Source organism: Panicum virgatum, chromosome 2K (assembly GCF_016808335.1).
Source record: "Panicum virgatum strain AP13 chromosome 2K, P.virgatum_v5, whole genome shotgun sequence".
In the NCBI taxonomy this organism is placed as follows: domain Eukaryota; kingdom Viridiplantae; phylum Streptophyta; class Magnoliopsida; order Poales; family Poaceae; genus Panicum; species Panicum virgatum.
This window is the reverse complement of record NC_053137.1, coordinates 52,019,940-52,156,545: the sequence shown is the minus strand read 5'-3', so window position 1 is coordinate 52,156,545 and position 136,606 is coordinate 52,019,940. Positions and strand designations below refer to the sequence as shown.

The following is a 136,606-nucleotide window of genomic DNA, read 5'->3' as shown; positions in this document are numbered from 1 at the left end:
CTTTCACCTTGGACGTTATTGAGAGTCCAACACAACTAATCCATCCATCCTATAAGGGACGGATTGAACTTTCCTATGGCCACCCCATAATTTGCCCCCGCTGAGAGACCAATTCCTTGTGCACCAACAAAACCTACCCAGGAAATCCCCCCACACCAGAATGAATGGTCCAGATTAGCTTGCTATGAAATTGGACGACCCAGGGCAAAAGGCTTCAACGCGCCGCGGGCTTCAACGCGCGCGAGTCCCAGTACCCCACCCCGCCCGCGCAGTTTCGAATCCCTCGCTCGCTCGCTCCGTCTTCCTATTTCGACCAAAAAAACCCACGCTCCCTCGCTAGGGTTGAGTTCGTCGGTGGCCTGCTCGCACAGCTCCCGCACGCACGCGCGGCCGAGCGCCGCCGGTGGCCTGCTCGCACAGCTCTCGCACGCACGCGTCGGGAGGTCGCGCGCGCGGCCTGGGGAGCCCTGCCGGCGGCCCAATCGCGTGCCTCCCGCACGCGCCGGGGGAGCTGTCGGCACGGCTGGCGGAGGTCGCGGGTCGATGGCCGGAGAGGGGCGTACGGCGGCGATGAGGTGGCCGGAGAGGGGCGTACGGCGGCGATGAGGCGGCCGGAGAGGGGCGCACCGTGGCGAGGCAGGTCTCACAGCCGTGCCTTCTCCTCCCTCTCCTCTCTCCGTCTCCACTCCTCTCTCCATCCCTCTCCTCTCGCGTCTCCCCCTCTCTCTCCCCTCCGAATCCGGCGACCGGCGAGGCGAGAGCACGGCGGCCGGTGGCGTTGCTACGACGCGGCCGCCGATGCGCAGATCTGCCTCCGGGCGGGGCCGCTGGCAGCACGACGATGAGCAGGGGGCCCCACCAGTCCCAACATCGGCAAGCTCCCTAGCTCTGGCGCCCACCTCCAGCTCGCCGGAGATGGTCGGATTTGGTGGATCCGGTTCCCCTCTACCTCTCCCGCCCCCTTCTTCTTCCTTATCCATGGGAAAAGTTGTTCCTATGGTTGGATTGTCTCGCCAGCTTTTGATGGCGGCGCAGGGAGCGTCCGCGGCGCTCCTTCCTTGGCGGCCGGAGTCGCAGCCGCGGCCGGCCCCGCGGCCCCCCTGGTTGGCTCCTTGGGCGTGGACGCTCAGGCCTCCGCCGTGGCCAACCCTGCAGCCCGTCGCCGTGGCGTAGGTGGTCAGGCCTCGGAAACCTGAAATGTACATTGCCCGTGAGTGCAATGTACACCATGATTTCCATGTGGGTTTACTGGTACTGACTTGTGACTTGCGTGAGAAGCATTCGAGGTCTTGGAATCGTCAGACGTAAGCTGACTGAGAGTGGAGATCCCTTCTCCTTTCTCTATTCGATTTTTTTTTCAATCAATTATTTCTTCTTTCTCCTTTCGTTCTGTACAAGATTCAGGGATTGGAGTCTGAGCGAGAGCAGCAGGGCCATTTGATTCACTGTAATAATCCTTGCGCACAACTCTAAAATTTCATGTATTTTATTTTGGATTGGAGAGTGTAATTAATTTGGTTAACTGTATTTACCTTTGAGCATGTATGCCCAGCACCATGATTAGAAGTACCTTCAATGCATTTTTCAGCATACTACTTCATTTTGGATGATTACAGATTATTTCAGAATGCTGATTTATTGATGTTACTCTGCAGGTCAACTCTGTGTGGCCAAGGGTGAGTTGCAAATGGCGTCTGACTCATTCAAGATTGTGTTGGATGAAGATGGAAACAAGTTATGGCATCATTTCTCATATGCTAAAATGATCTGAAAATAAATTGGTTAAGCAGCAGAAACTTGCAGGTTTCAGGCTGCAGGTCTGAAACTAAACTTGCAGGTTTAAAGTGCTACTCCAAGAATGCATGATCTGACTGATCTGATCTGAAAAAAATGACTGATCTAGATATCTTGTTCTTTCTGCAATCAATGAACATGTTATGATATAGCTCTACATGCTTTCACGATGGCAACTTTGCAATGTCGATAAATGATAGGCCATGGCTTATTTGCTTATATGCCCCTATTTGCAAGGGCGTATGAGCAAACTATTAGCTATTGCTGCATTTCTTTTCTTGCCTGTGGCGTTAGCACGGGTGCACTTACTAGAGCGGGAATTTTATTTGCAGCTGATTCTAAGAGAATGCTTAAGCAAGTAGCAAACAATCACGCAGACATGTCTTAACTTCAATTCTGTGTGGTGCCTACTGTCCTTGAATAATTTAGTACCTCAAGAACATTTTGTGTACTTTAGTTTAGTTTGGAAACATTATGTCGTGGAGGAGTGGGGTCACCTGATGGAATGCTTGGACTTGCCGAGCTAATTGGGGGTCACATGTTTCGAATTGTTTGTCGCTAACCTAGAATACCCAAAGAACAAGTCATAGAGTTTTGCTTCATAATTTTCTTGGTTCTTTTTTGGGAACCATATTAACTGATGATGTTTTGCTTCTTTCAATTTCCCCATCAAAGGTTATTAGTTGATTTACTTACAGCATGTTATGCACCACCATCGCAATTTACTTACTGCATGTTATGCACCACTACCGGTAGCATTGGTGTAAAACGTGTTGAACAGTGTATATTTTCATGAAGAGAGGTACATGTTTTTAATGAAGTTTGTTCCTTTTCAGTGTATCTGAAGCTAAGCTTCCAGAGTATCCACAGAAGACTGAAGCATTGCATGAACATTTGCAGGTAACATGTAGATATCATGCAAAGTTTTATCTATAGATGATTTCCTTGCATCAGTGGGGTTTTATATTTCCTTGCATATAATTGACTGCTAAATTTTACCCGTTCAGAACTCTATATCTGTATATTTGCAGACTATTCTATACTGATCTATCCGCTGCTTTAGCTAACTTTGGTTGTTTTCGATTCTTACTGCATCTTAAATATGTTTTTTTATACCCCATAAGGCACCGAATGAATTTAGCTAGGACCACCCACAAAAAGAACTGAAGAAGCCAAGAAGGGTATGGAACTTCAAAACTTCTGACCCCAATTCCAGCAATTTTGCAATGAATTTAATTAATTCAGGAATTAAATCTCCAATATTTGTCAATATTTGGTAATGATATGCTATGTTGAGAAAGAGATATTCAGATGCATCACTAATGATAAATTCATAGCACGGGCACCTCTCTGTTTTATCGCTTCTGTGCTCGTAATTCCTAAAAAAAGAGCTGTCTTTTCCCCTAGGGCTTTGGAGATTGCCAAGATGAAGAGTAGATTTATCATTCTTTGTGTTAAGGCCTGTCTAATGGCTCAGCTAGGAGCTGCCAATGTCATGCTAATGGGGAATAATCTAACCTTGTCTTTTGACGACAAAAAAGGAATTAGACCCCACTGGGAAGAGCACCAAGAATATAGTCTACAAGGACGTGCTCAACTGGTGATTAATGTTGAGTATAATCTAGGTTTAGTTGCAGCTCTTATTTTTTGTTGGATAATGTGAGTTTGCGTTCCAGATTATATTATTGATATTACTGACTTCTCTCTATTATCATAATATCATCCCAAGATTATTATATTGTTGATGATGCTACTTTCCCATCTTAAAACTTACTTGTGCCTTTGATTTTACTAAAGTCCTTTTTACCACACATGCACTTTTCTTGCAACAAATTTCTGCACTAGCAGAGTTTCAGTTAATGGATAGTGGCATGCAACAAATTGACGTTCTGTTTGTGTTGTGCTTCTTATAAACCACACATCTCTCACCTTTCTGCTGACTTTAGTTTTCTCATATTAATTTTGGTCTGGTAATCATCATGTTTTCTTATGGTCTTCCCTGTTCAGTTTTGTTAGCGAACACATCAAAACTTTGGAGGAAATCGATGTGGAGTACAAGGAATTAGCTTTAGAATCTAGCATCGATTCAACAATTTGCATGTCAGATATTCATTCAAATGTCTAACTGAATCTATGGAACAAGAATTGAAATCTTGCCTTTTTTCATTTTATCATCTGATATCCAGTTTTCTAAGTTATAGTATATCATTTTTTCTTTAGAGGAGTTCATTTCCAAGTTAAAGAAAAAATTGCAGTAGACCCTTTTATGTTTGGAGGATACAAGTGTTCATTTCCAAGTTAAAGAAACGTTGCATGAGCATCCCCTGTGTTTGTGGAAAATGCAATATGAACTTTTACATAGATTTAATATTTGCATGTCAGGGGCTCAGCAACAAGCAGCAATCTGCCAATCTGACAGGTCATCAGGGGCTCAAGAATGTCACTTGCCATTGTATTTTTTGTACTTCTGAAATTCAACAGATTTGAAATCAGATTTATGGTTTATGAGAAAAAATCATTCGAAGCTAGGAACTTATATAGCTTTCCAATCCCGCCCGCGATGAATTTGATGAGTCTTTAACTTTTGGTTGGTCAAACATGTGTCTGATTCTTGCTCCTGTGCTTGTGTTGTAGACCGAGAGCATGGGTGGAGGCCTCCAGGAGATGCAGTGCTGGCATGCCCGTGGAGTGGAGGTCGCCGTGGGGACGCAAACGCCATATGGAATGTAGGTTAGCTGTTTGAGGAAATGCTCGAGGATCAATCGGTATAAATTGTGGTTGATATTGTCTTTCTAAGTGAAATTGCAACTTTCATTGATTCTGATCACTAATTTTGAATAGGCGATTGTGCCAACAAGCTTGCAGTTTATAATGATGGATATTTGGATGGTGGCAAAAAATCTCATGCTTTCATTGCTTGCAGAGGATGTCAAGCACTTGCATGCTACAAGTCATACCTCCTTCTCCATTTGCAATATATTATTTGGTTGTATTGTGTTATACTGCTATGGTGAATCAGTTTCTGCTGTTTCACCATTTCCATGTTTGGGACTTAAATTTTGGCATATATTTTTAGGCATTTGTCCCTGGTAGCCGTGCTGTCATCCTGTCACAGTTTGGGTGGTGGTGATATGATGGTATGCAACCAGGGTAGCCACTAGCCAGCCATTATCAATCCCAAATACCATTTGGAGCAGCCATGCAGGTCAGTTCATGAATCCTTGATTTGTTCACTAAATAAGATGTTGTCAAATTCCAGGAATCAGTAGCTTAATTTACTATTTATCGATTTTGATTTTTGTCTATCGATTTTGATTTTGCCCATTTTCTTACCAGCTAGGAGCAAGGTTGCTTCTGCAACATCAGCTATGAAGTTAGTGTTTTTGCAAGAGGTTCAACAGCAGGATAGGTAAGCTTTCTATTTCTCTGGAATAATGTCGTCCTGATCATCGTCGTCGAGTCGTTGCTGCGTATTGATTACAAATAGCTTTTTTAAGTCATGTGGTGTGTTGCTTTGGGTGCCTACCTGCAGCTTGTTTGATGAAATGTCTAGGCGAGCAATGTTACACCGAAGTAGAAGTTGCTATTGCTTTTACTTGATGGGTGCCTACCTACTGCCGATGTTAGGGTTTCAAAATTTTGGGAAAACTTCGACATTGGTGTTGGGTACCTGTGTGTTCATTCTGTTTATGCTCTTGTTCTTCCAACCTTTGTAAATAATTATAACATTGCTGGCAGATGGGTTATCATTTTCAAATGGCACTATGAATGTGTTTGTGTAATCAACATAATAACTCTGTTCTTTGTGTGAAATATATATTTATTAGTTTGGATTATGGATCATGTGTTGTTTGGTGTACGTCTAAAATTTATCCGTGGCGTTAGCACGGGCACCTTACTATTACCCCATAAGGCACCAAACAAGTTTTTCTAAAGCCACCGACCAAAATGTACCCCGCTGAGAGTATTGAGAAGCAATGCACCAAAGAATTTGTACCCAGATTTCCTACGACATTGAAATCGATGGCTGAAAATTCAACTAGACAACCACCAACCCGATTGGACGGTCCATGTTATATGGATCCGCTGGCTTCAACGCGCGACCGACCAATCCCACCTCCACCCCGCGCAGCAAGCCCCTCAACCGGGCAACGTTCGAATCCCACGAACAACAAATCTTGCGGCCCTATTCTGAAAATCTAGCGCGGCCCTCGCTCCCGCGCGTCTCCTGCAAACCTCGCCGCCAACCTCCCGTGCGAGCCCCGCCCTGCGCCTCCCGCTGAACTGCCGCGCGCCTCCCCTCCACCGGCCTGCGGGCTCGGAGCCGGCGGCCAGAGTGCCGCGCGCTTCCCCTCCACCGGCCTGCGGCCTCGGACGCCGCCTCCGGGACGCGCGCCGCCTGCGGGCTCGGCTGCCGCCGCCGGCGCGCGCGTAGGCGCAGGTTTGGGGCGCCGCCGCTGGCACACGCGCGGGTTGCGGGCTCCACACGACGCCGCCGGCCGCGTCGAGACGACCCTAAACCCCCCTCGCGACCCTAACCTAATCTGATTCCCCCCCGAACCCTAACCCCCCTGACCCCCCGTTTCCTTCGCAGGATCCAGCCGCGGCCGGCGGCTCCGCCGCGACAAGGACGAGCTCCCCTCCGACAGCACCTCCGGCTCCGACTTTATCGCCGACTCCGAGGACAAGGTGGGAGACGACGACGACAAGGGGTTCGCGCCCGATGAGGACGCCCCGCCCGCGATGGCTGCGCCGCCACCCCGCCGATGCTGATGCCGGTGGGGGGTGCCGAATCGGGCGCGGAACTGCGCTCCTCCGCTGCACGCGGTGACCCGCCGCTGCAGGCCCTCAACCAGATCTAGAATCGGGAGGGGCGGGGGCGGAGATCCAGGGCGGGGACGCGCCGTGCTGCCTCGCCTGCCCGCGCAGGAGCCGCGTTGCTCACCCGAGCGCGAGCAGCCGCGTGCCCCCACCCCTCCCGACGGCAGCCGTGTGCAGGCCCAGCCGGCCGCGGCCCTCCGCTGGCCGCGCGGCCGTGCGCAGGCACATGGTGCCCCGCCACTGCAGCCGCGCCCTTCTGCTTGCCTGCATGCACGCCCCGCCGGCCACGCGCCCTGCAGCGTGCGCTCCTCCGGGACTCCCGCAGCTGTGTACACGATATGGACGGGCTCAACAAGTACTTCGCCGTCCGGGAGACCGGGACTTCCACAGCTGGGTTTTCATCTTCTCCGCCGTGGGTGACATGCTGCTCAAGCTGGGAAGCCGGTGCCTCCGGTTAGTCACAGGTACCACGCTCCTCACATTCCTCTCGCCACACATTACCTTGCCATGCCGAGCGGTCCGCGCCGTCTGTCTCTTGTTGCCGTAGCCAGTTCTTACTCCATTACTCAGCCAAAGCAGTATGCGTGGAGCCGCATCCCAGCAGGCAAGATGGGGACTTTTCTCTCTGCGTGAGCACCTGCAGCACAATGGAACGTATCTGCTCGTGTGAGAAGGTAGGCACAATGCCCTCTACATGTTTGTTTTTTTTTTGCTCTCAGGTTAGAACGACTGTAGCAGCCCTATAGATTGCTGGGATGCTGTGGGTTAGCATGCCTATCTGTTAATGTTAACGGAATATCTGAATCTTGATTTCATTCTTTTGTTATTTTGCACTCACCAGGTTTAGGTTGTTTAGGAGAAGAGAAGAACACCAAGCAAGCGGCTAATTGTTAGGGTATGTGCAATTTCCATAGCGCTCACTTATTGCCCTTGGTTATGAAAATATCTGGTAGTTCTCTTCCTTCTACAGTTGAGTTGTTCACTTGCTCTCTTATGTAAATGTAATTTTCAAATTCTAGCTCATGTGAACCCAAAACATAACAGACCAACCAAAACACAAGTGGACGCATATTCAGTAATTGTTGAAATTCTAGCTCATGTGGACGCATATTCAGTACATATGATTTACTCAAATCTGGTATCCATTTGGGCCATGCTCATCTAACCTTGCCGATGCTTTGATCAGCACTAATGAAAGAAATATATGGTATGCAGGTAACAGCAATTAGCTCATTCACCGCATCGAGCTTGGCTGGTCATGTACTAATTATTTTTCAAAGGGACATGCTCTTGTGAACAAGGTTATCCCCAACTCCCTTGTGGTTATGATATACTCAATACTTTGATGCCACAAAGAAACGGCTGCTTGAAAAAGAGGATGACTAATTTCCATTCTTTGATACTTGAAACTTAAGGCACACAAAATAGAAGCATAATCAATTAATTCAGCTTTTCATGTGAGTGAAACAAATAAAAAAATAAGTAAATAAACTGCTAGATAGCTAAAACTTTACATCCATATCTGCTTTGTGGTCATGACTATTACAGCTGGACATCCAATTTCAATCGGACCCAAAAGTGCCCAGAATTGCACTGGATAAGCTACCCAGTAACTAGACCAGACATCGTTTTCTGCCATTTAGATTAGTTGTCTTGCAGATTAGTCTAACATGAGAGTTCATTAAGTTTATAGCCAGAAAATAAAGGCAACTCTGTACTAACGCTATGTAATGGTACTCTGCTTAATTGGATGCTCCTTTTCTGACTTGATGTGTTAAGTTTCATCAGTTTCATTAGTCCATGACTGAACTTATCTTTTGTTTGGACCCATTATGCCTTGGTACTGTTTGCAAGTAGACAAGGATCATGCTGGATTGCAAATGGAATCCGCAGAAAATGTGTAACTAGAGAGGGTGACATTTAGCATTATGATATTGCAGTGCTTGAAAGCGAAAACAGTTAACGCATTCCAATACACGCAGACTGTTTGATGACATGGCATCCTATATAGAGTATATATTACCTTAAGCTCCCCAAGTTTACATATTGGGCTTAGCTGTCAATGCCTACCAGTCATGTGACAAGTTTACCTTAAACTGATACACTGAAAATTAAAAGTGATCAAATGCATGAATAGCTATAAATTCAATGCAGGTAACGGTTTGCCAGGTGAATTTGAAGGTATTCTGTGGCACTTGCTGTATCACCGATTGGATTTTGTCACTGTTTCTTTATTTTGAATCATATGAATCGCATGCTTTGGTAGTCTTCTATTAGACCGAGCATATAGAACAATATAGCATCTTATTATACCCCCCCTGAACAGAAGTATTTAATTTTCTTCTGATTATTGAGTATTGTTGTGATTTTTTAGTTAGTGGAAGCATGCATCAAACCTCGCAAGCTATGAGCAACAGGATGCACATGAATTTTTTATCTCCATACTTGACCATATCCATGAAAATATAAAGGATGATCAGCACAAGTCACATGCCCAAGGTAGTAAGCTTCTCTTTTGAGCAAATGTAAATGAGTAAAATCCTGGACCTGAGAAACCAAAAAAAGAATTTGAGCAAGACTTTCAGCTTTTCACCAAAAAAGGCAAACATGAACAGAATAGTCTTCCTGTATTATTAGGTGAACAAATCAGCTTAATTTTCTTGGATGAAATGTAGAATAACCTTTTTACTTCGGTGTGCTGTAATGCTATTCTTGAGTAAAATAATCTCAGTTAATGTCGCATCCTAACATTGTTTGCATAATAGGCCATGGGACTGTTACATTGCCCACAAAGTGTTTTCTGGTGCGCAATGGGGAACGGGGTTTGGCTGAGAGACTTGATGCTGATTAAAAGTTATGCTGTGAACACTGAGATGAGAGGCAAGAATCCCTGAAGCAAACGTCCATTCGCAGGCTTCCATTAGTTTCCTGCTTTCACATAAAGAGATTTGAGCACTGCTGAGCAAAAGTTCAGTTTCATTTGATGATATTTATTGGTAGCCTTTTCACAACCTTGACAAAGACATACAAAGATGAAGCCATATGAATATGGATTCCGTGTGTTATTGTTGATATTCTGTTATGTTATGGTCTCACTGGGAAGTTCACTGATACAGCTACAAGCAGATTTATATTGATTGCTCTTTGTCTAGCAATTCTTAAGATGATACATCAAAATTAAATGTATGATCCCATAAAGTTGTGATTTTACTCTATGCATATGGTTGTCCTTTGTGTAAAGCAAATATTTTTCAGTTTGAACTATGGAACAAATTATGGATCATGTGTTGTTTAGTGTATGATTAAAATTTATCCGTGGCGTTAGCACGGGCATCTTACTAGTAAAGGGTTGAATTACTGGATACAAGGAAATAAGATGTAGCAGGCGGCCTGGTGTTTTGTATATATATAAGAGTTAAAAGTCCATCACCGGTTCCTAAATGTGTTCGGCTGTGTCATCCAGGTCTCTAAACTTGCAAATCGACGGTTTGGATCCTCAAACTTGTTGGTCTGTGTCCTGGTCCCTAAACTTAGAAATCACCCGTTTAGATCCTCAACTTGTTTGGTTGTGTTATCTTGGTCTCTAAATTTGATTTTGAGTTTCATCTGAGTCAAAACAGGGCGATCTAAAAACTCTATATTAAAAAAATCATAATTTTTTCATATGAACTCTAATAAAAATAAACTTTATGTCAAAATTATAGCCCTCGACACGATCTACAACTTTGTAGTTGAAAATGTTTTTATTTGAAGTAGTTTAGTGTCCCAAAATTTAGTTTTAAATTTTAAAATCTATAGACTTACAACAATATTTTGGGATCCTAAATAGTTTTGGTTTAGAAAATTTTCAACTACAAAGTTAGAAATCACGTCAAGGGCTACAATTTTGATATAAAGTTTGTTTTCATTCAAGTTTATATGAAAAAGTTATAAATTATTTTTTTAATATAGAGTTTTTAGATTGTATTGTTTTGACCTAGATACTCAAAATCAAGTTTAGGGATTGAGATGATATAACTGAACAAGTTCGAGAACCTAAAGGGTAGTTTCTAAGTTTAGGGACTGAGATGACACAACCGAACAAATTTGAAGACCTAGATGGTCGATTTACAAGTTTAGAGACCGGAATGACACAATCGAACAAGTTTTGAGACCGGTGATGGAGTTCACTATATATATAAAGCAGCAAAATGCACAACCGGTTCTCAACTTGGTTCGGGGCGTCATCTTGGTCTCCAAATTTTTAAGATGCATATTCAGATATGTAATCTTTCTAATCGTATCACGTGAGGTCCGATTCACAGTTTCTTATGCTAAATTAAAAGTTATATATTTTTTCCAATAAAAAGTATATGCAAAATGTATAAAAAATAATTCGTACCAATTTGCATGTACAAGTATATTCAAAAATATTATATTTCTAAAATAAGAAAATCATAGTGCCAAATTTGTAAAAAAATAGAAAACAAAAAGGACAAATTTGGAGTAAATATTGGGGGGAGGGGCGGGCATAAAGTTTTGAAATGAAATTTTGGAGAAAAACTAGAAAAATATAAGAGTTGAGCAGAAAAATTTAAATATAAAATTTAAACCCATATGTAAGCTATAATAAGCTGTAACACTTCCATTTTTATAACTTGAAAATAGTGATTTGGACTTAACGTGATACGATTAGCAAGTTTGAGGATCTAAATGTGTATTTGAGAAGTCTGAAGACGGGGATCACACCATGAACCAAGTTCGAGGTCCAACGGTATATTTTACTCTATAGAAGCCACACACGTCTCATGTTAGTGTAGGTAAGGAGTAAATAAGGAGACAACATGGTCCTTGTTGCTTATGAAAAGATAGTATGATAAGAGCATTATATTGTTGATTAATTAATCAATTAAACAATTGACGGCCGTAGCAAGCAAAATGTGCTTATTCATTCTGATCTTTTCTCTGAATTATTTTGTGAAAGAGAAATCACACATTGTTCCCTCTTGTTCTGTTTTTTTACCTCATCAAAAAACTATTCAAGAGAATAGATGCCATGATGCCCAAACTTCTTATGGAAGCCGCTAGCAGATGTTAGCAGGCTTGAGAAATGAATAGCGTCAGGCCAGCGAGTTGAAAGTGATGGGCCCCCTCACGACTCACGTCGTCACCAGGGTTTTTAAATCCGACCGCTAACCGGTAACCGCCGGCCTCCGGTTCCGGTATACCGGTCCGGTTTGGCCGGTTACCGGTCGGAACCGGACAAATTCAAATTTAAATTCAAACTTTCCAGTTCAACCGGTTCGTACCGGTATACCGACCGGTTAGACCGGTTTACCGGCCGGTTTGACCGGTTTGCATTCAAATCCAAATTTAAAATCGCATGTGCAACCGGTATACCGGCCGGTTAGACCGGTTTACCGGCCGGTTTGACCGGTTTACCAAGTGGGCCTTAATGGGCCGTCTCATTTTTGTCCTTTTCTTTTTTGTTTTAACTTTAAATGCCCGAAAAGTATGTTAAACGAACGAATTTTTGAGAAAATTTGACACCATTAGATTCGTCGCAACTTGAAGTATTTTTAGGAATTTTTTGGGAATTTTTTATTTTTTTGAATTCAAATTTAAATTTTGAATTTGGACCGGTTTCATACCGGACCAAACCGGAACCGGGCCGGACCGGTTTGACCGGTAACCGGTCAAACCGGACCGGTTACCGACGGTTCGGTTAACCCTGGTCGTCACACACGCAGCAGATGCAGTTGACGCGATGTTGTCTGCGTCCCACCAGCGCAGGCGGCGAGTGACGGTCTGCGCTGTGTTTAGATCCGTAAAATATTAGTAAAAAGAGTTACATCAGATACTGTGGTATATTGTAGTATTTTTCGTTTGTTTGTGGTAATTGTTGTCCTACCATGACCTAATTAGACTTAAAAGATTCGTCTCGTCGTGTACATCAAAACTATGCAATTAGTTTTTTTTATTTACCTACATTTAATGCTCCATACATGAGACAAAAGATTTGAACCCGTGTTTAGTTCTAAAATTTCTCTCTCCAAACTTCACTATTCACCTATCACATCAAATCTTTTGCCTCATGCATGGAGCATTAAATGTAGGTAAATAAAAAAACTAATTACATAATTTTGATGTATACGATGAGACAAATTTTTTGAGCCTAGTTAGGTCATGGTAGGACAACAATTATCACAAACAAACGAAAAGTGCTACAACGTGCCACAGTGTCCGATGTGACTTTTTTTACCATTATTTTACGGATCTAAACACAGCCCTGGTCGCGCATGAGTAGATCTTGTCAGGCTAAACCTCCCGGTACCTTCCATTCTGATTCCGACAAATTTTTTTAGCTCTCACTAGTCTCGTTCTCATGTGCAAACTACCTAAGCATGCCAACCGACATTCGTTGCAACGTGTTAGGAGACAGCGGAACAGAGTAGTGCCCATGCATGTATATATAGACACGTGTGTTACAAACTCATCAAAGGTTCAGTTTCAAGATGGACACGTGTGTTACAAACTCATCAAAGGTTCAGTTTCAAGATGGGAACGGGCCAGTTGACCCGACCCATAAAAGTAAGGCCAATGGGCCACATGGGCTTGCCTCAAGTCTGATAAGAGTTCATAAAAACTGGAGTCTACTGACCCAATGGGTCGGATGGGTCGACCCAAAATAACTCTATCATCTCACTTAATCTCTAGTTCTATTCTACCATCCCATCTGATCTCTAGTTCTATCGGACGCATGGGAGAGAGACAAACATGGAGGCGAGCAAGCTAGCCGCGGCGGCGGCATCTCGGCGAATCTCGCTGTCATCCGGTGGCCATGAATCTTCATGCCGCGCTCCATCTCTATTATTCTCCTGTGGGTATCATGTATGGTGATTGAACCAGAACCAGATTTTTGCATGCCCTACATAGCTAACCCCAAGTGCAAAGGAGCAGCTGGGCACTGGGCAACTACGGAGAACTTCTTCTTCCTGAACACACAGCTTGTCTGGCTATAGTAGGTATCAAGGAAGTGGGTATACTGAACAGCCTGCACCAGATCTAACATTACGATGATCTAATCCCACTTCAATTTTGTTTGATCCTAACTAGCTTGCTAGTGCACTAGTTCCGAAGAATTCACCTACTGGTTTTGTGCAGCTAAATACTCAGCATCACATGATTCGGTTCATGACATTATCGCGGTTTTAGAAATATTGTTGTTTGCAGAGTTTTCAACTAGCACTAGATTATACTATATTAGTTTTCATAATTTTGCACTCTACCTTGCTCTTATTTATACTGATTGATTTATTGTATGCACATATAACTCCATTTATACTATATATTATGTCTGAATGGGTCGACCCATCATATCCATTGGGTCAATGAGGCTATATATAGATGATAGATTGGGTCGGCCCGTGGCCTCACAAATTGGCCCTTAGGCCATAGGGGGCCAGGTCCAAGGCCAGGTCCGGGCCGGCTCATTCCCATCTTGGGTTCAGTTGATGTTAGACGAAGTGGACCGGGGACTCCTATACATCTTGTGGAAGATAGATAAGACATTCATCTTTAAAGCCCATTTGGCCCAATTAGCTGCTGCAAATATATTCAACATTTTGAGAAAATTAGCTCAACATTTTTCATAAACAAGTTCAACAATTGATTTCAAATTATTGGAACTGTTAAGACGAAATGTTGAAATTGGAAGCACGGAATGTTGAAAGTACTAAAATCGAAAGTTGAACAGGGTGCTTCTTCTCTTTATGAGCTGGAGTTTTCTTCTCCGGCGAGCTGGGCACGATAGCCGCGTGAGGCAGGCGACGGCATGGGCACATCAGTGGGCGTGCGGCAAGCAGCGGCGGGACGCGGCGCGGCTTGGGGGGGAGGCTGCAGGCGGCGAGTAGCGGCGTGGTGGGCGGCGTAGGCGCGGTGCAGGGGAGGCGGCGGGAAAGCGGCGCGCAGGCGGAGGCTGCGTGCAGGCAGGCGGCGGCGGGGTGAGGAAGATTGGGGAAAGAGAGAGAAAGCTATGGTTTGGATGGGATCCAACCGCTGCAGTTGTTTGCACGAATCTCAAACACTGGAAGATATGGAAGAAAAAAATTTTCAGAAGATGTATAGGATCCACGGAAGTGGACCACGGGTGCATTGTCTGCAGGTTGATTGGACTGGAATGTTGGCCCGGCCCAAGAACTTTTCGGTGGGCCGGGGCCACACCAGCAGCACCTGAGTATCTGTGTGTACAAGGTTGGGTATAAAACTAGTAGAATATAGGGCAAGTAATGGTGCAGACAGTTGCTGTCTGTAAGAGTCTAGAACACTGTACACAGATGATGGAATAGACAACTTATATAATGGGATGTCAGTTAGTGTGCCTATTAGCTATTTAATCAATGAGTGTGCACATAAACTCCTTTCCCCCTTATCTCTTTCCCTTTCCTCTCCTCCCTCTCCCCTTTCCTCCCAGATCTAGCGGGGAGGCCTCCCGGGGAGGTGCAGCGAGGCGGCGGCGGTGGGCAGCCGCGGCGGTAGGGGCGGAACTGGCGCGGCGCTGGGGTGGAAGGGACGCGGCAGCGGCGGTGAGGGTGGCACGGGGGCGGAGGTGGCCGGAGGAGGTGGTGGCGCGGTGCCAGAGGAGGAGGGGGCGCGGCGGCGGGGAGATGTGTTTTTTTTCTTTTTTTTAAAAAAATTGATGTTACAAAATTTTTGACACCGAGCTTTTTTTTGTTTGTTTTTGCATACAAAAATTTTTTACCTGAGATTTTCTTGGGTTTGGGATGGAAAAGGTTTTTTTGTTTGGATGAAAAAAAATTTCTTCAATTTTATTCTCAAAATTTCTCTTTCAAATTTTTTCCCTCTTTCTATCGCTCAAAATATTTTTTCTGAAAATTTTCTTTGAAAATTTTTGTCACAAAAATGACAAAAAAGTTACTAAATAGAAAAAAAATTGGATGAAAATCTACCGTACGGAGGGTGCCCGTCAATTAGAAAACAGCCACAAACACATGGTTATCCATCGTACCATGGATCTTTGCGTACTATTGTGTTGCATATATGAAAGAAGCCTTTGGATCAAAAAGATCACACTATTTTTAAAAAAATTACATAAACCAATATAGATAACTAGAATACATGAATGGCTAAAGGCTATTTTATAAAATAACTAAGGGCTTTATTGTAAAAAGAGTGGGTTGAAAATATCTCTGACTCCTCCCGTTGCCAGGCACGGCGGCGCGGCAAGGCATGGTGGGCGCGAGCAGCTCGACGCGGCGCAAGCGACATCAAGAACGGCGACGACCGGCTCGGCTCGTGCAGCGGCGTGGCGGCCGGCTTAGCGTGGAGGCCAGCACTGGCGCCGCACCCCTTGTCCTGGTGCCAAGTGCGGCAGCGCGGCGTGGCGGGCGTGGGCGGAAGGTAGTTGCCCGCCAAATTGGGAGCGCGAGCAGGAACTCGCAAGGGATCCGTTGTCTCCGTCATCATCTCACAGCTGCTGCTACAGCGGAGGCGCCAAGCCGTCGCTTTCCCTCGGGCAACGGGCCGAGGCCGTCGCCTCCCAATTTGCTCTCGAAAATCATAATAAACCGGCAATAGACGGCATAATAATTGCCGTGGTAAATGCCCTTATAACCATGGTTAGCGACGATTATATTTGTGATAGAGTTGGATACAACAATTCCGCAAAACGAACAATGGAATCCAAAGAGTAGTCTGGCGGATGGTGAAGAGAAAAAGATGAGCTGTGGTAGAGCAGTTACAACTCTCACCGTGAATCGTTGATGAACACACCTACTCTTTTACTTTCACTATGCGATGACGTGCAGGAACATGTTTGTTTTCTATCCTCGCGAAGCATATATTAATTATTAATAATAGAAAAGGAATTCTATTTTACTGGCCTCAAACGATTTATATTGTCCGCTTGACCCGATAAATTTTTTTTTGGCTCTATTATTTACTCCTCCAAATAATTGGTCCAGTCCACCCTTCCGCAAAACTTTAGTTTTTCCCTTCTCCGCATATAAGTTGAGTTTTAAGTTCAACTTTCATGGCATGACATGAAAGATATCATATCCTATGTTAGAAAAAATAGTTAATAATTTTATACTTATTTTCGTGTAATTTTGCATCTCCAGGTTTAATTTAGCAATTTGTGCTCCTAACATAAGAAGATAATAATGAAAATAAGCATATGTTATGATGTCCTCTATCATTACAAACAAATTTGCCAACTAAAATTTGACCTGCATACAAACGAAAACAATACAAATCTCATCGAGGGCATATAGACTAACTGAAATTGTTCAGTGGAGTAAATTGAGTCAAGACTTTCTTCAGAGTTGAATGGGCAGAGTTGATAATAATTATCTTCTGTCAAAATTGCCAACTCGAGAAGAGCCATAGGCGTCCTCTTCTAGTTTTTACTGAGTCATTGGTTTTGTTGTTTCGCAAATAGTTCGAAATTCCTAAGCTGAGCACTTGCTAGTTCATGCGTTAAGCACTAATCACTCAAAATGGAACAGTGTGAAAATATTTTACATGATGCTGGACTACTAGAGAATCTCAAATGCTGGGTCACAACTAAGAAGAGGGATGCCAAAATCTTGGCAGATCGATCCTAATGCCTTCCATTCCCAATACAAATCTCTTCACCATCGTCATTCTTTCATGCAACAATTCTACTGTATATAATTCTATAAATTAGAAGAAACAAGAAAAGCAATGTCGAGGTTTCGTACCACCGACAAGTGATTTAGGTACCGACGAGTGATTATAAGTGCGCGTCACGGACCCGGATGGTAATGCAAGGGGAAGACACAAGATTTATACTGATTTGAACTGAATGTCCCTACGTCCAGTTCGAACGTTCTCGTGTTCTTGCACTAGTTTGTAGTAGGGGTAACAAACGGGCGAGAAAGGAAATGAGGCTCCCAAGTCTCTATGTTGTGTGTGTGTGTGTGTGAAAAAGTTGTCTCCCAAAGGGACCCATCGCCTCCTTTTTATAATCCGAAGGAGAGTTGGCCTGTTACATGGGAAAGAAAGGTAAAAAGAGAGGTCGGACGATGTGGAAATTAAATCCTCCTGCGGGGGCCGGGCGAGGTGGAAATCCTCCCGCGGGGGTTAGGCGAGGCAGAAATCGCTTTAGTTCCCACACCACTTTGGTGCTAGTCGGTTCATGTGGAATGTTTCATCGTTTGTCTACAAGATTAGTTTTGAGGGATGGTGGTGCATGGGTTGTTTTAGTGTATTTGAATGGATTGTTAGAGTGTGTGGTAGAGATTGACTTACTGCAGTCTCGATGCGAGAAAAGATCACTCGGGAGCATGTGGCAGTCAAGCAGGATAATCCTAAATAAAGTTTTTAAGAAGATAGCAGATGTGGGGATTGGTTGTTGTATAAGGCTCAACGCAAGATTGAAGTAAGAGCATGGAAGAAGTTTGAAATTTAGTCTTTCTAGCTTTTTTATTCCTAGTCTCTTTCTTTCTTGTTCTCTTTGTTCCTCATATTAAGTTGTAGAGTCGACTCTTGTACTCTACACCTCGAACTTTAGTTGTTGTACTGCAAAAAATCATTTATACCCCTATGCCAAGCACGTGCTGCAAGAGGATAGAATTTGGAAAGGGTATTCTGCTATTTTAATTTGCTATCAGCTACAAGAAATTAGCCCCTATTAGCTGGGTTTGGAGGGCTAACATATTGAACTTTAGTTGAAGAATTGGCTAGTTTTTAGCCCATATTTAGCCTCTCTATTTGGATCACCCAGAGCTAATTTTTAAATTAGCCCCTGAATCCAAACCGACTCTAATAACTAAACTTATGCAAACTTTATAGCTTTCAACATTTTCTTCCACTCTTCACTCCATATCCAATTTCATAGTCCCATAAAAAACATCCAGTTTCATAGAATGTCACGAGGTAGAATATTTCATCGAGATAGCAGACGACACCAGAATTGAGATAAAAGCGTTTCAGACCAGCAAATACTAGTGATGGGCCTCTACACCTCGCGCAACAGATCGTTGCGATAAGGAAATTTGTTGTTCGCATCCAAACCAGCGCGCGCCATGCGTACAGCAAAAGCGGATGTATGTGTCTATTTTGGTAGAGAAGACCTCCCGGTGCCTTCCATTCCAACCAATCACCCCCTTCCCCCCATCCTGAGGGGCGAGGGAGGCTAGCTCTCACTAGTCTCAGTTCTCTCGTGCGATCCTCCTACGCTACGCGTGCCAACAGGTATTGTTGTGTACTTGTGTTTATCATGCTATGCTACAAGTACGTGTAGAATGGCGCATGAGAGGGATATATAGAGAGTGGTGCGTGTGTTTAATTAGATAGTTGCTGGTGGGTGTAATTAATAAGTGCATCAACCGTTCATGTACGCAGTAGCTAGTCCATATGGGTGGGTTGGGCTAGGTGGACTAATTACCCACAGCCACAGGTGTGTGGCTTAATTATTACTTTTATTTAGGTGATGTTTGATTTCGGGCATAGGAAAAGTGGTAACGACAATGAAAGCAGCACTACTATTAATTACAGAAGCAGAGCCGTGTGTGTGACTAGATAGTGATGAAGAAACGCATTGAACTCACGTGTCCAAGGAAACGATGATGCGCGCGAATATATACGTGTGCACAAGAGCAATGCCCGTCAATTAAACAGTTGATTGAAGCGAAAATTAATTGTTTTCTTCTGTATAAATTCTGTTCCCTACGCCTTTCCGTTCGTAATTTTCTGTAAAAAAAAAGCTTAAGAGCTATGAGAAGACAAAACAGATTTGTTTTTTTATTATTATTTTGATATACTCCATTGTGTCCATGTGTATACAAACTCGGGCCGAATGACTGAAAAAATTAGTGCTCGTGCTCGTGCTCGTGCAAGTGAGAAGCCTGAACAAGCTAGCTACTAGTCACAGAGAAGTGGGAAAGCCACATGGTGAATGGCTGACGTGATCAATAATCCTCCTCTCCATCGCCTTCCCTTCACACTGATCCCAAACTAATTAACCGCGTCCATGTTCAGACCGGGGCATGAAAGCGAGCTTGATTAGCCGCAAAGCATCCTCCATCACGCCCAGATCGATCCATCATCTCCCTGGCACCACACAGATCAGCACGGCACCGCACGCACGTACGGCCTCCATGTCCTTGCAGCGCACACGTGTGATGCTGGTGCGGCAGCAACGCTTCAACCAAGCGCGCGCGCACGTGCGATGCCCCTTTCTTCTTCTTCTTTTTTCGTTTTTTTGTTCCTTTTTTCTTTTTGAGAGAGAGAGAGAGAGAGATAGTACTTGTATTGTATGAACATTTTTAAGACATAAACTATTACGTTTTGAGATTAATAAAAATTATATCATCTACTACTTAAACAATAATTAGCAGCATGGGCATGTTGCCATTCTCAATTCGACTGTATATATACATAATACACCATCTCCTCTGTAGTAAATCAATAGAGCAATAATTAGCAGATAGAATTACAAGCGCCCTTCCAAGAACCTTTTTTATTTGTCCACGCGGATTTTTCATTCCTAAACAGTAGACGCGCTTCAAGATACGAAGAACGCTCAGCCTTGCTTGCATTGCTCTGTCTGCGCCTCTGCGGTCGCAGCGTCTCTCTTCTCCGTGGACCGACCTAGCAAGTCTCTCTAGCGACCTATCCCGGCCAGCCGGAGCAGCCTCCCTCCGGCATCCACCAAGGCCGCCGACAGCGCGTTGAACTCGGCGATGAAGCGGTCGTCCATCCCGTTCCCGAAGAGCGGCGGGAAGAAGAGCCACAACGCTGTGGCCAACACGAAGAGCACGACGAGCGGCGTGGCCACCACGCGCGGCAGCCTACTTGCGTTGGGCCACCTCCGTGCCCACCACCTCTCGGCGCACATGGACGCGCCGTGCAAGAGGAAGAAGGCCGTGAGCTGCCCCGTGGGAAGCCGGAAGGTGATGTAGTACACGACCACCTCGTGCACGAGCCCCGACACGAGGAACGTGGCGAGCACGCCGGCGGGGGCGCCGAGGCGCGCCCGGACAGGGATGTAGACGGCCGGCCGGAGCACGGCCGAGGCCATGAGGTTCCAGCGCCGGCCCCAGAAGTCCTGGAGCGAGGTCGAGAGGTACGGCTTGTCGAACTGCGGCTCCAGACCCATGCCCATCAGTGCGCGCCCCAGCGCGGCGAGGCACGGCAGCAGGGAGTCGAGGAAGCAGTAAATGTAGATGCCGTAGAGGGCAAAGGTCGCGTAAGGGTGCATCTGGTCCTTTCGGCGGCGGAAAACTTGGAGGAGCGCCACCATGATGGCGACCTTGATACTTGAAGAAAGGAGAGGCAAAGAAACCTTCTCCTCCGCCCCTGCCGCGGCACCCGGGAGGAGCTTCACCGGGAGCGTGGCGGTGAACACGAAGGGAACGGGACGGAGGCCCGGGTCCAGTGGACCACGGCCGGAGGCGAGGAGGAGCTTGAACTCGCCGAGCCAGGCGAGGAAGAAGGCGGCTGTGCCGCGAGTGATGTAGAGCGGGGCGGCCAAGGGAAGTACGAGGAGGAGGGCGAGCACCGGCGTGAGGAAAAGAAGGCGACCAAGGCCAGGGCCGACGAAGGTGGCGACGAGGCGAGCATAGAGCATGGCCAAGGCAGCCGCCAGCGGAACGGTGACGACGGAGTGGTGCAGCATGGCGTCGGGCGCCCGGAAACAGAGCACAAGCGTGCCTGAGCCGCTGAGCGCCCGCTATGCCGCGCGCTGCTAGTGGCTCTGAATGGACCTCGCACCAACCGGAGTGACGCGGAGTTGCTATATGCCGCTCAAGCAACAGGGATTAATTGCGGTATGGGGGGCCTTTCTTGCGTCTATAGTCTGCCTATCCCCAGGACCCCAATGGTCACGTTTCCATACGCATTTAATAAACAAAACCAAGACATCATTCGTACGTACTTATAACACAGAAAAGTTATACTAGTCTTAAAATCACATAGACGAATAAAATTCTGATTACATCTTTCTTAGAGCGATGTCTTGAAAACAAATGATGCAAACTCAAGGGACAAAAGATGGATTTTCACATTTGGTCTATGTGTGAGAATAGCTATTGAACTGGCTATGGCTGGTGGCTGGTGCTTATTTGCTCTGAGAGAAAAGGAAAAAAGTACTGTTAGTTGGCTGATGATTGGTGATGATTTGATGTGAGAGAAAAGTACCGTTGCGGGAACAAAGTGATATATATTTCTAGTGCACACCATGTTTCAAAAAAAATAGTTTTGTTTAACAAGCATTACTGACGGATAGATCCAAAACGAATATAATGAGAACCGAACCGTAAAATCTAAATGGACTCGCATAGAGTGAGAATACGAGAACGCAACAATAAAATCTGTGTCAAAGAAAATCCATTGTAGAAAAAATATCATTCGTGACCCGCGCTGCCCAACAACTTCACCATGTCTAGACCCCATAGCATCCTGTTCCAGCTTGTGCTGACCGCATCACGCACCTGGCATGGCGAGCAGCTAGGGTGCACTACTAGAAACCGTTTTTTCTCAGTGTGTATGCTGAATTTCCCTGATTGTTTTTCCAACCCATAGGAAAATTCATATTTCCTTGTCGGTTACGGAAACACTCACAGGGAAATCACCAAACACATTGGGAAATCCACTCTTGCCCGTCGGTTGAGCAAAAACTCTCAGAGAAAATTGTGAGCACATAGAAAAAAATAAGATTTTCATTGTCGGTCGGGTGCACACCCACAGAAAAATTATTTTTCAATTACCCTGTCGATGTTTTGTATTTCCCTGTGGGTATGTGCACCCTCAGGAAAATTTTGGTTTCTAGTAGTGGTGCTATATATATATGATCCTGTAGGGTCTTCGGTCACAAATATACACTCTGGCAAACCCTATGCTTTGCCGAGTGTAAAAACTTACACTCGGCAAAGGTTTTTACACTCGGCAAAGCCTAAGAGCTGTTAGTTAACTTGTATGCGTGCTATTATTTTGCCGAGTATTTTTTTTGTCAAGTATATTTTTTTTGTTAAGTGTATTTTGTCATGCACTCGACAAAGTGAATATTTTGCCGAGTGTATTTTAGAATACACTCGGCAAATATATTATTTGCTGAGTGTCCTATGAAAAACAATCGATAAATATGGAGTTTCCCGTAGAGGGGGGAGGGGAGGATCGTGCGCTTCTATAAATAGCAGCCAGAAAAAGCAGCGGCCACCGAGTCATCGCCCGATAGCAAGTAGAGTAGTCGTCGCCGGCTCATCCTCGCGCCGTGCCCTGGGTCGCCGATGGCCTCGCCGAGGTGTTGGCTGCTCCGTCTCGTGCTTGCCATGGTCGTCGTGGCCGCACACGCGGCGAGGGTGGCGCCCTGCCGCGCCGGCGGTGAAGGCCAGGGATGCGGTGGCCATGCTCGTGGCGAGGCTCCCCGCCGGGTCTAGCTCCCGTGGTCCGGGGCACTGAGATAAAGAAAAAATGCTTGGGATTTTTCTGCACACGGCACGATGGATCGAGCGTTCGAGCGTTTGGGGGCTGTACTGTACATAGGTGCTAAAGTTTTTTGTTTGCTTCATTTTGTAATGATTTGTTGTACAGATTAGAACACAGCATAATAATCTTGCTTATGAAGGAGCATGACATAAGAAATGCATGCTCTCAAGACGTGCTTGTAATGAATGAGGAGATATCTACCAGACAAAAACGATATCTTGCCAACTTTTGCTTCACCTGAAAGCATTTCTTAACAACTATCAATAAGGCTGTAATGGTGAAGCCGTGAAGGAGGCCGGTGATCAGCGGAGCTTCAGGTGTCTCCTTGCAGTTGCAGAGGTCATCCCCAGTGGCACTACACCCTTGATGCATAAGCTTATTGTAAATGAACTGTGGCGTCAAAGCAAAATTCTTTTCTCGGTTCAAATATTGCTTCAAGTTCTTCATAACTTTGCTGAACTTTCAGATTCTTCGATGCAGTCAGGCCCTCCTGTAATATAGCAGTGAGAATCAGGTAAACATGTTAGGCTAAAATTGCCATGACCGGACATCTGATCAAATACATGCATAAACGCTGTAGCTTGGTGTTTAATAAAAGCTCTGTCTGTAATAAATTTTCCCAAACGATCAATCCAATTTAAGATTGCTCGCTCTAAGAAGTTGTAACAAAATTGCTGTCAGTAAAACAAATAACAAAGAATTGCCGCAAGAAGATGGGAAATGACTGCAAAAATAGGGATAGTAAGATGCTAATTGAGTTGCTTTTTATCCCCCAAAAAGTTTTGAACAGAAACCACCTTGAGTAACACCACATAAAACTGAACCTCCTATAAAATATCCTCAAGGCAGCATAACCAACTATTTCATTCAGACAGTTACGGAATAATAGATACCTTTTGAACATACTCAGCAACGGTGCAATTTATAATCCTCTTGATGGTTTCTTTCTTCACTTTTGAGGGCCCAATTAAGTGTAGAGCGACTTCTTTCGGTATCTTCAGCACCGCAAGAGTAATTAGTAAGTTAGAACAACCTCGACCTATGTGCAAACGGGTTCAGGCAGATATAAACTGAAAGGATTAACTTTTGAATGGGAACTTACATCTGGAGTTTTCCCTGAATGATTCAGTTAGCACCATGTGGAAGACAATGTCAACAAAGGTAGGCAATGTTAGGTTCCTATGGCTATGGCCAATTCAAATAACACAAAGTATAATATACAAACAACAAGACGTTAAAATGATTTATGTAGCTCAACCATATGACATATTGAACCCATATCTTTTAGGTACATCTGAGGTGAATTCAGAATTTGCAAGATACAAATCGCACGAGCATAGTTGCAGGCAAAATTGTATAAAATTGCCAAATGATCGACAGAATTAGAGATTAGGGTTTGTAAAAGTTATAAGAGTATACCTCCTTTCATTCGTCGAAACCCAGGAAGGGGTTGTGCAGCGGCAACCTTCTTTGTGAAAACTTCCTCAAAGATAGAATCTGTCATTGTACCGGATACATTTACTTGTATCTGCATTTTGTAAGAAAGATAATGGAAAGATAAAATCAAGAATAGATTGGTCAAAATAGTTAGGATTTTTTTACACCTTGTATACATTACTGACAGTAATATGCTAGCTAACCTTTATCAGACCATCCTCTTTAGGACACACTGAAACACAGAAGTCTTTGAATGATATTGACGACTGCAGCAGATTTTCTGTACCTGATAATTCAAATGAATGACTGATAAGTCAATACTCTAGGATTTTCAGAACATACACAGTTTCAAGGAATTGATAAGAGGAATAGCTGTACATTGTACTGGAGATGCTGCCTTAAGTGAACCACAGTCTTTCTGGTTGATTCTGAAAGAGATATTATATAAACAATTCAAAATATTCATTAGCATTATGGACAAAATATCACCTCCATGATACAACGAATCATGAGACTAGGCACACTATCATTGATATGATCGTTGCTAAATGCTAAATAATCCCTAACTACAGTTTTAAGGCAAAAAAGAATAACTGTATATGTCAAAAGAAAAGGTAACAAGGCACCAGAAACAACCTACCGTTGTGAAGGTTGTTTGTTTAACACTGTTGAAGAAGCTACAGATCGTAGTCTATGAGAAAATTGACACTGAAGTTGCATCGCTCTTGCACATATATGTTTGGTTATCTGCAGGACAACCCGAAAATTCAGATTGTAATTGTCAACAGATAAGCTAAAGTAGGAAAGACAATACTAAGAGATGAAATATAGGCGAGGCAATAGTAATTTTTTTTGAACGAGTAATACTGAATTATCCCTTCCTTCATTAATCTTCTCAAGCAAATTCCCATACATAAATTAATTTGCAACAATGTTTGCCAAGTCTGAACATGTTTTAGGCTTTTAATAAGCCTTTCATTGGTGGCAAATAAAACGATGGCAGTACAGCTTTCCGAGTTTCATCATACTAAATTTTTAGGGAATGACTCGAGAAAATCAGGACTCAGCTAAACTCCTTGAGTTCTTGTACACATGCTTCCCCAAGCAAAATAATCACTGAAGACTGAACCCTAATTGCCCGAGCAGAAACAGGAAACGTAGTGCCTAACCGAAAAATAAAGCTTGCCTGCAGACCGGACCATGGTATGCACAAAAGTATCTTAGCGTAATCTGAACCATTCCAGCAGAATTGCCCAGGAAGTGTTTTACTGCAACCGAGATTATCCTTGCAATTCCAAACACCCAGAGGAAGCTCCGGCCTCAAGAGGCTTCATCCAATTGAGGGCGTCGCTCACCTTGGGGTTGGGGCTGACGAGGGCCATGGCCGCCGGCGTAGCAAGGGAGCTCCCGAGGGGAGTGGATAACTCCATTGCTCCTCCTTTGGAAGTCGCAGGTTCGCGGCGGCAGCAGGAAGCGGCGACCCCCAACTACGGAGCTTCCCCTTCACAGCTCTGAGGCAGTCCGTACGATTGGGGATCGGACGGTTGATATACTGCTAAGAGAGGACATGTCTCGCTCCTTGTTCCATCCTAGCCGTTGGTTCGGACGGAGGAAATGGCTCCGTGACCGGCTTCAGCTCTTCCACGGCGGCGATGGCGCCGGCGGGGGCGGGGGCGTTCGAGGAGATGCTTCGGGTGGTGGAGGCGTGCGCGGTGCGCATCAGGTGGCGCCTCCGCCCCGGCTCCAAGCGCCGCCTCCTCAACGGTTAGTGCTCACTCACGTGCTCTCAGTTTTCATCTCTGTTTCTAGGATTTGCTGTTGACAAGAATCCCATTTCTTAATCCGTCAGTTCCATGCTGCCCTGCTGGTCTTCTGCTAAAGTTGTATTTCTGGTTGATGAAATTTAACCTAGCCCAACTGCAGAAGCCAATTCATCCACTATACGGCTATACCATTACATGATCCACCTTGGTTTAAGGCTTTATTATAGCTAACCTTCTGTTTGTACCACTGTAGTTGTAGGACACTTGATCAGTAGTTGCAAGAGGTTAAAGGTTTGATGAAAATATTCTGGTTGTAAATTACATAGTATTAGGTGAGGAGAGTTAACGGTGTCATATTCCAGATATCCTCTTTCTCTGCACTGGGTTGCGGCCTGTGGTACTGGTGGACTATGGTGGCACAATGCCTCAGCTACAAGAGAATCTTTGCAGCCTTCTGCATCATGCCCGGCAGGTAATTTCACGATTAGTATGTATTAGTATTTTAAATGCTCTGTACTAGTTTTACAGAATAAGGTATTGCATATAAAAACAGTTTCTCTGTTAATTCTCATTATCTCACTGATGATAAATGATTGCTGGTGATAGCAATGCCATATGTACTATTATTTGCTTGCAAGACATATTAGGACATTCCATGTCCACTTTCTGCATGTCGAAGTTCCATGCATATGCGAATTTACCTTGAGCCACTGGGCAAGCCCTTCTTCCATGTAAGGCTGCATCCTTGTGCCAACAGATGTACGTTTTATGGATCTCAATAGTGACTATAAGTTGTTATATTTCTCTGCCATTTAATAGTTATATTTAGGACAAATGTCTTCAACGATGATCTTTAATTATTTTTCTTAAATACCCTCAATCTATTAATATTACTTTATGATGTACTTTTTACTTGTGATATGGTTCGGCTTCCAACTGCTTTCAGGAACAATCTACTATCTGTACTGAAGGTTATTTGGATTACATCTATATATTCATCTGCATCAGTTCATCCTCTGTTTAAAAAAGCGATGCTAGGCAAGAATCACCTTGCCTATCACCTAGGAATTGTTTTAGTAGTTTTTGTGCCTAGAGTGGTTTAGGACTTGATCTAAATATGAAATAATTAAAAATGGTGGAAGATGAATTGTGGTCATAGAACTCATGGGTGCATTAAAAAGCCAAGTTCTTAGTGTAATATGGCATATTCATTTTGTTTAAAAAGGCACTACTCCAACTGAGCAGAAAACATACAACCGCCTCGGTGCTTTTGAAACATTTTAATATTATTATGCTTGACTTGCAGGAAACAAGCATGTTGAATCCACTTCGAGTAATGGTTATTAACGATATGCTTTACTTGATCCATGTTAAAGGACTTGCTGAACATGCATCGCCAGTAGAAAGGTCACAGCACCAGCTAGCTTTCGTGGACCTAGAGAAAAGCTGTTGCAAAGTATTTACCTTCTCAGATCATACTTTTCTATTTTTGTCTACTGTATGCTTCTTATTACTGAAAAGTTATTTTTATGCAGCTGCTTACAAACATAGAAGCCAATGACACTGTGCTGGAGCTTGTATCTATCCAGGATCGATTTTCAGCCAAATACCCTGTTGAAGCAGCTGTAGATGTGCCTGTCATTCGACCTGGAATAGCAAAGCAAATGTCAGGACTTCCAGAGAGAATTATTGATGCAGAGTGCACTGACAATCACGTTGATGACAGGACCTTACTGGTGGTTGATCTGAGTTCCTTCCTTGAGACCGCCCAAATTGCTTTGCCCTCTCTGAATGGGTAATTTCTGGTCTGTGTGTCATCAAAACTGTAGCCATGGAATTCCTAGTCCAACAATACCATTATTTGAACACTTGGAAGTAAAAAAATTTGCCCAGCATCTGAATAAAACGTGGCACCTTTATTCATCTTGCTGGTTCTGTTATCTAAAGAAGTGTCTGTGCCATTCTTATGTATGCTATGTTACATAAATTTGGCATTTGATTTTCCCTCTCTGAATGGCATGTTTTGTGTTTCAATGTCTGCAGGTGGCTTTTAAATTATCCAGTAACATATTTATTCCGCAATGGAAGTGCTGAGGCAGCTATACAGAATCTCTCCAAGCACTCTCTGCATATCTACCGAGTATATGTGTGTGGAAATTGTCAGTCAGGTGCCAAAGAATCAGAAGAGGAGCTGATGAGGTAAAATGCACTTTAAACTTTTGCTTCTGTGACGTGCTTGCGTTTACACCTTTCAACTTTTGTAACCTGAAATCCCCATAGGTATGTGCTATCATTGTATATGTGTATGTATTGTTTCTTTCCTAATTCCTGTGGCTTCCTTTAATGCAACTGTACCAGGCAGCACCTTTTTTGGTCCTTAAGAGCTCGGAGTGCAATTTTACATGTGATCTTATAAACTTACTGTTTATGGTTGCCAGTTTTTCAGTTCCTTGTGGCCTGAGCATGAAGCGTCATGAAGAGCCATGGGCCAAATCATTTATAGCTCGCATGAATGAGAAGCTCAGGCGATGCAGCCAAGTCTGGACATCCGTGAGATTAGAAGTTGAGTTTTTCCATAGCCAATCGCAGGTCATTGTGTTATAGTTGGTCAGGGTGCACTTTTACGGAAGGAAATCTTCTACAACGGATCAGCCACGTATCAGAAGCACTGACACCCTGGTCCTTTTTTTTTGCGAGGGACCCTGGTCCCTGAACCATGAGCCCAAGGGCCCGTGCAAGTTTGTAGAATTGTAGGCCTTGATCGGTCGCTGACTTGCTGCAGCTCAAGGTTTTCTGTATTCACATCCATTAGAGTTTCTCTGTACCATGAACAATTGAGCTTGTTTTTCAAACATCCATGAGTGGTATATTATGCTCGAGTTTAGGGGTGTAAAATGGTGACTCTTAGATGCACTTTCAACTCTCTTTTATTAGTTTAAATATCTGTATTGTTTTCCAAAATACCAACTAAATCAGTTTCGACATGGGATGGCTATGGCCTCAGTTTTTTTGTTGTTGGCCCAAACCAAACAGAACAGCATTTAGTTGGTATTTTGGGCCCACCAAACAAAATCTTGGAGCCCAGGATTGGTCCGCCCCGTTAGCAAATTTAGGCCCAGCTGAAAGATCTCGAGACTCGAGTCGGGGTCGGGTATGAACCCGACTCCGGCCCGTGTAGCGGCGCTCTCCTTCTTCTTCTTCTCTTCGGCTTCAAGAAAGAAAATAAAAGCGGAAGGCACTCTCTCTTGTAGCGGCGGCGACCGGTGAGGACACCAAAGACGTAGGTCACTGTCGCGGATCGAAGAAGAGGAGGACCGACATGGCGGTAAGCGTCTCCTTCAACTGCTGCGATTCTCCTTCGGTTACTAGTCTCTGACGCATCTCTGTGGGGATTCCGCAGTGGCAGCAGGCGATGGGATCTCACGCCGCGGGCGGGAGCCAGGCGCCACCGGCGGCGGCGGCGGGAGGAGGCGAGACGCAGCGGACGCAGTAAGTTTGTCGATTTATGTTTCGGTGCTTGGTTCGGATCGCGGCTTGCGTCAGGTGGCCCCTTCCTCGTGTGGAGGGGGAGAAGTTATTGCGGTGAGACTGTTTGTGAGTAAGGGTGATTTTCGGCACAAGAGCGGAATTTTCATCTTAAGGCTTAAGCCATCGCTCGAGTAGAACTTTTGGTGTTTTCGACGATGAAATACTGTTTGAGAAGAAAAAAATTAGGGTTTTGATTTATTGGAACCTTGGGGATTTTTGCGGATTAGGGTTAGTGATTCGTGATGCTGTTCGTAACTCTGCAATGAGATGTTTGCAGTCGTCGGTCAGGATGTTTATGAATTTCTCTGCAAACTGCTTGGATTCGGCCTCTGCTGTCCTAGATGTTGATTAGCTCGTCGGGCTTACTTGTTATTTTACATGTGGTTGAGTGTATTTATCTGTTCTGCTAAAATAAAATGGAATGACTTTGGATTTGTTAGTGTTTGGGCACTGTTTTTTTCTTTTTTTCCCCTCTCTATTCTTATTTCCAGTTATCGATCCAACATATGAATTGGCAAATAAGGGTTCGTGTGTTTATGAAATAGCAGCATCTTTTAAGTTTTGTTCCTTTATGGGGATAGAGTTGAACTTAGTTTGCTTGGTACGTATGCTTTTGGTGAAGTGTAAAATAATATTCTTACAGTATGCTATGTCTTCCTCAGTCTAAATCCCTGATTACATGTCTATATTTCTAATGGCTTCTCTGTTATGGTAATATGGCTGGCATTAATTGTGTGCTTGTTACTTTTAGAACGCCTCTTCTTTCCAAGCTTCCTTGTAGTGTGGCATTTCCATTGAACTCTTCTATATAGTTCCATTGTGGTGTTTGCTTTGGATAAGGTTATTAATTCACATGATCTACTCCTGCCATTGTTTGACATCAACAGGTATCCGTATGTGACTGGTACTTCCGTCATTGCCTTGAAGTACAAGGATGGGGTAATCATGGCATGTGATACTGGAGGTTAGTCACAGTTCTTCTGAACAGACAAATAACATTAATAGTTTATTACAATGGGAAACTTAGTCTTATCTTCCATTTTCAGCCTCCTATGGGTCAACTTTGAGATACAAGAGTGTGGAACGCATTAAGGCAGTTGGCAAGCATAGCCTCATTGGAGCAAGCGGAGAGTTCAGTGATTTCCAGGAGATTTTGCGCTATCTCGATGAACTAACGTAAGTTCCATCACTAATGGTGAATACATATGGAACTTCATAATGATTATATAGTGAACTCATATTTTTGTTTGTATGTAATGCTATATGGATATCTGAATCCCTTCATTCACCCTTTCTTTTCAGTTTGTCTGATCATATGTGGGATGATGGGAACTCTTTGGGCCCGAAAGAGATCCACAGTTATTTGACAAGGGTAATGTACAACAGACGCAACAAGTTTGATCCTCTCTGGAACACCCTTGTCCTTGGTGGAGTTAAAAAGGGCCCAAAGGGTGATGAGAAGTATCTTGGGATGGTATGATCTGTTTTCAAATGAATTGTATCTTCTTATTCACTGGCCTTGAGCCCTTGATATGTAAACATCTTACTCCTAATTCTTGATCTGGGCAGGTTAACATGATTGGTACCCACTTTGAGGAAAACCATGTTGCTACTGGGTTTGGAAATCATCTGGCGATCCCCATACTTCGGGCTGAATGGCGCGAGGACATGACTTTTGAAGAAGCTGTTAAGCTGGTTGAGAAGTGTTTGCTGGTCTTGCTGTACCGTGATAGGTCATCCATCAACAAATTCCAGGTATGAACCCATTAACATTGGTTAATGTGCTTAGTTTGCTGAACCTGTGAACATTCACAGAAATTCAGTGCATAATTACAGATTGTCCTAACATGTTCTTGAATCACAGATTGCCAAGATCACAACTGAAGGATCAACCATTTACCCGCCATACTCCTTGAAGACCTACTGGGGCTTCTCTCATTTTGAAAACCCAGCCCAGGGTGCAGTAGGGTCATGGTAGATTTATGCTGCTCAAATCTTGCATATCAATCGTGCCATGAACTTAGGGGGAAGCAATATATGTGCCTTCAGCAATGCTTTCAGCCCTTGTGAATGTTTGTTCTGAACATCACTGAAACTTTGCATTTGCTTTGTACGACGTGACAGTTATGATTCAGAGAGTTTAATTCTTGTGAACGTTAAATGTGGGTGTGGATTTATATGATTGCAATTTCTGGCGCCTGTGCTGAAATGCTAAACCAATAGGGCGATTTTGGCACAGTACTGGCACTACCTGTTTCACCAAGGCTTTTCACTGAGTTTGCCAACAGAAGAGGGATGTGATGTCCGCCTACTTAGCTGCAGCAGGCGGTATCGGTAGGATGCCTGGCGCGCAGAGGTGACTGCTGAGTGCGAGTCCGCTCACGCAGTCGCCGGGCTTCTCATCTGTTCACAGCTTAAAGCTAAGCAGTTTTTCCTTGCTGCTTTGTTGCCATTACCAGGCTTCACTGTTCCTGGCATAATGCAACTAGTATTTCCTTACAACTGTGATGCCATTGCCAGGCTTCTCTTCTGTTCTTCCTCTGCAGTGATGCCATATCCATTAGCCCATAAGTTTGTGCCAACCTTCTGTTCCTGATTAACACCAAGTATATTTTGGCAACCTTCCAGAACGAAAACGTCTAAGCAGCAAACATCATAATTCATAACGGTTTGAGATTTACAAACCTGTAATCTCACGACCAGGTATAAAGTACCCATTGTGCAGAGAGAGAGAGAGAGAGAGAGAGAGCGAGAGAGAGGTAAATCCAGTTTTTTTAAAAAAAAAAAACATGATAACTCTACAAGGATGCACATGCCAAATCATTCATTGCAAAATTGTGTCACAGACACTAGCATTTGGCACATTCTATTACACGGCATGGAACTGGGAAAGCTCCCAAGATGATCCACTATTTTTTTTTTCACTCCAAAGAGAATGTACACATGAGGAAAACAAGAATCTTATTACGCGCCGGAGTTAAAAATTGTCGCTGTTCTCAACAAATGTCAACAAATATCTAACAACTAACCGCCTATGATCTTCATTGCTTTCTTTACTTGTCAACTCTATCACGCCTTTCATTATCCGGGAATACAGCCTCTCCAGCTGTGGCACACCATAACCTGCCGTGTGCTCCATAAAGCGCTGCTTTAGGGCTTCTAGCTGTCCGAGTAAGTCGTCGCCAGTACTCACGGTGGCGGCAACTTCACTGCTGTCAGTCTCCATGGGTTCAGGACGAGCAGGTATTTCTGCTGCTTCAGTTGGTGAATTGTCGGCTTCTTCTAGCGTGCCATTTGAATCTGGTTCTTTTGGGGCTTCTTCTGGGGAAATTGGTTTTGACAAATCTACATCTTCTGGAGACCTTTCACCTCTTACAGCCACATCTTTAGTCATGCCTGAAACAACTAACAATTCAATGTTTTCCATAATCATTGCTATTACATCTTGACAAACAAATACAATGGTTATAGTCAAAGATCATAAGAACTGACCCTGTTCATTTTCTGCGCTTTTCTTTTGCCGCTTAAGCACTTCATAACTTTGTGAGAGGTTTACTTCTGGCTGCACATTACGAAGCCTTGCACTTATTCTAGTACCAGAAACAAGCTGAGTAACAGGTGCTGCTTGAAGAATGGAGCTATCTTCATCATCCATAACCTGCAGTGGTCCCCCCTGTGAAGCGATTTTATCACAGAAGGACACCAAAGACGGGTCCATCTGTGACAACATACCTTGCACCTGACCAAAAAGTGGTTCATTAGACATTACACAAAGATAATTGACAAAGTGGCATAGTCAACAATGAAATATACTCGAAATCGAGAATAAACAAGATACCACATCTCGGAGTTCACATGCTCTACTGACGATCCTAGATCCATTGTAGTCGTTCCCATTATAAGTCTATAGGACATACATTGGTTAGCAACAGTATTGGAAGTTTGGCACATATTTAAGCTGCCATCCTCAAAACGCTCACCACTGAGGCCACAACATATGTAACATGAATCGAAAATAAATTCCCAAGAAAATGTACCTTTGCATTCGAGACAATAAGATCAATATCCTTCATAAATGCTGCCCTCGTAAGGTATTGTCCAGAGTCCACCCGCTGCAAGACAGTAGCCATATCCATGGGCTTTTGAATTACTGATCGATAGTCAGGTACCTCCTCTTCTGATACTGGGAAGTGAAACACATTGAACCTTTTGTTGAATAAAATGCTGAAAATACAAGCAGTCACACCATTAGTTCTATCAGGGTTCAGAAACAAAATGAACACTGACAAGCTACTAGTGCAACAATGCTTATGCAACGGAGGATGAAAACAAGAGGTCTACCAAAAAACATTGAATATTCAAGGCAAGATCTAAAAGAATATTTTTAAAATCCCTCTCAAATAACAGAATCCTTTTTTTATCTACTTTACAGCATAGGTTTCATGATTTGAAATATCACAACAAAATTTTAACTGACTTTATAGTTAATAATTGGTGATGATAAAATAAGTAAGCTCAATAAAGGAGTAAAAGAGCAAACTGCAGACCGGTTACAAATATCTCGGAGGCACATCCTCATTCGACGGACAGCATGCTGCTCTGCTTCTGCCCTAGCCTTTAGCTCCGAAACCTTAGGGCCCTCCACTACCTTTGGAGCTTTGGGAAGATCAATAGCAGATTTCTGTTTCTTTGACTTGTTTCTTGATTCCTCCGTTTGGAACGAGAGCAATGACTCAAACAATATATTGAAGTATCTCAATCTATCATCATAACTTGGTTGATCCACTTGGTACCTATTAAAGAAAGTTTTTTATTTCTTGGTAAAAAAAAAGATAATGTAGGAAATGCAGTGAATTTCATGTGAAGGTCGCACTGAATCACAAATAAAATGTTATGTGAAGAACTAGAACCCACAAGTCAACAAAAAGGAAACAAATTGCATCCTCAATTATTTCTGTGCCTACCATTGCAACATATCTAATGCCTAAGAGCCTCCATGCTTTCTTTGTGAACGATCAAGGTTGGAATATACAAAGCATTTACAGAGATCAAGGGTCAATGTACAAAATTGTTAATAAAAAGCTGAGCAGTAAAGATATAGTATATTAAGTAACAGGATCCAAGCAACAGGCTCGCATCAGCAAGAACAAGCCAAGTAGCCAACACAACCAAGGAAAAGACGAAAGACATTTAGCAAGGAACCTACATATTGCGAGAAGAGAATATGGAAGCACACTCTTCTTCGAGATCAGTGAAAGCCACTGATGATGTTCCTAACAACAAAACTGGAAGGTTGGATGGCAACTCATTCAATAGAGTCAGTAACACAGCCCTAAGCTGTTCGTGTGCCTGTAACATGAACAATTAAGTACTTAGGTAAATAATCATTATTCAACACTTGTCAGAATCATGTCTTAGCAAAAAGAGTGTCTACTAACCGTATCCCACCAAAGATGGAACTGAGGCAGGTAGAGAATGGATGGAGTTGTTCTCTTGGCTTCCCCAAAAATATGCACAAGAGCTTCTTCAGGCGTCTTTGCACTTGGATCAGAGAGAAGAGAAGGCAGTCCCAACGAGTGAACAGAAAACTTCTCAAGTTCATGCAAAACAGCTGGTCCCACATGATCCTGCTAAGTTAAAAACACATTACGAAATGAAAAAAGAAAGGCATGTAATATGATAGTCTATTTATAGAAAGGAACAGTCTTACCAGTCCAACACTCTCACCACCACATATCAAAAGGCGAGGTCTATAAACAAGAGGTATGGAAGATCCGTAGGAAAGGGCAGAAAACTTGCTAAAATCTACGGATGAAAGAAAAGGGAAAATATCAGAAATCCGTTCCATTATTTTATCAAGATGCCTCTTCAGACAGGGAGCAATAACTGATGAAAGTGGCCTCGAATGCACAATGGATCCCCTATGCGCAGCTGGAGTTATCGTAGACATAGCTTCCAAAAAGTGGTACTTCTCAACACTGACCGAATCAACATCAATGACAAACTTGTCATCGCTAGTGTAGACCTGAGGATACTTCTCTCTAAATGCTCTAATAGCTGCTTCAGTACACAGTGCTTTCAAATCAGCTCCACAATATCCCACACAGCTAGCAGCAAGCTCCATCTTTAGTTCCTTTGGTGGAGGATCCTTCCATTTCCTTGTATGAATATCCAGTATTTCGGCTCGAGCCTCGTAGCCAGGTAAAGGAAAATAAAACTCACGATCAAATCGGCCAGGTCTACGCAATGCTCCATCAATGGCATCAATTCTGTTAGTTGCTCCAATCAAGACAACTTGCCCACGTGAATCAAGACCATCCATCAAAGCAAGTAATGTTGAAACAATTGAATTGTGAATCTGCTCCTGCTTGCTAGACCTCACAGGTGCCAGGCCATCAATTTCATCAAAAAATATAATAGACGGCTGATTCTTTTGAGCTTCCTCAAAAAGTAACTTGAGCTGCCTTTCAGCCTCTCCCACCCATTTACTAAGAACATCAGCCCCTTTGCGCATATAAAAACTGACCTTCTGGCCGGCTTTAGAGGCAGCACAAGCTAAGGCACGGGCAATCAATGTTTTTCCAGTACCCGGCGGACCACAAAGCAGAACTCCTCTAGGTGGAGTAATGTGGTAGTTTGCAAAAAAATCTGGATACAGCAAAGGGAAGAAAACCATTTCCTTTAAAGCATCAATGTACTCTGATAGTCCACCGATATCTTTAAAACTCACACTCTCATCAACCTGCAGAGGCTGAATATCAGCTCCACCTTTGGAACTTGGTCCCGCAGTTTGGACCCCGGGCATGAGTGAAGTAGAACTGTCACCCTGGTGACCCCAACCAGATGCTCCAACATTCAGACCCCATGCTGCTGGACTATGCATGTCCAACCCACCCATCAACCATGGCATACCTCCCCTCCCACTACGCATCCATGGCATGGATGGACCTTCATCCGGCTCATCCACAAGAAGGGAATCATCCGAATCGTCTGGTAAAGAGAAACGAGGGTGCTTATGCATACGCGACCCACCTTTTTTTAAATACTTGCTGTTCTTCGGACCAATTCCATGAACTAGTACTCTACGAGGAGATTGTGGTCTGTGCTTCCCTTCCTTACGAGGGGATGGTCTACGAACCTCTGAACGATCCCTTAAATCATATCTCCTCCTTCCTTCTTGCTCTTCCTCACCATCTTCATCATCTCCGTCTGCTTCAGCTTCATCGCCTCCATCAACCTCATCATCATCACCTACATCCTCCTCAATCTCATTGCCATTTTCCCTTTGATCTTCTGCACCCTGTTCTTCAGAGCTTTCCTGTTCATCTTCAGATTCCTGGTATGCATGCAGCCTTTGTCCCCGCAAAGATCTTCTGGGTCGTAAACCTTCACGGCGAGGTATGGAGTTGGATAACTTCTGGCGCTTTGGCCGAGCTGACACTTCATCATGTGCAGCATTGTTTTCCCCTTTACTCTTTGACGAAAGATATCTGGGCCTCTGAAACATTTAGAGGAAAAGGCTACAATAATCAGTAAATTTAGTTGACAGTTGGGGCAGGGGTACTAGTGTGAAGTAACTTTTCATGAACTGCAGAAACTCACCATAAGATCATCATCTTCCATACTTGAACTATCTGTATCATAGCCCTCCAGATTTACAGAAATCCTTCGCTTCCGCGTCGAACGGCGCAAATTTGCTGCAATGGACTACAGAGGAAATTATCATAAGCTAGCCAGATGAGCATAAACAATGAAATCCTTACAAACAGAAGGCAATCCTTCATAATATGCAGTTAAACAGGAATTAGAGTTTAAAAGTGTGCAGATGAACAATTGGTTAATCTTAACATGATACCCTAGCAGTAAAAGCCTAATGAAAGTCTAGTGTTTGTTACTTTTGTCGGTCCACGACAAGTGCAAACATGAACACAAGTTAGTGTGACAGTGCAGCCTTCGTAAAAGCAAGACATTCACACAACAAAAACTGCTACATTGGCAATAGGAATTTCCAATAATAATTATAAACTAAAACCGGATGAATCCTGTTAAATAAGACAAGGTAGACTATATTACAATATAATATTCATGACAACTGCCACTGTTGGACTTGATAAGCAAGGACTTCTTAAGTAATATTATTTTCAGTGAGCGCCAAATGTAGGAAGATAAGGAACACAAAACAAACTTCAAAGCTCTGTTTCAACCTTGTAGAAATAGAGATGCATGACCACTTCATGGCACAGTGATTTTTAAAAAAAAATAACATGCCACCGATGTTCCTTAAAATGAGATGGCAAAACAGACATTTATCCAGGTTGAGACCACGCTACAGAAGAACTACATATACACTAGCTACATAACTTATTGTGGTGCATGCTTGTATCAGACACAGCACACATTGTATAAGTACATAAATGAAACAGAGATGCCAGGCATTCAACCAAAGGTTCAAAATGCCACAGGCATACAGGACCTCCAAGCTACTGAATATCCAACAGGCCAACACAACAAAAGTAAACTTATCAGACACACAAGCCTATAAACAATAGCTCTGATGTATCTTAGCTGGCCGTTAATTGGGAAGCTATTTAATTTACACCTAAAAGTGATAGTAAAACCAAGTGAATCCAGTATTAATCGATCAATCCCACTCAGGCCTTGTTTGGGAACATAGTGATCCCCTCCAATCTAAGCTGGGATCACTCAGGCCTTGTTTGGGAACATAGCCTTGTTTGCGAAAGACTGGGATGGAAATTAGTTCATTTTCCACTCGAAAACACATGTACTGGAAGGGAATAAATTTATCCAAACAAGCCCTCGGAAACAAATGCATCAAGCACACTCATCAAGGCTACCAATTCACAGCTACGTGCACAAGCTTTAGAAGACAAAAATAATGCATAATTAGCATGTGTCTAAAGCATTCACACATTGCCAATCACACACATGCTGTTACCTATACAAACAGATCACCACAAAACAACAGTAAGATCAGAGACTCATTAAGCATAGGCAGACGAATTAGCTTACATCGGCGGGTGGTGGCCGGGCAGCTGGCTTGCGAAGCAGTTTCTTAGCAATCTGTGATGCAGCTGTTCGCTTCTTAGACTTGACCTTCTTCCGCATGGCTGGCTTGTAATACATATAGCCACGAGCATAGTACTTTGGGCGCTGCCGGAGCCGGTCACTGGTCCTCAACGGCGTCACTGACGCATCCCCCTTTCCCTCCATCGCCACCATCCCTCCGTCCTCGTCAGGTGCACTCCCAAACCATGAAGCACATTGTTCCTTAAACTAGGCCAAACGCTCAAACAGTCCCACAACTTCAGCCAATCCCCAAACCCTAGCCCCGAATCCACCAATTTTCATACACAAATAAAATATCAAATAACGGCAGATTTACTGGTAATGCATTACAAAATGGAACCGGACGTTTATTTCCACACTGCAAACTGCCCCCAAAAAGACAAAAACAAAAAATCAAACCCAGGAACAATTAATACGAATCCGTCCCGCCAAACTCCAATCACCCAACCACGAACCATCCAAAATTCATACAAACCAACAGAACCCCGGCCCAAGACAGAACCCCGAGCTAAACCCCCAAAATGAGCCCCAAAAAAGCGCGAAAAATCCGGAGGAAAAATTCCCGAGTCAGGCGCCGCCGGGGAGCTAACCTCCGGGATCCGATCCGCCGGGGTCCCGCACCACGCGAATCCGTGCGGATTCGAGGCGGCGGCGGGCGGGCGGGAGCGGGGGTTGAGGCGCCTCGCAAGGGTTTCCTCTCTTCCTTCGCGTCGGGGGTTTCGAAGCGGAGGAGAGGGTGCCGAGACGACGCGAGGGTTTCCGGGTTTCTTTCCTCTCCGTCCGCACGGGCGAGGCACGTGACCGGGAGCCCGCCCCGGTCGCCCCGGTCGCGGCGTTCACATTGGGCTAGAGCGGGTGCGGCTTCTGACAGGTGGGCGTGACGGTCTGCCGGGCCCGGTAGCAGTGGGAGGACCTGAGCTCTGATTTGGGATTGGACTGTGTGGGAAATCAGTTGTTGAGATTTTGCATGACGTTGGATAGAGATCGGACGGTGGAGAGGGTTTTTTCAGGTTGATGGGGCGGCATATGTTAACGAACTCGTGTACCGTTGGAGAGAACACATTTTAAAGTAGGAGTGGGGTGCCTACATTTGTCCTATCTCCCTCTGCCCTAGGATTGTCTAGAGCCAAAACTTTTTTTTGAAAGAAATCCAAAGCCAAAACTGAAATGGCATTTCCAAACTCACTCACGAAGAGTACTAAAAAACGTAGAAGTGGATAGTAAAGTATGAGAAAAAGAAATTAATCCACAACATGGTTTTCCGTAATATGTGCTTTTTTAGTGAGAAAAGCATATGTTCTAGTCTAAAGGAAGTCAAGGTCTTCCTTGCCTGCCATTGATTGTAAGTGTATTTCTCTTGTTAATCATGTGGCATAGATGGATTCTAATTGGTTTCTAGTCTTTATTAAAATTTATTTAGCAACATATTCCAGTGTCGCTGTGAAAAAAAAAGTATGTTGGCTTAGTATATGCTCAAATGCAATGAGGTCACTATGATGTTTCATAAGAAGATTATCTTATGAAAAAAATCCTAAGTGATTGATATTCCTTTTCTTTTGGAGCAAGTTGAAAATGTATATGACCAAAATTCTCTTGGTTGGGTGTTGTAGATCGCAATGATAATTTTCTTGTTCGCCTCACTTCCTTTATAGATTTGCACTGCATGTTAAGGTTGTCAGGTAGTAAAAAGAACTAAAGAAAATAAGTACAATCGGTTGATGGAATCTAGCATAAAGAGCCAACTACAACAATTAACAATTATCTTTGATGTGGATAGTGTTTCCCATTATTAGTTTCTAACAGTTATTAGACTTTAATAGGTTGTGGGATATATCTAGAGCACAAGAAATCCACCTCTCAAAAGTAACGAATTCTTTCGTACCTTGAGGGGGGCCATAGTTCTACGTAGATCTGAAAAACAAATGAGGGAGAAAGAGATTCGTGCGATACAAATTACAGTATTCTGTGAGAGAGAATAAACCAGAATAAGCTAAACTAGACAAGCCAAACAGAGATTTTGGGTCAACGAGTCGATCCCAAAATTTGATAAAATCAACTAGGGTGACATTGTGCGTAATCAATTTAGAATGATAAACAAACTAGGATAGCATATCATCGTACTTATTTGGTTGACCCATAAAACATTAGTGTATTCACTTGCATCCCATCGATAGATATTTCAGCCTGCAAAACATATGGTTCTAAAGCCGGCCGTAAAGAGCCCGTGACAATAAATCGTGAGTACTATTTGCCGTGGTCAAGTCGCAACCAGACGGTAGGTCAAACAACCACCAAACGGCCACAAGTTTGTTGTACTTGCTCAGTTGCTCCCTCCAAAGACGGCGATAGTGCCCAAGAGCCCCAGACGCTTTCCGCCTTTGGAAGCTTCCTTGCTGGCCTGCTTCACAGATCCAAACCGAGAACACCATCAACGCCACGCGGGCACAGAACCGAGTACAGGTCGCACGTGACCGCGCGCGGTATTGTAGGCCTATACCACCGCCCCGACACTCCGCTGCGTGCCGGCAGCGGCAGTGTAGGGGCACAGTCAGACCAGGGAAAGAATAGGAGATGCAACATTTGGGTAAATTTCTACCAGTATTATCAAACCCTTTCACAAAGTCGGCTAACTTAAATTCCGTAAAGGACGGGATAAATGACAGATCGGTTGCAGAATTGGCATAAACTCAGACAAGGATGGTACTTGATCCCCAAAATTTGACAAGTAAAGATTTGTCATTTAGCGGACCAGCTATACATGTGTAACCTTGGCAATCCCATAAAACAATTGCAAGAACACTTGGCCTCTGGTGGTTATTCGAGGGTGTGCAGGTGACACAATGATCAACATCAACTTTCCTTGTTGCGATTGCTAAGTCCATGCTGCTTTGTACGTCCAGCTGATCAATCGCCATTGTTGTCCTCATTCGCATCGTGATGATTGTCACCATAGTCCACCCATGGGAGTAGTGATTCAAGGAAGACCAGCGCAGGATTACGCCCAGCGACTTCACGAGGGGCACGGAGTATCTCAGGCCCAGCAGCTTCTTGTTCTACGGGAGGCATCTCGTGCACCATTCCTGGACCGACCATGAACGGCCGAAGTTCTTCCGGTGGGAGCGACGGTGTTGTGTCAGAGAAGTCTGAAACAAGTAAATGAGAGTACCTGCAAGATAGAGGGCAACTTCTCAGGACATCATACTTGTAACTAAGTGTGGGATAACTTCTGAAGACATGTAAAATACTAAAATCCCATTAATACACAATTCAGAGAGTATCACCTAAACTATCTTCTCATGTATGACCAAGGTTATAGGTACCATAATATTCTAAACACCATAGATGCAACACTAGTGATAAGTTGTCATAATGTAGATATGCTAGAGCTTAAACCTATATTTTCCAATATAGCCTTTCAGTTCATATCGCTAGAAACGAATCATATAGCAATGCCAAGTTATGAGAACAAGGGGCGTAATTAATGAAGAATAGTCAAGTGAACTCCGACTTTGCACAGATTTAAACGGAACTTACTCATTCTTCTCTGCAGAGAATGCCTCTTTTCTAACACATGCCCAGTCCTGGGCTTCTCTGTTATCCTGCTTAAGTGATTCAATCACCAAAAGTGCAGCCTCTTTCAGTAAGTTCTGAAGTTCTGGGAATCTCCACATGATATAATGGCGTTCCACATATATGTTGATCATATGCTCAAGTGACGGGCTTCCCGGTTTTGCTGATCCAAAGAAAACATTTCTGAGTATTTGGGTCCATGATGAGTCTTTCAGAGGAGCCTTGTCAACTATCTTGCGAAGCACCAAGGGATGAAGCATAAGAGCTTGCTTCATGAGATCAACAGATGTTGACTTGTCAGCATGATCAGAACCTTCAGATGTTGCATCACGCTCAAGGTAAAACCGTGCAATAGCAAGAGAGAATGAGAAATTTGGGAATAACCAAAGAGAGTTATCACACTGGTACTCTTCAGCAAATTGCTCCAGCCATTTGTACTGCTGCGATCTTAGAGCAAAGTAATCAATACAAAACAGAGCACCCTTTGGATCATCAGAATCCAGTGACAACAGAAACTTGCAGACCTCTAAAGCTGATCGGTGGCAGCCACGCCTATCCAGATTTTTCATGTGACTAAAGAGTGCTGTAAAAAATGGCTTGTTTGTGTCATGGCTGTATTTCAACTGGTAGTTGCCCTGCAGTGGGCTAAATAAAGGATGCCAAGCACACTCCAATGCAAATAGACACTTCTCCACTGCATCTGCTGATGATTGATGCTCTCCAGAATATTTGAAAAGTTCAGCAAATGTCAATAGTGATTCTGGATGATATGGATATTTTCCTAATATAGCAGCAATAGCATTGAGATCATTTGCAGCTTTGGCAGCTTCAAATAAGTCCTGCACGTGGCTGACAGAAGGATCAAATGCATACCTGCGCACAATTAAGAGCTCGGTTATTAAAAAGGTTAACTCATGGAACTAGAAAGGTAAGACTCTTCCAGATTCACATAGAACTTCAGAATCTCATTCTATCTTCAGATCTTCTTTTATAAATAATTAAATAAAAGAACATTCAGCACTGTGGGGTATTAATAAACCTAATATTTAATAATGGCAATAACCAATCAAATTAGCAATGTGGAGAATTATATATTACCCAGAGAATCCCAAAAACATACTATATCAAATTTAAGGCATCAAATCCAGATCAAGTAAGCCATCTAAGTGCTCATACAAGACAACTTATGATGTGTATAAAGAAAATTGTGTTACCATAAAGTTGACATAGAGGGTTAGTGCAAACCCTCTGAACATATTACCCACACATTCAAAGAAAAAAAAACTAAACTGACCACACATCAATCAAAGAATAGTTATAGTTTCTTCACCAAGCATCTCACTATAAAGGGTATCTAGTAGACTAGTACCATGATATGCCATACGCAAGTATGGTGGCATATATATAGTTATACACATGAATAAATAATCTATGTCCTCACCTGAAGTAATTCAAACCGTTCTTCGTCTCAAGAAGATGCATTGTTAACGATTTATCCCATGGTGGCCAGTAGCTAGGTGGAGATACAAGAAGAGTTTTCCTTGGATTATGGGTAACACGCCTGACACCACGTACTTGCCTTGAACTGCTTGGCATATTCCGCTGATTTTCAAATGAATCCACTACCTTCGATCCAAAAATGCGTCTCATCTCATTTTCACCCTTTAGATGTTTGGGATCAATTTCAAGAACTGAGGTTGCCCCATGAGTAGCTTCATTTATATCAATTTCCTTTCCTGATGCTCTGTCACTTTGATGACCTCTCTGTTGCATTGGCTTCTTTTCAATAGATAGATCTTCCAGGATTGAATCCAGTGACTGTTCATCCTTTGACTTCATTAATGAGGGCTCTCCCTTGGTCTTTTTCTTCTTTTTCTTTGATTTTTTGTTCGTTTCGGGAACACCATTTGTAGGCTTCTTCTGCACAGAGTGTTTCTGTTGTGTGTAACTCAAAGGTTGACTACTTTCTGCTTCATCTTCCTGCAGCAGAACAAGTAAATAAGATTAACATCAAGCCATCAATTGTGATGAAGACAAGGAATATATTCATTCATGGTGAAGACACTACCCATGAAAATTAAAAAAAAAAAACAGAGCTAGGCAAGGTTGGGTATGCAAATATTTCGTAAACATTGTTATTTCTGTTTCTAACACATTATAAATGCCCTAACACCTTGATGAATCCAAGCAAACCAAAACCTAATACATCTACTTATGTATCCATAATTTAACTAAAACTTCAAGTTCTATGTGCATCTTTTGAGACACAAAGTTTATCTTCTGCTTCTATGGAAAGCATTGAGAGGTCATAGGAAGGATAGGTATACCAGCTTAGCCAGGCACATATATTTTGAATGTAATGTAGTCAGTTCACCACTTACAGCACATAATCAACTGTAAAGCAAGGTCAAAAGAAAAAAGCCCTCAAATTCCATCCAAAAGATACCCAACAAGATGCTAAATTGCAGAAAAAGACATCACCACAGTGCAACAACAATCAACTGCTAATGATTTTAGCACAGTGCAGTATTAAGCCTTTCCTGATCCTTTTCAGGAGTTAGGGCATCCATCCTCGAATCAATCACATACACATAATTGGAACTTGTTTTTCTTGCTTCCGCAACACTAACATTCAACATCGTAAAATTTCCATAGGATAACATAGGACACTACGAGGTACGAGCTCAGCACGATAGCCCGAAGAAGTGCTCCTGAACCCAAGCAAGATGATCATCAGCGATCAGGAGGAACGCACCTTGTCTTCTTCTTCGTCGTCGCCGCCGTCGAGGAGATCAAAGAGATTCCGCGCAGCGGCGCGCGGAGGAGAGGCGTCCTCCTCCTCCGGCTCCTCGTCTTCGGCGACTTCAGGGTCCTGCGGGGCGGCCTCCCGCTCCTGGAGGACTCGCCGGAGCAACCTGGCGGACATGCCGACGGCGCGTTTGGACGAGGGTTAGGGTTTGGGATTGAGCTTGGGCTGCCAGGCGACTAGGCGAGAGATTTTTGAGATGGAGATTGCAGAGGAGAGTTTTACCTTTTCCGGATTCCGATTCTGGACCCAAATAGGCAAAGAGGGGCTTGATTGTATATACCGGAAGAGCGAGGGGGACTTCGAGAGTTTTTTTTATATATATAGATTTGGGGGGCTTCGAGAGTTGAAGGGCTTATGTTCCCCAAAAAAAAAAAGAGTTGAAGGGCTTAGACGAATTCACTAATCAGATTACCAAGACTCCAAGAGGCAAGAAGATTATATTTGTTGATTGAGACAGCCGCAAAATATGTTGGGACAGAGATAGATCTTTATTTATAATATAATAATGTTACTTATATTCCGCGAATATTGAGCGTCCATGCCTTCGAATTTTAAAAGAGGAGTACAATGTAGTTTTATTACATCAATTCAATCCAATAACCACAAAAGCCCCTATAGCTCAGTGGTAGAGCGTCAGTCTTGTAAACTGAAGGTCCGTAGTTCGATCCTGCGTGGGGGCAGATTTTTTTTAAGTGACATGCGCTTGACAGACTGGAGATAATCCAGACTGCAACTATTGCACTCAACACCGGTGAAAACATAAGGCAAAACAGGCTTTAGTCCAAGGTCAATAGTTACATTGCACGGACGTAAAACACGACACCATCCAACCAGCTGCAGAGTGGTAGACCAAACGGCGGTGACAATGCGGCAGGTCAGAAATTTCTGTAAAAGTGTGCATCGTTTGTTGTACGCTGATATATGAAAGCTCCACAGTACATCAACTGTAACAGATGTTGCAAAACAGAAGGAGAAACAAATGTCTGGCAGCAGTACTAACTAACCTCCCAAAGCCAAGCTACTCAGTTGCTAGAACGAAAGAATCAACCAGAATAGACATGTTTAGAATCTAGCTTGTTAACAACTGTATTCTATCAATCCAACCTCACTGAATCTGACTAAAGCCGGTAGCTACTCCACAATGGGTCTCGTCTGTATCATTTAGAGCGGTTACTGCATGTCAAGAAATCAAAATGTTAGTGTAAACTCTTGAAAATGTTAATTTATTTACAAACAGCTAGGACTATGCAGCAAATATAAGCCAAAATATAATTGCATGGTCCAGCCACATTTTAAGTGTTTAATTAATCTACCCATCCTTTCAAAGAAAATGAATAGTATATGGGTTCATACTTAACAGTAACTATTAGTAAACGAAAATGTACACAAACCTTAGGAACAAGCCTTGCTGACCGTCTTGGTAGTGTAGAAGGCTTTTTTTTAGCAGAAGCACTTCTTAAGCTAAGTTGTATATTTCTAGGAGGTTCACTATAGGCTGCTGGCGTCACGCTCTCTAACTCCTCATGCTCATCAACACCACGCCCTCTATTTTTGTCAGTAGAACCATGACTTTGTGCTGACCTACAGATGAAAAGAGGTCTTCTAAGTATGCAACAGGATGCTGAAAACAGAAGTACTAACATTGCTTATAGAGAACATACTCTGCACCGTACTTTGAAGTCAGGGAATTAATGGCATTGTCCTGCAGGAGTATTGAAGTTGGTTAATAACAATCGCTCCAGGGACAAGTACTATATATCATTATATGCTAGCAAACACAATAAACCAGAACACCATGAATTATGCACAACAAAGCATTTCGATAATAAAGCACCTTCCATCACGCATAGTGAGCATCATGACATACAGAATAGGGAGTCGCATAGATGGAATACCATTTCATAGCCGACGAAGATTTTTTTTTCAAACAGTCAGTATAAGACAACAACATCATCTTTTTTTTTCTGGAACACGCAGGAGAGCTGCGTGTCATTGTATTAAGAGGGGAAAATAGTCCAATTACAAATATGCACTCCAAACCTTGGACTAGAGAAAGGAGTGCACGAATTAAAAAAGAACTAATTTACAGATGAGACCAGGCAGGACCAGACCAACAAAACCACTCCACTCTCTACCCCTGGACCACTCCCAACTCGAGGTAGAGGGGAGCCAACCCTTTTGCCCCGGCGAACTGCCAAGCGCTTGCTTCATCCTTAAAAGCCTGCACTGCTTGCTGTAAGTTGGGCACTACTCCATCAAACACACAAGCATTTCTATGTTTCCAAATAATCCATGCCCCAAGGATGCAGAAGGAGTTGAAGCCTTTCCTAAGATGTTTCTGCAGTTTCTTCTCAGCCTTCTTCCACCAATCAGCAAAAGATGAACTTCTGGTGGGTGTTAGATTAGTTAAAGCTAGCTGCTGCAGGATGGCACACCAAAATTGCCTTGCAAAGACACATGAGGTGAGGATGTGTTGGATTGTTTCCTCCTGGTCACAGAGCACACACCGCTCAACATTAACATCAACAAAGCCTTTTAATCCCAAGCAAGTTGGGGTAGGCTAGAGTTGAAACCCAACAAAGACCATTATTCATGGTTCTGGCACGAGAATCGCGGCTTTCCAAGCACTCCTATCCAAGGACAAATCTCTAGGTATACTCTAGTCTTTCAAGTCTCTTCTAATTGTTTCTTCCCATGTCAACTTCGGCCGGCCCCTGCCTCTCATATTACCGTCGTGCTTTAGGATACCACTATGCACTGGTGCCTCTGGCGGTCTCCGTTGGACATGTCCAAACCATCTCAGCCGGTGTTGGATAAGCTTTTCTTCAATAGTCAGTATAAGACAATGTAATAAAAAAAATCAGCACTGGAGTTCACAAACTTTACTTTCTTAATTTGTTCCTGGCTTCCCGAATGTATAATGTGCAGTAAGTTTTTCCAGTCAGAGTACACGAAGGCATTGGTAACTAATACCACAAATGCCAGCTAAGGAGGTCAGCGGAATATCAATTACCAAATAAGCAGGTTTGCAGTTGCAGAAGAGCTAAAAGTGGAACATGTAGACTTTGCCATGGACCAAAAATACATATTTACCAGCTTTCCTTCTCTTCCCCATTTACTACAAAGTGCAAACCAGTAAAATTAGTCAGTTATGCATTTACTATTTCAGTGAGGGAGTTGACACTAAAACTAGCTGAAAGTGACCCTTGCCTTAATGACTGATAGTAGACAAAAACATCTAAAGATTTAGTTGGATATAGGAAAGCAAGCATACAGAAACTTATTTGTTTCTAATAGGTATAGGAAAAAGTGATTTTACTAAAGCAGAGAAACTGACCACTACAAGGAGTGCTTGATTGCTTGAATGACTATAGGCATTCTAACAAGTGAGAACAAAGCCGAAGATTATTGCTTAAAAGAAGGGCTCATTGAAAGCAAATGTCATATAAAGAAATTATCAATCTTGGAGCTCGTCTATTTACATATTTAAAGTCCATGCATTCAATTTTCGAGTTCATATTTGGTTTAGAAATTTTATATCCAAACCTATAATCCAAAATATAAGTTCATTATTCAATTGTTAGGATCATTGACACAATCTCCAATATGGCACTTAGACTAATGATATCCAAAAAATCTATCATTTCAAATAGAAAGAGTTACATATATGAAAATATTTATAATGATGAATCGGGTAACATCTGCCCTTTGTTGTCAATTAGTATTTTTGCTTTTTTTAATCAAAGTTAACAAGGACAAACCTTAAATGGAACTTATATTTGGGATTGGTGGTAGCATTGAATAAATTCTGTCAGTCTACAACTTAGGGGTGGTAATGGATCATGGCCCTAATGCCCCCTTTTTTCATCTAACTCAGCCCTTAATCATCATTAGCTCAAAAATATATAAAATATGAGCCCAACCTTTTTTGAGCCTGATCCTTGAAATCCAGGCTAAAATTGTAGGCCCTTTCCGCGCTTAGTCCCCTACTAGGCTACTCCCATCTATATATAAGGGTGTGTTTGGTTTAGGAGTGGACGAGGATGGAACTGCTCCGTCCCACCAACCAAACACCTCTTACAAGAACCCATCCTAGAAAACAAGGATGGAACCGCCCCATCCTACCTCCCTCTCCAACCAAACACTACCTAAGTGGACCTCAGTGTTGGATATCATGCAAGGCTAAAGTAACTGTTCGACTGGTTGCAGTTTGTTTTAGCAAGTCATGACTCCTATAATGTGCCTATGAGGTGGAGCTTTTGCATCCCACTCATCTAATGAAGAAGCTGGCAACATTGCTGTCACAGTTAACTTCCATGCTTTGAATAAGTCTATCAGCATCTCATCATAAACAGTGGTTCAATTTCAAGTCACAGATCAAAACTAGCAGACCAGCATGGGGAATTCAGGGATGAGTTTGGAACTGCTTAAGCTCTTCTGGCCCAGAGAAAATAGTGTACACAAAATGCATAGCTTACGGGTATTAACTATGAAATGATTTAGCTCAACTATGACACAAAAAAAGGAACACTTGCTTGGCCATATAAGCTTTATGTCTTTGTACCAGAAAAATGAAAAGATGGCATAAGAAACAGAGACAAGGAATCCAAGATGACAGAGAAGGGACAGTGCAAGACTAACATAAGAAATGTCACTAACTATGAATTCCATGATATTTTAGTACCCAATAATCCACTTCTTTTTGGTACTTTAAGCCTATCGAGATCGTGTCTCCTGTGATGTTATACTATTGTCTATTAATTAGACCATCCAGATATCCTTTTGTGAAATCCTGGACATGGGGAATTTATCTAGTTACTCTTCCCCGTTCTTCTCTGCTCCTCTTAAATCAGACCACCTTCCTGCTGCAACTACAAATAGACAACAGAGGACAAAGCCAACATCTCCCACAGTGTTATGGGCTTGGACCACATTGGCCCAACCACCCCAGTGCTGCCCTGGCCGCACACTGTCAAGTGCCCGCTGGCACTGCAGGAGCAACGGCACCACTTCCTTTCTTCATCGACACCAGGTCCACATAGTTTATTATAGAAGATTTGAGGTAGGCTTGGAAATTAAAAGGAAGTCTAGTTTGTTCTGGATCCTTTCTATAAGGTTCCATCTACGGGTTTCCTAAGGGGTGCCTTCTCACCAACTTCGACCACAGCTTCCGCAGTCCTCCTCCAATGAACCAATCCCCCGACACCTGTAGCCTTCACTCTGATGTTATCTTTCAGAGACCACCCAATTGCATATTGGGTAATGTCTGATAGTATCCAGCACAAAGGATGGCGTTTAATTCAAGCGTAATAAGCAATGGCACATTTAATAAGCAATGGCACAGGGTGATTTGTCCAAACAGCTTTCAACATTACAAAAGGGGGCTTGAACTGAAATCACTAGGTAGAACGATGAAGTTTGCATCAACCATACAGTGAAAACATGGAGCCAGAGCCTTAACTAGTGAAAAGCAATATAAAATTTTGCCAACTGACCACTTCTTGGTTGCCAGTGGAAAGTACTGAAGGAATAAGGGATATAGGATGAACTGAAAAGGCAGCATGGTAAAGATCCAAGGTCATGTGAAAACACAGAAAGCAAGCCCACGTGATGCATGCATAAATAGCTGCTAAGCAGAATAAAAGGCCTATGAACCAGAAATACATACAGCATACATAGCAGGTTCCAATGCATCATCTGCTACTACATATAAAAAGATTTTTCAAATATTGATCTTATCTAGGGCAGAAGACTGATTGTATCATCATGTCATAAAGCTGAAGATGTTCGATTATGCTCCAAAAAAAACACAAGAAAATGAAAAAAGATGGTTAGTTAAGAAACACTGCAAAGATGGCTTCAAACATTGCATTTTTAGCAACTTCAATACTAAACATTTTCTTAGGCGGTATTAAGGTATATCAAATTATTTAGCTAATATCAAGTGTGGCAAAATTACCGAAGCAGCAGATGATGATGTTGGTTGTGCGAGGTCAAAACTCCCAGCAACACAACGATCGGCAGAGCTAGCATGTGACTGAGCATCTGTAACTGGCAGTTTTGGTACTGTCTGACCAGCTAGTTGACAGGAAATGGACAAACTGTCACCACAAACTACATCTTCTTCCACTGCCACTGCCTCTACTGGTTCATTTTCCATTAAGGTTTCATGGATATCATTGTGAGAAGGTTGAACCCTTGCAGGAACATCTGCAGTTTGTTTTTCTGAAGATTTTGGACAGAAGTCTTCATTGGAGACACTTCTAACCACACCCCCTGACGAAAAGGAAGATAAAATGTCTGTATCAGCAACTGAAACAATTTGAGTGCAACAAATCTTGCCAAAAACGTTGGTTTTACCAGGACTCATCATGACTTTATTGCCAGTTGGTAGCATGGAAGCATCATCCAAGGGTACAGCGATTCTTTCAGACTGCATAAAGACATCAGCAGATTCTGGAGGAAGCACTGCATTATCCAAAACACTGGGCATCATATTGGACGTCACATTGTTCTGAACATCAGCTGTTAAACATGAAGAAGATACCACTGGAGCACCCTCCTGACACCCAGAAAGTTCAACTGGAGTACCAGCCAATGTAGATGTGGATGACATTGAGTTCACTGTAATTGTATCAGCTGGATAGGGCACTGAACGAGAGTTCTCACCAGCATCTGAAGCAAGGGACGAATTAGTGGAAGGAATGATAATCTCAGTTCCCTTGCTCTGGATGTCAACAATGATATTCCCAGATGGCGAAGCAGTGCTATGATCATCCTTACTTGCCAAGCTGCTAATAAAGCTGGAGAAATTCCCAGGTTGGGAAGGAGGGCTAATGCACATTTCTGCCATGAAGTTCTTAGCCCAACTTGCTGGAGTGGAGTTTAGATCAACAACAAGATCAATGCCCTCATCTGACATTACAGAAAATTGAACGGTAGGAAAATTTACTGACATCTTATCAGATGGCCCACAACCCTTATCTGTGGTATCTTCTGTACAGCTGAAAGGAGTGGAAGCCTCAGGATGTTTTTGAATAATAGGAGGACAAATTTGATCAATTATGTTATCAGGTGAAGGATGATGTTGGCAAACAAGTCTAGGATTTACTGACTTAGTTGCAATACCCACATTACTTTGAGACTGCAAATTATGATCAGTACCCCAATCAGAAGATGAATGGCCGTGACAATCTGGTCTTCCACAGATAGAAACTGGAGAAATACTTGTACAAGTGTCAATCCCCTGCTACGGGATAGAGAAAAAGAATTAGAAAAAATCCATTTATACATTACACATGCAAATGTGCAAAGCAGTTCACAGATACATGGCGAACAGACTTACATTTCAAGTGAAATTACCAGTAAAATTACTACTGGAAAACACTAATGTAATACTATATCAACAATTAAGCGGCACAAAATAGAGTTCAAAAAGAATAACAAAATCTGAACATAAATTCCAATCCAAACGAATAAACAACTCAGGAACAGATCTCTTTCTCCAGTATCAATGTTAAATCTCTTCACAAATATAAAAGGCACTACAGAAGAAGTGCCGCTTTCATATTTAGGATGGCAATGGCCAGTTATTAAAAGTGCAACTCTTGTTAGCAGGAAGCGTGTAAACCAATCCTAAATAGTCCTGAGCAGTTTGCATAAGAATATATGAAAGGATATTGTACAAAATTATCAAAATTTCAAAACTAGAACCCTAGAGTTCTACTAGTAAGAAAATCATTTTTTCCTTTCTTTTTTGGGTTTGGAGGAGGGGGTTGTGTTAGTTATACTTTTATAGTTTTATACTTCTCTTAACTCCAAGGTTATCGAAAAAAGATTCCTAAGTCAAAGTGGCACAATAATTCTGATTATAGGACGACTTATGTGGAAAAAAATTGATAGGGCGAAATAATAGTCACAGGGATCAAGCAAAAAATATGGAACTTAGATGAACCCGTTAATTATACTACTACTACTACTACAACAACAACAACAACAACAACAACAACAAAGCCTTTTCGAGTAGGCTAGAGCTGAAACCCAACACGAGCTACCACCAAGAGGGGAAAAGAAAGAAGTCGTCTAATAATAAGATCTGTTATTGTTCAGGTACATTGAAAACAATTGTTACAGTTACAACAACTTCTTACCCCTTTAGCTGTTTCATCAATTGGTGTTTGAGATCCCTTTTGATGCTTCACCTGCTCAAGTGGTCTACCATCATCTCTGACATTATATGGGCCTCTTTTGTTGTTAACATGGTCGCCTGCAGTTAATTAGGCTGTCAATTATTCATACAGCATCATCTTTCATAGCAAAAGAGTCTGGAAAAATAAACTATTGGGCAAGCGTAAGCAATCCGCCAACTAAGTTTAACATAAAGAAGTTTCTGTACATACATGTGGATGTTTCTTTCGCAGTTGCTAACATGATAGGAGAAGCAGCAGGAGATGGAGGTGCCTGTGTAGAAGAAAACAATTCATTCCTTTCAGACTCTGAATTTAAATGAACAATGCAGCTCATACATTGTGGCAAACTCTGAAGTAAAACTTATAAATTTCAAATGTAACATATATTCTTACCTCAAGAAGCAAGGCAAGTGAGCTTGCTAACTGAGAATGGGTCTTCTTAGCAGGAAGGTTATACCTTTTGCACAAACATTGGAGCTCTTGGTAACTGAGGCAAAGGAGATGATTTTTGCTCTCCTCGTACCCCATTGGATTGGCTACCGACACACAAAAAAAGGGGTATTCTTTTGTTAGTATTTTGGGGAACTAAAAGTTACACACCAGACATCAGGTGAAGACCAACTGCCGTGCAATAAGAGACAAGGGTTATGGTGTGAAGCACTGCCCAACTGAAACACAACAATCGTCACATACAAAATACAGTACACCAGCAGATGACACCACAACAAAACAAACACCTTCATAATGTGCTCATTGCAGTACCACCCTAAGGATAGAAACCAGGACTGCTGGCAAACCACAGCACACCACAATACCACATTGCAAAAATCTCAAAATATATCACCATGCCAACATTAGAAGCAGTGAAGCACCATCCTGAATAGCTCATGACACTACCCACGCTATGATAGAATTGAAGACATATGGGCATAACATGCGAAACACACCCCATCACATCCACAAGGAGGGTTATTCGTCCTAATTATATGTGATCCTACAAGTTGCATGGCTCAATCGCAAACAGGCAAGCCTCTCTCCTCATGGCAACACCATCAAACCGCCCGAGGTTTACGATTTCTCGAACGGGTCAGGAAAAAGCAGCAGAAAACCAGATCTAAGCCTGCGGAGAAACCACTAGAGGCCACGCATGTATCCACCAGAACTGCCGGAACCAACCAGACAGCCAAGCTACACAAGGCGCAAGAGGAAGCAGCTCGACCGCAGGCTCGCTTACCGCGGCGCCATCCTGTCCTCCCGCCCGCCGACTAGAACGGCGAAGGAGAGCGGACGCCGGGTTAGCCGAGAGGAGCGAGCAAGCGGGCTAATCGCGGGCTCGCAGCGGCGGCGGAGGCGGCGTCGAATCCAAACGAGAAAACACGCGAGAAAGCGACGAGAGGAGGGGCGGGCAACGGGATACTCACGGCGGAGGCAGCCGACGAGCGGCGGCTGGCGCCGGAGGAGGGAAGCCCTGGCAGGGTTTGGAATTCGCTCGGTGGGTGGATTTTGGGAGAACGGAGGCGCGGTCAGGGTCAGACCTCAGACCGGGGGTGTGGCCGCGTGGGGATCGCGGGACAGCAGCGTTCCCACGCGGCTGCCACCCCACCTGGCCGCCGGCCTGCCTGGAGGAGCGGGCGGGCGCGGGCCCGCGGGTGGGACTGGGCCGGTTTGTCTGGGGCCCGTGACGGTGGGCCACAGCTTGAGTTTGGACTCGAACGAGCGATCCCGTTGATTCTTAGACAAGTTTTACCAAATATTTTTTTCTGAAAGAAGTGGTTCTATATAGGTTCTTATATTCTGTACAGTGTTTTGAGAGTAAACTGAGGACTTGTGAACTTAAAAATAGCTTCTTCTAATTCATGTCTCATGCGGGATCTATTTTTCATAAATTAATTAATCGTAGAGAATCGCAGAGAATCATTTTCAGCCAATCAACTTTTATAATAAAACAAAATCAGATGGAGCTCTTTGCAGACTGCCCCTGAACCACAGTGCACGTGTATTTGTCAAGAAGGCCTTCAGGTTTGAGTTTGATTTTTATCCTTATATCAGACCAGGGGCGGAGCTGCAGCCAGCTGTCGGGGTCCGCCGACGACACTGGCAAAGCGCCTTTAAATAACTGTAGTTTATACCAAATGACCCTGTAGAAAATTAAGATTACTACACGTCAACCCGGTACCAAAAGTTTCTAGCTTCGCCCCTTATCAGACTTTCGAGTTTGAATTATCAGTGATTTCTCCGCTAGCTTCGTAATTTGGATGGTTCTTCAAACAATAGTAACGTTCACGGTATCTTTGTTCCATCAGCCAAATCAAACTCTACCACTTTAGCTCCAACAATTAAACTATCACTCACCATTTTCCCGCACCATATGTCCCGGTGAAGTAGTGATCATTGGACAAGTGCCAACAAATATCTAGCATTTCAATTAATGAAAGATAAAAACCGATTGTCATAAAGATGTGGTGCTTGGAGATTCAAGAGATTGTACTTAATGTTGTAGGACAGTGCAATACTTTATTATTTTCGAGTTGGATAACTATCATGCAGTACTAGATCGATAATATTGAGTGCATAAACTGTTGCTTAAGATCAAGCAGTTCATATGACACATCTTGCGAGACTTTGTATATATGGATCAATCCATTAATCACAACCACTATCTCCACGCAATGTTGATCCATCACACAAGTTACACTATTCTGCAAAAGATTGCACAACAATGCAAACTAATAATAAGGTTTTTATGGTAGAATTTGGGCACCAAATTCCGAGTGTCTAACCCAACATAATAATATCTCATACATTTCATTTCAGAAGTAAATAAACACTATTTTCAAATGATAGATTATCATGTGCCCATCGACAACTTGGCGTCTACAGTAACTTTCAATCTCAAAATTTGCGAGCCAAAACTCTCAAAATGATAATTTTGATATATGAGGTTAGAATTCTATTGTTTATTCGATGGGAGTGAGAGTTTTGGTGGAATGAGAATTTAGAAGGCTAATCTAACTCCCACCGATATATTCCTAAGAGGAGTGAAAACTGGGTGGAATTTATCTCTTAAGCAGAAGATGAATAATTTCCACCATTTATGATGACTTTTATGTGAGTTCCCATCTCAAATTCCACACACCAAATAAAAAGGATATAAATTCCTTTTTAAATTTCCCTTCTCAACTCCCTCCACGAATCAACAAAGGTGTTGAGATTAAAAATTAAAGATTTCAGATTAGTTCTCTCTATCAATCTCCTGTTGCTAAATCGCCTCTCCCAAATTATTATTGCCAAACTCACCTCTAATGCTCTGTTACCATACGATTTCACTCTAATGCTTGGTTACTGTTCGATTCACAGAATGTCGGACGCCACACGCCACGTTTAACGGTGCTTAGAGCATCTCTAATAGATTACTCATCCATCTCTCTAATACTATAAAATTGATGTTTTGATGATTATAAGTGCTCCAGTAGATTACCAATGCAATGTCAATTACTTAAAAGTTTTGGTAATCGTTGATATTTTTTTTTGCTAAGCATCAAAACACACTTCATTCTCACCTAAGTGAGGGGTATCTTTTCTCTACTCTATTTTCGGTGATTGGATTTTGGTAGTCTACTGCAGCAAATATTACTAAAAATACAAAATTAGTCTCTACTATATATATATTTCTAAAGCAAATAATGTTTCTTTGGTCCGTCAATCGGAATCCTATTCGGAGTCCAGACAAATTGATCTTAATCATAATCGGAACGCGGACAAATCGATCAGAATTCCAATTGGAAAATGGACAATCAATATCTTGCACAATCACGCCATGACTTATACATTAAGTGAATCAACATAGAGTTGATGATATTACGTAGGTCTACCATATTAGTTAGAGTAACGCACGAACACTGTGCTATTAATAATAATGGAGAGTGGGTACGTTTCGGCGGGAGGTGGTAGGGAAAAAGTCAGCGTAGCACAGCTATCAAATGCCCAAGCCAGACAGACACCGACAGCGGGGCCCAATGTAAATTTTATCCTCAAAGCTCTTAGGGCCCACTGCTCAGCGACCTAGCGCCCCCCTCCCTCGGCCTCAGTCCCTCTCCGGCTCTCTGCCTCCACCGCCCCTTCCCAGTCCCAGGTCCCCATCGACCTCTCCCCAGATCTCCCACCCGAACCCTACCCAAGCAGCAGCCATGGCGATCGCGGCGCGTGCCCTGCGCCGCCTCCCGCTCCATCTCTCCCCGTCGCTCGCCCGCTCCTTCTGTGCCGTCTCCCCGGCCGCCGCCTCGGCCACCCCGGCACCCGCTGCCGCATCCGCCAAGGTCGCCGACCGCATCGTGCGCGTCCTCGCCATCGACCCCGACGGTGCGCGCCGCGAGGTGGTCGGCCTCTCCGGGCAGACCCTGCTCCGCGCGCTCGCCAACGCGGGGCTCATCGAGCCGGCGTCCCACCGCCTCGAGGAGATCGACGCGTGCTCCGCCGAGTGCGAGGTCCACATCGCGCAGGAGTGGCTCGAGAAGCTGCCGCCGGCGTCCTACGAGGAGCGATACGTGCTCACCCGCGCGTCCAGGAACCGAGAGCTCAACAAGCACGCGCGCCTGGGCTGCCAGGTCGTCCTCGCGCCCGAGCTGCAGGGGATGGTCGTCGCCGTCCCCGAGCCCAAGCCGTGGGACATCCCGTAATGGCGTGCCAGGACGAAAGGCAAGGCAGAGAGGTGCGGCTTTCGACGCTGTGAGCCTTCCTTCATTTCCCCTTGGCTCGGTGCAGCTGCGCCATCCCCTTTTATGTTACGGATTTGATGAAGAATAATGATTTGATGAGCAAAACTTGGTGCTGTTGGTTAACTTTTGTTCCTTTGAATGTGGAATATAAGGATGATGTATTGTGGGATCCCCTTGCAATTACCTCAGTTTAATGTCTCATTGTTTTAAAGTTTTGCACATTGCGTTGTATGGTTGATCTTGCATATTGGCCTTTTCATTTCCAGTTGATAACCACTGTTTATTCCCGTATAAGTACACTTGGTTTTGGTGTGGGGAAAGAGTCGATCTTCAGAAGGAAATGTTGAAAATAGTAGAATACCAAAATTGGTCTAACATAGTCATGAGACGAAATGAGCTTGTCTATTCGTTCAGGGTGATATACCTGCAAGATACTATATGAAGTAGATGAAGTTCATAGTTCCAACTTCGAAATCTATAAAATCTTCTGGTGTCCTTTGTGCTGGTCATCTGTGATCATAACTATATCGATTACCATCTGTGATGAAATGCATCGGAAATATTCATCAACTTAAACCGAATGTGATGCGATTACTATTAACTAATTGAAATTTCAAAATGTTTAGAATCTACAGTACCCAGATGGTTGGTCAGATTTAACTGGGATTGCACAGGCATTATGTTTAGCAGACATGTATATGAGCTAACTGGAGGCGCTAAAATTAATAGACTATAGAAACTAAAAATTGCAATGTTCATTTGCCTCTGAGCGATTCAGAAATGCAAATAATACAGGTTAACATATTGTTATCTTGCTGATTTGATCGAACAATTGGTGAAAGAACTTGCTTGTGGCAATTGACCATGGTCATTTAGATCTTAAAGGTTTGGCTGTTGTTTACCATTATATTCAGTGTTACACTTTGGCCCCATTTACTTCATTTCAATGGCATGTTAATGCTATCATACATATTCTCTAAGGGATGTCAGATTTGCAGGATCATAAATACTCCATCCGTTCCAAATTGTAGGTCGTTTGACTTTTTCAACCCTAAGTTTGGCCACTCATCTTATTCAAAAATTTGTGCAAAACATCACTTCTTTTGTTGTGGCTTGCTTTACTAATACAAGTTCTTGAAGAATGGTTTAAATTTGACTATGTTTGCATAAATTTTTTGAATAAGACGAGTGGTCAAACTTGATATCAAAAAAGTCAAATGACCTATAATTTGGAACGGAGGGAGTATTCTGTAAGGGATACCAGATTTGCAGGATATTTTCTTGGCCGTAGTATTTGTTTCTAGCCACGTTATCCTAAACGGTATTAAATGTCCGTCTAAACGCGTTTAGACGGTAAACGGCAGGGTGCCGTGGAGTTTAGGGCCTGGGTGGACAGTTAAACAGGTTTCCTGTCTAGACGGTCAAAGACGGGAATAAACGTTGAAGACGGCCTAAACGGAACGGCGGGGAAACGGTTCTGGATGCCGAAACGGGTGTTTCTCATCGCGTTTAGGTGATGGCCGCTGCCCAAATCGACGGGGCGGGAGCAACAGGCGGGAAGGGAATGGAGTAGCGGGAAAGTTGGTGGGCGATTGAGAGAAATTTGGGGCGGATATAAGTACCGGAGGCTAGGGTTAAGAGGAGATTTCTCCCGTTCCGCTCAGCTCGTACGCACGCCGCCGCCAGCTCTCGCGCACGCGGCGTCGATCTGCAGCGCGCCGGTGACCAGGCCCAGCTCCAGCTGCGCGCGCGTCTCGGCTCTGCTCCAGCCGTGACGCCGCCTCCGAGCAGCAGCAACTCCAGCCGTGACGCCGCCTCCGACCGGACTGCCTCCCAGTCCTTGCTCTCTGCTCCGTCCTGTGCGCGTCCTTGCTCTCTGCTCCGTCCTGTGCGCGTCCTTGCTCTAGCCGTGACGCTGCCTCCGAGCAGCAGCGGCTGCAGTTCTGTGACTTCTATCATTTTCACTTGTAAAATATTCATTCTTACATGTAAAATTGACATCTATATATGTGCAAAACTGCTGAAACCTTGATACAGTAACAAAACCGTTTAATCCATCTAGACGCCGTCTAAACGACACACACTCTAAACGCTAAACGGAGGGTCACCGCCCGTGTAGCGTTTAGCGTCTAGGAAAACATGGGTTTCTACAGCCTGCCTTCTTGTGGTTGTTACAGGCATAACAAAAACATCAATCATCCATTTGTACTAAATAGAGTTCAGAGCTGACTTCTGATATTGGAATTTGTGATTCCTTGATGTTATTCAGTCTACTGAAACTTGAAATGGTTGGTGCCGAGTCTATTCTGCTTGCTACTTAAATTGAAATCAGTCAAGTAACCATGTCCATTCAGTGTTGAAAAAGCAGCTATCCCTTTTCATAGAGCTCTGTTGGGATCTGAAACAAGGTCATTGTTTACCTGGAGGTCAAAGATGGTAAATAATATGAAAGTGTCTAGTTTCCTGAAGAGCATGGCTGGTCCGTGCAAGCTATACTGTGTTGTATTACTGCATTTGTTATTTTCATGCTTTTTTTTCAAACTCAATTCGGGTATCTATTTAACTTGTGGCCAGTAATAATCGATTTTGGCCATCGAGTTTTTCTTTTTGGATGGACTAGCGGATTCCATTGAGCTTGCACCCCCAAAATGGCTTGCAGCGGAGTCCTGAGAATAGAACAGAAGGTCATCCATCGACAAGCTGATTGGCCACCTCAGGGCACTATCCAACCCATCTAAACTACCAAATGCGCCGATGAAGTTTTGAATCGACTAGGTTAGGTTTTCGGAGGCTTCCAACTGTGGCGATGTCAAAAGCAATAAAAACAAATGGCGTATCACTACTTGCTTACACGATATGATTGTTTGCCAATTCTCATGCCCATGCCAGTATGCACGCAACTGGTCCTTTTCCGGCACCAAATCTACAAAGGGGCGCAAAAAGGCGATTTCGTCGCCGCCGTTGGGGACGGCGGTCTCCTCTTCCTCCGATGGCCTCGGCGTCCTCGGGAGGGGGCGGAGACCGTTGGGCCCCGGCCAGGCAGTGCGGGTAGGGTAGGTCCTAGTAGATCTAGGTGTTGGTGTTCAGGCGGCGTCGGCGAGGCGGCGACGACGACGGCGCATCGGAATAAGTCCTCTCGGACTTGTCCCCGTCCCTTTGCTGCTTCACTCCGGCGGCAATGGTGGGTCCGTGGAGGTGGTGCTCCCGTGGTGGAGCTGCTGTACAGGAGGTGGCCGCCGGCGCCTCGTCGTCTTGCGAGGTGCGTGCCGGCCTTTTGCTTCAAGGGTGCGGAGGTTGCTGAGGGCTGTGTGGGAGTTTGGCGGCTGGATCTGGCTCGACTCTTTCGCGGCGGCGGTCGACGTCGACGACGAGCTCAGATCCAAGGTCGAGGGAACTCGGGGCGTGTCCCCGGCCGATAGGCGACCAGCGATGGCTTCTTCTTCCGCGGCTCAACTCAAAGCCTTCGTGTGATGGGGTTCTCTCCGACCTCTGGGCGTGCGGTGGCTGGAGCCGGCGTCTTCCGATGGGGAGCGCTGCTGTTTCCGGCGAGCATAGGGGGCAGGAATTTTGTTTTTATTTTTGTTTTCCTAGAGGCCCTTTGTGCAAGTTTGGTGGGACAGCTGTCCGTATCCTTGTCTGACATACTTGTATTCGTATGTGTATGTTTCCCTTAACTTGAAATACAGGTATGTTTCTCAAAAAAAAAATCATCTCCCCAATCCCCATCAGATTCTGAATCCCCTGAAAAGATGCATTATACCATGTCTTCAGAAAGCCCTCCCTCTGTTTTTTTTACCCATCCTCTCCCTTTCTCCTTGGCTAACAAATCGAATTTCAACCACGTAATTCCATGAGCTAGAGCAGCTGCAGCAGATACTGCGCAATCCCTGTAGCTGATTAAAACTGACCCTCCATATTTAGCTGCAGCAGCACCTGTTTGACATGCTTTCATTTGAAGTGATGGCTAGCAGGTTACCATACGCATTACGCAGGATGAACAGGAGGCAGCCAAAAAGAACCATGACCCATGGTCGGGCTAAGTTAACATGTGAAACCAAGAACGGCAAGCAAAAAAACATAGCCTCAGTATCTCAGCTACATGACCGCAGACTGAACCAATGATCATCTCCACTAGATTACTTATCTCTCTCCTCAATACTAAAAAAATTGATATTTTGGTGATGGAGGTGCTCCTGCATATTACAAATCCAATCCCCATTAGAGCATCTCATCTCCAACAGATTACTCATTCATCTCCCCAATACAAAAAATTGATATTTTGATGATGGAGGTGCTCCAGTAGATTACCAATCCAATCCTCATTACCTATAAGTTTTTGGTAATCACCAAAACACACCTTCCTCTCACCAAAATTGAAGGGGATTTTTCTTGTACCCTATTCTTGGTGATTGGATTTTAATAGTCTGCTGCAGCAACCATTACCTAAAACACAAAAGTAGTTATTGGTAATGAAGAGAGTGTATATTTTGGGTATGGGGTATGTCGTAGGATTTCTCCAGCCGGGTGGCGGATTACACCCGCCTAATCCTAAGTGCAGGATGAGCTTGGGGACAGCCAAGGAATGCTCGATATAGAGGCGTATGAACACGGAAAGCACACAATGATTTAGAGTGGTTCGGGCCGCCGGAGCGTAATACCCTACGTCCACTGTGAGTTGTATTGCCAGAGCTTAGAGAGTGCTGCATGAGAGCTTGCTAGAGCCCTGGGCTTGAGCGAGAGTGTGGAGGAGGAGAGAGACCCGGAAGAAGTCCCGAGAACTTGTGTCTGTGTGAACCTGTCATCCTACCGTGCGTACTCTCTCTTTTATATGACCAAGGGGAGCACGTACACTGAACGGGGCCCCGACATGTGGGCCCGGCGATATATTATCTTACAACGTACGAATCTTTTGACCAGGCGTGGTCTTGAGCTGTCCTGTCGGAGTAGAGTCTAGCCTCTGCAGCCGCGCGTCGAGGTCATGATGAAGCGCCGAACTACTGACTCAGTCACTGTAGCAGCGTGCACTGTTGCTCCAGTCAGTAGCTGATCATCATGACTCGTCGCCCATGCGCGCGACGTTGAGTCTTTAATGCTTGCCTTGGTAACTGACGAGCCGCCTCGGTAACTGGCGGGCTTACCGTGTTGTCATGTCACACATGTCCAACCCGTGAGTGGGCATCCGATGCCCTACTCTGGCAGCGCACGCCTCAACCACCATCATTTAATGTGACAGGAGGGCTGGCTTCAGGCGGAAGACTTGCGCCTGTGGGACACGTGGCGGCACCGGACCCAGGGGTCGGCGGCCGCGCCCACAAGGGGACGTGGTGGCTCCGGACCCCTGCTCGAGCGGGGAGCGGAGGTCTCGAGGCTTGCGCCTGGCTGGCTTGATGACTCAGGCCTCCTGGAGGTCCGACTTCCACTTGTAGAGGCCCAGGTCGGGCCCGCGGAGGTTCGGGACCTGTCCGCGGGGGTCCGGGCCCGTGGTCTGTGGTTGCTGCTCCTGAGCGCCTTCGTTCTTGTCTTGTAGGAGAGGGTACCCCAATCTGAGTGTACCGACAGAGGCCCCCGGGCCCACCTGCGGGTGAGGTATGAACCCGTAGGTGGGGCCAAATCCATGTCGTGGTTGTCGCCTGCTCAGACAGACCGCGCCGGTGTTCTTCGCGGGGGAATTCGTCTCCTTCAACGCCTGCAACGCCAGTAGCTGGTGCTGCCGGTCTCCAGGTACTCTGGCCCCCCGTCCTGTACACAACTTAGGACTGGAGTTTAGTAACTTGCCCACGTGGTCCCGGATCCCGTTGGCAGAGGTCCTTTGAGATACGCAGCCGGTCCTGTGGAACAGAGTTTAGGAGGCCAGCCCTTAAGCTACAATGAGGTCCGGACCTCATTGTATGCAGTTCCGGGTACTAGGGCACCTGTTATAAAGTGGTGGAGTGCGCAGGCTTAGGGTACGGAACCAGACTAAGCGGCTGCACAAGGCTCCGGACCACCCCCGGGAACAAGTACCTCTTCCCCGAAGCAGGTTCCTAAGGACTCGGACCCCCCCTCTAGCAGTGAGGGGGTCCCCATCTGAACCACATGTCGGCCAACTCAATTCGGACATAGGAGTGGGAACCACGCGGGGATTAGCGCAAACAGAATGCGTAGATTGAAATTGGAATGTAACATCCTTAGAGACGAACTGAGAATAAACTTTTCCTTTATAACTAGTTGTACATGAGATGTGCGATGTAAGCCAGAACACGAGTTTATGAGGCCGGAGCTGTCCGGACCTACGGGCCCCCAGTCTTAGGTACTACAGTACTCGCCCTAGGGAGGTAGAGCATGCAGGCTTAGGGTACGGAACCAGGCTAAGCGGCTACACGACTCCGGACCTCCCCGGAGGGTGAGTACGCTTCCCTGAACCTAGTTCGTAGAGGTCCGGACCCCTCCATTGGGGAGGCTCACCGGACTGGGCCACACGGAAGTACTACCTAGTTACAAAGGAAAATGTTTTATTCTCTGCTAGGCCTCTAAGGGTAGGACTTACAGAGATGTAGAGTCGGGGGTGCGACCGGAGTCGGCTTAACATCGGAGAGAGCCACCAGAGTCGGCTTAGTGCGACCGGAGTGGGTTTTCCGCCGAAGCGGGCTTGGTGCGACTGGAGTCGGCTTTCCGCCGGAGCAGGCATCCTCACATGAGTGAGGTATGCTGCGAGCTAGGATTTGTTGAAGCTGTGCTCCCTCCAGACCTGCTTGATGACGAGCTGGGAGAGCATGACGCGTTGTCGCCATCCAGCTGACGCGGGCGCTTGCCGCGCGAGTTCTAGCCCCCGGGCGTATCTTGAGGGGCCGAGTGCCTTGTACGGCCCTCAGTGGCCCTGGCACACTTGTCCGCCAAGGCAAACAAGGTGGCAACAGTTTCCACCTGGTGTGTGGCCAGCTTCTCCAGCATCTTCTCGTCACAGACCCCCTGTCGGAAAGCCGTGATAATAGATGCATCAGAAATACTGGGAATGGTTCCACGTACCTTGGTGAAGCGCGAGATGAATGCCCGGAGCGACTCCCCGGGTTTCTGCCTCACGGCGTGGAGATGGGTCTCCACACCGTGCTGCTGGTACGCGCTGGCGAAGTTCGCCGAGAACAGCGCGCACAGCTCGCCCCAGGATTGGATCGACCCGGGGGAGAGGTTCATGAGTCAAGTCCGAGCTGGCCCGGTCAAGGCTACATGGAAGTAACTCGCCATGATGGCGTGGTTACCCCCAGCCGCCGTGATGACGGTGATGTAGACCTGCAGGAATTCCGATGGGTTGGTCGTCCCGTCGTACTTCTCTGGCAGGTGCGGCCGGAACTTGGGTGGCCAGGCCACCGCGCGGAGATGCTCCGCTAGCGCGACGCAGCCCACACCAGCCACCGGGGTCTGGATATGACCCTGGGACCTTGGTGCCGCCGCGCCGAGATCGGCGTCGAGGTTTCAACCCTCGATGTTCAGCTGGCGTTCACGTGCTCGCTCCATGGAGACGCGGGCGTCCTCTCCCGCACGCCTGCGGTTGAGTTTTGCCCGCAGATTAGTTGTCCGCGCGCTTCCCACTGTAGGAAGGCGCGCAGAGGTTGGTGCGCCGCCCTGTCGTCGACGCTGTCCCGACCCAGTCTCCATGGAGCCGGGGGTGGCCTGGGCTAGGATGGCGAGGCGGTCGATGTCGTCGTGCCACTGTCTCATCACGTCCGGCGAGACCGCCAGTCCTGGCGGGTTGCGGAGCAGCTCCCTGGCCGCGGCTAATGGCTCGCTTGGAGCGACCTGCGCGGGGGCTCTGGGGGCATGCTCCGCTGCACGCTGCTGCGCGCCGTGGGCAGTAGCCCTCGGCGTTGGACGGTGAGAGGCCTGCGGCGCGGTTGTTGCCGCGCCCTCCCTCATCGGGTGGTCATGGAACTCAACAATCCGAGCCATGGAGATGCCAAGTGGGCGATCAACCGGAAACCAAGTTAGCCCCTACCTGGCGCGCCAAATGTCGTAGGATTTCTCCAGCCGGGTGGCGGATTGCACCCGCCTAATCCTAAGTGCAGGATGAGCTTGGGGACAGCCAAGGAATGCTCGATCTAGAGGCGTATGAACACGGAAAGCACACAAGGATTGAGAGTGGTTCGGGCCGCCGGAGCGTAATACCCTACGTCCACTGTGAATTGTATTGCCAGAGCTTAGAGAGTGCTGTAAGGATCACCGGGGTGTCCGACCCTAGAGGGGGAGGGGGTGAATAGGGTCGCTAATCGCTTTTTAACCTAGGGCTCAAATTAATTGCATAAGATAAACCTAACACATCCTACACATGCTAGTTATGACTAAGGTTTATCTATGCTACCCTCTACTTACCCCAAAAGACTTGCAACCTATAGCCAATCCTAATCAAACTAACTAAGAAAGTAAAGGTAAGTAAGAAAGAGTAAATGCGGAAATGTAATGCGGTAAGTAAAGCGGTAAGGGAGAGGATATGCAAACTCCCGTAAAGATACCAAGACACACGATTTAACGTGGTTCGGTTAGGACACCAAAGTCCATCCCTACGTCCACGACCACTTGTCCAACACGAACAAGTGTGATGCCGAGTCTCTTCGCTTGATCACCGTCTTGCGTTGGCCACCAAGACACCCGGCAAGCAAAGGCTAAGTGCCACCAAGTCACCAAGACGAGGTCACCGCCACCGTCTATCTCGAAGCGTCACCACGGCACCGTCTTCACTATCGGAGCTTCTCACCAAGAGGGGTCTCCTTCCCCGCACAAAGTGTCGTTGCCTCTCCACACCAAGTAGGAGGGTCACACGACGAGTACAAGTGTTTGCTTGCCGCAGGAAGACTTCTCTCAAGGGAGCTCTCGCAAGAACTAATCCCTAATCAAGCACTAAGCACTCTAACAAGTGTGCTTAAGCCTATATAATGTACAATGAAGCTCTATGGTGGTTGGAGATGATCTTTAGCTCTTGTATACTTCCTTGAACTCCAGCACTCTCAAATGACCCGGCCTTGGTGGTATATATAGGCAGCATAAGCAAATATAGCCGTTGGAGAAAAGCTGCCAGAAAACTGCGTAATGCCGGTTAATCCGACGTACCCCAAAAGCCATCATCGGTTCAACCGGTGTATGTAAACTGCTATTTGAAAAACTAGCCGTTAGCAATCAACCGGTGTATCGCCGGTTTAACCGATGTAATCAACCGGTGTATGTAATATTAGCGTCGGTTTAACCGGTGAGTGTAACTTCTTCACGTTCCTCCAAAAACCACCTCTCTGGACAACTGAACCGATGCAATTGACCGATGCATCGTCGGTTCAACCGGTGTAGGTATTTTCCTCGGTCTTCATCTGCCAATGCACCGACGTATATAACTTTCGTAGCGTCGGTTCATCAGGTGTAAAACCCTAGCCTGCAGACCTTCTCTGTGATTGCACCGGTGAGTTCATTTTGCCCTACGTCGGTTTAACCGATGATAGCTAAATGCCTCAATCCTTGTCCCTTGGACCGAAGAGCTTTGGGCCTTGCTACGCCTCTCTTCTCTTTGTCATCACTTGAACCTAAAAGCCTGAGAATAGTCATCTTAACAATCACATTAGTCCAAGTGTTGTGTGTGTCATCAATCGCCAAAACATTATATTGAAATATGGCATGAGAGGCCATTTTCGCTACAAGTGCTGCATGAGAGCTTGCTAGAGCCCTGGGCTTGAGCGAGAGTGTGGAGGAGGAGAGAGACCCGGAAGAAGTCCCGAGAACTTATGTCTGTGTGAACCTGTCATCCTACAGTGCGTGCTCTCTCTTTTATATGACCAAGGGGAGCACGTACACTGAGCGGGGCCCCGACATGTGGACCCAGCGATATATTATCTTACAACGTACGAATCTTCTGACCAGGCGTGGTCTTGAGTTGTCCTGTCGGAGTAGAGTCTAGCCTCTACAGCCGCGCGTCGAGGTCATGATGAAGCACCGAACTACTGACTCAGTCCATTGTAGCAGCGTGCACTGTTGCTCCAGTCAGTAGCTGATCATCATGACTCGTCGCCCATGCGCGCAACATTGAGTCTTTAATGCTTGCCTTGGTAACTGGCGGGCTTACCGTGTTGTCATGTCACGCCTGTCCAACCCATGAGTGGGCATCCGATGCCCTGCTCTGGCAGCGCACGCCTCAACCACCATCATTTAATGCGGCAGGAGGGCTGGCTTCAGGCGGAAGACTCGCGCCTGTGGGACACGTGGCGGCACCGGATCCAAGGGTCGGCGGCCACGCCCACAAGGGGACGTGGCGGCTTCGGACCCCTGCCCGAGCGGGGAGCGGAGGTCCCGAGGCTTGCGCCTGGCTGGCTTGATGACTCAGGCCTCCTGGAGGTCCGGCTTCCACTTGTAGAGGACCAGGTCCGGCCCGCGGAGGTTCGGGACCTGTCCAGGGGGGTCCAGGCCCGTGGTTGCCGCTCCTGAGCGCTTTTGTCCTTGTCTTGTAGGAGAGGGTACCCCTATCTGAGTGTAGCGACAGGGTACAAGTAATTTGTTGGAGGTTGGAGATGCTCTTACCTATAAGTTTTTGATAATCACCAAAACACACCTCCCTCTCACCTAAATGAAGGAGATTTCCCCTCTACCCTATTCTTGGTGATTGGATTTTGGTAGTCTGCTGCAGCAACCATTACCTAAAACACAAAAGATGCTCTCCCAAACTAAGCTAAGTTCACAAACATAATGCGCTGCAACTGTAATAGTATCCATAAATTTAAAACAAACACAGTGCGAGACCCAGCAGCCTCTTGAGGTTACAAACAGCAAAACAACGTAACTGGACAATGCTTCCCCCAGGATGTTTCAAATTCTGAGTTTGTGATGGCGCAGCCAGGTAACACTGCATCAAGGGATGCTGTGAAGACCTGCTGCTCTTCTAATTTTCCTTTGCCTTCTGCTGAAGCTGGTGCAACATGTTGGACGCTGCAGAGTCACGCGCCTCATGAGGGGTGATCTTCCTATCACCATCCGCACTCAAGTTGAAATCTGGGCCCGTAAGGTAGACACTTGCCTGGTACATATCTGCGAAGACAGGGATACAAACTGTGAAGGACGCTCAAACAACATGTGGGGACCAAGAGCTATGGGAAAGATTGCCGCAGTTGGAGAAAAAAGAGGTTCAGGTTACAGTTACCAGTGGTCATTCAACTAATTCAAATTATGATTCGGACATCTAGGTTCTAAGATCATGGTATAAAGACAACTTGGGTAAGAATGCTAAAAAAAAAGACAACTTGGGTAAGCACTGATCGAAGCCTGACTCTAAACTAAAGGTAACAACTAACCAACCGAACTAATTTGGGTTTGTACATAATATTCGGGAGCGTAGTATGTGTGTCAGCTTTACAATGCAACAAGATCAGACTCCACAAGCCTAAATCTGATTGTGTTATGTTCTGATGCCTATATGGTCCAAGAGTTTCATAATAAGCCATGCAACAACTTGAAAAGACAGTGATTATCATCCACGTACCACCTGTAACTGAAGGAAGTACTTTGTATCTTGGAAGAATCCAATTGCTCTCACGGCATATGTCATCCAGTTCCTGCAAGGCATCCTGTCAGACAGAGAATTGGATAGGAATCATATAATAGTTTATGCCATCAGATGAGTTTTTTTGCCTGGCATTTGTTGCGTAGAAGAATGGCCTCTTTCAGTTTCTTCCTCTTTAAGTTCATGTTTTGGCATCCTTTTCCAGAGCAGGTTGGATTGGAAGCATCTATCGTGTTCCAGTTTTTCTCATATTTCTTCAGGATTGACGTCACTTTAGGTGTCATATCCCCTTCTGCGCATAGTTTGAAAATGATAAGTACTGGGTTTGATGGAATTCGAAGGTAAAAAATATCAAAGCTGATAAACAATAATCACACCCTAGGAGAATCCATTGATAGATATAGGTCTATAATTATTCTAGGGGAATTGAAATTATGCTGCTAGTTGTCCTTGGGAAGCTAAATACTGTTGATGCATTGGTATGCAGCAGCCTTGTTTGGATGGGATGGTTATGCCCCAGTTCCATCCATTGGGACTAAGGCCCACATACACATTTTTGAAATGCCACCAATAAAACCCTAAAAGTACGAGAGTTTCTTGCCATGTGGAAACACAAGTTATTTGCCGCAAGACGATATGATTTTTTTTTTGTACTAGCTAGATTTAGTTATGAAAAGCAATACCTGTCAAGATTGTTTGAATTTCCATTTCATACTGAGCACTTCGATCTCCAAGCATGCAATGCTCACGGAGCTGAAACATATATATATATATATATGTATATATTAAGATGAATACACATAAGCTTATCGAGGAAAACAAGAATTATTTATATAATAAAAAGCACCATTGCATCTTTTGAAATAAAATAAAATATGCAACATACAGTATCATCCCGCATCTTCTGAAGTAACTGCAGGGTCGCATACTTCTGAACATTCATGTTATCTGTGATGCCACCTTGATTGCCAGTTGAAGTATACAGATTAGGATTTGGGAGTGCACCAATATGGATGCAATCAATAATAGGAAAAACAAGTTTTTGTATTAGGATAGGATTGTCCTTACCAGACTTTGCTGTGACTTTCTCCTTTTGGCTTTCCAAACCATGATTGTTAATTACAGGATCAACATATGATGCCTTAAAAAGATAATTAGTTCATTAAGTTGACATAAAACACATATATTATTATTTAATTAGAAACACCACGCCTTATTTCAGAACACAACTTTATCTCAAGCTCATATAGTCAAACTGTAATTTAGCTTATCTTTACCAGAATGGTATCTTGGGTCGTATTTCTATACTTGGAGTGCTTCTCTGTTCTGTCCTTGTCCATTTGGACTCCTGAAAATGAGTGATTTTATCATTATATGAGGAGGTGAAACAACGATGGATCAGTAAAATTGAAGTAATGTAAGATTGATTAACTTACTGGCGTGTAAGTCTACAGAACCTCCATTTGCTGCATTTGCGGGTTTTGTGCTAACGAATTTTAAACTTTCCACATCTAGAGCAGCAAGTGAGTCAATTTCTTTTGTGGGGCTCTCGCCATCCCCACGCTCTGGGTAGGTAGGGAGTGTACCCTTGAAGGTTTCGGGTTTTCTTTTGCTGTTCGTGTTGCTGTTTTTTTTGTTTTTGGTGGTGCTGCAGTTGTTGGCGCCACTATCGCTAACTGCTTTTACTACCTGTTTATTTTTCTTTGGAGTTGAAACGTTTGTGTTTATTTTTTTCACTTTGGACTTGCTATTAGCTTCTTGTTCCTTCAAACTTTCATCTATTTCAGAGTGGGATGACGGGTTTCCATTTTGAAATAATTGCTCCTTTGGAGCGCTCAGTGAAGAATCCAAAGGCCATGGCCTGCAATATGTCAAGAGTAATCTTGAGTCATTAACCAAAACAGTCGTAACATGACACATTCTGATATTACCCCTTTCATGTATAATTAGCTGAAATAAATCTCATGCATACCTGTTCATGATGTTTAACAGAACCTCCTTGTATGGCAGTAAATGAAAGCACTCAACAACAGATGTCGTTCGAGGACATGGATCACATCCAAATATAGGACCGCTCATCCTGTCAAAGAAAAGAAGGGAGAGAGACAACAGAGAAAACATTTAGAAGTCATTATCATTGAAAAATAGCATATAAACACTAAGCAAAGAAGCTTATTTGGGTGGGACAATCAGCAAGCATTATATCGTATAAGCATAAAACATAGTATCTTGAAAAGGGAGGCAGGAGCTTTAGCAAAGTTATTCTGTTATATTATCTATTAAATGTCTTAGTGAACTAAAAAATGAGTTACAAAGGGCATCAATCTAACTCAAGATATGGTATACACTATGCACAGTAGTTGTTTGGTAAATTAGACATCTTCGATTAGGGCTGCAACGTGGGATGGTACAAATTAGGCGGGGGTGGGGGGCAAACCTGCTGACCAGAAATTCCAAAGGCCTTTCCATAAGCTTGTTATTGATATTTTGCTCATACTGCAGAACAAACAACATCGTAGATGTCCCTTTTTTACTCAATGAGTACACCCGATGTTCTTCGAGAAAACGCAAGTTTGCACGCTTGATACCTATTGAGACATAAGTGTGTAAGACATACCTATTAAAGACAGGTGTGCAAGACATACCTATTAAATACATAAGTGTGAAATACATACCTATTAAAGATATGAAGTGTGTGAGATAAAAGGTAGGTGCACAAACATAACATTTGCACTGAGTCGATAAAATTAAGCACACAATTCCACTTCCGACATAACTTCTGTATCGAGCACACAAATAGGAACAGTTCTAAAAAGAACAATGATTGCCATCAGCTCGGAATCTAAGTTACTCCAATATGCCAGCTGGCGCCTGATCATATTAAATCATGTTCTAATAGCAAATAGCTTCTATAAAACCAAACCAAATGAGAAGAGACAAGCCACACCAGCTAGTATACTCAGCAAAGTGACTATATTTGTGCAGCTGTGCTTGTTGATGAACTACAATTCTACAAATTAAGACATGGACGTGTACCCACGAGGTTGAATCTAATTTCTCTAGGAAAAAAATAACAAACTAAGGGTGCATGCATGAAACACATTGTAAGTCCCAGACAGTAATTCTTGTATAATAAACTGTAAATGGGAATAGTAACTACCTGTTTTGAGCTCCGCCTCTGAATATGCAATCTGCTGAAGCACGTATGGTTCAGAAGGAAGTGCTAAGGATTTATTGCTCGATTCCTGCACTGACACATCACTGCTACGCGATCCACCCAATGCCATCGTGATATCTTTCTCCAAGATTGACATGACGCCCTTGGTTTGAGATCCATGCTCGACCAAGCACATATTCTTTGTCCTATTGAGAAGCAGAACAGCGACCTTGGAGATGGGCCACATGATCATCTCGGGGGAGTCTTTCGTGGCGTCGAGCGCCTCGGCAATATTGCAGGCATCAATGACTGCCTCGTCAGTGACCGAGAGCCCACCCCCAGTGCCGTTGTCGTGGTGCTCGTGGACCTTTTTCAGGTACATGAGCAGAGCTTCCCCGGCAGCGAGGGAGGCTATCACAGAGAATCGCTCGGGATCGGCAAATTCAAGCTGTGGGAACTGCTTCCGGTGGTAATAGTTGTACAGGAGAACTGTTGCGTGGATCTGCACAACCGCAAAATAAAACACATCATCGTGAGGTAAGTTGCAGCTAAGCAATTGACAAAAAAAAAGTGTAATAAACACAAAGCGCAACAATCAGCACATAGAAGCTGCGATTCCGAATGCCCCAAGCACGCAACACCCCAGTCCTCAGCGACCCAAATCCACCCCAAAACGAATGGCACTAAGAGAAGCTGCAACTTGCAAGCTCCATGACTGCCCAGTGAGGTAAGTCGAAGCTAAGCGACTGAAAAATAAATGTAATCAACAACAAAGCGCAACAACAGATCACTGGATCAGTATGTAGAAGCCGCAAATTCCGAATGCCACAAGCACGTGGCACCCAAGCAACCTCAAATCCACCCCTAAAACGAATCGCACGGGGGCAAGCTCCATTGCTGTCTAGTGAGGTAAGTCGACTAAGCGTGTGAGAAAAAAAAATGTGATCAACAACGAAGTGCAACAACGGATCACTAGATCAGTATGTGGAAGACGCGAATTCCGAATGCCCCAAGCACGCGGCACGTCGGCACCCCAAGCAACCCCAATCCACCCCTAAAACGAATCGCTCAGGGAGAAACCGCAAGCTCAGGGAGACCTGCCTAGTGAGGAAAAGTCGAAGCTGAGCGACTGAAAAAAATGTGCTCAACACCAAAGCACAACAAAGGATCACTGATCAGTGTGTAGAACTGTAGAAGCTGCAAATTCCAAATGCTCCAAGCACGCGGCACCCCAAGCAACCCCAAATACACCCCTAAAACGAATCGTGCTGGGAGAAACCGCAAGCACCATGGCTGTCTAGTGAGGTAAAGTGGAAACTAAGCGACTGAAAAAAAAACGTGATCAGCGCAACAACGGATCAGCACACCGCGAATTCCGAATGTCCCAAGCACGCAGCACCGCAAGCGACCCTAAATCCACCCCTAAAACCAGCCGCACGGGGAGAAACGGCAAGCACAATATCTGCCTAGTGAGGTGAGTCGAAGCTATGCGACTGAAAAAAAGGTAATCATCGACAAAGCGCAATAACGGATCATTGTGTAGAAGCCGCGACTTCCGAGTGCCCCAAGCACGCGGCACCCCAAGCGACCCCAAATCCATCCCTAAAACGAATCGCACTCGCACGGGGGAGAAAACCGCAAGCTCCATTCTCTGTTCCCCAACCCCTCCCCTCCCACGAAACCCCAGCGCAACCGTGTCATACCCACAAACGCCACAGTAATCAAGCACAAACTAGTACAGTACGTAGTACGAAAAATATCCCTCACCTGACGCGCCACGGCCTCCTGGTTCTCCGGCTTCAGGGCCTCCTCCCGCCGAAGCGTGCCGTGCGGCAGCACCGGCTTCACGAGGTGCTCCACCAGCAGCTTCACCGCGTCCTCCAGCTTCACCACCTCCCGGCCGCCGCCGCCGCCGCCTTCCACCACCATCACCGAACCCGAGACGGGTGCCGCGCCGCCGCCTCTAGGGTTTTGCGCCGCGGGTTCAGGTTTTGTTTGGAGGGGGGACGCCGCCGTTCCGACGAGAAACTGGAACTGGAATGCTGGGGAGACGAACTGGAAGGCGAGGCGCGATCGCACAGGGTGTGGGGTGTAAATGGAAGGGTGGGTGGGCGGAGAGCCCGGGCGGGGGCGCGACCCGACCGACCGTCCGATGTGGAGCCCGGTGGATCGGGGCCGTCCGAGGCGGCGTCACGAGGAGCGGGCCGCGGAGAAAAGCTGGCTTCTTGCGAGCAACCGTTACGACTTACGAGGGCGCGGACTGGATTTTACGGTGAACAGGCTCCGTCTGAGTTGTCGCAGGTCACCATCATTGGATGCTCATGTGAGTAGGATGGGATGGGATGAGACGATGCGATGCACAGCATTTTGGCTTGAAAAGAGACTTTTTTCTGAACTTTTCAAAAATCAAAACAGGTGAGCAGGCACTCTGTTCTATGCCTTGGCTAGTGTGGCGGGTGGCTGGTGCTGATTTGTTGTGAGAGAAAAGTACTGCTGGTTGGTGGCTGTTGGCTGGTGCTGGTTTGAGTGAGAGACTGGTTTGGTGCCCGTTCACTATTGATTTGGAGAGCATATTTATTTTACGTCGGGCCAACACCGTCAACGCATCCATGTGTCAATTAGGTGGAGCCACGATTTTTACCATTTTGACTCCTATCATAATTTAACATTCAGTCAGTTTTGATTTAACAGTCAGTCAGTTTTGAGCATGCCATCTTCAATCCAAACGTGAGCTAAACATAAGGTCAACATTAAAAAAAAAAACTAAAATAACAATTGGGATCAATCCAATCATGTCCGAAGAGCGCATTTAACGGTCTATCCAACTCGCAGTTCTGTAACAGTCTTCTTATCCGACTACCAATTTTATAACGGTCATCTCATCCAACATCTAATTCTTCCTCCTTTTAAGGATCTAAAGAAAACAAAAGATATAATTATAGGATAGTAATAAATAGATGCCTCCATATCCTCTCCCCTCACACCTTCACCCTATCGGTGTTGCCTTCGATATCGGCAAAGATCATCTTCTTTCCCTCCCCTCCCCTCCCCTTTCATCTAGCGTCTACCTCTCCACCACCCATGGCCATGTTTGGTTGGCTCCCCACCTCGCTTCCTCGATTTGGTGACGCCATGAAACTCAAGCCCCCCGTTTGTATCGTTGCCCTTCCCCAATCCAACGGTGCCATTGTCTTTGGATGCACCATCATTAAACCGCGGCCTCCGCTAGCCATGGCAGCCATAACGTTGTTGCCACTTACCCTACCTGACAAGTCTCCTACGTACACCATCGCATTGTGTTCCCACCTGCCACAGTGCCACCCACGCCACCTTTGTTCTAGCCACCTCCTCGGAGTTTCCTCTAGAAAAACACCGAACCCTATTCCTAGATCTAGAGCTCCCTAGAGTTGGATTTTGATCGCTGGAGAAGTCGATTTGCTCATCGGAGTAGAAGAGGGTGTCGTTGGAGGGTCTCCTGAATCGATTTTGTTACTTCTTTCATTTTTTCCATTTTGGATTTATTTTCTTCAACGGACATCGTCCCTCCTTCCGAACCAGCAATGCTCTTCGTTTTAGATTTTCCCAACACAAAACTTGTTTCCATTCGAGTCTTCAACTAGCTCGCTCTCATCTACGCCTTCATTTGACCCTTCAGTTCCTCACATATAGAAGCTGCTGGCACCTGCACCTGAGCCCCTACCCAACCACGGGAGCAACCATCGGACATGTACACCGGCTTGAACATCCCCTGTTGAGGCCGTTCTCATGATGCCCATGGGCAAACAATTTGCTCATGTTGTATTCCCTTCTCAATTAGCTCATTTTTTGTGCAAGAGCAACATTTATGCAACAAACACAAGAATAATCGAATATCCAAAATGTGCGTGTATGTTTCTTTTTCCTATTTGTGGGTGTGACATAATACACAATCATTCTTAAGCAAAATCACAAGGGAATGGATAAATTGGAAGTGGTGGGATACAAGTTGTTGTTCTTAAGCAAGACACATGTAAATTCAAAAATGCAACAAACAGAGTCCAAATCTACTGCAACAACTTCCAAATGCAACTCGTTGTAGTGAAACCAACATCAAGATGGGAGTGGGCTGGGTCGATCCATTGGGTAGTTGGCCCGACCCACGTGAGCAAGGCCGATGGGTCAAATGAGCCGGCCCCAAATCAAAGAATGGGTCTAGAGAGCCGGAGCCTATAGACCCGATGGGCAATATGGGTCGACCCACCAGATGCAAGAAAGCCACCAGATGGATGGAAGAAACTAGCGAGCCGCCAGCGGCGGCATGATTTGCTGGGATTAGATCGGGAGAGAGGGGCTGATGTTGGAGGGATGAGGTCGTGGGTGATTGGTCGCTGGGTTGCAGGCGCGGCACGGCAGGCGATTGTTTATTGCGCTGCGTTGCGAGGAGCCATGCGGGCGATTGTTTGGTCTGCTTCTTCCTAATCAATCGATGCAGTAGCCAACACAAACTTAATTCAGCGAGTTGAGCCTGTGTTGCATTGTCTTTGATTTCTCGGACCCCAGCAAGAATTCGGCGGAGAAGGATTTCAAAAGACAGGAATTGGTGGATCTCGTGGATTATGTTGAATCTGCTAGCTCCCGCTTCACAGAGCCGATGGTTGCTGCCTGCTGCAGGATGTTTGCTATCAACTTGTTCAGGGTGTTCCCTCCCAACTGCAGGTCCAGTTCATCTGGCGGTGGTGAGGGTGAAGAGGAGGAGCCAATGTTTGACCCTGCATGGCCCCATCTGCATCTTGTGTATGATCTCCTACTGAAATTTATTGGCTCCTCATCTCTGGATGCAAAGGTAGGAAAGAAATATTTTGACCACACATTCATCGTAAGGTTGCTTGAGCTCTTCGATTCTTAGGACCCAAGGGAAAGGGACTGCTTGAAAACAATACTGCATCGGATCTATGGAAAATTCATGGTGCGCCGTCCTTTCATCTGCAAAGCAGTGAGCAATATATTCTACCATTTTTTATTTGAGACTGATCGCCATAATGCTATTGCTAAACTGTTGGAGGTTTTTGGCAGTGTTATTAGTGGGTTTGCAATGCCTCTGAAGGAGGAACACAAAATCTTTCTTTGGAGGGTGCCAATTCCTTTACACAAGCCAAAAAAACAGTCGGTGTGTATCTGCAGCAGCTAACCTACTGTGTGACCCAGTTTGTAGAGGAGCCAAGCTTGCAAGTTCGGTGATACTTGGCTTGCTCAGATACTGGCCAATAACAAATAGTCAGAAAGAGGTAATGTTTCTGAGTGGGATTGAAGAGTTCCAGAAATGCATATGCATAGGTTTGATTGGGCCGACCCGTGATGCCCATTGGGCCATCAAGACCGTAGGCAAAATGCTGATTTGGGTCGGCCCATGGCCTCAGAAGTTGGCCTTGAGACCATGGGGGCAGGTCCAAGGCCAGGTTCGGCCGACCCATTCTCATCCTGAAACCAACATACTTCCCGCAACTTTGGGAAGTAAATTTTACTCGCTTACTTACCAAGTGTATAAGGTAACTAATATATTACAAACATGATTTCACGCCACTCTGTGTTTGGGTTGGGATTTGTCTCAAGCTTGTGGATATACCATAAGTTAGAGCGCTAGCGAAGTTGATAGCGAAAAAGCAGGTGGTGTGAGCAACAATGGTTAGCAGAGATAACAGCTCTGGCATTAGTGGTGATGTCGAAGCTGGCTAGGGCAAGATAGTGGTGCAAGTGAACAAGTGTTGGCGTTCACTCGTGATGCAAGTGAAGTGAACTACAAGTTGCAATGTCTTGTTCGGTTTGTCTGCTTTCGACTTATTCCGGTTTATTTTGTCTCACAGAGCAAATTGAATCAGCTGAAATCAGACCAGCTGAAATGTTGACTACTGAGATTTGGGATTGCAGGGCAGGAGGAGGCGAGTTACAAGCAACAGGTGGTAGCGGCAATGCCGAAGCTTGATCCCAAATTGAAAGGGATCCAACACACAATGGAGGGTGAACAACATAAGGGGGAGAGAGAGGCCAACTTCAACCTTAACTAGCAGTTAGACCTAATAACTACTATATTCACCATGGGATGGGGCTGCAAAAATTTAAGAAGTTGGGGCATGGCTCCTATATGCCCTAAGCTCCGCCCTTGGTGAGCGACACTTGCTTCTAGGGTGACTCCATGTGACAGCATCTCCGTGAGACCGTGACTAGGATTAACGACGAAGTGGCAAGTGCGAGTTAGGATGATGGGGTGAGGGCAAATGAGCGAGTAGTCATCGCCTTGATGGGGTAGCCAAAGTTTGGCCCATAAACTCAAAAATGCCCATGTGCCCAGCCACAATATATGGGCATTTTGGTATCCGAATTATATCAAAAATAAATTCGGTCTATTGGGCCATGTACTTGAATGGTAACCGATGATCAAATATTCGGGTGTTTCGGATTTGCCCTCCAAGGATTCATCTGGGTAATAATGCACACCCCCTCCTAGGGAGAAAGTAAACATCTTTCTTTCTTCTTTGAAAGGCACTGGAGCTATGGAATATGTTTCTAAAGAAATATGGTGGTGAAGGTTTATCTCTTTGGCCCGAGGAACAAAAAAAGGAATATATCCTCAGCTATTTCATTATGAGTCAAGAAGATAGGAAACCGATAATTTCTACTCTCCGTTCATAAATACAAGGGAAACTGAATTTGTCATGAGTCAATTTATTCTAAATTTGATCAAATTTATAGAAAACAATAATATTTATTCTAACTTCAACCCATGGCATCCTTGAGCTCTGGGAAGTGGAAGTGGAAGAGGTCAAGAGTTCTTTGGTTGGATTCTCACTCCTTTCTATAGTTCTAGATTTTTCTTGAAGAGTATGAAGAGAGCGAGGGAAAGTACAGTGAGGAAGGAGCAGGGGTGGGAGTTGGGAATGAGAGAGAGTAAGCGAGCTGGTTCACCAGGTCTAGCCAAACAAAAACAAAGCAAAAGACTAAAACACAAAACATGCCCTCATGTAGGCTTGCATGACAATTGCAATGTATTCAAGCTTACTTGTATGAGGTAACATTTGTTGCCGCAAGTGTATTTTGGAACAATAACATTGATAAATTCTGCCAAGCTTAATCCAGTACACAGTCCGCCCTGGTTGGCTTTGCATCATGTAGATCCAGTGAAACCATCTTTAACCCAAGGCACCTAAATCATGTCTACCTCAGAGTCCAGTACAACGAGGGTAACAAGCTGTGAGCCCATGTAATGTTATGAGATCTGAGAAGAAAGGGTGGTTTTGTACCAAGACCAATAATTTACCCGGAGGGGATCACATTTCTGAAGGGTACAGCAAACTGCTGTCGCAAGATCAGCATCTGCCATTTCTGGGTTGGAGTGCCTTATTGGTTCAAGGGTGGCTTTAAGTTCATCCGAAGGCTGCAAACCTGAGCGAAGAAGATCAAGCAACAAGCTCAAAGCAAACACACAACTCCAATCATTCTTCAAGACCTTGAGGCAAACATCAGATATGCGCTCGTCGGCTACTAGCAAGTTATTCTCGCCTTTGTATAGACCCTTGAGGTACCTCCAAGGGCTTTCATTCTGAGGATTTGCTAGAATAGCTTCAATTGTATAATCTACTTCTGAATCACGCATCGCCATAAGGCCACCATGAAGTGGTGATCTTGTTATTACAAGATATCTCTGTTGCAAAAAAAATTCAACATATTTCAGTGCAAGCTAAATGGCCGATCTCAATTAATCAGCAGAAAAAAGGGCACCCAGGAGCCATGGCAAGCACACATGACAGAATGTAACAGGCACTAGAAAGTCAAGAATAGTCATACAATTGATTTGTATTGTACTGCAGTATGCTGCTGTCCACTTTATCCAGCTTTGACCAATAATTAGATGAAGCTGCCAATCTATGCTGGCGATATGAACATGGTACCATAATTATGAAAATACTCCCAACACTCTAGTTTTATAATACTTTTCTTATATACAGTTACTACAAATAACAATGAAAAGGTTTACATGCAATCATGCAAATTTTTATAATGTCATACATTTATAAATAGAGGAAGTAAATCAAGAAAAAGTGTACAGTTCTCCAGACTCATAGAATGAAATGATCTATGAAGCTCAAATGAGGAAGATATCTGAGGGTGAAATTGCATACAAAATAGAAAATTTTTAAGACACAAAGAAGCACAGAGCATAACCTGATTCCAAGCTGAATTATTGAAGATATCTTCCTCAAGTAGTTTGTTGCAGTACTGCAATTCACTCTCCCACCCACCCAGTGCTTGAAGAACCCACTGCAACAGTTGTAATAAAGGAATACTGTTAGTAGAACAGAGCTTTTACTAATACTCATAGCTCAGTTTAATACAGTACCAAAATGTGGAATACTTATTATACAGTAAAATGGGATGAGCATACCTGCCTATGAGACCAAGCATGGTAATTTTTGGCATCAAGAGCAAGTATCTTCATTGTGAATTCATGCTCTTTATTCGCAACATCAGGTCCTAATTTCTCAGCAAGCCATCTCTTATGATGCCTGAAAATAATAAATGGACCCTGCAGGGTTAGTCATAATTTTCACAGCAATGAAAGATAGATAAAGTTAAAATTATGCAAGTCCAGAAATTGCCAGTTGTTTACGAAAAACCTACACAACCACCAAAGAGGAGATTAGTTTTCCGTGAAATACTAAATGTGCTATAAGTTTTCATAGTGGAACTCACCAGATTTGGTAATTTTTTGGATTACATTCAGCAATTTTTTCGACAAAATTCATCTCTTGCAGTAAATCATAATCTAGTGTCTCCAGGATAAGGCGCCTGAAATGCCAGACCTATCAAGTAAACAATTAATTCAGTAAAGTCAGAAAGGTAACTACCGAAAGGGTTGATTGATATCCAAATTAAATACATGACATGAATTTAAAAACCTGGTAGTACTAGTAATAGCACAAACTTCAATTCACAGATAGTACACAACACCATTGCTGTTCAAGAAATGTAGCATACTGCATTAAGAAACATAGCACAAGGAGAAAATTATGGCCAGTCAGTATGTTGTGGCCTTCTACAAATAACACGGACGATGAAAAAGCGAGATGAATGAATGATAGGCAGTGTCAATATCAGAGCACAAACTATCTAAAGCTGCAAACCAATACCTGTTAGTTTACATGTTCTTTTTTTTGAAAGATGCCAGGAGCACTGGCCATGGGCACCCGCACCGACCGCACGCTCAAACGTAGGTGGGCTGCCGAGAAATCTGGGGACGCGCCTACCGGGACTCACACACGTACTCACACATCCACACACACGCACACCCGAGCTCCGGTACCACTCTGAGGAAAATCCCCCGTGCAACACCCAGGCTCGTCCTGGACTGGGATCGAACCTGGGCGGGTGAGCTCCCAACCGGAGACTCTACCACCGCGCTACAAGCGTGTCCGCCTACTAAAACTGGCTCTACCTCACTGCTTGTTTCTACTTTCTGTAGCATTGATGCATACTCTACGCCATGGGGAGGGAGCGCTGGGAGCGGTCGGACGCTCCCCAAGCGTTCCTGGGACGACACGTGGTGTCCCGGAGAGATAGCGCGACGCGGACCGTCGCGGGACGTTGATCCACGCCATTCCTTGGTTTTTTGCAGATAGATCCTTCGGATTTTTTTTATTCGAACCCGCCGTCCACGTTTTTTTCTCTCCAAAAAACCCCGCGCCACACTCCCAGCAACAAGCCACCACGCCTCCCCCCACCCCCGCGCACCCTCCCCAGCCTCCCCGCCCCCTCCCCTAACCCTAACCCTAGCGTGCCCCGCTGCCCTCCACTCCCTCCGCCGGTCGCCGCCCTCTGCCCCTCGCCCTCCTCCCCGCCGCCGGCCGCCGCCCCCTCCAGGGCTCCGCACCTCTCGACTCCTGCCGTCCGCTCCACCCCGCCGCCGTAGAGGAGGGCTCGGGCCCGAGCTCGAGTCCGCCGGAGGGGGGGAGTGGCGTGCCGGCCAGGGAAGGGGCCGAGCTTGAGTCCGCCGGAGGGAGTGGCGCGCCGGCCAGGGAAGGGGCCGAGCTCGAAGCAGAGAAGGGGCCACTGCCCGCCGCTCCGTCGCGCCCTCCTGCGCGCGGCCGCCCTCCTGCACGCGGTGGCTGCCTGCGGCGCCAGCCGCTGCGCCCTCTCTTGCTCGCGGCGAGTGAGGATGGCAGTCGGCGCGGGAGAAGTTCCTCGCGGAGCCACGCCGGCCGCGCTTGGGCGCCGCTGTGCCTGCAGGCCCCAGCGTGCCTCCACGGCGGAGGTGGAGCAGCAGCTCCCCGTCGCGGCCTCGCGGGGCTCTCCGTAGGGAGGAGTCGGCTGTGAGGCAGAAAAGGTCCGGCGCGCCCCTCCACAGAGCGGCCGACGCGTGCGGGAAGTCGAGGAGGATGGCGCCCAACGGAGCGGAAGGTGAGAACGCCATGGCCGCGAGATCCGCAATTCCCGTCGGGGTGGAGCTCGGCTGCGCCTAGCACTGGGTCCTGGATGGAGTTGAGGAGCTTGTGGTCACGTGGGTGAAGTGAATCGATCGGAGGTGTGGTGCGGCCGGTGAATCTGATCGGCGGAAGGAGAACTGACCATGGTTCTGGACTCTGCACCATGGATTCCACAATTCTAACTGGGCGCGGCGGAGCGCGCTGTTGTCCTAGTACTCATAACCAGACAATGAAACGGCCTCCATTGTAGCTAGGGAAACTCAGACCACAGTGCTACATGGTTTTAAGTCGAAATTGTAACTAAATTGTTCAACCACTACAGTAAACTTTTATTATTTCCCTTCGAAAATACTCGCTTAACGATAGAAGCTTTAATTTTCCAATAACCCCATGAAAATAAAGCAGGAACAAAAAAAAAGGAGAGAGAAAAGCTGAATTCTCACGGTATAGTTGCCGGGGTTGAGCTCGATGGCCTCGGCGGTGAGGCGGAGGGCACGGGGACTGCGCTCTCCCGCGAAGTAGAGGGCGCGGAAGTAGTCCATGACCTCGCGGAAGTCGTCGCGGTAGGCGATGGGGACCACGGGGCTGGGCCCATCGTCCTGCGGCACTGGTACCACGTCGGCCATCTCCGGCCAACTGCCGGGGCCGGACTTAGCGTGCTCCATCGGCACCAGCACCTTGCGCCAGGTGGATCGAACTCGCGCGCTGGAGGAGAAGATGAACCTGCTCGATCAAGGAAGGATGGATTGGAAACGCACAACGAAACAAGCCAATCAATCCGTCAATCGGAACAGGTTAGGGCTCCCTACCAACAGAAGAGATCGATCCCAATTCGGCAATTTTCCGGATGGATCTCCACTTCACGCCAACCCGATACCGGCCGGTAGCGGGGTCGGGGGAGAACGCCGCCGCCGTTGGCCGCTGATGAGCCGACTTAAAAGGCGGCTTGCCACCAAGCCTCTGGGCTAGGACCCGATGCGGGGGAAGGCGAGGAGGCGAGCTTCAGTCCAGAGCAGCGGCGGCCGTGAGGTAGAAGGGAAGGGGCGTCAGGGAACAGAACACGATGTCCTGCTAAGCTTTTGAGACTTTATTGATAGATAGATGTTTTGTTCGCAAAACATAGAAATCGTGTGCAATCGTTAAAAAAAGAAATCGTGTGCAGATTTTTCTTCAAAAACAATTTGGTAAGATCATAATTGGTTAAACTTTATAAAAACTAGTAGAGATGTTGTGGCACGTATTGATTCTTCTTCTATCAAGGAACGATGTCATTTTTTCCCCAAAAATAATACACATCCTTTTATCATTCCAAAATAATTAATGACGCGAATTATAAGTGAATGCATGTGTAAAGGAAAGTAAAAGTGTGTGCCAAAAGAAAGTTATGTGGATACAAGAGGTGAGTATAGAAAATTGCTGGTATAAAAAATATTAGAATTTTGGTGGAAAATATTAACGAAACCAATCTCCCCTTCCCTTTCTTCAAACCTTTTGGCCTGACAAGTGGAGCTTCTGTGAGGGACAGAAGTACCGATGAGCCTAATTTTGATGAGAAAGGATTTCAATTGTTTCAACTTTTTATAGATTGATTCATTGATATATTCTAATTAAAAATAGGACTAGAATTATACTAAATATAATTCTTTTGAAAATTAAAAATGGTGTCACAGTTGAAAACAAGTAATTAATAGCAAACGGGGATAAAGTCATTTTTTGTTGCACTCCATGTACTTCTGAGATTCATGTCGGATCTGATTGCAATCGGCATTTAAGTATGAAACACGTGACAGTAAATCACAATGGACTATCACACATACCATTTGAGTCAGCTATAACGGCATTTGACGATTCAGGCGCCGTGCACTCAAACAGAATTAACAGCAAACTCCAGAAAGAAAATGAAAAAGAAGGGGAAGGAGATCCAGGGAATTGTAGAAACTGATCTGGAACTGCTAATATTTACAAAACTGGTGTTTCATTAGCCTCTGCGGTCTGAGCAGCCACATGGAACTTTTCTCTCTTCTGAGAAATGCTGTGTTGAGCATTTGATCTATTTGAAGAAGAATTTCCAGATCTCCCTCTCAGGGGGCTCGGAGACAAGGTGCACACCGAATGTGCCTTCTTCATCCACCAATGCTCGCAGCTGCCGCACCGCACTGCTTGAACCAATGTAGTTCTTCCTGGCAGCAAGATAGAGCACTCCATATGGTGGCCTCAGGCACTGCGAGAAAAAGAGTAGGATGCGGTATGTAAGTAAAAGTTTCGGGCTATATAGCAAATCTGCATAATGCATCCAGCATAAAGTACAAGGAGAAGTACAAGATGCAAGGTATCCCAAAGAATTGCATTACAGCTGACTCAGGTCCCATGTCTAAAGTCTAGCATGATGACAAGATAACCTCCTATAGTTTGGAACAACAATGCAGAGAAATCTGAGCAGCAAGAGGCGCATCTCATTTGTATGTGCTACTGATTTTGAAGCCTTTCATTTGTTAAATGTTTATGCCTTTTGATTAAAATTCTTATTGCAATGTTGCAATGCAACCACAGTCTATACTAAAAATCAAGGCCCTGTCAGTAGACAGCATTTTCTCTCAGGCAATATGAAATACCCCACTTCCTGCCTGGGTGCCTAGGAACATTCTTAGTGCCAGATATGGTGCCAAAGGACAACAGGATTAGAAATTCATGAGCTAACCTTTTTTATGAGCGAATAGAGGTTTTGAAGAGAGCTTGCAGAGTAAGGGATCTCATTGACTAACACAATGTCATATCCACCGTCTCCTGTGCTGGTCTCATTTCCCCTCTCCCATGCACGACTGCTTGATAGTTTTCTTGATCTTCTCGACGATGTATCGTGGCAAATATTATTCCCATCCTGACTGTTGTATTCATCCAAAAGGTCATCTTCGCAGAACCCTAGCCCTATACCTGAGGATGCATCCACATCATCCTCCTGAATTATTGACAGAACTGTGTGAAGCTCCTCCCACTCCCCGGCATAGAAATGAATATCTTGAGGTACTTGTTGCTGGGATGGAGTAAGGGGGCTTCCTTGATGGTGATTCTGCTTCTCTTGAGCCTGTTCAAGGTTAGCTAGTACATTCGGTATTGTTTTGCACCTCACTGTTTCAGCACTAGGATCCTGAAAATGGATTGTTGAAGCTCCCTAGGAATGTTTAAAAGGTAGATGTTAGTTAGCATACCATGATAGATAGATAAGTAAACAGATGTTACTGTGCAGTAGCCAAAAACAGAACACTACAGGCAATTTGTTGATTGAAAGACAGCTCTCAAATCGAAACTGACATATCATGTAATAGAAAGTGAGAAAAGTAAATATGGATAAACATGTACCTTCAGGCAAGCAAATATGCCAGGAAGCCCGTATCCACAACCAAGCTGCATAAGAAAAAAAAACAATTGGAAGAAGTTTAAGGCAATACTGCATGGAAGAAACAAATGGATGAAGCCCAAGTCATTTTAAAGCTGCATTGCATGTCAGTGAGGAGCTTATTTTACACGTACAACCATAGCCGTATGCCCAAGAGACTTAAGATAGCAATGATGTTGTCTATGGAAGATAAAGGAGATAAATACAACATCAGTCAAATGGATACCAAAAAATGCTTATGGCACCAGTCTTTCTTCGTTGGACAAATTCACACCCACTTTTTGTTACTAAACTTTTTATGTATTGCAACAAATGAACTGTTGCACAAATGGATCAATTCAATGTTTTTAAAGCGGTAAGGCGAGGCAAGGCGATCCACCACCGCCTTATCGCCTAGGCGATGCCTAGGCGGGCTAAGGCGGGCTAAGGCGAGACCTTAAGCAAGGCGAGCCGCCACCGCCTTGTCGCCTAGGCGACGCCTTGAAAACAGAGGATCAATTTAACAAAAAGGATGATATTTTAACAGATGCATGAGTTTTCTGGATGTAGTTTCACCAAATATTGAATGTAAACATCAATTTAAGCAAGGAAAGTTTCATAATGAATAGATGGGCACAAAATGCTAGCAAAGAAAAGCATAGATTCACTTTAACTGGTTCAAGATCTGACATTCTGATGTGAAAAAATGAACATATGAAGCAGCAATAGAGTTTTACCTCTAAAACCCGTTTGCTTCTGAATGTCAATAGGCCATCACGTATCTCATCTTTAAGTACATTTACTAGATCAATGGAACTCTCACAGCATTTCAAAGGTCCTAGTGTAGAGAATAATTATTGCAGCTGTTAGTTGTAGCTTGCAGTAAGCAAATTCATAGAACTTGCAAGGTTACTGCATTACCTTCACCTTTTGATGTTACAATATCTGATTTAGATAGTCCAACAATATCAAGTACGCTGATCTTTCCCTGAACCAGTTAAACACAACCAAACTAGTGAATCAGTGAAGACTAAGACATGAACTAGTTTTAGCATACGGACTGGAAAGAATTTATATCGTGTCTGTAATTAGCCTGTGAGCAGCTCCCATAAAACAATCAGCATAAATAACAGCAATCATACTCCTTCCCCCTGATGAACTATAAGCAGGAATTCATTTAAACTAGTAAGTTGTAATACATAAAGCAACCTGGGAAAAAAGCAAGCACCTTGAATATATTCATTCCGTGCAATTCAATATTTTCGCCGGCATACTTGTATGGATGCACATTCTACAGACCAATGTAATGAAAGTCAGATTAGTCAACGCTCAATAGATAACAAATGATCCTCATTTTCATCCAAATCTTCTCAACATGAATGAAGGAAAGAAAAAAGCAAACGGCACTGTAGTTTTCCATGGACAAGCAAGAGGGGAGGGGGGGGGGGGCACCTTTGATGGGACGATCTCAACTGCTGGGGAGGGTAGGTGCGGCTCCCTCTCTGGCACAATGTTGACACAGTGGGCTGCAGTCCTATCGTGTGACAGCAAGCCAGCCAGGCACTGCGAGAGCAGCGACGGTGACCGCATTTCGATGCTCCTGATCTGACTGAAATAGGTGATCACAAATCAGGGCGGAGCGAGTTGCAAAACAGGTACATACATAGTAAGGTTGAAATAGTTTCCCGTTTCCGTGCCATTCCACATTTGCAGTCAGGATTCATAACTGATATCACGTTTCCCCATCACCAGCTACGATCTTAAGATCATAATCTACAAACCTCCAACATCAGCACATCAGTGCCCCATATAGAGGGAGGAAATCAGAAATACTTTCTTCTCCCCCAACTCCCCAAGTACCAAGAGAGATGACTCAAATCCACATCACCGAGTATATAGAAACTCTAAAGACAGCAAAGCTCTGACGACGCAGAAGCAGCCCAGAATAAACCGACAAGGAAGCCTTTACTCACTTGGAACTGTTGAAGCCAAGATCTGACCACCAGATACCGCAGGAAAACTAGGGAGGGATCACGAAATTGCACACGGAAGCCTGAAGCCTACTAGTTCTTTGAGATTACCAAGTGCGAAGAGGAACAGAGGCGACGGGCAACTAACCGAAAAAGAAGGATGGGGCACGAAAAAGTTGAGCGTTTGGGGGGGACGAACGGCGAAGAGTGAGGAGTGTGAACTGCTGCCGCCGAGTGCGGAACCGGGGAATGCAAATGCAAGGCCGATTTGAGCCGAGCCCGGTGACAGCTAGAAGAAGGACATCAACTTTTAAGGAAATTACGAGAGTGCCACCGCATGTTTGAACTGGGCCTCAGATGAGATGAGATGAACAGGCCCGCCGGTGTGTCCGGCCCGGCTCAGCTCGGCCCACTTGCAACCGTGAGCGGCGGACGTGGAGTGACGATGCCATGCCGCAGCCGGCGGGCAGCCAGACAACCCCCTCGACCGCATTCCCCGAGCCGAGCGCGCCGGAATTAGGCCGAGGAGGAGAGGGTAAGGGAAGGTCTTGAGGCACCAGGGCGCGAGCGGCGGAGATAGCGAGCACCCGGCGTCCGGGGCGCCATGGGTAGTTGCTACTCCGCCATCGCGGCCACCAAGCTGAAGATGCTTCGCCGCGGAGGCCGCGGCGCCGCTGCCATCATCCCCGTCACCAGCCGCGACGGCGGCCCGCGCTGCTCCCCGGAAAGGGACAGCGACGCCAAGGAGAGGAGGAGGAAGGGCAGGAAGGGCCGGAAGCACGCCCCCATCCTGGGCGACGCGGGCGCCGTCGACCCGGACTTCGCGCGGCGGTACCGGCTCGGCGCGGAGCTGGGCCGCGGCGAGTTCGGCGTGACGAGGCGGTGCGAGGACGCCGCCACGGGGGAGGCGCTGGCGTGCAAGACGATCCGGCGGAAGCGCCTGCTGCTGCGCCGGGCCGGGCCCGACGCGGACGACGTGCGGCGGGAGGTGGAGATCACGCGCCGCATGTCGGAGCTCGGCGAGGGCCGGGTGGTGCGGCTGCGCGAGGCGTGCGAGGACGACGACGGCGTGCACCTCGTCATGGAGCTCTGCGAGGGCGGCGAGCTCTTCGACCGCATCTTCGAGCGGGAGCACTACTCCGAGCGCGCCGCCGCCAAGCTCGCCCGCACCATCGTCGAGGTCGTGCAGGTAATTGCCTGCCCATGATCCTGATCCACCATACATATAGATGCCCAGGATCCATCATTCATCTAACGCCATTCCTGCCTCGTCAATCATCATCGATTCATCATCATCATGATATACGAATCCGATGCTGCAGCTGTGCCACGACAACGGAGTGATGCACAGGGACCTGAAGCCGGAGAACTTCCTGTTCGTGAACAAGTCGGAGGACTCGCCTCTCAAGGCTATCGACTTCGGCCTCTCCGTGTTCTTCAACCCTGGTATGAGTGCCTCGTGCCTGCCACATTGCAAGCTCGTCGTTCATGGCGCCATACATGTTCAGCTGAGATCAATGACCGTGCGAGGCTCTGCCCGTGCAGGGGATCGGTTCACCGAAGTGGTTGGCAGCGGGTGTTACATGGCTCCAGAGGTTCTCAAGAGAAACTATGGGCCAGAGATAGATGTGTGGAGCGCTGGCGTCATCCTGCACATCCTTCTCTGCGGCTTCCCCCCGTTCTGGGGAGGTGACTGCATCCGTGGACATTGCAGCATTGCGGTCCTTCGTCCGTCACCAGGGCTGACGTGCTGTTCCTTTCACCATTACAGATTCCGACGAGAAAATTGCGCAGTCGATACTCAGGGGAGGAATTAACTTACAGAGGGATCCATGGCCCAAGGTCTCCCAGAATGCAAAGGATCTTGTCAAGAAGATGCTTGATCCGGATCCTCGCACACGGTTGACGGCAAAGCAAGTCCTTGGTAAGTAATCTGCAGCTCAGTTTTAAGTTTGAAAATCTGAATGGAAAGAGCTGATGGCATTCTATTCATGGAAAGCCATGCTAAGAGTTTGGTAACTTCTGGTTTGTTATTGGTATTATTGGAAAGGACGGCCCAACAATGCTGCATACTGAACTATGACTCACGTTTCCCTCCTAAAAATACAGAGCATCCTTGGCTCAAAAATGCTGATAAGGCTTCAAATGTGTCACTTGGGGAGGTTGTTCGGTCCAGGCTGAAGCAGTTCTCATCCATGAACAAGTTCAAGAAGAAGGCACTTGGAGTAAGCTGCAGATAACTTGCTGTTTGTACCCTTATTTCCTTCAAGTGCGACACACTAAATGTGAAGCATTTTCTAATTATGAATGGAGGTCGTCGCTATGAATCTACCGGTGGAAGAGATTGACAAATACACTCAGATGTTCAATACGATGGACAAGGACAATGACGGTAATTTGTCACTAGAAGAGCTGAAGGAGGGCTTCCGGATAAACGGTCAACCTGTTCCAGAGGAAGAAATAAAAATGCTGTTAGAAGCTGTGAGTGCTAGCATCATCAATCGTTATTCTTATACAATGTAGGATTAGGATGACTGGGGTACTAACAAACCACAAATCTAAAAGTGTGATTTGCATATGAAATCAATACTCGCACTATAAAGGCACACAGATCAATTACCGCTGCAATGATCTAACATAACTTTCTTCCTTCTGCAGGGTGACATAGATGGAAATGGCACATTGGATTGCGAGGAATTTGTAACAGTCTTACTTCACATTAAAAAGATGAGTAATGATGAGTACCTACCTAAAGCTTTCAAGTTCTTCGACAAAGATGGGAATGGTTTTATTGAAATGGAGGAGTTGATGGAGGCTCTAGGTGATGGAGAACTAAAGACTAATGGGAAAGTGGTTAATGATATTATTTGTGAGGTTGACAAGGATAAGGTTAGTAAACTAATTAATCAAAACTTTTAGTGACTTCAATATTGACACGCACCGCAATTGCAACAAATGGAGAAAAGAAGTTAATCGCCAGATACAAAATTCTAAAGCTTTCATTAGCTGTTCGGATCCTGGAATTGTATGCAACCTGTGTCCTTTGACCCTTTCCAATGATCTGAAGGTAGTTTCAGGTTGGCTAAACCTAACTTCTAATAGGTCAGAAAAAAAATCAATTCTAGTTCACTGAAATAAGCAGATCAACAAGCTATCATCTTTTTTGTTTGTTTGTTTTTTTTTTGCCTCCAGTACAAACTTGTTTTTGACAAAATAAGATAATTAAATCTGGCAAGAGTCAGCATAAATCCAACAGAATTCCTATAGATCACTAAAATCTTTGGTACAGACAACCTTTCCAGGAAGCAACAGTAACTGGTTGCTGATTTCCATCTATGTTTATTTTCCTCATATTGCACAACCATGCTTATTTATGATAGCTGACATTTTATAAATATATCCAACAGGATGGTCGTATCAGCTATCCAGAGTTCGAATTGATGATGAAAGGTGGATCAGATTGGAGGAATGGCTCTAGGCGGTACTCAAGAGCAAATTTCGATAGCCTCAGTCATAGGCTGTGCAAAGATACTTCATGAAACAAAAAAGTAGGTTCCAAGCAGCACTAATTGACTGACTGTACCACGCCTAGCAAGCATCAGAAGACAATGCAAAAGCAGGATTAGTGGATTTGACAGTTAAAGGATACCCCATATCCTAGTTGCATGCTTGACAAACTTCATCAGGCAGCAAATCCTCTGGCATTGTCCTTTGTTCTGGAAGCAGAATGTACAATTCCTAGGATACATATCTATGACTTAGATATAGACAGATGTAAGGGAAGCCCCAGCATCCATGCAATCAACTAACTAAATTTTGACGTTTTTCTACCATGTCAACTCAATTGAATGTCTAGAATTAAAATAGAAACACCACTTTAACAGATCAAAAGAGCTTCTAGTTGCGAGAGGAAGAACGATAGTTTCATTTCATTAGTATTTGTACACTAGAATGATGGGCTTCACAGCACCTTGAACTGTGATGAATTAATCTGAAATGAATTAGAGTAAATGACTTGGAATTTAAATATAAATTGCTTCAATCTGCAAATCAATAGCTATGTATTGGAAAAAAAAACAAGGTGTGCAACTAAAGAACTACATAGGATAAAGAAAGTCGTCTCAAAAATTAGTTGTCAAGGTATAAAAAACAGTCTTAGTTTTGAACTATATTGGAGACAACAGAAGTCTGAATCACAAAAACATGATTTTTTTTATAAAAAATATAATTGTGCCCAAAATATGTACCAAAATTACCTGAAAATCTGTGTTTGATGGAGAAAGGTGAGCAGTCCACTTTTCCAGGATTCCCAAGAATCATATCAGTGACCATTTCAGCAGTGCCTAGTGCCTAAAGAAAATTGGCAGAACGACATTAACTCATCTGCTTCTTATAAGGTAAATGCATAAGAAGCTAGAAAGCAGAGCAGCTCCATCCCTGTTGACATGCAACAGATTCATCTATCTCAGCTGGAAATGAGGAATATGCTAGCCCTCATGTATTCAATAACCATGGGTCAGCTCTAAGAAGTAACAAGACATGATGGGTCTAGCACGACTAAATGTATTCTATACATAGATATGGACATGCTGGTATTCATTTTTTTTTATAAAAGGACATGCTGGTATGTGGTGGTTGGGACACAGCTACTTGTTCTGTAGCTACTGTTATCCAAAAGCGCGAGGGGTATGATATACTCTAACTTCTATACGGCGTGGAGAGGGAGCCCTCTCCGCGCTCCCTTCCCCGGTAGCGACACGTGGCGCTACCGGAGAAGACGCCCGACGCGAACCGTCCGATCGGTCGCAAGAGGTTGATCCAGGCCGCTCCTTGTTTTTTTTGCAAAAAGACCCTTCAATTTGTTTGTAATCAAACCCACCGTTCATGTCTTTTTGCAAAAAAAAAACCCCGCCGCCTACCCTCCCTACAACCGCCCTCCCCCCTCCTCCGCGCACCCTCCCTCGACCTCCCCCACCCCCTCCCTCTCCCCTAATCCTAACGTTCCTCGCCGCCGCCCCGCTGCACTCCGCCACCGCTGGTGGGCGCCGCCCTCCGCCCCTCGCCCTCCTCCCCGACCACCGGTCGCCGTCCTTGGCCGCCACCCCCTCCCGGGCTCCCCACCTCTCGACCCCTCCCCCCACACCCCACCTTCGCCGCCCCTTCGAACCCCGGCGTCCGCTCTGCGCCGCCGCCGGCGTGCCAGCGGCGGATCTGGTGCTCCGCACTTCGGCGCCATCGTCCGCGGAGGTCCCCGCCCCGTTCAACCTCCTGCTCCACCCCGGTCGCCGCAGGCCTCCGCCTTGGCGGATCTCGCGCGTGCAGGCGGGGGATCCGGCCGGTGGCGGATCTGGCCGGCGGCGTCGACGAGGAGGCGCGCAGGCGGCGGGTCTCCTAACCTCTCCACCTCACGCCCCCCGTCGCCGCCGTCCCCTTAGCCCTCCCGCTCTCTCACGGTCGCCGCCGCTGCCACGCCCCTCCGCCAACCTCCGCCTCGCCGGATCCGGCCATCCAGGCGGCGGATCTGGCCCGCGGCGTCGCCCCACGCCACTCTCCGCCCCTGGCGCCGCCCGTCGCCAGTCACCGCCGCCCTCGCTTGGGCTCATCCGCGCCGCCGCCGCCACCCCCTTTCCCCTCCCGCTCCCTCATGGTCGTCGCCGCTGGCCTGCCCTGCCGCGGACCTCCGCCTTGCCGGATCTCGACGTGCAGGCTGCCCGTCGCTGGTCGCCGCCTGGCCTCCTCCGCCCACACGCCGGCCTCTTTTTTTGGATTTTCTTTTTTTTTCTCTTTTTTTTTTCTTTTCTTTTTCCCCTCTTTTGTAATGTTTTCACCTCTTCTTCTTTTTTATCTTTGTGCTTTTTTCTTCACGCGGCGGAGCGCGTGAGATGTCCTAGTGCAACCTATCTATGCTCAAAGAACTGGATCAAGGAACTCTCGAGCTCTCCACTCTTTGCCCCAAGGATAAAAAAAAACGTTTCTACTCCCTTCCCATTCCCAACATCATATCTTTGTCTGACATGAAGGAAAGACTACTGTCTATTTAAATGATAGAACCACTGGAATGGTACCTTTCATATTTCACTGCCCAACTAAATAGAAGAATAAAAAATATTCCAACACAAAAACACTAGTAACTGGAGCACAATGATACAGTGAACAGTGAATCACCATAGTAAGCCCATTTCCTTCATGTCCTGTTGCAATCAAAACATTTGGCAGATCAGGAATAAAGCCAATAACTGGCTTTCCATCAGGCACTGAAATAGGAAAGGCATTTGTTTTAGTTAGAATCAGATAAAGGGCAGAAAGCTAATAAATTTGCAAAGACCAGACTACGGTTTTTTTTACGAAGCTTACTGTATGGGCGATGCCCGATTCTGATCTGTGTATTGTGATCAATATCAAGAGGAACATTCTTCAATGCAGGAAAGAACTCTCCTGCACGTTCCCATATACACTTAACAACATATTTATCAACCTCCCTTGAAAACCCTTTGAACTCCCGGCTGCTTCCTGTAACATACAGCTGCAATATGTTAAATCATTTTCTGTAGATGGTCACTTAAAAAGGAACTCCTGTTTCTGGAACACAAAAGAGAATTAACAAAATAGAAGTGTTTTTTTGCTCTTAAGAAGAAACTGGAACTTGGAGCAAAAGGAGAAGACTGTGCTTCGTAAATTACCTAGAACCAAATTTCCCTTTGCATCTACGGTTGCGGTCATTGATATAGATAAAGCACCGTGCTCATCTTCGCTAGACTTTGAAGCCATGTGTGTGTGATTTGACTTAGCAACCTGATGGTCAACATATCCTACATCCATTAGGGCATGATTTAGCTTAACCTTGTCAAAATTCTCCACCACAAGAAGATGACCCTAAAATGGAAACATGTGAGATCATTTCTTCTCTGTTGTTTTAAAGTCGAATGGAATGCATATAGCATTGTCTCGAAGTCAAAAAGAAATATTCCCAAATTTATATATATAGTATTACTGGTTGTGCTACATCTCATGTAAACATGTAAACATACAAAACAAGTCTGACAAGAAAACATAAAGTCTATTTCCTCTTTACCATTTTCCATATTAGGCAAACATATGATGAACAATAATATGCGAATGGCTGAGAGGACAGTACCAAATATTTTCAGATCAAATATCAATCCAAGAAATCTCAGATATACCTTTCGTGGCTTGACAGGAATATCCAATGTCAAAGCTGGTTCTAGAAAACTATGCAATAAGGATCGAGTCCAGGCACCAGAAGCAATTACAATAGCTTTTCTGCCATACAATGTGTTTCTGGAAGTTTGGACAGCTTCTACTGTTCCAGTAACCTCCGATCTGCACAGAATAAATCTCGTTGTCATTTATCAGTGATGCATAGAAAGGGAAATAACTTTGGCATTACTAAAAAGGGCATCTGAGTTCCTAACAGATAGATAGCACAAGTCCGATAGCTGAAAGTATTCTTCTATTAATGAGTGAATGTTTTCTAAAGAGAAGAAACCTGAATACCTTACTAATGACATGGCAGGATCATTATAGATCTCCATATACCTTCCTTCTGAGGAATATGAGTTATTGGTCTTACATAGGAAAATGTTAACCAAGAAATACCAGTAAGACAATGTTATAACATGTATGTCAGAACAAAATCAGAAATAGTGTGGAGAAGAAACCTTTTCAATCAAAGAGACAGCCTGGAACGCATCAATCTGGCAGTCTTGAGGCAAGAACATAGCACCACCATCTTTCCCAACACTGAGTGCTGGTTCTAATGCATGTAGTGAAGAGGCAGACAAGAATTCCGCATGTATGCCTGCCTCGGACAGAACCTTGGTCCTTTCCTCCAATGTGGCTAGTTCTTCCGAAGTTCTGCCAACTAGCAAGCTTCCTTAACAAAAGCAATAGCACAATTTTACTTTCTATTCAAAGTCATGATTGAGACTTGTGAAATGGAACAAAATAATACGGCATAGAGCATATAACATCCATGATAGGACATCTATTAACTGATATCAGTAAATTCAAATAACGCCTCTGTTTTCAAAAGGTCAACCCTAGCTCTGCATACGTGGAGCTGATCACCAGGTCACCACTGCCTCGTCTAGTACCTAGGCGTTTTTCCCACTTAGAGCATTTTAAGGCTTGATTTATATATGCATGGGAGAAGTAAATATGGAAGACAATGAATTATGGTCATAGAACTTATAGATGGCTTATACTGTTAAATTCTTTGTTTCAAAAAGTCAAATTCCTCTATTGTGAGATTAGTCTAGCCATCAAGAAAAATAGAATCGTCTCGGAACACCTAGGCACACCTCGGTGCTGCTATGCGGAACCTGACCACCTGCCTAGCATCTAGCGTTTATTGAAACGTTGAGTACGGTATGGATGAACTTAGAAATCAGTACGTAAACAGCGAAACAGCAGCAATATGATTCTACCTGTCCTCATCCAGCCCAGCTTCTCCCGCGCACCGCCGCCGCCCTGGCCGTCAACCTCGGCCGCGAGCTCCTCCCACAGCTGCTTGCTCCGCGCCGCCAGCTCCCACATGTCACTGCCGGGCGTCCGGTGCGACATCCATATGTATCCCTGCCCTGCGCAGGACGAATACGAACCACACCCAAAGTCCCCACACCCAAGAGTATTACATCAAAGTTCTCGAACACTGACTTGCCAACGTACGCGCGAAGGGAGGCGTACCTGCGCCGGTGGCGCCGGAGCAGGGGACTGCGGCGTCAACGACGGCGACGGAGAGCGGAGTGTGGAGGAGGAGATGGCGCGCGATCGTGAGTCCGACGATTCCGGCCCCCACGACCACCACATCGTGGTGGGAGGCGTCGGCGGACGTGGCCCCGGGGGGCCGGACCTGGGATTGAGGCCGGAGCGCGCGGAGCCGGCGCTCGCGCTCGCGCCCGCGCCATGGGCGGCAGACACAGAAGCGCTGGGGGACGCGCGAGGACGGCGAAGCGTAGGACGAGGAGAAGCGCGTGGGGCTAGGGTTCCGAGCGGAAGCGAACGCGACGGCAGCATCCATTGGAAGCGGAGGACGGAGTGACGCGGCGGCTGGCCAGGTGATCTGGTGGTGCTTGCGATGAGCTCGACGAGAGAGGTTGGTGGGCGGCCGAGGGAGTAACGAGTCAACGGCCTCGCAATTTACAAGCAGACGCTACGTGGCATTGCTCCGGGACCACATAGCCGTGTGACCCACACTTGCACTGGGCCACGGGCCACGGCCCGTTCGGCCACTCACGCACGCCTCTTTCGCCTAGGCCCAGACAACTTTCGCTAACCTTCAGGAAATAAAAAAGACGGACTAAATAAGACAACGAACCCAACTCGAAAGTTTGACCGAAAAAAAATCGGACAAAGAGCCTACAGAACAGTACATAGACAGCTATGAGATCAAATTTTACATAATGAAACATCACTCTAAAACAACTGGAGACCTAGTGGCTATAATCTCGGATCTCGCTTCTCTTGGAGTGATGCCGGTCACCATGGCGCTGGCGGTCTCTCTGCTGAGACTGAGAGTGTCTGCTCTCATATGTATCCACCCTGTGATGCCGGTGGTGATGCGTATACTGATCTGGGCTGTGACCGGCTTCTCCTTTGTAGCTACCATCCTCCTCCCAAGGAGATACTTCGCCCGGTTCCTGACTTCGTCTCCGCTTACGATGACCATCATCATGTCCCCTGCTCTTCCTTTGACTGCTGTCCTCCCTGGTAATGGATGACCTTCCACTCCTTCGGCTTTGTGATTCTTCTCGCATGTCGTGGCTGCTTTTCCTCCTGTGAGGGGTCTCGTCATCGTCAGTAGAACTTCTTTGCCTTCTGTAGGCACTATCACTGGCCCTGTCCTTGGATCTTCTCCTAGGAGGTGAATCTTCCATGTCAGTATTGCTGTTCTTCCGCCTGGGTGGTGGTGGAACCTGTGGTTGTAGGGGTAAGCAACATTATTTCATTTACCACAATATAAGCAAGAAGTGGCCAATCCCTTCCCAACAAACATGATGCGATCATGGGACAGCAGATCAGGCAAATTCTGTCATGCATATGAAGTTATGAACACACAAACGGCCATGGTTAGGCGCTACTTATCCAATCTGCTATTGCTTATGTGGCTCAGTGATGGTAACAATTAGTGAATAATGCAGACCAAATATAAATGCAAAATAAGTTTTTTTCCCCTGGCTGATGTATCTTTCCAGGCAACAGTTGATATATTCCTCCTGACCAAATATTTTAAGTTCTTAGCTGTCCGCTATTCTCAATGGAAAATGGTTGGAAATTTATAATAGCACTTCGTGTCAATCTGAAAATTTGTTTTCACTTTAAAGCAAGGACAGATTTTGTAGTGATATATCAGAAAGAGTGGTAGTATATCCTTCATAGCAATAGGGAGCACTTTTCCTTCAGCACTACAGAGTAAAATTGATGAACTAAAAATAGGGTGTGCTACCTGATAACGTGTCATATACCGCCCTTCAGGTGGTGGTGGGATCCCAAGCTTCTTCAGTTTGTCATAAGACTCATGAGGAATAGGTTGCCTATTTTGGACAAAAGGATATGTCAAAATTTTTAAATCTGGAGCATATTGTCATCAATTATCATGAAATGTGTAGGCAAAAATACTGGACATAAGAAATGGGCATCTCGTGATTATACAAGGGAGCACGAAATGGCCTCTCTCGGCCTCCAAACCGAAGCTGTCCAGATTCTTTCCTTCCTCCAAGCCCCCCTCCTGCAAAAATGCTGTTTGAAGTAACATAAAGATAATAAAAAAGCACTAAGTAAGAAACATCTAAACAGTATTTGATGTGGGTCTGACTTGGTGCGTCTAAGGGTATCTACCAGCCTTCTATAGTGTAATACTAGTAGTTTTCCAAAATGTGAATAGCAAATTTTCAAAAAAAAAAAGTGACTAGCGCTAATAAGTAATAATTGAACTAAAGAGGCTCAGTGGATACTCTTAGCTACACCAATTTGCACCGCTAGAACTTGAACAGGGTACATACCTAGTCTCCTTGGTATCCACCCTGGCATGAGCTGTTGCCTGTAGTAATCTACAATCACTTCACTGCCATCAATAATGGAATGGTGTGCATCCTTAAGGACAAAGGTAGTGATGAATAATTTTCTTTTAGACATAACGAAGACTCAAAATATAGTAAAAATCAAGAGTACAGAACTCTAGCAGATACCTGATAGGCATGACGCATCTCTCTGTCAGTTTCATACTCAACAAATGCATAACCACGAGAAGCACCAGTAACTGCAAACAAGCAGTTTCTCAATTCAAAATTACAAAGCAGAGTACCAAATCAGAGAGTAATATATTAATATGTCACCCCCAATTGTGCTATTTGTAATTACTAATCACTAAGAACTTCCAGGTCAAATTGTTTATAGATTACAAATCCATGCTACTGGTTTAAGATTTTAAGGTAATATCCCGCACTGAAGCTTATGAGGAAGGTGTATGAGGCTTCACTATGTTCTTAAAGCACACAATTGGAACAATAGCAACAAGGCTATGCTCATTACAAGTTACAACACTAGCACAATGCTGTACTAGAAAACAACGAAGCAAGCTATCACTTACCAATGTCACGCACCACCCGCACGCTCTTCATCCTCCCATACCTACTCATCGCCTGCAAAAACAGCAAGGGGGAGGATCCGCCGCCCCGACCATGAATGAGACAACCGACAACCCAGCACCCAAGCACAAGAGGTAAACACCATTCGCCTTGCAACACGCGAGGGAGGCAGAGGGGGGCGCACCTTCCGAAGCGTGTCGTCGTCGGTCTGGCGCGAGAGGCGGCCGACGAAGACCGTGCAGTAGGGGTCGCCGGTGGCCTTGGGGTCGCCGAACGGGTCGTCTGAAACGGAACCGGAGGGAAACCCCAGGTAAGGGAGAGGAAGCGCAAGGGGGCGGTAGGCGGAGGGGAGGGGAGGGGAGACGCGCACGCACAGAGGCCGGCCTGGGAGCAGATGAGGGCGCGGAGGACGGCGTTGTCGTGGGGCGCGACGTCCGTGCCGTCGATGCTGCCGGCCTGGATCGGGTTGTACTTGTCCGCGTAGAACACGTCCCTCCCGCTCCCGCCGCTCATCTCGCAACTGGGGAGAGCCGGCGCCCTCCCGCCGCTCCAGTCGCCGCCGGCGGGGAGCTGGGACCGGAGGGAGAGGACGAAAGGAGAGGTCCAGTCAGAAGGGTGCGGTGCGGGACGGGCGGCTGGTTGGCTGGCTGGCTCGGCTCGGCTGGGCTGGGCTCGGCTCGTGCGTGTGATTGGCAGGGTTTTATTTCCCGACCGGTATCCGGTAACCGCCGGGCTCCGGTTCCAGTTTACCGGACCGGTTTGACCGGTTACCGGTCGAAACCGGTGGAATTCAAATTTGAATTCAAAAGGCCCAGTTCAACCGGTTCTTACCGGTATACCGGCCGGTTAGAACGGTTTACCGGCCGGTTTGACTGGTAACCGGTCGGTTTGCCTGGTAACCGGTCAAATTCAAATTTTTTTTTCTTTTTTTGTTTAAATTCAAATGCCAGCAAAATATACTAAATAAATATTTGTATAACATATTTTAGTCTAAATAAACCCTCCAACCCTCTTTTATACTACTTTTATATTATATTTGTATATTTTTGTATGCACATTTTTTGTTTAACTTCAAATCCCCGCAAACTATACTAAATGAACGAATTTTTGAGAAAATTTGACGCCATTAGATTCGTCGCACCTTAAAGTATTTTTAGGATTTTTTTTGAGAATTTTTCATTTTTTGAATTTAAATTTAAATTTTGAATTTGGCCCGGTTTGGTACCGCCCCAAACCGGACCGGTTCCCACCGGTTAGGTAAACCCTGGTGATTGGTCGTAATAGATAGAGTTGGGCCTGGCCTAAAATCGTACTGTTCCTGGGCTTGGGCCAGCAACCTGCATCCAGCGGCATTCTAGAAAACCTATCCTTGTACCCAGATGAGAGCTTAAAAAAAACATATCCTTCTTCCGGAAGTATTTTTTGAACTGAACTTCCATATTTGAGATTTGTACAAAAAGCTACGATTGCTGGATCTAGTCAACTCTAACCCTCTCCTCCTCCCTACCTCCTTTCTCACCATGCGTGTTGCCGCCTCCCCTTGAGCCCGTGTTCCACCGCACCGTTGCGCCCGCCCACTTGTGCTCCACCGCGCCCCCACGCTTGCCGCCACACTCCCGCGCCCGCCGCAGCTACTGCGGCGGCGTCGCCGCCTGGGAAGAAGCATCCAGTTTATTTAGTATTTTAACATTTCATCTTTACAATTTCAACATTTGAAAGCCAAATATTGAACATATTTAACAAAATGTTGAGTTAATTCTATCAAAATGTTGAATATATTTGCAGCAGATAATTGAACCGATGTGAGATTTAAAGATGAGATCCCCCGCAGCATTCCAGCCATCGTGCTGAACAGACGAACAGTCCATGGCGTCCGACAGGCAGAGGAGGCTGTAGAATCACGTCTAAACTCCATAAGGCACCTGTAAGAGCTAAACTACTAATGGTGTACTCCATAAGGCACTTGAACAAGGAAACCTCGCAAACTAAGCCACACGAAATCAGTAAACTGTCAACTACTAACAATTTTCCAACATGAGCAGTCTTCATTTTCTTTCTTCCAGTTTAGAGCTGGTAATTAACTAGGCCCCCAATTTGGTTCGAACCTGAGCTTCTGGTTGAGTGGACTGATTGCTGCAGTCCTGGGGCATCCTCCAGTTATGCTTGACGGCTACGGACCGCTGGAAGGCAAGGCTAACGTACTTCACCTGCAAATCAGGCAGCTTTGTTTTGTGCAGACCAGTAGAAACTCCATGCAAGTCATTACATGTCGCATCAGTGGGGTGTTTTGACAGTGAGAACAGAACAGGTCACTGCAACCGGACATGCCCTGTGTTAGGCTCCCGTAGTCCCGTGTCCAAAAATATTTGAATTCCCCGCATAAGACATTAGTAATGTCGCATCAGGGGGGCTTTGACAGTGAAACACGAGAACAGGTCACTACACGCAGGCAGCTGAACATCATAGGGGCTTCGGACCATGCGTTAGGCGTACAAATGGCGTCAATGGGACTAGACTTCTCTAGCCAACGGTGACTTCTCTGAGGTCACTGTTTAACTTCCTCACAAAAATTACAGGTATATACGGATTTTGTGTGAACATCGTTGCGCCCTAACCTGAGCGGATCCTCTTTCCGGGGACAGAATCGCCTGGAATGGAGGACTGACTAGAGTGAAGTCCAGGTCATTTTGCAAGTATCCTAGATAGCCACTGGCCATGCGATGAGCTGTATGTTGGCGGCAGCTTTGTTTGTCCTGATAAGCATAAGACATAATTGTGTCGCATCACTAGGGCTTTTCACTGTGGAATGAGGAACAGGTCACCACACCGATCGTGGTCGGCTGGTCACGTCGGTGACATAATTGTGTCGCATCACTAGGGCTTTTCACTGTGGAATGAGGAACAGGTCACCACACCGATCGTGGTCGGCTGGTCACGTCGGTGGAGCAGGACTTTAACTAGGATGCAAGTCTCATATTTTTTGGGTCATTGGGTCAACCCAAAACTTGATAAAATAAACTAGAGTGGTATATTATGTAATTAATTTGGGAGATAAAATAAATTAACATGAGAAATTCAAAAACATCAATGGATACCCACTTACATCCCTACTTGTGCCCAACCATGACTTCTCCTTGAAATCAACATACTCTGAAAAAAGTCAGGTATACAGTAAAATGTACGTTTGAACAAGCTTGCAAATAGGATGTGGCTGCATTCAGCGGCAGTGCGACCACTTAATAGTGTTTCCGTGTATATAACATGATATGTCAGATAACATAAACATAACGGAAAATTAAAACGATATTTTCCCCATATTTTTGTACCATTGGAGTTGTTAAAAGAACATGGAGGTCATAATTACCAAACATAAAGCAAAAACTTGAGAATTTTCTACTTTGCCATGTGGTAACAGGTGGCCTTCTGGTAACTTGAGAATTCTCTTGCAATCGTAACACGAAACAAATACTTGAGGACTTCTGTTGCCCAGTAGACTGGAGTAATTAATATCCTCTGATTGAGACAAATAAATCACATCAGGGACGCTGCGCTGCATCTAGACTTCCACCCATTTATGAAGGACAGTTCTTTCAGTGTGAAGATCACTATATAACAGGCTTGAGTGTGCGTCTTCATGAACCAAATACCCATCATTCAGATTACACCCCCAATCGTTTTCCCATCGATCGACCCACAATACAATGGCCGGGTACAGGTTCCTTGTTCAAGAAACTCTAATAGTGCTGTGCCTGTGCTTTCTCTCTTCAACACCAGCCGCAACCTCTGTCGATTCATCAGCGCTGAACCGGAGCTGCATCGCGGATGAGAGGGCTGCACTTCTGTCCGTCAAGGCAAGCCTCTTGGATCCCAATAACTACCTATCGTCATGGCAAGGTGAAAATTGCTGCAGCTGGAAGGGAGTCAGGTGCAGCGCAAAAACAGGCCATGTTGTCAAGCTCAATCTTAGGGGCGTGAATTCAGAAAAAAATCGGAGGTGAGATAAGCTACTCTTTAGTCAATTTACAACAATTGAGGTATCTGGATTTGAGTTACAACTACCTCTATGGGGTGCAAATACCAGAGTTTCTTGGTTCCATGTCGAGTCTTAGGTATCTCAACCTTTCATACACCTTTCTCTATGGAAGGATACCCCCACAACTTGGGAATCTCACCAAGCTCACCTACCTTGATCTCAGATGCTGGTACTATTACAACCCTAGATACATCTTACCCTTCTCAGGCCCTGTTTAGATCACAATCCGTAAACCCTGTAAACACAAAAAAACATCACATCGAATGTTTGGACACATACATGGAGTACTAAATGAAGTCTATTTACAAAACTTTTTGCATGGATGAGCTGTAAATCACGAGACGAATCTAATGTGCCCACTTAATTCATGATTTGCAGCAGTGATGCTACAGTAACCATCCGCTAATTATGGATTAATCATGAATTAATTAGCATCATTAGATTCGTCTTGCGATTTACAACCCATCTGTGTAAAAAGTTTTATAAATAGACTTTATTTAGTACTTCAAATTAGTAAAATTTCATCGCAATTTTTTTTGCGTTTCATCTAAACAGGGCCTCAGCCGATCTTGCATGGCTGTCACAACTATCCTCATTGAAGTACCTCGACATGAGCTATGTAAACCTTACAACTGATGTGGATTGGGTTCATGAAATTAATAGGCTTCCTACTTTGAAAGAACTTAGGCTAAGCGACAGTGGACTCAGAAATACAGTTCCTTGCCTTCGTCAGTTTAATCTCACGGCACTCGAAGTGCTTGACATCTCACTTAATAACTTTAACACTACTATTCACTACGGGAACAGGCGGTTTGCCAGTGTCAGGAACACTCGGCAAAGGCCCTTCTACACTCGGCAAAGGCTTGCAAATGACACTCGGCAAACAAACTGACGGTGAAGCCACCTTTGCCGAGTGCCTTTTCTCGGGCACTCGACAAAGCTTTGCTGTTTGCCAACACGCACTCGGCAAAATAAAGCAACACTCGGCAAAATAAAGCAAAACGGCCTGTCCACTTACGGTTTGCGTTAGCTTTGCCGAATGTCAAACGGAAGGCACTCGGCAAAGACCCTTGCTTTGCCGAGTGTCTCAGATCTGGCACTCGGCAAAGGCTCTAGGTTTGCCGAGTGCCGACACAAAATCACTCGGCGAAGGTGGGGCTTTGCCGAGTGTTTTTCCCTTGGCACTCGGCAAAGCCATTTCCCAGCAACCTAAAAATGGACGCTTTGCCGAGTGCCAAGGTAAAAACACTCGGCAAAGTTAATTTTTTTTCTCTGTTTTCTCTCATATATGAGCTCTTTTTGTATAAATCAGACATAACATTATATATATACATCACAGGCAATTAATATCACATATTGTCATTTCACATCCATCACAAAACATTGTATTTATATCACAAATATCACATAATGTGCAAATTTAGTCCACAAATCCAAGTCGAACATTCACAAGCATTATTCCAACATCGACAAGTCCAACAGCTACAAATTCAACATCCACAAGTCTAACAACCACAAATCTAATATCATAGTTCATAGTGCAGCGCACACATGACAACCGAACAATACCTTAATCATCTCTGCTCAGATCTTGAACCTGGCCACTGTGATGCCGGGGAGTGGAGGCCGGCGATGCAACTGTAAACGAGCATAACATATATTGGTCAAATAGCAGGACTAGCTCCAGTGTAAATGAAAGCTCAAATAGGGAGGCAGCACAATTTCATAAGCATGATACAAGCTAGTATAGTTCATAAAATAACTTATTTGAAGATCTCTAAAATAAACATAGCATCTATATGGAGGGGACTAGAATCTCACTAAACATTACAGTACATTATTTTATGACTAATTTGCCAATTATGCGGTGCAGGGCAATACTCTCTTAAACATAGCATATATATATATATATATATATATATATATATATATATATATATATATATATATATATATATATGAAGATTACAGTACATTATCTCACTAAAATCCTAGCATATACATTACCAAAGTCCTAGCATATACATTAGCAAAGTCCTAGCATTATCTCACTCTGCTTACCTTCTTCCTCAACCGGCGGCCATGGCGGGCTGCAGAGCCGAGCTCACGCGGCGGCGCACAAGGGCGGGCGCGTGGAGTCTAGGCCGGCGGTGGCGCGGCGGCGGCCTGGAGGTGGCTCGTGGAGCCGGGGCCGGCGTAGAGGTGGCTCGTGGAGGCGGGGACGGCCTGGAGGTGGCTCGTGGAGGCGGGGACGGCCTGGAGGTGGCTCGTGGAGGCGGGGCCGCCGTGGAGGTGCCGCGAGCGGGGGCGGCGTCGAGTGACATGGAGGTGGAGGGCCCGCGGCGGCGCGACGTTGGGGCGGCGTCAATCTGGCGTCGAGGTGCCCCGGGCGGGTCGGCGTCGAGCGCGCGCGGCCGGGTCGGCGTGGAGCGGGCGCGACGGCGTCGAGGGGCCGGGGAGGCGCGATGGGGTGGCGGCCGGGAGCTGTGTGCCTGTGGTGTGTGTGTGTGTTGTGTCTGTGTGTGCGCCTGCTAAGTGTGGGGGAACACCCTTTTGCCGAGTGCCAGATCCGGTACTCGGCATATGCCGTGTTTGCCGAGTGCCAGTGATGTGGCACTCGGCATAGGCGTGGTTTGCCGAGTGCTAGATCTAGCACTCGGCAAATTATTTCTGTTTTCCTATTTAAAATAAGTTACTTTCAATTCAAAACTTTGTTTTCACAAATTTCTTTGAATATAATTCGAAATATAATTACCAAATGAACTCAAAAAATCTTATTTCATGCGTCCATAAAAATATTCCATTATTTCAATCACTAATAAGTAAATATCAAATTATAGGAACTAATTCTCTACATTTGCCAAAAAAATTGAAAAAATATTATCCAAATCAGAAAAATAACAAAACTTTAACAGGAACCAATTTATGATGTCTATTGCCTATACAAAAAATTTCACAGGCTTCAACGAAAGAAACTACATTATTTCATGCACTATTAGTTTAAATTCAAATTACATCAATATAAATACTAAAGATGGAAAAAAATTCTCAAAATTATCAAATGGATTCAGAAAATTACCAAAATTTAACATTACACAATCCATCATGTCTATTAGCTATAAAAAAGTTTATGAAGTGAAACCCCAATTCGAATGTTACTCTGACTCATAATCTCAAAGAATACTTCTCAGTGCTATGAAACTTCTTCGGAGATACTTCGTTTCGTAAGAGATATACGTGACAACTTTTGCAAAACCTTCTCAATTTTTTTTCTATAGACTCCCTGTATGTTATCATGATATCATAACAAATTTTATGGATTTCCGACTACTTTTGATTTTTGTAGAATTGAAAATCTATTCGTCAACATCTCATTCTGTCCCGTTTCGTGATGAATATGTTCGAATTTTCCATTCAATTGATTGACAATGTCTCAAATTTGACTAAATAACATGAATATAATTTTTCCATTAATTATACTATATTATTTGAATCACTTGCGGCTCCAGTTTGAATTATCCAAAAAAAGCATTTTAATGAAACAAATTAATAACATATATGTAACTTATAGAGAAATATACCAAAATTTGATATGTTGTACCTCGACTAGTATAATAACAGAACAAAAAGTTTTGAAGGTAAAAAAGAAGCTTTTTTAGTTTGCCGAGTGCCATGAGACTGACACTCGGCAAAAGAATACTTTGCCGAGTGCCATGAATTCAACACTCGGCACAACCCTACTTTGCCGAGTGCCATGATCTCGACACTCGGCAAACACTAGGTCCGTAACGGAGTCGGCACGGTGTTGGCACTGTGTCCGGTCACATGGCGGGGCACGTGCTCTCTTTGCCGAGTGCCATGAATTCAACACTCGGCACAACCGTACTTTGCCGAGTGCCATGAACTCGACAATCGGCAAACACTAGGTCCGTAACGGAGTCGGCACAGAGTCGGCACGGCGTTGGCACGGCGTCCGGTCACATGGCGGGCACGTGCTCTCTTTGCCGAGTGCAAGATTTCCAGCACCCGGCAAAACCGACGTTTGCCGTGTGCCTTGAGTTAAGCACACGGTAAAACTAAAGTTTACCGTGTGTTCATAGGCCAGCACTCGGCAAACATAATAGTTGCCGAGTGTCAAAATGTTGTCTGAGTGTCTTTTGTATAACACTTGGTATATGCCCTTGTTGCCGAGTGCTCGACTTTTGGCACTCGGCAAAGCAGTCGGCACTCGGCAACAATTGAGTTCGGCACTCGGCAACAATTGAGTTTCCGGTAGTGATTGCTCCCAACTGGTTTTGGAACGCAACCAGACTCACTTTTCTTAATATCCAATTTTGTTACTTATATGGTCCGATTCCCAACGAGGTAGGGAAAATGACATCACTTGAACAAGTTTCCTTCCAACAAAATAATCTCATGTCGAGCATGATACCATCAAGTTTCAAAAATCTATGCAACCTGACGGTTCTAGATCTAGAGAGTAGCAATACTACAGGGGATATCACAGAACTAATGGAAAGGCTACCAAACTGTCGTTGGAACAAGCTGCAATTGTTAGATTTGTCTTTCAACAATATTAGTGGGGAGCTCCCAAATCAATTGGGGACGCTGAGCAACCTGACCTACTTGGTTCTGTTTGGCAATAAGCTTACAGGGAAAATACCATCGTGGGTATGGGCACTGAGAAAATTGACTATTTTGGAACTTCGTGGGAACAAAATAAGTTGTATTGTCAACGAATATAATTTAAATAGCCTTGCAGACCTAGAGTTTTTAGGGTTGGGCTCTACGCAACTTCAAATAAAAATCAGACCAGACTGGATTCCGCCATTCAAGCTGCAGGCTGTTCTCTTAGAATCTTTGCAGCTAGGACCGGAATTTCCATCATGGCTAAAATCACAAACAAGTATTAATATCCTTGGCATGGCAAATACAAGCATAAATGCAATCCCGGATTGGTTTTGGGTTGTATTTTCAAGAGCAGGCTTCTTGGACTTGAGGTATAATCAGATATCTGGGACACTACCAACAACTTTGGAATTTATGGCAGCATATACCTTGTTATTGTCGAATAATAGATTTAGTGGCACGATTCCAAAAGTTTCAAGAAATCTAAGCTACATAGACATCTCCAGCAACTCATTGTCAGGAACACTACCATCAGATTTCGAAGCCCTGCAGTTAACAGGCCTGCTTCTCTACAACAATTCCATTTCAGGCACTATTCCATCTTGGCTGTGCTCATTAGAAGAATTGCAAGTATTAGACCTATCTTCAAACATGCTGACTGGAGAAGTTCCAAATTGCCAAGAAGATTCTTACCAATACACGCATTATTTGGTTATGGTAAACCTAAATAACAACAATCTCTCAGGAGAGTTCCCTTCAGTTTTTATAAATTTGCCGCACGTAAGCTTTCTTGATCTTTCCTACAACAAATTCTCTGGGAAGCTACCAGTGTGGATATGGGAGAAGATGATAATCTTAGCACTGTTGTGTCTGCGGTCAAATAGGTTTTATGGACACATTCCAAGTGAGCTTGCATTGAGTAAAGAACTGCAGTTTCTAGACCACGCATACAAGTTATCTGGAAGCATACCTCACTCAATAGTTAACTTGAGTGCAATGGCTCGTAATTCTGGATACAGTGAAATTCTTCAAGGAAGCATAGGTGGCCCTCAGTTTCCTCATTTGTATAATTCCATCTATTATGTGGTTAATTTCAGAGAAAGTGTATCGGTTTTTACCAAAGGGCAACAACTTGAATTTTCTAGTCAGCTCAGCTATATGGTGTTTCTCGATTTGTCATGTAACATCTTAACCGGAGAGATCCCTCAAGACATTGGTGCTCTTATTGCACTGAAAGCATTTAACCTGTCTTGGAACCAGTTAAGTGGGGAGATCCCTGTGAGTATTGGTCAGCTTAAAGAACTGGAATCTCTTGATCTCTCAAACAACAGGCTGTCAGGCGAAATCCCTTCCAGTATGTCAGCTCTTACCTCTTTAAGCACAATGAACCTCTCATACAACCATCTGTCCGGCAAGATTCCAACAGGAAATCAGTTTGAGACCTTTAATGCATCTGTCTACATGGGAAACATTGGTCAATGTGGCCGTCCCTGGGAGCTGTCCTGGAAACACGTCAAGCCAAGACACTGAAAGGATCGAGGCCCAAGAAGGAGGGGTTGAATTGGGACTTTTTCAAATTTCTAACTTGTTCTTAACCTAGACTAGTATTGCCCAATCTACAAATTTAAAACCTATTCACTAAAGCACACTAGCAAAGGGTTCTTAGGTAGGTAAACATACTATCATGATCATCTTGTCTAGACAAAGACACACAAGCAAGATCAAGTCCTAAACAAGAGATCACACTACCATGCAAGTTGTCCTAGTCAATCTACAAGCAATCAAGAGCAAGAGCAAGAATAAAAGGATTTAATTGCTTAAAGTAAATGCAAGAGACACGAGACAACCGGACTTTTTTCCCGTGGTATCGAGGAGTTGACGCTCCCCCTTAATCCACATTGGAGCACCCACACAAGGGTATCGCTCCCTTGCTTCACCAAGGAGTAAGTGATCACTAAGAATGCTCCTTCTCCATCTTCGGAATGGCGAGCTTCACACCGTGTATAAGCTTTTTGTCTTGGGGCTCCCACAAACTCCAAGAGCTCACCGAGAACCTCCCGATCACCAAGACCGTCGAGGTGCCGTCAAAATACCAAGAGTAACAAGCTCCTAAGCCTTCACTTGACCTACACTCAGTTGGCCCTAACTCAAGTACACTTGCTACACTTGCAAAGGTTGAAATCTTCAAGGTTGGAACACAATTAATGCTCTAGATCTTCATCTCATTGCTCAACTCACTCTCTTCACTTCTCAAGGGTGGCCTCAGGTATTCAATGCGTCAAAGGAAGTTTAAATGAGTCAGGGGGTGCCCTTATATAGAGTGGAGAGGGTCACATAGCCGTTGGAAGTCCACTGCAGAAAAATCGTGATCATCGGAAGAACCGATAGGTTAGAACTTGACGGCGTCGGTTTAACTGGTCTCTCTGTGTCCAAATAGTAGCTGTTGGGGGTTCTGACACAGTATCCAGGCTTGCGTCATTGCACCGGTGCATGCTGTTGACAGTGCTTAAGTGCCATTTTCACCCGTCAACTATACTCAATAATAAAGGAAAACTGTATGTCTTACTCGCATATTTGTATCACTAACCTTGCTCCACAGTTGTTTTCGAGTTTTGTACATTTCAGATGAGCAGGAGTGGAATAAGACAAAAACACGCAGCAGACGCCATATATCTATGCAGAATATCGCGTCCGGTGTCACCCACTTACAAGGAGGGCCCATCTGGCAGAGCAAACGGGCGCGCCACGCATAATGCATACAAGGAAAGATATCATGGCCCACATGTCAGCCTGCCAGAGAAGGATAAGGACGAGAGGCAGCCAGGTGGGGCCGGCCGACCCCCTGGGTCGGCCGAACCTGGCCGGCCTCCCGTCCAGGTGCATTTCGAGGAGGAGTCGGCTCCAAGTCTCCTGATTACCTTTCATACGTGCATTTGGCGGGAACCGACCTCCACTAGTATAAATAGGGCCCCCTCTCACCCCTCACACACACACACACACACACACACACACACACTTCATTCCATTCTCTCCAAGAAGGCTCTCCTCTCTCTTGCTCTCTTAGCTAGGTAGTGGAGCTAGGCTAGTTCTCTTTAGCGAGCAAGTCGTCCTCAGGGTCGTTAAGCAATCCTCGTCTCCTGGTATGGCTTTGTATCCGACTTATCAGACTTCTATTCATAATATAGAGTTTTGTCATGGTTGCTTTACTATCTTAATAGTTTATCAATCCATGCTTAGATCGTTCATAAGTTATGCTACGATCTTGGTTAGGCCAGATGATCCGGGTACGGATAGAGGTTCGTTGTGCTTTCGGGCTTGCTCTAGTGTTTTACTCGTCCATTGTTAACGCTCCTTAGACCCCCAATTTACGTACCGCAAGCGCACGGATCGTGGTAGCTTTTCCCTTAGAGTACTCCCCCAAGGTTTATCATCCGTGGATCGGAAGCGAACCGACTAGGGTTTACCATCTAACCTATCGAACCTATCCTAAACATGAAACGAAGATTGCATATAAATTGAACACTTGATAGATATGAATGAAGCATAAGTGTTCATCGCACCCACAACCGTAGATGAGATAACACAACCAAGGAGCTAGGGCCTATCGTCTCTAAATACAGTTCTAGTAAAGAAGGTGATCAAAACATAGATTGCATCTCAACTAAAGGTACACGAAATCATCTCTCAGAAAGGCGGCTCGCAAGCGGCCTACTTTCCCAAGGTCACCGGTGCGAGGTGCGAGTCGACGCCTAAGATTTCCCAAAGCTTTACCCCAAACGCCCACCAAGTGCTCTTACTCGAAGCTCCTCCTCTTGGTGGCCGCACAACGACTCCCATGGTGCTCACCATCGATCCTATTCCACATCATGTCGTCGCTAGAACTTTTCCCTCCGCCATGCTGTCACCACACCGGGGTAATCAACCAACTAGCTAAAACACGCTACCTCAATCTATCCGCAAGATATAGATTAATCACCACGAATAGATCTAATCTTACTATGAACATATGGATGCATCACATATGAGAAAGAAAGCATGCATTGAAGTAGACCAAAGTCGAGACAAATAGAATAAAGAGTAGATTGATATCACCATCGTGTGTGTATATACCCCGACGAATGTTGGGGATGACTCCTGAACTCCACCATGGCACAACCTCGCAGGGAGGCCATGGCGGCTAGGGGTGGCCTAAGCCATCTCCTAGGTACCCTCGAAGACTCACGGCGGCCGTCAGCCTCCTCCGGTCTTGGCCCTAGGTTTTCGTCGAGTTCTGGGTGGATGAATCCCCCGAGTTGAATAAGGTGCGAGCTATTTATGAGCCGAGGAAGCCACCGGTCGAAGGGGAGGCCGAACCACCTCGGAAACGGGCTAGGCCGGCCGGCTTCATGGGCCTAGGCCGGCCAGTCTACCGTCTTTCGGGCCCGCCTCGGTCTCATCTTTCGCGTGTAGACTCCTCACATCTTCTAGAGTTTATGTCCTTCACGATTGTACCCCTTTAGGCGTCGTTATCTTGGAGATATCTTCGAGGAAAGGATAGGATAGGGAATCCTTCCTTAAATCTTCATTTGCTTTGCTTAATCCTGAAGTATTTTGATCTCATCTTCGTGGGCTTGGTCCTTTGGGCTCTCTTGGAGGATGGATGTGCATGAATGGGCTTCGAATCAACATGGGCATTGGTCTTTCCTTTGGGCTTTGGCCGTCGTCTTTCTCCATGTTAGCGCTCGATCACGGGCCTCGTCATTTCATGCTCCAAAATAGGCCAAAAACCTGCAAAAACAAAGTTCCTCCAAAATATTTGTGCAAATGTGAAAATGACCAATAATTAGGCCGGGGTTAGGACGGTTAGTGATTTTGATATTAAATTCATGCCATTATCAAGGATAAACAAGAGATAAAATGGGTACTTAAGGAGCGCCAACATTCCCCCCATGCTTAAACTTTGCTCGTCCTCAAGTAAGTCCAGGAGCTTTGTTTATAAAGAAATCAGCGTTGCCCCTCAATGTCCTCTCTGCACTTAGTCATACATAACAAGACATATTGCTCTCTCAAGTATTTAGCATTTAAGTTCATGTTGTGACCGGCTACTTTTTCATTATGGAAGATAGACTAGCAATTAAAGATCAAGCCACAATAATAAATAAATACAATGCTCTCAAACTTAAGCGAACTTCAAACCTTTACATCGTTTCATCGTGAAGAGTTTTCAAAAGAATGCATATCAAACATAAGTGAGGTTCTCTTACAAAAGATCATGGAAACACTCATCTCATCAAGTCGCTCAAGCCTACATTAGATTGTCTTCAGCCTATTCTACTCATATATAAAAGTGGAAGGCTTATGTGGAGCTTGGTAGGTAAAAATAATCCTAGCAAAACATTTGTTATCGCCAGAATTTGACCAGGATTGGTAGGCCAAATGTCAGAAGAAGCCCACAGTAAAGGAGTCCACTTAGCCAGGCTTATATCATAAGTTTGGCCAAATACAATAATAATTGGGCACTCAAGGGTCAAGCTGAGATGGGGTCACGGGCCTAATCCATGTTGAAGCCCAGTCTATTCGCGAGGCTGGTTCGGACTGCAGGAAGAGGCCGCACAAAAATGGACGCCCAGGCCACATATGGACTCCGTTTTGGACGTTCTAGATATGCATGGAAAGCTAAGGAGATAAGCTTTCCAATACAACTGGAATCACGTCCAGATTCGCTCGGAGTTGATGGGAACTGACGAAACAATAGGACGACCGGAATCTGCCACAATTATACGGCATGTTTCGGCTGATATTTGGAAGCTTCATGAAGATCTGGACCGGTGGAGGGAAGAGTCCAGATCATGTTATCTAATCTTCGAGTCTTTATGGAGTTGTAATCTATCTCTAGACTTCATTTAGGAAAGAGTTTAGAGGTTGCCTTGCACGGCAAGAAGTCTCCGGACTATAAATATGTACCCTGTGACATTTGTAAAGGAAGAACGTCATCACGTCTCGCAAACAACAATTCTCGGTGCATCGCCACCCCTAATTCTAGGGTTTCATCCAAGTAAGCGCCATGCTGCCCTGATCGCTTCTTGCGATCAGGGCAGCGTTGTTCTTGCTTTTACCTTGGTATTACTCGTACTTAAGCGTTTTTGATGGCGAGTAATGCTAGTTATCCTGATGTTCGTAGCATGGCTTTTAGTAGATCTATTATGCTTTGTTGCTTTTCATCTACGAATATCATGTTGTTTTCGTGCAGTCATGTTTCAATCTTATGCTAGTTCTTGTTGTGTAGAATTAGTTGCACGGAGACAACACCCTGCTTCTTTTCTGTCTAGTAGATTCAATCTGTTACGGTTTGCTCTTGTACATAAGAGTTGGCGTGATATCTGCTAGGTTAGGCCTTGCAAACGGATTGGATGATCTGGTGATGTATTAGATGCTTTACCTTAGTCTTAACAGGGAATTGATCCGGGAATCGGCTCTTGCTAGTTCTTAGGCCTCTGTTTCTGGTTACGGTTTAGTTATTTATTATATTTATTAGGCCCAATCACGCGTAGGATGTTCCGATCTAGCAGTGAAGCTTCGACCGTCGTGGATTAGATTCCTTAGATTTAATTGAAGCAGCTTTACACTTATTTGCTTTATTTATTGATATCCGGATAGATGTAGATCCAATCTGACACCGGGACTCGATCGGCTCTTTAAAGCCGATGCAAGAGTTGTCCCGGGGAGCCGACCATGGCTCGGACTTATGTTTCCACGTGTTTGTGTATGCAGGCAGATCATTGCAAGCACGTCCGCACCTTCCTGATCGGGTATAGGTCAGGTGGCACGCCCTGCGTCTTCACAAGCCGCGGCGTGTGCTGGAATTGCGGGCCGTCGACGAGGGAGCAGTGCCTGCCAGCGCCCCGGCGACCTCCCGGCTCTTCGTGTTGCCTGTCGCTGCTCGCCGGTGGGTTTCGACCGACAACAACATTATACTTGAAATATTATCAAACTAAGACAGAGATCTAATGGAATTACCGAGACTAGTTAAAAAGGCCATTGAAAAATAATGTTGGAGAAGGAGAAAGATGAAACACACACATTTAGATAGGTTGACATGTGCAAGTGGTAAATGGATGATCCCGAGATACAAATGAAGTTCTCGTTATCGGATTGCACATGGTTGGAAAATTTGAGTATGGAATAGTTCTTCAAAATAACTTGGAAAATTAATGAAGCCAAAAAGAGTTAAGGGGCATTTTATTCTTCTCTTTTTTCTTTCATTTTTCTTTTCTTTTCTCCCTTCTTTTTTTTTTAAAATTTTCTCTTTCTTTCTTTTTTTTTCTTTCTTTTTGCTCCTTAGAACTTTTGATAACATAGAATACTTACCCAGCCATCCCCCCATGCTTGAACGAATGCTCGTCCTCGAGTATGAATAGTGGGAGAACCAACTAGTTAGAGTAAGTATCTCAAATTCACCTTCTTCTTCATAGAACCTCTTGAATCTCTGGGGAGCCTTGTCTCCCAAAACTTTTCTTTATATGGTGCCCTTGATTCTTTTGATTCCGTCGAAATGATAATTCATACTCAAATTGGGTTGTGGTCAAGGAGGTAATCACGAAAAGATATTTTTGATTTAGGGTGGATATCCAGCGAGGTTTGCAAAATTCCCGAAGTAGAAACTCACAATGCATGAATAAATAGGCTAGCAAAAAGAAGGTTACACAAAAAAATGGAATGACCAGCTTCTTAGTCTCATACCAAAGAAATCAATCTTAATCCAACTCATCAAAATATAAGTTTGCAATCTATAGGTTTCATCATGAAAGAATATGTATGTATAGGCTTTGGTAGGTTGAACTTTGTAAGAGATTCACAAATGTAGATAGCATAGGAATTAAGTTTTCAAATTAAACAACACAAGGTGTAAGGTCATCGGTAGACTTAAATCAAAAAGCAACATAGAATATGTGGGTCTAGAATTTAGTCATTTAACCCCCACAAATAAAAGAGCCGGTATTTAATCATTTTAATTCCATTTAATTGAGAGCAAATGGTCAAGTCATATACAACATAACGTAGGTAAAACAAAGCAGTGACTTTCATCACTTTTCCATAAGTAAGAGCATATAAGAATATCATCGTGGTGAGCTCAAGGTGATGGTGGTTATCATTCATTGAAAACAAAAACAAATCTAGGTTGTACTCCTAGTAGCCATATTATTATAGGGAGAGATATACAAAGGTTGCATCTATGGTTGAAGGCATATATGTACAAGCATTTAGAAAAAGAGAGGGTAGATGAAGAATTACCGTCCTTCTCGATGCTCGTAATGAAGTGTAGCGCAGCCTCCCCCATACTTAAGCATTGTGCTAAGCATGGAAGAAGAATCATGAGCATCTTGTGGCAACCGTGATTATCTTACTCCATGAGATCTTTCTTCCTTATCCACGAAATCCTCCCCCATGCTTAGCATGATGCTAGGCGTGGAAGGAGAAGATGGACCATCTTACAATTCTTGAAGTCCTTCCCTCATGTGTATGAATATCATCTTCAATGTGTCTTCACCTTTGTTGCCTCAATTTCCTTCAATTTCTTCTTGTACTAAGTCATGGTCCCAATCATTGCTTCACATCGTCGTCGCCTCCTACAATTCCTCGTTGTCCCATTGCTGTCTCATCTTCACGAATTTTTCTTTCAATTTCCAAAACAGAATATGTACTGAAACATTGCACCATTGCGAAGTGCACGAATTTTCCTTTCCAATAAGTCCTCATTCACCCAAAATTGATTTTGAACAAGAGAGTTATGTCCATTTCATCCCATTGCTACAATCTGTCCCGATGAATTTCAGAACGCGCAACGTCCAATGTTCTTGCCATATCTCCTTATACGGGTCTTCAAATTCATTGATCTTGGATGTGTTGGAACGGGAATTTCATGGAGCTTCTGAATATCAACTTTTTCTTCTTTGTACGTCTCTGTCCATGTGCAAAATTTGATGAAAACAGCGGGGCTTGCTCTCGAACTTTGGAGATGTTGACGAATTTGATTTCTTCTTTGCTCACGAATTCATGGGAACGCTTTGTCATGCCTGCAAAATAATTCAAGTGCACAATCTACCCCCAAGGTGACAGTTGGGAATAGAAATAATTGTGTCGGGTACCACGATTAGGGACACCCTAATCGGGGTACTAAGATCGCCTTAAAACGCAAAACACATGCTAAGGCAACTGGGCCCACGAAGGCCCACGGCCTCCTTCCAATCTGAAGGAAAGAACTCAAAGAAGCCCAGCGTGCGGCCCATTCGCATTCCCCTCGAACCTGCCGGACGATCTCCGCCTCGTTCGAGGGTCCCTGTCGAGACCCCTCGATTGCGCCCCGCATCTCCGACTCGCTCGAGGGTAGCGCACCTACCCTCGAGCGGGCAAAACATCTCCGCCTCGCTCGAGGGTAGCAAACCTACCCTCGAGGGAGTAACTCATCTCCGCCTCGCTCGAGGCCACCTCCCGGCATAAGGGACAAACGGCCCCGCCGCTCAACCACTCGCCGTACGGAGGCATTAAAAGCTAGCCACTCCTCCACGGCTCCCAGGACGGGCGGCGTCGGGCCGCCATTCCCACAGTGGATGTGACCGGGGTCTCATCCGCCGGCTTCAGTTACCGCCCCGCCATACCGGATGCTGTAGCAACACTGTGGGACCTGCGACGCTGGACAAGACAGGCTCGGCACTGCTCCCGATTACTATTCTGCCTACACCGGCCATCCAGACTCACCTCCTACTTGGGAAGGGGTCCGGCGACGCCATGTGTTTCCCCAGAGAGGGGCGCCCAGCATGCACGTGTGGAGTCCCAGACCTCCCCCCTCAAGGGGTCCGGGACCTCCACGTGTCCCACGGACCTTCTAGTGCGCACGATCGCGCTCCGACCAGGGGGTCCGGGACCGCCGCGCACCCCGCTACCGCTACTGCTGGTGCGTGCAGGACCCTGGCCCATAGGGCCCACTGAACGCCACCGCGCCGTATATAGAAGACCATACACCAGCGACGACCACGCCGCCAGTAGGGGCTGGCAGGACGACCGGCGTGATCTCCGCAGGACCAAGGACGATATCCAGGATGACTGTCGTGCCTGACGCCATGCCCTACAGTGTACTTCCTACAGTATTCGACCACTGTACCCCGCGATTCGGGGAAAACGACAACTTCCACGCCCCCACTCATGTGCGCCGCCCCTCCTTGTAACTATAAAAGGAGGAGGCGGGCTACCTTTAGACGGGACGCTCAGACGCTCACAGACGAGATCCAACATCTCCTACGCTCCGGCATCCCTATTCGCCATGTTCAACCCCTCTTCTAGTAGAGACCGGGGAGCCTTCCTCCCTCTCTCACCTCACTTGTACCCCCTACTACAAGCACATCAGGTACAAGATAATACAGTGCCCTCGCGCACCCCCTTTGCTGGACGTACGGCCCCGCGGCTGGAACCAGGATAATCCCGTGCGTTACTGTGTTGTCTCTTGCATCATCATCTGGGATGAGGAAACACGCATCATTTACTAGTTGGGATCCAGGCCCCCGGGTCGGGACACCGGCAAATTGCCAACAAACCAAAAACATCCCCTAATATACTTAACTTGTGGCATAATTAGTCTAGTGAAAATTAAACCTAATGGGTGTATGTGAATGCAAGTGGGAGGTGTGTGTATGCAAATGAGAGAAAAATGGATTGCTATCTTGGACAAAAGAGCTTAAAGATGGAGGTCCGCAAACAAGTTTAAACTCCATGTTTACACAAGATTGCAAAAGGTAAATGCTATCATGATAAGCATTACATGGATAAGAAAGCATACATTAATAAGATTGAGACCAAGCTAGCAAAATGAGGGCATGAACAATGGAATGGATGTAAAGTGCAAATGTAAAGTTAGCAAAAATAAGTGTTAGCAAGGTTGAAAGGACCTTTCGATGTTGTTCCGCAACTAGCTTATTAAAAAACAATTGCTAAGAGTGACAAAAAGCCTTCGCGACACTTCATAAGAAGTGAGGCTTTTGTCAATGAAAAGGTTATTTATCGAAAAGGACCAAGCAACCGAGCTAACAAGGTTTTAGAAGTAGGTTAATGAGTTTCCTATTTTTTTTGGCTTAAAACAAAAATTTTGAAGAGAGTGTTGGGTATAGAAATTCTATTTAAGGTGGTTTTTAAAAAAAACTAAAGAGAAACAAAAGTTAGATTTTTTTTGAAAGAAAAACATAACCTATGGTTTTAGGATTGCTCTATGAGTGGTTTTCCTAAGTGTTTTAGGATCTCAAAAGCGAGGCTAGTCAATATTTTTAGATTTTTTTTTAAAATGCAACATGCAATGCAATGCAAGGGTGAGACGAACAACATGGTATGCAATGCAACACGGGGTGGGTGAACAAAATGATATGACATGATGAGGTGGTCTAAAACAAAACAAAAGTTAGCCTAAGTTAACTAGCCACAAGTTTAGAATCAAAGGGTGGTTCAATGCTTCATAAATCTCTCTAAAAAGACACAAAGAAAAAGAATCAAAACACTAATAGGCACACAAAAAGGTCTACAAGTTTCCCAAGATCAAATAACAAAGTGCTCCCTCAATAATATTTAGAAAGAACAACATGAAGTTGTGTTTTTATTAGAGCAATGGTACAATGTTACTTGATATTTCGATTAAAGAGTGCAATGTAGACGGTCATATTAAAAAGTTCGGGTTGCCTCCCGCAATGCGCTTCATTTAAAGTCATAGAGCTCGACTTTCTTACCTTCAAATTGATGCGAAGCCATGGTCCTTCATGCAAGAGGTGAAGGTGTTCCATGCAGCTCTTATTTCACTTCCCATGTTGGACATAATCAATCACGCTTAATGAAAAACTTGCCCAATCGTCTCTCACATCATCGTCACCTCCTTCTTTGTTGTCCTTCGTCGCTACCTTTATTTTCATGGATTTTTGTCTCTATCCAGATTGGGAGTTGCACCAACCAATTGATCCAATGCAAGGTTCATTTAATCTTCTTTCCAACAAGTCTTCATTTGCCCAAAACGCATTCCAATTGAGGGAGTTATGCCCCTTTTTCCCGTCACTGCAATCTGCCCCGTGCTGATTTCAGCACGTGCATCTCCGATGTTTTAGACATAGCTCCTCCCATGGGTCTTCAATTGTATCGATCATGGATGCATTGAACCGAGGACTTGATGGAGATCCTGAATATTCAACTTTATTGCATTGTAAATCTCTGGACTTGTGCACAAAATTGATGAGGCTTAGCGACGTCCGTTCTTGAAACTTGAAGATGTTGATGATGGTGATCAAAATTTTGGGCACGGTTTCCCTCCTCATCATTTGACTTTCATGTCCTGCATGGTTAGTGAAATTCGGGGCTTCTCCCTACATATGCTCTTTCAGGGTCATGAGCTTGACCAAGCGCAAAGCAAAATCGAGATTTGCAATTATTTGTAAACATATGCAACATAATCACATCCTCAATTAAATTTCATCAACGAGACATGGTGTAATTAAATGCAGCATGTGTTTCTTGCATAGCGCGGAGCTTATTATTAGGCAGAGGTTCTTTAAGCGTGAAATCAACATTCTCAAGAAACTCTAGCCTATCATCATGAAAAGAACAAGGCATAGAATTTAAACTTTCATTCCGACTATCGGTTCGAGCATGAGATTTTTAAAGATTATCAACAAAACCAATAGAAGCTTGAGAATTCAATGTATACCTTAGCCTTGGAGCTTTTTCATACTCATTGGAATCGTGGTGCTTTGTGCGAGATATCATCTTGATGCACTCTTCGTGGTCCGTCGTGGTTTGCTTCTCACGTCTCCATGTGTTGATTGTTGCGCTCTTGAAATCTGTCGTGGTTTGTTTGCAACATCTTCGTTTGTCGAAGGTCGACCGCTAGTGCCTTCATTTGCCAATGTCATTGGGGTTCTTCCTCTGCTCCAAGCCTCTAAATTTTATCATGTACGCTTGATGAAAGCGTCACCCAATCTCCCCTTCATTGTTGTCATCGTCATCTTCTCTATCTTGTTCTCATCGCGTTGCTCCTGCCTCTTCTTCATGGAATCTCTCCTGTATACTCAACAGAACATATACAAAAATATAGCTCTGTTGAAAATTTTATGAAATTACCTTTCCAACAAGTGGTCATTCGCTTTAAACGGAGTCCAAACGAGAGAGTTATGACCATTTTACTTTAGCGCTGCGTGCTGTCTAGAAAATTTCAGAGTGCACGACCTTCGATGTTTTGGCCATAACTTCTTGTAGGAAACTTCGATTGACTTCATTCTTGATTCATTGGAACTGGAACTTCATGGGGCTTTTGAATATCCAAAAATATACTGCAATTTTCTTCTGAGGTCGAGCATAATATTGATGATAACAATGACTTCTTACGAATCGATCCGAAGATGTCGATGATCTTGATCTTGTGGTCTTCGGAGCATTTTGTTGTGCATCCTTGGCTTCATGGTCATCACCATTGATTCACCAGCGAGTAGCATGGCTCCAATAATCCGTCTCCATGGTTCTTGCTTTGCCTAAGGTGTCGGGATCGAAGGAGGCTCCCGTGCTTTGTGTCGATGATCAGAGTGGTCTCTTTCTTTGATTGTACTCGACTAGAAGCTTCTTGAGCATCCCATAGAGAATATGGGTGGCATCATGGTTCCTCTAATCTTGTTTCCTCCATCATTGGTCGACTTCAAATCATCAACTTTTGTGCACAAGGTCCTCCAAACATCTTGCGACATCGTCATCACTTTCTCCATTGTTTGTTGCTGCCTCTTATTTGTTGAATTCCTTGATTATCCTGCACAGAACATGTACCAAAATTCTACTCCATGGAAAGACTTATGAAATTACCTTTTCAATGAGTGGTCATTGATCCCAAACAGACTCCGGATGAAGAACTTATGGTCATTTTACTCCGGCACTACGCTTTGTCCCGAGATATTTCAGAACGCGCAGCGTTGAAAGATTTTACCATAACTCTTCACACCGATCTCCAAAATTCACGATTGTTGATGCGTTGGAAAGAAGACTTGATGGAGCTTTACAATATACAATTTTCTCTCATGGTACTTCTCTGATCATGGACGAAAATCTCATCACAACAGTAGCACTTTGGAGATGATGATGATCCAATAGCACGATTTTCTTCGCGGGCATGCTTCATACCTATTGCTTGAACAAACAATTCTTCTCAAAAACATCAGTCTTTAAAATCAATTGACACGGTGGCATATCTTATTTATCATCTTTTGTTTTGGGGAGTGGGGACTCGATAGCGGATGCTGGACCACTAACAAAAGTTAGCACCTACCACTAAAGAGCGGGTCTTCGCGTAGCCATCAACTTGCTTGAGTGAGATTGGACTTGTCAAAGTACGGGCATTGAGAACTTCTCAATCGCTTTGTGTCTAGGGTTTTACCTGCATTCATGGACACAAACAAGAAACACAGGATATATGCAATAATAAAATTAGGGTTAGTCCAAAAAGATAGATAGATCTCCCTAGGGTTCGTGTTGCCGATCCCCGGCAACGGCGCCAGAAAAGCTTGTTGACGCTCCTTAGAGCCCCAATTTACGTACCGTAAGCGCACGGATCGTGGTAGCTTTTCCCTTAAAGTACTCCCCCAAGGTTTATCATTCGTGGATCGGAAGCGAACCGACTAGGGTTTACCATCTAACCTATCGAACCTATCCTAAACATGAAGTGAAGATTGCATATAAACTGAGCACTTGATAGATATGAATGAAGCATAAGTGTTCATCGCACCCACAACTGTTTATCAAGGACCAATAATTAGGCCGGGGTTAGGACGGTTAGTGATTTTGATATTAAATTCATGCCATTATCAAGGATAAACAAGGGATAAAATGTGTACTTAAGGGCACGACCTCGCATCATTCCTCCTCTCGCTATCCTCCCGGCACAGAAACCCATTTCGGAAGCACCACTCGTTCTTGAGGCTATGGCTGAAAAGACTCTCCGCGAGTTCTCCGTCCCCTCCACCGACAATGTGGCCACTGGCCCCAACATCAATGTCAGGGACGTGAACTTCGAGCTCAAATCAAGCCTCATCAATATGGTGCAGGCTAGTCCATTCTGTGGCAAGCCAAATGAGGATGCAAATGCACATTTGCAGAATTTTTTGGAGCTCTGCGACACCGTTGTCATACGGGGTGTCGCCGCTGATGTTGTCAAGCTTCGTATGTTTCCCTTTTCCCTCCTAGGGAAGGCGAAACAATGGTTTTATAAGGAAAGGGACATCGACACCTGGGCCAAATGCTCCAAGGCATTCCTCGCAAAATTCTTTCCGCTAGGCAAAACAAATACCCTGCGCGGGAGAATTTCAAGTTTCCAGCAGACAGGGATGGAATCCATCCCAGAAGCTTGGGAGAGGCTGCAGAAATACATCCTGGCCTGTCCTCATCATGGCATGGACAAGTGGCTCATCCTGCAAAGCTTCTACAACGGGCTCACAACGACATCTCGAGCCAACATTGATGCTGCTGCTGGAGGAGCCTTCCTCGACCTGACTATCGCCAAAGCAAAAGAATTGGTCGAGAAGATGGTCTCCAATCAGGGGTGGAGCGATGAATGACTCCAACCCCATATAAAAGGCATGAATATCGTCAAAGAGACGGATATGATTGCCGCGAAGCTGGACCTCATAATCAAAAAGATGGAGGAAGGGAGCAAACAACCGATCCATGCTCCCGTTTACGCCATGGGTTCGCACTTCACGTGCGAAGTCTGCGGTAACGATGGACATTCGGGGAATGACTACCCGAAACCAGTGAAGACTGTGCTTACCTCAACAACAACAACAACGGGTACCGTCCACAACAAGGAGGCTAGGGGTGGAACCAGCCACGTCCACCTTTTCAGGGAGGTAATAACTACAATCCTTCTTATAATTCGAATTTTAATTCAAACCAACCTCCCTTGAGAGAACTTGTTCTTGGCCAAGTTAAAATCAACGAAAATATAAATAAAAAGCTTTTGGCCAATGACAAATCCCTGGAAAGTTTAAATGTCAAGCTTGAAACTTTGTCTTCAACTCTTAAAAAACAGTTAAGTTTCAACAAAATGATCGAAACCCAGCTTGCACAAATTGCTGCTTCGTTACCTGCTGTTGAGAGCGGGAAGATCCCGGGGCAACCCGAGTCTCCCGTTGAAAATATCAGCATGGTGTCTACCGGACGGGATAACTCGTCTCGGAGGCCACCACACAATAACCATGCAGGTAGGTACTATCCCCCAAGGAACGACGTTTGGGATGGCATGGTGGCAGCGGTGCAAGAGGATCCAGGGGTCCCCATGATCAGTTGCTCGATCTACATCAAACACTTCGAGCGATGCCTATGCGATCTGGGGGCAAGCGTGAATCTAATGCCCAAGGTAATATATGAAGCACTTGAATATCCTGCTCTTTCCCCAACAACTATGCCCGTACAGCTTGCAGATTCAACCATTCGGTATCCCGAAGGGATAGCCGAACATGTTTTCGTATGCGTACGGGACTCCTTCATCCTTGCCGACTTTGTGGTAATGGATATGGACGGCAACCTCGGAGTCGACCTCGTATTTGGGCGACCTTTTCTAAGGTCTGCCAAGGCAAGGATCGATGTCGGAAAGGGAGAAATCCATTTTCGTGTCGGAAGGGAGGATATGTTTTTCAGGTTCAAGAAGAAGGAAGAGCAGCGCTTCATGATCCAACAAGACAGTGAAGAGCAAGCACTCTGGGGTGCACCAGAACCACAGCCAGAACAACGACCCTCCGCACCTAAAAGAAAGAAGAAGGAAAAGAATGTGTGGCGGAAGGTCGAGAGTTTGGCCACGTCCAGTTCTCCAGGACGAGCCGACGAATGGTAAGAACGATGGAGAAAAGTCGTGCACATCGGACTTTAAACGACGCGCCCTTGCCAAAGGTAAATTGGTATTTATCTCATATTTGATTTCTCCGCTTTTCAATATTTTCTTTGCACCTTATTTGTTTTTCTCCACTGCATGTTTGAAAATTTCAAAATTGTTTTCTGCATGCTGAAATTTTTTCTAGAATTTTTCCTTTTTACAAAAAGACCAAAAATATTTTTTGAGTTTTAAAATCATTTGGGTAAAATAATTTGGACATCTTTTCGAGTAAACTTTTGGCCGTGCACCATATTTCCAAAGTTCATAACCGTTGAGGAAGCATCTGGCCAAAGGGGGTACCAGGGGGCCCACCCTGGGGCCGGCCGACCCAGGGCCAACGGCTCTTGGGCCCCACCTTCTCCAACGGCTCTATAGCCATTGTGGCTTGCCTCCCCTCTGGTGCACGCGCCATCTTCTCTTTAAATAGGGGCCGAGAGGGGCGTTGAGCTCTCTCATACTCACACACTCACTCACACTCCCTCTCACACATTCTTGCTCGGGTTTCCATTGGATTTTGGCTCAAGTTTGGTTTCAAGAAATCTCTCTCTCTCTCATTTCTTTGCTGCAATATTGATCACATATTTGGAAGAACAACTTTTGGGTAAGAGTTTCATTTTCATTTCACTAATGTAACCCGAATCGAGTTGTTCTCGTTCGTTCTTGTTCGTTCTTGTTGCAAGCATGAGAGGTGCAGGGCGGAAAATTTCAGGAGCTCTCAAGAGGATGACGAGGTTGGGCTCGTCCCGTTCGCAGGGCGAGTCGAGCTCTCATCATTCCCCCGAACCTGCACCAACACCGACTACAATGGATTATGAGCAAGACGAACAAGAAGAACAATTCGAGGAGCAAGCTGCAGAACCGCAAGCCTAGGACATGGAGATAGATGAAGATGATGCACCATACATCAACTTGCAAGATGACCGTGAGCGTCAAGCCGACGCCATGATCAAGAATCGAAGCTTTGGTCATACCAGAGCCTTCGATCCGGACCTTCTCGAAAAAATAGGTATGGACGTTGACTTCGCTCGTGTTTGGCATGCGGTTGGATGGGATGGTTTTGTGCCCGTTGAGGAGAATGGTTCTCGTCTCCTCACCATCCAGTTTCTTTGCACTCTTCGGGAGGTGGACAATGGTGTTTCTTTCCGACTTTTTGGAGTTGAACGCTATTTTAATTGGAGAAATTTCAGTCACCTCCTTTGTTTTAGCGCGTGCTTGCCAATTTCCCTTGCAAAAGATTGCCACGGTTTTGATCGACATGAGTTTTGGGGTTTGATTTCGGGTCAAGTTGTTCATGGCAAGTTTGCACCTCGGTGCAATGACATTCAAAATCCGACTCTTCGTTTGATGCACAAGTGGGTGGCTATCACTCTCTTTCCAAGAGATGATCCACGACGAGTACGGAACGATGAGTTGATGATATTATACGCCATGGTCAACAAAATCCGAATCTCCCCCGCACAAGCAGTGGTTAAGCAATGGCTCACAAATTTTCGGATGACGGGTCTTATTGAATGCATTTTTTTGATTACCCGCATCGCATCAAACATTGGAATCTTAGATGGGAACCCCGTTTCCTTCATTGAGGAGCCCCGTGTTATGATCGATGAGGCGTACTTGGTTCAAAGCCACACGCTCAAGAAAGACACGGATGACTCCTTGATTTTCTTTTCGCTTGGTTATGCAAATGAAATCCCGTTGCCAAACGCGGGGTATCATTTGTATAACTGCCGTTCGCTAACCATCCCTCTTGTTCCACAAGAGGAGAGCCGCCGGCATAGTATTTCTGGTCTTCCTGGCAGGGTTACAAGAAGCAGGGCCAGAAGAGAGGAATTCATGCAGCAGCAACCTCAACCTCAACCACAGCAATATGAGGCTGGAGGTTCGTCATGGCAGAGTGCCAGCTCCACCGAGTGGGCACGGCAGGCCTCAGGGCACCGGTCCACCAGTTCCAACTCCAGTGGTCCCCCGCGACGTACAGCTTCGTCCAGAGGCTTCGCCACTTTGACTCGGCAGATGGGCGAGCTGAACGTGCGCACCACCAACATCGACGAGTCGCTGGGCCAGCACATCAAGTCAACTCAAAACTGGCAGCGATACACAGGCGAGAGGATCCGCAACCTGGAGCAGCAACAGCAGCAATCCCAGGAGGAGTGGAGGGCCTACTACCGTTCGGCTGGGTTTAATCCCAACCAGCAGCAGTGAGCCTGAAGCTAACTTGGGGGAGGACCCCCATGAGAGGTACCTTGTATCAAACTCTACCTTTACCGCTTTTCAAAACCTTGCATGAAACCAAACAAAAATTTGCAAAATTTTGAAAATCCATAAAAATTCGCATAACTAAAATCAAATAAAAATTAGCAAAATCTTTAAAAACCCAAAAATATTTACTTGATTTCCAGTATGTGTAGTAAGCATGTGTAGTTTTTCCTTGTTGAGATGATGAATAGTTGCTCTGTTAGTTCCTTTCATATGCCTAGTTACAACCTTGTGCTCTCCGTAAGTTCTGAGTTTGGTGGCTAGATGTTCAAACCTTAAGCTTGAAACTTGTGGGTAGCGAAAAGCAGAATTCGAATCTAGGTTGTTGTGGGTTATGATATGGCTGAAAAGAGTTGCTATGATCTTCTCCTACGTGATGCTTGATACCCGGAGTATTTCTTTTCAAAAATTTAAAATAAAGTTTCTCGGTGATATGCAATTCCGATCCAAAGCCAAATGAGTTACAAGTTTAAAAAACACCTTTCCATATATGCAACTTGTCCTCTCGTTGAGCTTTGTCAAATTGTTGTGACCCTTTGAGAGAATCACTTCATACGCCCATGATCAAGATCACATACACGTCCACTCACATGCTATACTTCTACACCTAGAAGATAGCAAGTACATCCCCCATCCATCCACAAATAAAACTCCAAGATGTGCCATGTTTATCTCTCTCCAAAGTTATCATCATAATGTATGGGCTATACAAAAACAAAGAAAAGATGCATACCCAAAGAAGGTATGCCACACACCCACAAGGTGTATCAAAAAAAAAGAGAGAGAGAGAAAGAAAATATAGCCCATATCAAAAACATTACAAGGGAAAGAGAATTCATATAAAGGAGTTCTCATCCATCATCCACCAAAAATATCCACACACTTGCACATCTTAATCAAAGCTTATGACTTGTTTCTTCTTTGGATCCGGTCTTTGACTTAGCGAAATATGAGAAGCAAGGTTTCCATCATATCCTCCATACCTACAGATCCACCAAAAAGAAGCGATTAGAAGTCGGGTGGAAAAAGAAAGGCACATAAAAAAAGGGCCTTGGTAAGGAATGAATCACATTTGAGCGATCCGAGAGATCACTCGAGGAACTTACAAATTTCTTTTCAAAAACTTTATAAAACCTCCGGATTGATGGTTGAACAAAGGAGTGGTAAGTGGTACTCTACAAGCCGTTCTGACCCTCAACCGCTAAAGATGAGGATGATGCTATAAGCTCCACAGGAGTAAGGTAAAAGGTGTAAACAAGGCCAACTTATTCAGAATAAAGGTAAGAACACTCGGTTGTGCCTTGGGTATAAGTCAGGAATGCGACATTGTAGCAACTCCTTATCAACAACCTAAGTCTAAAACTTTGCTCGGGACGAGCAAAGGGCTAGCTTGGGGGAGTTGTTGACGGTGCCTAAGTGCCATTTTCACCCGTCAACTATACTGAATAATAAAGGAAAACTGCATGCCTTACTCCGAAGGGGTATCGGTTCAACCGGTGCTGAAGAGGTTCACTGATCCACTCGAACAAACTCCTTTCACATTTCATACGAGACTAAACCAATCATTGATTTTCCTTCAAAACACACGTTAGTCGCATATGGTTGTCATTGATCACCGAAACTTACCATTAGTATCTATCGGCCTAGATGCGCTTCAATCCCCCCTTTTTTGGTGATTGATGACAACACAAAGTAGAGATACAAAGATATGAAATTGAACACGATAAACAAACATGTATTACTAGAAATAAAGCACATATAGGGACATGTTAACACAGAGCATACACAATATCCAAATAACATGTCCATACAAAATATCCATGAAGATCCAAAACACGCCACAAACCACCAAAAAGCTCCCCCTATCTCTACTCCCCCTATATATCTCCCCCTTTGGCAACAAAGCACCAAAAAGGAAGGCGATCTAGTCCTGGGCTGGAGAGGGCGGAATCTTCATGCTGGGTCCGGTGGAGAACTGTGTGGCTGAGTCGTCGGCGTCGTCGTCCGTCCAGTCGTCGTCGGCCGAAGAGGATTTTTGCTCGACCGGAGTCGTCGGGGCAGCAAAAGTAGCCGAAGTAGAGGTAGCAGCTGGCTCGGTGACGACCGTGGAGTCCATCGGAGGAGCAGACGTGACGGGAGTCGAGTCTAGCTGAGAGGGGCGAACAGCAGACGGATGAAGCACCTCAGGCTGAGAAGGTGACTCGAAAGAGAGCGACTGAGCTGACAGGTGCTGAAGCTGATGCAGAACCTACTGCTGCCTAAGGAACTCTGCACACTGCTCGGCTGTCCAGACACTCGGCTGAGGAGCAGGAGTAGGAGAAGGAGCTGGGCTGGCAAACACCCCGGTCTGAAGAAGAGGTGACATCGGAAAAGATGCCAAGGGTGACTGCACAAAGCCTCCAGCAGGTGTAGCAGGAGCAGTGGGGTCGAACTGGAGCTGCTGGGGTGTAGGGAGCTGTGGCTCTGGCAACCCAGTGTGACGGTACAACTGACCAAAGCATCCCGAGAAGAAGGTGAACATCTGCTGCTGAATCTGGGACTTATGCTGGAGTTGTCTCCTCATGGCCTCCTACTGCTGGCGTAGCCCCTCGAGCACAAGTGCCTGGGCCTCCCACTGGCGAGCCTGCTCTGCTTGCATGCTCAGCGGAGCTGCAGCAAACCTGTCCTGCTAGCCAGAAAGTCTCGAAAGAATGGCAGCGAGTGAATCGGGCTGAGTGACCTGAGCAGCTGAAACTGGAGGAGCAGAGGCTCGGGCAGCACCAGAGGATCCTGCCTCGTCATCGTGAGCACCTCGGGGGATGGAAACAGTGGGAATGTAGTCCTCGTCATCCTCCGAGTCCTCAGAGTCAGTGGCCAGGTAGTGCAGGAGCTGGGCCTCAGCTGCAGCAAGCGAAGCGTCCTCGGCTGTTGTCGGATCATCCACAACTCTGCCCTCAGCCAAAGCACGCTCATCCAAAACCTGCTGTGCTCTGCGCTAGCCTCTCGGGCCGCGACGTCCATCTCGAGGAGTAGTAGGTGAGTAAACTGTGAAATATGTCCTCAACTGCGCCAGCACATCCAAATGGGCATTCTGTCCAACCTGGGCAAGAATCCAGCAGATCCAGTGAGCAAAGGGATGGCGACGATGAACTGTCATCACATCCATGATCACGTCCTCTAGCTCGCAGATGAAGAAGTCGACAAGGTCAAAGTCTCGACCTGTCATGATGTACAGTAGTAGCCACTGCTGCAGAGCTGTGATCCCCTCATTGTAGCCTATCCTGAACAGCAAACTTTTCCTCAGAGCAAGATGAATGGTGTGTGCCACGGGAATCAGCCTGTCCGGGGTCCTCGGTGTGCCTGGCAGGAAAGGATGCTGAAAGAGAACACTGACCTCCTCGTCAGACGGGAAGTGAGTCTCGTGAGGACGACGAGGAGGCACCGTGTTGCCATAAGCCTGATAGTGCAAGAAGTGTGGCTCCTCGGCAATCTTAACTCCAAGGAGAGTGGCCAATCTCGCACGAGTCAACCGATGGTGCCTCTCCTGGAACATGAAGTCGATGACCGTCGTTTTCACACTCTGCTCAAAGAAAGGGAGTACTGGAACTCCACCGGCTGCCACACGCAAAGCGACCCAGTGAAGCATCTTGTGCTCACTGATCTTGATGTCCATCTGGTAGTAAGCGTGGTAAAAAGACTCTTGGAGCAGAGTGTGAAAACGACGGTCAACTCCAATATCCCTCTGCTCAGGAAATCACGTCTCTGGGGCGACATATCTCAATCTCTTCACTCGAGGCCCTGGTATCCCCGTGAGATCCAGCAACTCAACCTAAGGTGGCTTTGACTCACTGCTGTGCTGAGCATCTGCCTCGGTGCCACTGTCGGTGTGCTGCTGCTGGGTACGGCCTGCTCCCCTCTGAGTACCTCCACCTCGAGTCCTTGGACGAGAGCGGGACTGGGGTGTGCTCTGTGCAGCCTCTGGCTGACGAGTACGCCCTGAGCGATGTAACAGCTGCTCCCCCTGAGCCTGAGGATCCCTGATCCGAAGCGAACCCTGCCTGTCTGCAGCTGCCTCAGCACGCTCTCGCTCTCGGTACTCACGGGTGCGCTTCTTCTTCTTCTTCTGTACAACCATCTTACCCTTACCCTTACCCTTCTTGTCACCAGCCATCTGTCATAGAGAATCGATAGAAGATAATAGAGTTAAGATGGGGAATTATGCATATACGAGATATCCACTAAAGGTAAGATTGTCCTTAAGCAAAGAACAGATCGATAGGAGCCTAGAAAAAGGTCATCTAGTGGATAAAGGCTGAAGGGTCACACTAAAAGGGTTTTGACATGTTTAAAGTCAAGTGTGTGTGTGTGTGTGTGTGTGTGTGTGGACAAAAAGCAAGAGACATGTGTAGTCATGTGTGTAAATGATAAAGATTTGAAGATACAACACATGTAGAGGTCATTTAGAGCATACCCTTGCCAAACACCGAAGAAACCAAGAAAAGATTGATGAAGAAAGCCTTTGGGGCAAATGACCGAGCACTTGTTGTGCACCCGAGATCAGGATGGGAAAGGTGGAGCAGAGCTCGGTTCCTTGCGCGTGGAGGTCAGGAGGAAGATGGAGGTGCGCGGCGTGTGGAGGAGGCGTGGCAGCGCGGCTAGCGGCTGTGGACGGCGGCGTACGGGCGGCGGCTCGCGGGCGTCGATGTGGAGCGCTGATGCAAGCGGAGCAGGGTGCGGCGCGGCGCGAAGCAGGTGCGTGGCGGCGGAGCAGAGCTTTGGCGGCGGTGGCGGCACAGCGGCGTACGGGCGGCAGCGCAGTGGAGCGCGGGCGTGGGGTGCGGCGGCGACAGCGGTTCCAAACTGGGAAGAAGAAGGGGGGTGTGAGGCTGACAAGCCGGGCCCACGAGTGAGTTAAGTGAAACGGTGTGCGCGGGGCCCGCAAACCCTAAGGCACCGGAAGAACCGATGGTTCATTGAATGGATCATCGGTGTATACATCGGAGTAACTTTGACCGGATTTGAACGAGTTTGAATCTTGGTCAACAGAGGGGGCACTGGAAGAACCGCCAGCGGGGCATCGGATTATTCGATGGTCGTCGGTGCATAGGCCGGAGGATAGTCCAGAGACGTTGCAGGGGCCAGAGATGCTTTGCATAAGCACCGGAAGAACCGCAAGGAAGCGTCTGTTCTTCCGCCAACAACCGGATGCACTGATGGCCGTCGGTGTAACGGTCGGAGTTTGTTCTAGAGACGATGTAGAAACCATGCCACAAAGAGTTAAGCACCGGTTGAACCGATGTAGGAGAGAACAGGGCATCGGTTTAACCGGTGTTTAAGAAATTTTTCTGCTGAATTACAAACTGTACTTCTGATCCAAATATCCAAAACCAAAGCCATAAACAGTCAATTTGGACCATTTTCGAGAGGCAACCTCACCCCTCAAACACTCATACTTATAATGCTCGCAAGCTTTTACATAAACATAGACAAATTAAGATCCAAGTGAGGTTTAAACACAAAAACCAAATGTATGAGCCACTTTGCCTATGAACTTAGAGATTAAAACTTTAAGTTCGATAGGACGTGGCTCAATAGGCATGAAAGCGCAACATTGATCTTATCACCCTTCTAGAGTTGATATATCATATTTAGCATGAATATCTTTCTTGAAGTGTGATTTGCTCCCTTGTGATGCTACTAACGTGATGCAATGCACATGCAAAATAAGAAATTAAACATGGATGCATCTTATATGACAAGCACAATGCATTGCAAGAATTTAAATCTATCTTGTCAAGTTTGAACCCTCGGCAAGCTTCTTCATGATGAACCATTCTTCATGCCATGAGCGAAACCAAAGACCACCGGCTCATGCAAGACTCGTGTTCATCACTATCTTGACAAGGTTAGACAAGCTCCTAGCACATGTACAAATGAAATGCATCTATATGACAAAGCAATTACATGACGTTAGAAGCATCTAGAACATTAAGCTCACCTCGTAACCTACAAAAGGTGCTCTCATCTAGAGGTTTTGTGAAGATATCTGCCAATTAATGTTCGGAACGAACACCACAAAGTAGTATATCATTCCTTGCCACATGATCTCTTAGGAAGTGATGGCGAATATCTATGTGCTTCGTGCGAGAGTGTTGAACCGGGTTATTAGCAATTTTAACAGCACTCTCGTTATCACAAAGGAGCGGGATCCTATCTAATACAACACCATAGTCCAAGAGGCTTTGCTTCATGTAGAGGATTTGAGCACAACAAGCCCCGGCGGCAATGTATTCTGCCTCCGCGGTTGACAAAGCCACGGAATTTTGTTTCTTTGAAGACCAAGAGACTAAGGAACGCCCTAGCAAGTGGCACCCACCCGATGTACTCTTGCGATCCACACGACATCCGGCAAAGTCCGAATTCGAGTATCCCAAGAGTGTAAAACTAGTGCCTTTGAGGTACCACAAGCCTATGCTAAGCGTATGCTTGAGATATCTAAGGATCCGCTTAACAGCACTAAGGTGTGACTCTTTAGGATTAGCTTAAAAGCGAGCGCACATGCATACGCTAAACATGATATCGGGCCTAGATGCGGTTAGGTAAATAAGTGACCCAATCATAGAACGATAAAGAGTTTGGACAAGCGATTTACCTCCCTCATCCAAGTCAAGATGTTCATTAGTTGGCATTGGAGTCTTGATCGGCTTGCAATCATCCATCTTGAATTTTTTGAGAATATCTTTTGTATCCTTTTCTTGATAGATGAATGTACATTCCTTGAATTGCTTTATTTGAAAACCAAGGAAGAAATTGAGCTCATCGATCATGGACATCTCGAATTTCCTAGCCAAATTCTTTGCAAAGAGTGGGGTTGGTTGAACCAAAAATGATATCATCAACATAGATTTGACATATGAATAGCTCTTCATTGATGATTCTTGTGAATAGAGTTGTATCCACCCTCCCGATCTTGAAGCCCTTGTTGAGGAGGAAGTCACGAAGGCGTTCATACCAAGCCCTTAGTGCTTGCTTGAGCCCGTAGAGCGCCTTGTGCAACCTATAAACATGATTAGGATATCTAGGGTCCTCAAACCCGGGAGGTTGTTCAACAAACACTAACTCATTGATAAAGCCATTTGAGAACGCACTCTTCACATCCATTTGAAAGAGTTTCATGTTATGATGTGAAGCGTACGCTAAAAGGATATGAATGGCTTCAAGTCTTGCAACGGGGGCAAATGTTTCACCAAAATCCAACCCTTCAACTTGTACAAAGCCCTTTGCCACAAGTCTTGCCTTGTTGCGAACCACCACACCATGCTCATCTTGTTTGTTGCGGAAGATCCACTTAGTGCAAATGACATTCTTGTCTTGAGGATGTTCTTCAAGAACACAAACTTCATTGTTGGTGAAGTTATTGAGCTCTTCTTGCATGGCCATCACCCAATCCGGGTCCTCAAGAGCCTCATCTACATTTGTAGATTCCAAGCAAGAAACAAATGAGTAATGTTCACAAAAAGAGGCATATTGACGTCTACGAGTTCCTACTCCACCGGAGGGGTCACCCATGACTAATTCAATGGGATGATTCCTTAAAGTTCTTGTGGGCCTCTCTTGTGATTGAGATGATAAATCTTCTAGTGGTTCAACATCTTCGGCTTGAGCATGAGCTTGTTCACTTGTGATGTGGGTGTCATCAAATGGAAGTTGGTCTTCAACCACTTGTCCATCTTGGGTGTCATGAGGAGGATGTGAGGTGCCATCTTCTTCATAGGATGACTCATAATGGTGATATGATGGTGTACTCTTCTCTTCAACTTTGGAGTCATCCTTGGAAGTGGCTTCAACTTGAGTAGATGGAATTTGTACCTCCTCAACCTCCTCCTTTGGCTTGACTTGCCCAATGGTTATGTTCTTCATGACTTCTCTTAGTGGTTCATCACCTACATTATCACAAGAAAATTCTTCCCCTTGGGAGCCATTAGTCTCATCAAACTCCACATCACAAGTTTCTTCAATTATGCGTGTGGCATTATTGAATACTCGATATGCTTTGGAGTTTGATGAATAACCAACAAGAAAACCAACATCACATCTACTTTCAAATTTGCCTAGATGCTTCCTTTTCTTGTAGATATAGGATTTGCAACCGAAGACCCGGAAATAGAAGATGTTGGGCTTCCTCCCAATGAGAAGTTCATAGGGCGTCTTCTTCAAGAAGCGGTGAAGATAGATCCGGTTGGATGCATGACATGCGGTGTTGATGGCTTCTGCCCAAAATGTTTGTGAGATGCCATAATCATCCAACATTACTCTTGCAAGAGTGATCAAGGTCCTATTCTTCCTTTCCACCACTCCATTTTGTTGGGGTGTGTAGGATTCTGAGAATTCATGCTTGATCCCAATGTCATTGCAAAACTCTTCAACTTGTGTGTTCCTAAACTCCGTGCCATTGTCACTCCAGATCTTCACAACACTTGACTCAAATTCATTTTGAGCTTGCTTGACAAAGGTCTTGAAGATCCCCATAGCCTTGCTCTTGTCCTCTAAAAAAATCCAAGTATATCTAGAGTAA

The 136,606-nt window shown here is 45.2% G+C and overlaps 14 protein-coding genes, 1 long non-coding RNA gene, 2 other non-coding genes and 2 pseudogenes across 49 annotated transcripts; 8 read left to right on the top strand and 11 right to left on the bottom strand.

The window, feature by feature from the left end:
- Positions 1–584: 584 nt before the first annotated feature.
- LOC120684000 lies at positions 585–9,909 on the top strand. Of its 15 annotated transcripts, none has more exons than XR_005679037.1 (14): positions 585–1,447; positions 1,656–1,817; positions 2,631–2,694; positions 4,177–4,213; positions 4,429–4,559; positions 4,636–4,744; positions 4,871–4,999; positions 5,131–5,203; positions 5,327–7,079; positions 7,186–7,289; positions 7,457–7,510; positions 7,831–7,916; positions 8,990–9,114; positions 9,381–9,909. It is a non-coding gene; the product is annotated as an uncharacterized LOC120684000 (long non-coding RNA). The 15 variants fall into 15 exon arrangements; XR_005679042.1 differs by having other exon boundaries at positions 586–1,447; positions 1,656–1,676; XR_005679033.1 differs by lacking the exon at positions 4,177–4,213.
- A 10,049-nt stretch (positions 9,910–19,958) lies between these two features.
- LOC120683990 (probable long-chain-alcohol O-fatty-acyltransferase 4) lies at positions 19,959–21,357 on the bottom strand. The gene has a single exon (XM_039966078.1). The coding sequence runs from the start codon at positions 21,254–21,256 to the stop codon at positions 20,243–20,245; it is 1,014 nt and encodes a 337-aa protein (XP_039822012.1). The 5' UTR covers positions 21,257–21,357; the 3' UTR covers positions 19,959–20,242.
- Positions 21,358–23,118: 1,761 nt separating this feature from the next.
- LOC120683982 lies at positions 23,119–26,019 on the bottom strand. The gene is made up of 8 exons (XM_039966069.1): positions 25,857–26,019; positions 25,142–25,248; positions 24,880–24,929; positions 24,705–24,787; positions 24,484–24,592; positions 24,167–24,180; positions 23,958–24,059; positions 23,119–23,554 (listed from the first exon to the last, which is right to left on the bottom strand). Exons 1-8 carry the CDS (start codon positions 25,929–25,931, stop codon positions 23,441–23,443), a joined length of 654 nt encoding a protein of 217 aa, XP_039822003.1. The 5' UTR covers positions 25,932–26,019; the 3' UTR covers positions 23,119–23,440.
- Positions 26,020–26,043: 24 nt separating this feature from the next.
- On the top strand, positions 26,044–29,159 carry LOC120683954. Of its 2 annotated transcripts, none has more exons than XM_039966045.1 (6): positions 26,044–26,265; positions 26,627–26,736; positions 27,641–27,720; positions 27,800–28,059; positions 28,308–28,463; positions 28,703–29,159. In XM_039966045.1, exons 1-6 carry the CDS (start codon positions 26,069–26,071, stop codon positions 28,866–28,868), a joined length of 969 nt encoding a protein of 322 aa, XP_039821979.1. In that variant the 5' UTR covers positions 26,044–26,068; the 3' UTR covers positions 28,869–29,159. The 2 variants fall into 2 exon arrangements, with proteins under 2 accessions (XP_039821979.1, XP_039821984.1); XM_039966050.1 differs by having other exon boundaries at positions 26,118–26,265; positions 27,571–27,720.
- Positions 29,160–29,425: 266 nt separating this feature from the next.
- Positions 29,426–32,012, top strand: LOC120683972 (proteasome subunit beta type-4-like). The gene is made up of 7 exons (XM_039966059.1): positions 29,426–29,589; positions 29,665–29,753; positions 30,680–30,756; positions 30,839–30,968; positions 31,095–31,266; positions 31,362–31,547; positions 31,657–32,012. The coding sequence occupies exons 1-7, from the start codon at positions 29,584–29,586 to the stop codon at positions 31,768–31,770; spliced, it is 774 nt and encodes a 257-aa protein (XP_039821993.1). The 5' UTR covers positions 29,426–29,583; the 3' UTR covers positions 31,771–32,012.
- Positions 32,013–32,599: 587 nt separating this feature from the next.
- LOC120683927 (ATPase family AAA domain-containing protein At1g05910-like) lies at positions 32,600–39,674 on the bottom strand. Of its 4 annotated transcripts, none has more exons than XM_039966023.1 (11): positions 39,469–39,644; positions 38,823–39,154; positions 37,395–37,499; positions 35,503–37,290; positions 35,231–35,419; positions 34,999–35,141; positions 34,340–34,585; positions 33,830–34,016; positions 33,631–33,696; positions 33,285–33,531; positions 32,600–33,197 (listed from the first exon to the last, which is right to left on the bottom strand). In XM_039966023.1, exons 2-11 carry the CDS (start codon positions 39,030–39,032, stop codon positions 32,770–32,772), a joined length of 3,609 nt encoding a protein of 1,202 aa, XP_039821957.1. In that variant the 5' UTR covers positions 39,033–39,154; positions 39,469–39,644; the 3' UTR covers positions 32,600–32,769. The 4 variants fall into 4 exon arrangements, with proteins under 4 accessions (XP_039821957.1, XP_039821962.1, XP_039821971.1 ...); XM_039966028.1 differs by having other exon boundaries at positions 38,823–39,135; positions 39,470–39,644; XM_039966037.1 differs by lacking the exon at positions 39,469–39,644 and having other exon boundaries at positions 37,395–37,489; positions 38,823–38,963.
- A 1,809-nt stretch (positions 39,675–41,483) lies between these two features.
- On the bottom strand, positions 41,484–45,484 carry LOC120683917 (transcription factor 25-like). The gene is made up of 4 exons (XM_039966015.1): positions 45,205–45,484; positions 43,891–44,429; positions 42,414–43,322; positions 41,484–42,045 (listed from the first exon to the last, which is right to left on the bottom strand). Exons 1-4 carry the CDS (start codon positions 45,373–45,375, stop codon positions 41,784–41,786), a joined length of 1,881 nt encoding a protein of 626 aa, XP_039821949.1. The 5' UTR covers positions 45,376–45,484; the 3' UTR covers positions 41,484–41,783.
- A 382-nt stretch (positions 45,485–45,866) lies between these two features.
- TRNAT-UGU lies at positions 45,867–45,938 on the top strand. The gene has a single exon. It is a non-coding gene; the product is annotated as a tRNA-Thr (tRNA).
- Positions 45,939–46,121: 183 nt separating this feature from the next.
- LOC120683879 lies at positions 46,122–55,043 on the bottom strand. 7 transcript variants are annotated; one of them, XR_005678981.1, is made up of 10 exons: positions 54,869–55,043; positions 53,841–53,983; positions 53,658–53,718; positions 53,409–53,524; positions 51,619–52,504; positions 51,218–51,534; positions 48,272–48,376; positions 46,920–46,960; positions 46,650–46,839; positions 46,125–46,431 (listed from the first exon to the last, which is right to left on the bottom strand). XR_005678981.1 is itself a non-coding variant. In XM_039965993.1 (9 exons), exons 2-9 carry the CDS (start codon positions 53,973–53,975, stop codon positions 46,429–46,431), a joined length of 1,752 nt encoding a protein of 583 aa, XP_039821927.1. In that variant the 5' UTR covers positions 53,976–53,986; positions 54,869–55,026; the 3' UTR covers positions 46,122–46,428. The 7 variants fall into 7 exon arrangements, 4 of the variants coding, with proteins under 4 accessions (XP_039821927.1, XP_039821919.1, XP_039821935.1 ...); XR_005678979.1 differs by having other exon boundaries at positions 51,619–52,507; positions 54,869–55,027; XM_039965993.1 differs by lacking the exon at positions 48,272–48,376 and having other exon boundaries at positions 46,122–46,431; positions 51,619–52,507; positions 53,841–53,986; positions 54,869–55,026.
- A 2,474-nt stretch (positions 55,044–57,517) lies between these two features.
- On the top strand, positions 57,518–58,381 carry LOC120683869 (putidaredoxin-like). Its single transcript, XM_039965971.1, has one exon. It carries the CDS (start codon positions 57,635–57,637, stop codon positions 58,121–58,123), a length of 489 nt encoding a protein of 162 aa, XP_039821905.1. The 5' UTR covers positions 57,518–57,634; the 3' UTR covers positions 58,124–58,381.
- Positions 58,382–68,727: 10,346 nt separating this feature from the next.
- On the bottom strand, positions 68,728–74,889 carry LOC120683848. Of its 3 annotated transcripts, none has more exons than XM_039965957.1 (12): positions 74,590–74,889; positions 72,826–73,324; positions 72,103–72,253; positions 71,638–71,745; positions 71,102–71,526; positions 70,943–71,013; positions 70,734–70,806; positions 70,552–70,664; positions 70,349–70,418; positions 69,794–69,957; positions 69,648–69,717; positions 68,728–69,193 (listed from the first exon to the last, which is right to left on the bottom strand). In XM_039965957.1, the coding sequence occupies exons 1-12, from the start codon at positions 74,749–74,751 to the stop codon at positions 69,048–69,050; spliced, it is 2,052 nt and encodes a 683-aa protein (XP_039821891.1). In that variant the 5' UTR covers positions 74,752–74,889; the 3' UTR covers positions 68,728–69,047. The 3 variants fall into 3 exon arrangements, with proteins under 3 accessions (XP_039821891.1, XP_039821885.1, XP_039821898.1); XM_039965951.1 differs by having other exon boundaries at positions 69,645–69,717; positions 74,590–74,888; XM_039965964.1 differs by having other exon boundaries at positions 69,645–69,717; positions 70,552–70,625; positions 74,590–74,888.
- A 2,277-nt stretch (positions 74,890–77,166) lies between these two features.
- On the top strand, positions 77,167–78,781 carry LOC120695430 (annotated as a pseudogene).
- A 1,013-nt stretch (positions 78,782–79,794) lies between these two features.
- LOC120683837 (protein farnesyltransferase/geranylgeranyltransferase type-1 subunit alpha-like) lies at positions 79,795–84,364 on the bottom strand. 2 transcript variants are annotated; one of them, XR_005678954.1, is made up of 6 exons: positions 84,086–84,364; positions 83,720–83,999; positions 81,547–81,656; positions 81,239–81,470; positions 81,019–81,114; positions 79,795–80,497 (listed from the first exon to the last, which is right to left on the bottom strand). XR_005678954.1 is itself a non-coding variant. In XM_039965937.1 (6 exons), exons 2-6 carry the CDS (start codon positions 83,939–83,941, stop codon positions 80,063–80,065), a joined length of 984 nt encoding a protein of 327 aa, XP_039821871.1. In that variant the 5' UTR covers positions 83,942–83,999; positions 84,086–84,356; the 3' UTR covers positions 79,795–80,062. The 2 variants fall into 2 exon arrangements, 1 of the variants encoding a protein (XP_039821871.1); XM_039965937.1 differs by having other exon boundaries at positions 81,239–81,359; positions 84,086–84,356.
- Positions 84,365–85,004: 640 nt separating this feature from the next.
- LOC120683812 (histidine protein methyltransferase 1 homolog) lies at positions 85,005–88,917 on the bottom strand. 4 transcript variants are annotated; one of them, XM_039965912.1, is made up of 8 exons: positions 88,768–88,917; positions 88,102–88,258; positions 87,878–87,940; positions 87,571–87,637; positions 87,387–87,487; positions 86,634–86,678; positions 85,975–86,445; positions 85,005–85,497 (listed from the first exon to the last, which is right to left on the bottom strand). In XM_039965912.1, exons 2-8 carry the CDS (start codon positions 88,237–88,239, stop codon positions 85,327–85,329), a joined length of 1,056 nt encoding a protein of 351 aa, XP_039821846.1. In that variant the 5' UTR covers positions 88,240–88,258; positions 88,768–88,917; the 3' UTR covers positions 85,005–85,326. The 4 variants fall into 4 exon arrangements, with proteins under 4 accessions (XP_039821846.1, XP_039821861.1, XP_039821839.1 ...); XM_039965927.1 differs by having other exon boundaries at positions 87,577–87,637; positions 88,102–88,422; positions 88,623–88,895; XM_039965905.1 differs by having other exon boundaries at positions 88,623–88,894.
- Positions 88,918–89,188: 271 nt separating this feature from the next.
- On the top strand, positions 89,189–92,463 carry LOC120683778 (calcium-dependent protein kinase 22-like). The gene is made up of 8 exons (XM_039965864.1): positions 89,189–89,808; positions 89,942–90,065; positions 90,165–90,308; positions 90,391–90,543; positions 90,729–90,844; positions 90,933–91,100; positions 91,278–91,508; positions 92,027–92,463. The coding sequence occupies exons 1-8, from the start codon at positions 89,224–89,226 to the stop codon at positions 92,156–92,158; spliced, it is 1,653 nt and encodes a 550-aa protein (XP_039821798.1). The 5' UTR covers positions 89,189–89,223; the 3' UTR covers positions 92,159–92,463.
- Positions 90,581–97,762, bottom strand: LOC120683788 (glycine oxidase-like). Of its 3 annotated transcripts, none has more exons than XR_005678943.1 (10): positions 97,326–97,760; positions 97,067–97,219; positions 96,299–96,513; positions 96,135–96,205; positions 95,801–95,960; positions 95,300–95,492; positions 94,974–95,129; positions 94,685–94,873; positions 92,876–92,969; positions 90,581–91,062 (listed from the first exon to the last, which is right to left on the bottom strand). XR_005678943.1 is itself a non-coding variant. In XM_039965875.1 (10 exons), the coding sequence occupies exons 1-10, from the start codon at positions 97,657–97,659 to the stop codon at positions 91,058–91,060; spliced, it is 1,470 nt and encodes a 489-aa protein (XP_039821809.1). In that variant the 5' UTR covers positions 97,660–97,759; the 3' UTR covers positions 90,581–91,057. The 3 variants fall into 3 exon arrangements, 1 of the variants encoding a protein (XP_039821809.1); XM_039965875.1 differs by having other exon boundaries at positions 94,785–94,873; positions 97,326–97,759; XR_005678944.1 differs by lacking the exons at positions 90,581–91,062; positions 92,876–92,969 and having other exon boundaries at positions 94,785–94,873; positions 94,974–95,142; positions 97,326–97,762.
- A 163-nt stretch (positions 97,763–97,925) lies between these two features.
- On the bottom strand, positions 97,926–100,896 carry LOC120683803 (U11/U12 small nuclear ribonucleoprotein 35 kDa protein). Its single transcript, XM_039965893.1, has 8 exons — positions 100,600–100,896; positions 100,410–100,507; positions 100,228–100,279; positions 99,827–99,897; positions 99,641–99,731; positions 99,291–99,366; positions 99,085–99,172; positions 97,926–98,554 (listed from the first exon to the last, which is right to left on the bottom strand). Exons 1-8 carry the CDS (start codon positions 100,736–100,738, stop codon positions 98,072–98,074), a joined length of 1,098 nt encoding a protein of 365 aa, XP_039821827.1. The 5' UTR covers positions 100,739–100,896; the 3' UTR covers positions 97,926–98,071.
- Positions 100,897–103,764: 2,868 nt separating this feature from the next.
- Positions 103,765–110,738, top strand: LOC120683764 (annotated as a pseudogene).
- A 13,475-nt stretch (positions 110,739–124,213) lies between these two features.
- Positions 124,214–124,320, bottom strand: LOC120696285. The gene has a single exon (XR_005684063.1). It is a non-coding gene; the product is annotated as a small nucleolar RNA R71 (small nucleolar RNA).
- Positions 124,321–136,606: the final 12,286 nt, after the last annotated feature.

Excerpts from the sequence above, each read along its gene's own strand:
- LOC120683990 (XM_039966078.1), bottom strand. The coding sequence starts at position 21,256 with ATGCTGCACCACTCCGTCGTCACCGTTCCGCTGGCGGCTGCCTTGGCC.
- LOC120683982 (XM_039966069.1), bottom strand. The coding sequence starts at position 25,931 with ATGGAGTTATCCACTCCCCTCGGGAGCTCCCTTGCTACGCCGGCGGCC. Across the intron at positions 25,249-25,856 it reads TCGTCAGCCCCAACCCCAAG|ATAACCAAACATATATGTGC; the intron begins GTGAGCGACGCC and ends GTTGTCCTGCAG. Across the intron at positions 24,788-24,879 it reads GGCAGCATCTCCAGTACAAT|GTACAGAAAATCTGCTGCAG; the intron begins GTACAGCTATTC and ends TTGAATTATCAG.
- LOC120683954 (XM_039966045.1), top strand. The coding sequence starts at position 26,069 with ATGTCTCGCTCCTTGTTCCATCCTAGCCGTTGGTTCGGACGGAGGAAA. Across the intron at positions 27,721-27,799 it reads TAGAGAAAAGCTGTTGCAAA|CTGCTTACAAACATAGAAGC; the intron begins GTATTTACCTTC and ends ATTTTTATGCAG. Across the intron at positions 28,060-28,307 it reads GCTTTGCCCTCTCTGAATGG|GTGGCTTTTAAATTATCCAG; the intron begins GTAATTTCTGGT and ends CAATGTCTGCAG.
- LOC120683972 (XM_039966059.1), top strand. Across the intron at positions 29,754-30,679 it reads GGCGAGACGCAGCGGACGCA|GTATCCGTATGTGACTGGTA; the intron begins GTAAGTTTGTCG and ends TGACATCAACAG. Across the intron at positions 30,757-30,838 it reads CATGGCATGTGATACTGGAG|CCTCCTATGGGTCAACTTTG; the intron begins GTTAGTCACAGT and ends TTCCATTTTCAG.
- LOC120683927 (XM_039966023.1), bottom strand. The coding sequence starts at position 39,032 with ATGGTGGCGATGGAGGGAAAGGGGGATGCGTCAGTGACGCCGTTGAGG. Across the intron at positions 37,500-38,822 it reads CCCGGCCACCACCCGCCGAT|TCCATTGCAGCAAATTTGCG; the intron begins GTAAGCTAATTC and ends TTTCCTCTGTAG. Across the intron at positions 33,697-33,829 it reads TTATTGTCTCGAATGCAAAG|ACTTATAATGGGAACGACTA; the intron begins GTACATTTTCTT and ends TATGTCCTATAG.
- LOC120683917 (XM_039966015.1), bottom strand. The coding sequence starts at position 45,375 with ATGTCCGCCAGGTTGCTCCGGCGAGTCCTCCAGGAGCGGGAGGCCGCC. Across the intron at positions 44,430-45,204 it reads ACGACGAAGAAGAAGACAAG|GAAGATGAAGCAGAAAGTAG; the intron begins GTGCGTTCCTCC and ends GTTCTGCTGCAG. Across the intron at positions 43,323-43,890 it reads AACGGTTTGAATTACTTCAG|GTATGCATTTGATCCTTCTG; the intron begins GTGAGGACATAG and ends AATTGTGCGCAG.
- LOC120683879 (XM_039965979.1), bottom strand. The coding sequence starts at position 53,975 with ATGGGGTACGAGGAGAGCAAAAATCATCTCCTTTGCCTCAGTTACCAA. Across the intron at positions 53,719-53,840 it reads CACTTGCCTTGCTTCTTGAG|GCACCTCCATCTCCTGCTGC; the intron begins GTAAGAATATAT and ends TCTTCTACACAG. Across the intron at positions 46,840-46,919 it reads ACTTCAAAGTACGGTGCAGA|GTCAGCACAAAGTCATGGTT; the intron begins GTATGTTCTCTA and ends TTTCATCTGTAG.
- LOC120683869 (XM_039965971.1), top strand. The coding sequence starts at position 57,635 with ATGGCGATCGCGGCGCGTGCCCTGCGCCGCCTCCCGCTCCATCTCTCC.
- LOC120683848 (XM_039965951.1), bottom strand. The coding sequence starts at position 74,751 with ATGGTGGTGGAAGGCGGCGGCGGCGGCGGCCGGGAGGTGGTGAAGCTG. Across the intron at positions 71,014-71,101 it reads TTCTGTAGACTTACACGCCA|GAGTCCAAATGGACAAGGAC; the intron begins GTAAGTTAATCA and ends ACTCATTTTCAG. Across the intron at positions 70,807-70,942 it reads CGACCCAAGATACCATTCTG|GCATCATATGTTGATCCTGT; the intron begins GTAAAGATAAGC and ends TATCTTTTTAAG.
- LOC120683837 (XM_039965937.1), bottom strand. The coding sequence starts at position 83,941 with ATGGAGCACGCTAAGTCCGGCCCCGGCAGTTGGCCGGAGATGGCCGAC. Across the intron at positions 81,115-81,238 it reads ATGCTTGGTCTCATAGGCAG|TGGGTTCTTCAAGCACTGGG; the intron begins GTATGCTCATCC and ends CAACTGTTGCAG. Across the intron at positions 80,498-81,018 it reads ATAATTCAGCTTGGAATCAG|AGATATCTTGTAATAACAAG; the intron begins GTTATGCTCTGT and ends TTTTTGCAACAG.
- LOC120683812 (XM_039965912.1), bottom strand. The coding sequence starts at position 88,239 with ATGCGGTCACCGTCGCTGCTCTCGCAGTGCCTGGCTGGCTTGCTGTCA. Across the intron at positions 86,446-86,633 it reads GCATATTTGCTTGCCTGAAG|GGAGCTTCAACAATCCATTT; the intron begins GTACATGTTTAT and ends AAACATTCCTAG. Across the intron at positions 85,498-85,974 it reads TCTATTCGCTCATAAAAAAG|TGCCTGAGGCCACCATATGG; the intron begins GTTAGCTCATGA and ends TTTTTCTCGCAG.
- LOC120683778 (XM_039965864.1), top strand. The coding sequence starts at position 89,224 with ATGGGTAGTTGCTACTCCGCCATCGCGGCCACCAAGCTGAAGATGCTT. Across the intron at positions 90,066-90,164 it reads CTCCGTGTTCTTCAACCCTG|GGGATCGGTTCACCGAAGTG; the intron begins GTATGAGTGCCT and ends CTGCCCGTGCAG. Across the intron at positions 91,101-91,277 it reads TAAAAATGCTGTTAGAAGCT|GGTGACATAGATGGAAATGG; the intron begins GTGAGTGCTAGC and ends TTCCTTCTGCAG.
- LOC120683788 (XM_039965875.1), bottom strand. The coding sequence starts at position 97,659 with ATGGATGCTGCCGTCGCGTTCGCTTCCGCTCGGAACCCTAGCCCCACG. Across the intron at positions 95,961-96,134 it reads CCTGCCATGTCATTAGTAAG|ATCGGAGGTTACTGGAACAG; the intron begins GTATTCAGGTTT and ends TATTCTGTGCAG. Across the intron at positions 95,130-95,299 it reads AAAGGGAAATTTGGTTCTAG|GAAGCAGCCGGGAGTTCAAA; the intron begins GTAATTTACGAA and ends TGTATGTTACAG.
- LOC120683803 (XM_039965893.1), bottom strand. The coding sequence starts at position 100,738 with ATGAGCGGCGGGAGCGGGAGGGACGTGTTCTACGCGGACAAGTACAAC. Across the intron at positions 100,508-100,599 it reads CTGCTCCCAGGCCGGCCTCT|ACGACCCGTTCGGCGACCCC; the intron begins GTGCGTGCGCGT and ends GTTCCGTTTCAG. Across the intron at positions 100,280-100,409 it reads ACGACGACACGCTTCGGAAG|GCGATGAGTAGGTATGGGAG; the intron begins GTGCGCCCCCCT and ends CTGTTTTTGCAG.